General features: G+C 44.7%; 11 protein-coding genes across 17 annotated transcripts; 7 read left to right on the top strand and 4 right to left on the bottom strand.

Moving 5' to 3' along the window:
* On the top strand, positions 5,460–6,827 carry LOC8069374. The gene has a single exon (XM_002438746.2). It carries the CDS (start codon positions 5,870–5,872, stop codon positions 6,371–6,373), a length of 504 nt encoding a protein of 167 aa, XP_002438791.1. The 5' UTR covers positions 5,460–5,869; the 3' UTR covers positions 6,374–6,827.
* On the top strand, positions 10,906–12,351 carry LOC8069373. Its single transcript, XM_002438745.2, has one exon. The coding sequence runs from the start codon at positions 10,906–10,908 to the stop codon at positions 12,349–12,351; it is 1,446 nt and encodes a 481-aa protein (XP_002438790.2).
* LOC8058460 (transmembrane protein 230) lies at positions 13,759–15,758 on the top strand. Its single transcript, XM_002438744.2, has 2 exons — positions 13,759–14,275; positions 15,343–15,758. The coding sequence occupies exons 1-2, from the start codon at positions 14,086–14,088 to the stop codon at positions 15,462–15,464; spliced, it is 312 nt and encodes a 103-aa protein (XP_002438789.1). The 5' UTR covers positions 13,759–14,085; the 3' UTR covers positions 15,465–15,758.
* On the bottom strand, positions 17,751–20,259 carry LOC8058459 (4-hydroxy-tetrahydrodipicolinate synthase, chloroplastic). Its single transcript, XM_002437356.2, has 3 exons — positions 20,034–20,259; positions 19,580–19,660; positions 17,751–18,835 (listed from the first exon to the last, which is right to left on the bottom strand). The coding sequence occupies exons 1-3, from the start codon at positions 20,174–20,176 to the stop codon at positions 17,908–17,910; spliced, it is 1,152 nt and encodes a 383-aa protein (XP_002437401.1). The 5' UTR covers positions 20,177–20,259; the 3' UTR covers positions 17,751–17,907.
* Positions 22,905–25,496, bottom strand: LOC8058458 (glutaredoxin-C8). The gene is made up of 4 exons (XM_002437355.2): positions 25,213–25,496; positions 24,292–24,371; positions 23,209–23,307; positions 22,905–23,106 (listed from the first exon to the last, which is right to left on the bottom strand). Exons 1-4 carry the CDS (start codon positions 25,368–25,370, stop codon positions 23,036–23,038), a joined length of 408 nt encoding a protein of 135 aa, XP_002437400.1. The 5' UTR covers positions 25,371–25,496; the 3' UTR covers positions 22,905–23,035.
* Positions 29,970–32,187, bottom strand: LOC8069372 (protein trichome birefringence-like 5). 2 transcript variants are annotated; one of them, XM_002437354.2, is made up of 5 exons: positions 31,494–32,187; positions 31,220–31,412; positions 30,876–31,069; positions 30,597–30,755; positions 29,970–30,502 (listed from the first exon to the last, which is right to left on the bottom strand). In XM_002437354.2, the coding sequence occupies exons 1-5, from the start codon at positions 32,153–32,155 to the stop codon at positions 30,166–30,168; spliced, it is 1,545 nt and encodes a 514-aa protein (XP_002437399.1). In that variant the 5' UTR covers positions 32,156–32,187; the 3' UTR covers positions 29,970–30,165. The 2 variants fall into 2 exon arrangements, with proteins under 2 accessions (XP_002437399.1, XP_021306076.1); XM_021450401.1 differs by having other exon boundaries at positions 30,350–30,502; positions 30,856–31,069.
* LOC8069371 (villin-3) lies at positions 36,804–47,679 on the top strand. 3 transcript variants are annotated; one of them, XM_021450352.1, is made up of 24 exons: positions 36,804–37,137; positions 38,857–38,978; positions 39,315–39,414; positions 39,761–39,829; positions 39,921–40,163; positions 40,250–40,427; positions 40,518–40,650; positions 40,759–40,921; positions 41,538–41,685; positions 41,762–41,862; positions 42,556–42,711; positions 43,200–43,268; positions 43,353–43,421; positions 43,525–43,662; positions 43,791–43,919; positions 44,066–44,113; positions 44,576–44,723; positions 44,863–44,873; positions 44,954–45,094; positions 45,201–45,326; positions 45,416–45,481; positions 46,217–46,538; positions 46,625–46,854; positions 46,930–47,679. In XM_021450352.1, the coding sequence occupies exons 2-24, from the start codon at positions 38,923–38,925 to the stop codon at positions 47,041–47,043; spliced, it is 2,958 nt and encodes a 985-aa protein (XP_021306027.1). In that variant the 5' UTR covers positions 36,804–37,137; positions 38,857–38,922; the 3' UTR covers positions 47,044–47,679. The 3 variants fall into 3 exon arrangements, with proteins under 3 accessions (XP_021306027.1, XP_021306025.1, XP_021306026.1); XM_021450350.1 differs by lacking the exon at positions 36,804–37,137 and adding an exon at positions 37,168–37,321; XM_021450351.1 differs by lacking the exons at positions 36,804–37,137; positions 44,066–44,113 and adding an exon at positions 37,169–37,321.
* On the top strand, positions 48,454–54,772 carry LOC8069370. 4 transcript variants are annotated; one of them, XM_021450354.1, is made up of 5 exons: positions 48,454–51,022; positions 51,167–51,223; positions 53,023–53,312; positions 53,503–53,855; positions 54,176–54,772. In XM_021450354.1, the coding sequence occupies exon 1, from the start codon at positions 48,742–48,744 to the stop codon at positions 50,962–50,964; it is 2,223 nt and encodes a 740-aa protein (XP_021306029.1). In that variant the 5' UTR covers positions 48,454–48,741; the 3' UTR covers positions 50,965–51,022; positions 51,167–51,223; positions 53,023–53,312; positions 53,503–53,855; positions 54,176–54,772. The 4 variants fall into 4 exon arrangements, with proteins under 4 accessions (XP_021306029.1, XP_021306031.1, XP_021306028.1 ...); XM_021450356.1 differs by lacking the exon at positions 53,023–53,312; XM_021450353.1 differs by having other exon boundaries at positions 48,454–51,223.
* On the top strand, positions 55,254–56,904 carry LOC8058457. The gene is made up of 2 exons (XM_002438741.2): positions 55,254–55,669; positions 56,349–56,904. Exons 1-2 carry the CDS (start codon positions 55,582–55,584, stop codon positions 56,558–56,560), a joined length of 300 nt encoding a protein of 99 aa, XP_002438786.1. The 5' UTR covers positions 55,254–55,581; the 3' UTR covers positions 56,561–56,904.
* Positions 59,997–61,230, top strand: LOC110431416. The gene is made up of 2 exons (XM_021450527.1): positions 59,997–60,409; positions 61,146–61,230. The coding sequence occupies exons 1-2, from the start codon at positions 60,041–60,043 to the stop codon at positions 61,206–61,208; spliced, it is 432 nt and encodes a 143-aa protein (XP_021306202.1). The 5' UTR covers positions 59,997–60,040; the 3' UTR covers positions 61,209–61,230.
* LOC8058456 (squamosa promoter-binding-like protein 10) lies at positions 72,045–75,561 on the bottom strand. The gene is made up of 3 exons (XM_002437353.2): positions 74,696–75,561; positions 73,328–73,509; positions 72,045–73,090 (listed from the first exon to the last, which is right to left on the bottom strand). The coding sequence occupies exons 1-3, from the start codon at positions 75,415–75,417 to the stop codon at positions 72,660–72,662; spliced, it is 1,335 nt and encodes a 444-aa protein (XP_002437398.1). The 5' UTR covers positions 75,418–75,561; the 3' UTR covers positions 72,045–72,659.

The raw sequence follows: 124,473 nt of genomic DNA, 5'->3' as shown, positions 1-124,473 counted from the left end.
CCAAATAGGATTTTTATCTCTAGTTTATCACGTACTACTACTATCAACTAGTAAAACTAGCCATGATTCTCATGATTAAGGGAGTATAAGGATAGATGGATCTAGAAGACCCCAAGAGAGTGAAGGATGAAAATTTTCAGAGAGAGAATTCTCCTTTTAATATTAGGAATAGTACAACGAGAAGCATGTGGTGATGACTTCGTCAATCTCCAACTCGGTTCTTTGGAGGTGCTCATAAGGGTAGGATATACGTGCGCACGTTCATAGTGTTGAGTGTACTCTCGTGTTTTATGAGCGTCTGCCTTTGTAACTGGGTTTAGCAAAAAAAATATAAATATATTAAATTACCATGAGAAGTAAATAGAATTACAAGACTCAGAGCATAAGATTAAGATAAGATGTCGAAACGTAAGAGACACATAGCAAACCCTGATGATACACAAATATTCAAACATACTGTAATTATATTGAAAAAAAACTTCAAATTCGTATCGTTGTCAGTGTTCATGATACTCCATGCTGACGCCTGACGAGTGAGTGAGTGACTAGCTCTACTTAATGCCAGATTCATAGCTCGAAACTCTCTAAGCCGGAATTGCCGATCGAAAGGTCCCGTCGCTACCATTACTGCTGGCTAGTGTGTTAGTAGGCCGGTAGCTGCTGGTACTGTCTACTCCCATGTGTATTTCAGGTATATCAACTGTACATCCAGACGCGCCCATTTTGTGTGTCTTCGCTATAGGTTGGATAGACAAATGCTGTCCTTCTAAAGCTACTCCTAGTACGTGCTCTAGCTACTGTCTCATCTATGAGAAAGCACCATTTTTTTGGGGTGTGTGGGTGGGGATTCTCAGCCGGTAAATACCGTTTGAACCACCATGCATATATATATATATATATATATATATATATATATATATATATATATATACACACACACACACACTATTTACCAGTGTGAATTATATAAAAAAGAAACTATACGTAAATCTGGAGCAACAGGCAAGTCTCGATCGCATGCATGCATGCAACGAGGTACACTGGTCCTAATAATTAATGAAGGAAATGCAAGCATGGGTCTGGTTCAGCTTCACGCAAGGATGCATGCATGCATGGGTCGACGATGGATTAGTTGGCGATCGAAACCCTGCAGCAGCTGTAGCCATGCTATAGTTGCATGCTGCCCGTCGTCCATGGCAGTGATGGATGGAATTGATTTGGTCCCTCCCAACAGAGATGGCCAAGAAATTTATGGGGGCTAGACCCACAGAAGCATCACAATCAGTACCATTCATAGCACACAGTTGGCCAAGCTGGTTGTACAGTCAAGCAGGGGTCATCTAAACTTTTTTTGTTCTTTTTTTTCCCCCTCAACCGAGAGGCCGTCCGGAGAGGTTTTTATTAGTCCTTCTTTTGGGAAAAAACAATTGAGAATTTTCAGCCTAAATTAATTACTAAATACGGTAGAAATTGAAGTGTTTCTCTGAACCCAAGATGAGATAGACGGACCGTAGTTTTCCTTGAGGCTTTGTTTGGATGTTGTCATATTCACCTCAATCCACATGTGTTGAGGTGGATTGGTGTAGAATTTAGTTCAAGTTACACTCCAACCCACCCCAATATATGTGGATTGATGTGAATCCGACTACATACAAACAAGCCTTGAGTGATTTATGTGAACCCAAATGCAAGATGAGATGGCCGGGGATGATGATGGCTCCAAAGGTAGAGTCAAGAAACTGGGGGAAGAACGTACTTTTTGAATGAACCCAACGATCGAAGCGTACGTGCTGGAACCTACATGCATTGAATCCCGTTGGTGTGTGGCCCTTCTCTCTCCCGTTGTCGTTCCTGCTGTCTTTTTCCTGTCCTAGTGTTTGTGTTTTTTTTATTGGCCTCCCGGCTACAGGGAGTCAGGGACAGACTAGTGCTGCCGTTCCATGTTAGCAGTACGTAGTACTAGCTGCTAATTAAGTGAGCAGTAGTTAAAGCCTTAGCTAACCTCTCGTCGACTCGTCCCCTGTTAATTTACGCCAGAACTAACCTTGTACGTCTAGCAGCAGCGAGGTAGCTAGCTAGCACAGCCGTAGCAACGTACGCACACGAACACACACAACACACACTTGCACCGTGCATATATATATATATATATCCTCGCTTTCACTGCTACGCTAAACACGCAGCGGTTTTCGTACGCGCGCTAGGTTATTTAATCACCACACACCATGCATGCAATGCAAGGAGAAAATGGCCATGTGTGCATGCAAAGACGTGTCAGAGTGTGTCGTCGTGACGTCGTCCCAAGCAGATCGATAGCTCAGCTGCCGGATGCATGCATATATGGCCGGACCAAGAAATTAAAAGCGGCATATATATGAGCCCGGCTAGCTAGTCCGAGCAAGACCTTGCATTGTCTGCATGTACGTAACATAGAGAAATTTCACAGCAGCAATCGTACTTACATAAATACTCCTATATAAACAGAAATTACTATTCAATTTTCACTGAAAACCACAGTAATAATAATAGAGAATTTTTTTTCCCAACGGAGCCTCAGTGATGCACGAGGCCGGACGTGGAAGAAGTTACCATGGGGGCCGCGGGAGGGCAGGGCAGGGCAGGGCAGGGCAGGTAGTGGAAGAATGATGCCATGATGGTAGGTGAATGAAGCTAGTGCTGGAGCGGCACTGAAACCTAGAAGGTTTCAGGCGCAGGCGCAGCCGATCGATCGGTCCGGGGAGTAGTAATTCCTCTGGCCTGCAGGATCATCCATCGCCTGCTGCGTGTGCGTGGGGTGCTGCCTGGCTGCCTGCCTGCCTGCTGCCTTGCCTTGCCTTGCCTGCCTGCACGCCCCTGACGAAAACGATTCATACCACACACATTTAAAAAGGGCCTCGCTGCTCTGCTGCGACGCCAGGCGATAGACGATACTACATGCGCGTGCGGCGCGCAGGCCCCCTCCCCTGCTGCAGCTGCTGGGTGCTGGCCTCCGATCGATCCGTTCCATGCAACAAATACGCATGCAAATCATGCAACGACGACGTCGACCAAACATGTCGTCGTGGCGTCCATATACGCCATTAATACTTCTATTTTTTTTTTCTTGAATTGGCCATTAATACTTCTTGCAGAGAAGGAAGGAAAGGCCTGGCCCTGATGAATGCCAGCCTGCTAATTAATAATAATAATAATCTCGCCGCCGGTGTGCTGTGGACGGGTCCGTACGGCGTCCAGCAGCGCCTACGTGCCTGCATGCATGCACTGCACTGCACTGCAATGCAAGAGTGGCCAAAAATACACGCTGCCATGCATCGGGAGCCATGCATCTCGCGATCGATCGACCGGCTGGGATCCGGGATCCGGCGCGGGGACATATCCTGCATGCTCGGGGCCGGCCGTCGTAATGTATACTGTATGTCTGTATAGTATGCCATGCACACCCGCGTTTATGATCTGACATGCCATAATTCTAGGCTATTCCTGCCTTCAATTCGCCTCTTTATTATTTCGATCCTTCTCCAGTGACGAAATATGAACTCTGTTGGTATCTTTATCTTCTTTTATTCATTTGCCATTTCAAATTCAAATAGATGGATTCTACTGTAGTTGGCATTGCTGAGACACACACTCCCTCTATATGAGATTTAGAAGTCGTTTAGAACGGAACATAGTCTCCAAAACACAATTTTGATCTCTTAATTTTCTAAAAATATTTAGAAATAAATGATATATGTATATTTTTATAAAACTAATTTTCAAGATAAATCTATTCATATATTTTTCACATTTATAAACTCAACAATTTAGAAAACCGCATGTGTAGGGATGAAAATGGTATGAATATTTTCCGATTGTATTCGAGACCGAATTCGTTTAGAGGGGGTTCAAATCTGTCCATATCCGAGTCCGAATGTTCAATATTCGATACCGTATCCGTATCTGAATACTTAAATCATATATTTATGATGTCGGCATCTAATCGTATCTTATCCGACATTGTTGACATTATCCGTATTCGAATCCGAATCCAACCAAAAGTATGAAAACAAATATGATATCAGTAATATCCGTCCGTATCCGATCCGTTTTCATCCCTATGCGTGTGCTAGCTTGTCGTAGCAATATACGATCCCTCTCAACAGCTACTACCAATGCAAGTACGCAGTACCTGCAGCCGTGAAAAACAAACAGAACAATCGCGCTGCCTGGCCATGTGGATCGATCGATGGGATGGGATGCCACTGGACGGCCAGGATGGACGGCGAACCATAATTGGCGCAGGCCAGAAATTACAGGGCCATGCCCCACGGTGCCGGCGTGCAGCCCACTACGGCAACAATGCACTGGACCCACCTGGCAGTGGCAGTGGTCCCATGCAGTGAAAACTGAAAAGGCCTTAGGGATAGAGAGGAATCAAAAGCACCGCCTGTTACTGTTACTAGCCATATGACAGGCCACATGAACCACCCCAGGAGCCAGTTAAAGCTTCCTTCCAAACTCCTATTTGCCTGCACTGCAGCAGTTTTTACTACTCCACCTTCATGCAGCTTCTTACAAACCGCTACTTCACATGCATATATAGGTAACTCTACCTCATCCTTTCAGTTCTCCAGCTATACCGTACTTAAATTTCTCTCTGTCAGGTTCCTGTTTTCCTGTAGAAATGATAAGCGTTAAAGCTGTCCATGCGTGCAGTAATAATCCAACGCAAAATTAGCAAGGAATTAACAGCGCACTAATAATTGGTCACCGGGGAAAATGAAGGGTTAATGTGATTACTTTAGTGTATACAGTATGCTATATATATTAATGAATATATGTAGTGACAAACCAAATTAAAAGGAGGAGCAGTTAGTAGATGGAGAAACATAATGCACACCACCGAGCCAGAGAGGCAGAATTGATTAGATCCATCTAACCTCTTGGAAGCTAGCACTGATTATGACCAGTGTACCCTATACACACAGTGAGTGTAGCGTATGGATTAGCACTGCACACATATGCACAGCTGGAGCAAGAGTACTACACAGCAGCATGCATTACATTGACACACACTTCACTGTGATGTAGGAGTAGTAGTAGTATATGATAGATCATGCATTATATAGTTAGGAACATTCTTGTGGCTCTGTTAGCAAGTCCGCTAGGCGCCTTTTAGTTACCAGCAGCAGCGCATAGTGCGGTGCGGCACAGACGGCGGCGGTGCAGTGAAAACTCCGGCGCCCCGGCCGCCGGCGTCCCATCTGCCACCTGTTGCTTTGCTGCCTCTGCATGCTCTGGCGCCGCTGATCCATGGCATCTCATGATCTCATCCGTATTAATTAATTAAACCCCATATATATATATTTTTCTGCAGGTGCACAGTGAGTGCGTGAGTGATAGAGATGGAAGAAGGTGCGATCTACTCGATCCAAATAAAAGTTTCACCGCTGCCCCTCTCTCTCTCATTCCCCCCACAATCATTTGCACCACCCCTACTTTGCCTCTCTCTCCTCATCACTCCTCTCTCTCTCTCTCTCTAATGACTATTTAACATGCAGCCTTTTGTTTTGCAGCTACCTGCCTGCATATAATTCTGTTGCCTTCTCACTCCTTTAGCTTGCTTGCTCGTCTCTCTCCCCATTGCCACCATCATCACCTCCATCTCCTCGCCATCACGCCTGCCGGCCTCCTCCTCCTCCTCCTTTGCACCGCCGCTACAAAAGACCACACTGCTTGCGAGCTAGCTAGCTGCTCTTCTGTTCATCACAATTCACACGACGAGACGACCCTCCGGGCAGATCTTTATTGACCTAGCCAGTTCTTGGCGCGCTAGTGCAGGCGTCTCAGCCACTTCTATCTCAGTAATCAGTGCTAGATCATTCATCCGATGGGCGTCGAGCTCGACCTTTCTGAATTGGCCGTGCTCCGGCCGATCCAGACCGCGGCGGGCGGCGCCGCGACGACGACGACGGCGGCTCGACCGGCGGGCGACGACGCCGACGGCCCGGACGCCGCCGACACGGGCTGCGTCACGCCGACGGCGAAGAGCTCCCTGCTGCCGCGCATGGGCCTGGGCCTAGGCGGCGGCCTGGACATCGACGCCGCCGCCGCCGCCGCCGCAGTCGCGGCCTGCGTCACGCCGACGGCGTCGCCGTGCCTGCTACGGCCGGCCACGGTGTGCCCTCCGGCGCCGCGGAAGCCGGCGAGGCCGGTGCTGCCGCCTTCCGACAACAAGAGGAAGCGCTGCTGTGTCCGACCGGGCCTGCAGCGCGCCTTCTTCCCCGTGCCGCACGACCTCTCCACCGTGTTCGTGCCGCGCGGCCCCGCGGACAGGTCGCCGCCGCCGCCTCCTCGGGCCGCCAAGAAGATCCGCCTGCACGTCGTGGGCTGATGAATGAAGCCACGCCGCCGGTTCGTCGGACGGAGTCATCAGATACAACAGGATGCATGCCATGCCACCACGCGCCATGCTTTCGAAGTTTCGATCTTCTTCTTCTTCTTCTTCCGCCAGTACTGATCCATGCGGCGCCGCGCCATTGGCCATTTGCTGCAAGCCTGCAAGTGCGATCGATCGAGGACAAATTCAAGCTTCCTGACAGGACAGAAGACACGAAGGCCGGCCGGCCGGCCGGCCAGTACAATCGCCACGCGCCAACATTTCAGCAGAGGTTACCGAGTGTGTGTCTGTGTGTGCAGTGAGTGCGCTTCTCAATCAGATGAATCGAGTCTGAATCTGAAATTCTGAATAATCGAATTGTAAATATACCACATTGTTGGCTGCGCATGCTTGTCTTTGCGCGTCGAGGGTATAAAGGCAATCATAATTCCTGGGAATTCACTGCGAATTCGCCGCCTGCAAATGGATATTATTGCTCTGGGCCGTCTGCCGTTGCCAAACGGCCGGCGTAAATTAATTTTTCTCATGCATGTGTGATCTGGCGTTTCCTCTGCATACGTTTCCTGTTTTAATTCCTTTGCAGATTCCAGTTTCTGGTAACTGAATCTTGGAGCTAGCGTCAATATAACTAAGCGTGGTTAGCATAAATCTCTGTCCTTTCTTGTTAAAATCTGCTTTCAGAAGGGGGAAGAAGATCGTAAAAACTGATCAAAGAGCCAAAGAGGGTCCTGAGAGGTCCTGACGACTGACGAGAGCTTCCAAATCGTGTCCGGTTGCTGCAGTCCTTTTGGATGGTACCAAACCTAACCAGAGATGGATGGGGTGCATCCATGCATGCATGCAAGAGCTGAACAAATTCAGAGGGCACAACAGATCTGAAGAAAAAGGCAGTTGAGCAGGAGGCACGGACGGCACTACTGATCAGATCTGAGCAGGCTTTCAGTTGCAGGCACAGGCACAGCACAGGCTGCTCCATTCAGGTCGAGGGTTTAATGATTCGCCCATACATTTCTCAAACTGTTCACCTACAATTTCTTGAATATTTAAAAGTTTCCTCTGGCACAATGGAAAATGGATGAATGGAGAAAGAGAACGCAGGCAGCAAGGATCAATCAAGAAACTGTACGAGTGTGTCCAGATTAGACCTGCGGCCTCTGCCTGATCCTGGAAAAAGCCTGCTGGCCCTAGCTGGAGAATCTGGCTAGAGAATTCTGAGAAAAAGCAATATTTTGCCTTTTTATAGGATAGCTGTAGCAATTTGTTTCCTTGTAAATTGTTTTTTAAAGGAGTGTCGTGCAATTTAAATCAGATATTATCATACTATTTTATACGCCTCTCCGAAGTCTGGAAAAGTAAACATGCTGGCTTACTCATGAAGTTTTCTGAGTGCTCCCTCTGATTGTAAACACTTGAGATGCCGTTGAATATACTTGCGTACGTATATACACAAAAAGTTCAGGATATACAAATTAAATTTGATTAGTTATCCATTATTTGGGTGAATTTTACTTCAACCAAAACGAAGAACGAACTTCATTACTCCCTTTAACGAGTGTTTGTTATTTTTTGAAATAAATGATGTCTGAAAAAAGGCGTTTGGTACTACCTTTGTGTCCAAATATCTCCAGCTAAGTTATAGTGTTGTCCTAGGTGAAACTACTTTAAATTCAACCAAATCTAAAAAAAATGACATCTATATACTATGACACAAAATAAGTATAATATTGTGAAATTGTAATTCATAATTGATCTGACAATGTTAATTAGCTAGGTTTCTAGCTATATCTTGATATTACATATATTTTTTATAAAGGTATTGTTAACATAGATAGATGAACCTATAATATTTACATCACCGTAGTCTGGAAATAATAATTGATGAAAACATTTGGATTGGAAATGGGATCGATCGAGTTGGCACAAAGTGGAAAACATCCGTACCCTTTTCATTTACGTGCACTAAAGCAAATTAATCATTTAAGTATTAATTAATTCCGCAACAACTTAAGTTGCGCCCCCAAATCTAACCTTTATCACGATATAATAATAACATTTTTTTTTCATGGGAAACAGCAGGATATTCAAGAGTACTACCGCCCAAGCTCAAAATTGGAGGAACAGGTAGGATGCAGTATACGTCAGGCATCCTACTTATATATATAACTGCACTAGAATTATACAACGTTCGTACATACATGATTGCAATAGAATTATACAATGTTCGTACATGACAAGGAGATGGTTCCTCTTGTTCGTTTCCTGCCGCATCACATTCGAGGGAAAATTATTCGAAATTTTCCTGTTTGGCCACAAAGACGATATGATTTGACGCTTAGCAGCAGTATGTAGTGGGCGTGTACGTGCATGCATGCATGTTCCCCACTAGACTCCAAAAGCAGTCGCCTATTATTTGTGTCTTGGATAATAAGCAAAGGTATTCCCACTATTTTCTATTATGTATTTTCGAACCTTTTGGTCCTTTTTTCTGCAAGGATCAAGTATGTCTTATTCTAACTTTTCTCCTTTTTTGCATAGTCGCAATCAAAAGTACCATAGCAATTGCAATCATGCCTTTTCACCTTTCTGAGAAAAAAGAGAAATAATTCCCTCTCTGAACGGAATCGGCACTAACTATATCAATTTTTACTGCTATATAGCAGAAAGCACAAACAGCTAGTATTAGGAGGTTATTTACAAGAAAAATGAAAATAAAATAAATAGAACAAATACAACTGACACAAAAAAACTCTATGACTGGTCAGCAAGCAACACATCTGCAATGCAGCCTACAATTTCAAGGTCTCTCTTTGCTTTGCTAATAAGCCACCACCAAAATCTTTGCCTTTCCCCATCTCATGTAGGGATCGATGCAGGGGCGGAGCTAGGCCTTTTATGGGGGTCAGCTGACCCTGATGGTTTTCTTAAAATTCAATGCAAAATCATGGTTACTAAACTATACCTCAGTGCACTTATGTCGGCATGGTTGACGACTCCGGTGACCTATTGTGCTGGCTTCGCTACCGACCTATAATGTATTTAAATTTATAACTATTTAACCAGAACTAGTCACCTCGGTTTGGTGTTAATGTATGTCCGGACCACTTGAGACTATCTCCAACAATCGTCACCCAAAATACAAGATCTATTTGTCATTTGGGTAGCGCTACAGGTAAAAGGTTCCATACTTATTTCTAGTCTTCTCCAACAACAAGATCTAAAAGACAACACTCTCTGCAAATGGGTCTTGAGGAGAGAGGATACCCAAATTTGGGTCTTTTGTATAATACCCAAAATGGGTCTTATTCTGTTGGAGGCTATAGGTAATATGTTGGAAACCTATTTTGAGTTTGGGTTTCCATATGGGTTTCTTATTGGAGACAGCCTTAGGGTGAATTTAGATGGCTACTTCCACTTTATTAACTAAAAACATCTGGCCCTCCTCCTCCTGATTCACATCACTTGTTTTAATGTTAACGTACCCTAAAAAAAGATCTTTGAAGGAACTGATTATGACCGTCTATAAGTAAGACTGTGAAGGCAGTAGTGGCCAGTGTGGGGTGGTTGCTGAATTGGGAATGCTGATCAGAGGGTGCAACATCCAGAGAAGCATCAATGATGGCATGTCGCGGTTGCCGCTGCGCGAGTACGTACGACCGGTGATCACTGACGAGGGGCTCTCGCTCTCGCTTACCGGCCGGCCGCGTGCAGACTGCAGAGGCACACTGAATCATTTGGTCCGGCACATGGCGTGTGCGTCGACCTGACCATGCGCCGTACTACCCCCCCTGTACTTTGGTCCTGCCTGCTGCTTACTTACTCGATGTACATGCATATGGACTTGATTGAGCAGCAGCATATATAGGTGGTCACACCGTTTACCATACTGGGCCAAAATTCCATCTGGTCCTCGAAAGAATTTTTCGAGGAAGCAGAAGCCTGAATTCGAAGGAATTTGGTGGCGTTGGAACTGCCATCTTTTTCATCATACATGGAAAAGTGCTACTGTTGTTGTTTAGCTTTTGTTTTCACGGGCTGAAAAAGAATCCGGCTTTTTTTCCACGCCCTTTGCGTAGGCCCTTCGTTCAATCCTCCATTACTGTCGTCGGCGTGTTTGTTCCTATTCATTTGTTGCCTTTTGATGATTTCAACTTTGATGGACTGAAGCTGTTAAAGCCATGGAATTGTAGAGTTCGACTTTAACAACTTTGTTCGTAGCTGGAAATTACTCACTAGCACTATTTAGCAGCACGCATCTTGTGATCCTACTAGGCTTTGCGTAGGCCGGTTTTAGGCCCAAAAGGCTCTCTCTCTGACTTGACAACCCACACTTTCGGCTTTTGTCACCGTGAGGTAACGAGATTACTAGGCCTAGCGTTGTAGGCCCAAATGTGGGAGTAGTAAAATACTAGTATGATTCGAGTAATTTCGGCCCGTCCAATCCGTCCGAGGCTCCGAGCAACAGCACCACCACCTCGATCTGACCGAGCGATCCTGACGCGTTGGACTCCAAAAACGTAACGTACGTGATGCAGGTACGTGATCGCTTCCAAAATCCAAACGAACCGCCGGTGTCGTGGACGATCGTCGCCATGGGAAGCAGCAGCAACGAGCGCCGCTCCGCCAGCCGCTGGTCGGAGCTGCCGGCCGACGTCCTGGTCACGGTCCTCGAGGGGCTCGCCATCCGTGACCTCTGCCGCGCCGGCGCCGTGTGCCGCTGGTGGAACGCCGCGTCGTCGCACGTTCGGACCCAGCACCGCGCGCTGTCGCGTCCGCGCACGCCCTGCCTGCTCTACGCGGCGGCGGCCGCTGGCTCGTCCTCATCATCGCCGTCCGACTCCGAGCCACCAGCGGCCACCACCTCCGCGGCGACGCTCTTCAGCGTCACGGACGGCAGGTCCTACCCCGTGCCTTTCGCCGGCGGCGCGTCCATCGCCGAGGGCTTCTGGCTGGGCGCCTCCCACGGCTGGCTCGTGACGGTGGACGACCACGCGGAGCCTCACCTCGTGAACCCGGTCACGGGGCAGCGGATCGACACCCTCCCGTCGGTGGCCACCGTGGCGCAGGTGCGGCGCGTGCACGACGGCGAGGGCGGCGCCGTCGTCGCCGACAGGTACACGGTGTACGAGTACAACTCGTCGCTGTGGGTGTACGATCCCGCGAACGCGGCCACGACGCTGGACGCGCGTGAGCTCATCCGCTACCTCTACGTCCGGGCGATCATCTCGTCGGACCCATCGGACGGCGACGGCGACGGCGACTGCGTCGTCGTGCTCGTCTACTGGCCCCAGTACCAGCTGTGCTTCGCGAGGCCGGGAGACGCGCACTGGACATGGATACGGCCACCGACGGAGAACACCCAGTACTGCGACTGCGCCTTCGACGGCGACGGCAGGACGCTGTACGCGATGCGCCACGACGGCGCGATCCACGCGTTCGACCTCCACGGCCGGCCGGAGCTCGAGAGGGAGGTCGTGCTCCGTCCTCAGGTCCAGGGCGGGAAGACAACGACCAACTACCTCGTCCACGCGCCATGGCTACGCGGCGGCGCCGGTGGCAGCTGGCTTCAGGTGTGGAGGAAGATGGGGGCCAGTAAGCCTACTGTGACGACGACGACGACGCCTGCTCCGGTGGCACAAGAATCTGCGTGGCGGACAGAATCGATCTCGGTTTACCAGGTGGATCTCGCCGCGCAGACGCTGGTTGAGATCAAGAGCCTCGGCGATCACGCGCTGTTCGTGGGGTGCAACTACTCCTTCGCTCTCGCTGCAACGGACAGTGCAGGTGTGCTGCCCAGCCACGTCTACTACACGGACAATGAGGAGCAGTACGCGCTCTACTCGCCAGAGTGCCCAAGGGACATTGGTATCTACAATGTGGGTGATGGCAGCTTTCACCAAATTCAACCTCCTTGCCCATGGTTGAATTGGCCGCTTCCCACCTGGATTATGCCTAGCCTTCGCTACAAAGGATAGCACATCCCTTCTACTGTCTTTATATATAATTTGTACAACCAGTATCCATAAACTCGTGTGCTCCTCCGGCCGTGTACGGGCTCTCTAGTCGTTTTATATGTGATGGTAAGTTTTATTGGGTTCATGGACTAGTCATTAATTAGATCTCTCTTTATTGGCAAAGACTTCATACCGCACGACTGTTTTTTCGATGCACCGCACGGCCACCTCCCCTATCTCCCTTACGTGCCCGCCAGGTCATCTTCCACCTCAAGCATCTTCCACAACTCCGGCGGTAGAGCAGCAACAGGTTTAGCGTCGGCGAGGTGTGTGCTCCTCCTCCTTCTCCAGCATACAAGCACTCCCGAGTTAGGGTTCCGATGGGCTCCTCTCTTCTTCCTATCTCCGGTGAGCTTAGAAGAGAAGGGGTTTGAGTGAGGTAGGCTGGCCAGGCGGTAGGGATGGCAAGAGAGCGGCTTTAGGTCTAGTGGTAGTAGAGGCAACCAAGTCAGGTCAAGGCTGGAGCACCCTTGGCCATAGTAGCGACGGGATGAGGGAGGGGCAGAAGGAGGTCGCCACATGCAGGAAGGTCTCACCGGAGGTCCATGGCCATAGCATTAGTAAACAAAGGCATCACAAAAGTGGCTTCAATCTTAGAGGAGAGGAACTTGTTCACTAGCTTTCTATTGTTTATGATGTTTACTTGTGCCTACCTTAAATCACCAACCTAGTCAACCTATTTCCTTAACATTATCTACTGTAGCTATTTAATAATGGCACACTATATACACAAAACTCTATACTAAAATATCCTCACAAGTAAATTGCCTATGTACGATTTTCTTTTTAGTTATCTATATTAATTGTTGTTGGCTACTTAAGAAACAATGGAATAGGATAGTTATGAAAATATTGATACTTTTCATTAGATTATGTAAAGATTTTTTACATTAAATATATGTATGAGTGAAATTTTCTATTCAATACTATAACTAAAAAGATAAGCAAATTTACACCATCTATTTAGTGAGTCAGAGTATATGCTAATCATAGGAATTAAAAAGGTGTATTGGTACCATACATATTTCTTATGAAAGATTAGTGTGCAAAATATAATTGTATAATTTAACATGAATAAATATTTTATTTCCATTTTAAACTAAAACTAATAGTACTAACCTAAATCATTTATTTTTGAGTCAATTTATAGAAGTATAGGTTAATTATAATCATCTTTACTTGTTAGCCTCCTTAGGCACACACCTCAAATCAAATAGGTCTATTATAAACTTGTCTGACCAGGCAAAAAAAAAATCAAATTTCTAAGTAAATCCGCAAGCCTTCAACCAAATAGGCCCTCTCAGGTAAACGTAAAACATTATTGGCTAACTAAAACCAGACTTATTTGTAGATGAAGGGCTTGAGATGAACTTGTCTTACACCATAACCAAACTGTAAAATAATATTGTAACTCTAAATTGGCACATCCTATGGTCAATAAAGAAAAGGGGAGAAATTGATGAAAAAAAAACTGTCAGATTCCAGAGCTAAGACCCCGCAACGGCCGCGAGAATCGACGACAGCGCCATCTGACTCTTCATCGTCGCCTTTGCCCGCCTCGCAAGCTTCCGCCTCCTCCCCTCCCGCGCTTTCCCCCGATTCTTCCACGAGCTTCCAGATCGCGAAACCACCGTACCCCGCAGTCAGGCAGGCGAGGCGAGTCCCAACCTTACCCGCGCCGCGGGATTCATCGGAATGGCGTACGTGGACCACGCCTTCTCCATCACCGAGGACGACGACCTGGTCGGCGGCGCGGTGGGAGGCCCGCGTGGCGCGCCAGTCAAGGAAATCGCCTTTGCCGCCGCGCTCCTCGCCTTCGGCGTCGTCGGTGTCGTCGCCGGATCCTTCATGGCCGCGCACCAAGTCGGCGGCGACCGCGCCCACGGTGAGGCAAAACCAGTACCTGATTGGATTTCATTCAATTCATTGTCGTACGATTTGGGTACTGAGTTGGGAACTTGGGATCGGCAGGCTTAGCACTATTACGAAGGGGAGGAGTAATAATTATTTAAGTTTTCTCTAGGGTCCCTGGATCATTAGTCGATCTACCCGTCTGTAATATGTTATTTAGATCCTTTTACTAGAAAGAAGTTTTCACGTTCCTGCTTTCTGAACACAATCCAAATGCTTCGTTGTTGATCATAAAAGTTTAAACAATCATGTCGAATTTATAAAACTGTAAAGGTTTTCTGCTAATAAAGACGGGAAAAGGTACGTTGTTTGGATGACCTATCTGAAAGTTTAGTTTTTCTGTTATGCTGTTTGGATCATATTTTTAGACCATGCCAAACAATTCTTGCAGTTGATATAAGTAGGATTCAAATAACCATGATGGGATTGTGTAAAACTGGAACCTCTGGTGAATGTTATTTCTAATAAAGATGGGAAATAGTATGCTAATGCCAAAAATCAATAGATCCTGGAGCATCACCCGTGTGCTCTGTTTCCTTTCCTAGTTTTAGGAGACTAAGGTCTTTGAGTTTGTTTGAGACTTATATAACTCTAAGCCAAGGGTAACTACTTCAATGAAGTCATAAAAGCCCATTTGTTTGATTACAATTTTAGGCAACGAAATGTGGCTTTATGTGCAAACGGGATCAATTTAATGATTTTTAGCTATGGTTACTGATGTCAAGCCTATGAATGTGCCAAAGGCCACATGTTCCTGCGGGGAAAAAAAACTGTTCAGGGCAACCTGCATTCCAAAGGGGTCTTAGTTGATTCAAGGGATGCAAAATCCTTTGGCATTGTGATGCATGTTATTTACTTCTAAGAATGGTTTTATAACATACAGATTTGGATTTTTTTTTGTTTGCCTTTTTCTCAATACAATAGTTTAAGGTGTTTAACTCTTCAAAAGTTCTCATTCAAGAATTACAATGAATATACAAATTATCAATATACTTTTAGTATTCTTGACCTGATCTCTAGCCCCCTTTTTTCTGGATACAGGCATTTTCTTTGCAGTTCTGGGTGTGGTAATGTTCATCCCAGGGTTCTACTACACAAGAATAGCATATTATGCTTACAAAGGGTACAAGGGTTTCTCCTTTTCCAACATACCTCCTATTTGAAGAAGCAATGATACCCACGTGGTTCGATTGGCTCATCCAACTATCCAAGGACATAATGTGGGCAAACATGTTTTTACCTGTCTCATTCTTTGTTTCTTTTAACCTTTGGCTAAAGTCTACAGCGTGGCAAGTAATCTGTACATATAAACACCACCGTAATGTGTCATCACAACATTATGTTACCACGTGAAGTTGTTCATTATGAGATAACGTTGACCTATCATGCTTGGTACTGAATGTGGTCCTGTTTGTCTGATATCTGAATTAACAGTTGCTGCTGAAGGATTTTGTGACTGCTGTTCATAAGCATTAAATGCACGAGTGAAGTCGTGTGGATGAGTATGAATGTAAAATCTTTGCAACCTAACAGTTTCAAATGTTTCTGTGATTTGTTTTAAACAAACAAATAGGAGAGCTGTCTAGCTATTATACTTAGATAAATAAGAAGTTAGTCCATATAACCAACAAATACATGACCGACAGGGTGATGATCTTGTGGTGAATAAACACTGTAATATTGGAACGGAAAGAATTTTTATAAGTTTCTCTGTAGCACTACATGTAAAGACTGTATTAAAAAGGTGCCAGGGGGTGTGTATGTAGTGTCGCTTTAAGTCATTCACACAACTTAGGCCAGCCCCAACACAGACAATTGATATCATGTGCTTCAGTTAAAAGGTATAGGACACATAAAACTTGGGGCTATCAAGTTTGCAACCCAAGCTAAGGTCAACAGTAAAAAATATGTGAACTGTACATGTTCTCTCAACCTCTAGATAAACGTGAAGGACGTACTCCATTACAACGCATGTTTGATTGGATAAGTGTTTGTAACTTCTACAAGTGACTATGGCTTGCAGCGTCCCAACACTCCACTCTATACTACTGCCCCACGGAGCTACATAGGCTCGGATACCCATGTGGGGGTGAGAGATGATGGGAAAGTGGCTTTGCAGCTCGCAGGAATCACGTTTGCCTCATCTGGCTAAAAGCACAAGCTGCAGTTGAAGCTATGCATTGCAACAAAAAAAAGTGTTGGCTTGAAGCATATAGTAGAAGTGATCCAGTAAGAAAAAGACCGCATAAACAACACAGTAAAAAAGATGTCAAAATTTTACATTGTTTCGAGGCTAGTGGTCTTAAACTATCCTTGTCTAGGTGGGAGAAATCTTCTTGCTTAGACCACTACCCATAAGTCTGCATTGGTGAATCCCTTAGTGCAAAGCCACCTACAAGAGTGACATGAACCTAACACATAGACATGGAAGCTAGTAGCCACCTCGGCACGGGGTTGGCCTTAGTAGTAGAGGCCCTTAGGGCTTCACAAACGCTCCATGTTGGCTTGTAGCCTCATAGAGCAGATAGGATCGGATTTCATGTGTGAAGTAGTAGCCTCAAATGGTGTTAGAGGTGCCTATGCAAGCTATAGAGGTTCCGAAGAAAATGTGACACCAAAATAGAAAAGACAACTTATATGTTGACCCATAAAACTACAGTTGGGCTAAAGAGTTATTGGTTTCACTTCGTCCCTGGTGCACTACTTTTTTTAAAGCCAACGTCTGATATTAGCCTATATTGACCATGCCAGGGTATGCTCCGAGTTTTGGAGCATGTTTTTGACATCATCTCAAGAGTTTTGGAGCATATTTTATGAGTTAGGCCAAACCCAACGTGGGCGGTTAGTAGTGTATGCTACAGAGAGCACAGAGGACTATCTTTTTACAACTCAGGTTAATAGCTACAGTAAAAAGGTACTTTATCATTCAGCTTTTTATCGCATGCTTCGTTTTCCTGTTCTTCCCCTCAACCTCAAAAAAAAACACGAACTAAATTCTGCTGCTCCGTTGCCCACAACGCATCTTTGCACTTGTGCTTGGAACTTTTGTCACACGAGGCCGTTCGACGCCTCTGCAAGCGGAAAGGCCTGCATGACTACCACTACTTGTGATATGGAGCATTATTGCCAAACTGGATAATGGGACAGTTCGCCACGCTGTATGACCCCAGCACGTGGGAGCACGAATATTTGATGGGCGAGCATCAATTTATTCATTCACTGGCACGATTACCCTCGATACTGGCAGTCATTTGTCAAGATCCAAACGTGGACAATTCTTGGAATTCGTTTCCCTGCTGTCCAACATATATAATCTGTCCAGTTTTCGTGTAGCAAGGTAGCTAAAATTCTACTAATTTTGTTTAGTTGCCAACTGGTTCTGGCATATGTGCCAGGGATAGGAAACAGTGATTATTTTTTCATGTACCTAGTAGGTCAATTCAATGTAATAAACTATAAACGTGACACATAGATTATACAATGCAGCCAAGGTAGCGCTAATTAATAAACAGATATAAAACCAACCACTGATGAACAGAACGAAGTCTGTAAACGCAAGGTACAAACTCTCAGTTTTATTCATCAAAATACACACTAACTCACTTACTAGTACCTACTGATCAACACGAAATCATCATCATCGAGAACCTGAGCCTCCTTTTCTCCCACAAAATTTTCACGTCCAATAGCCTCAACAATCCGGACAAACTCGATCCTCTTTTCAAGAGGAAGCGGAACATATGGCAGTCTGAAGACGGGCCTTGCCACCCCGAGCTGAGCCAGAGCAGTGTTGACAGCAATTGGATTTGGTTGGCAGAACAACCATTTCATCAGGGGCAATAGTTTCTCGTTCAGCATAGCATTCTCGCCTTTGTACATGAGGCTGTGCATGAGCCCAGGAACAAGGTTGCTAGTAACAGAAATGACTCCAGTAGCACCATATTTCCACCTAGAATCGTGGCATTCATCATCATTACCGCTCCAAATTGTTATACCTTTGTCAGCATACTGCTGAATCCTCTCATGCCCAACGCATTCCTTGACACCTGCCATGTTTGTATAGCCTGAAATTGCTACAATAACTTCAGGGGAGATATCCTGGGCACTCCTGGATGGCACATTGTAGATGATGGTCGGGCCCATTGGGAGAACAGCCTCAAAATGAGAAATCATTCCTTCAGTTGAGGTCTTCCCATAGTACGGATTGATGTGGAGAGCTGCATGCATGCCAACAGCAAATCCCTGTTCTGTTGCGTGAACAGCTTCTCTGGTTGAGTTACTTCCTGTGTTGCCTATCACTTTAATTCTAGAGCCAAAGCAGTTCACTGTATGCCCAATGAGCATGATATGTTCATCCCAGCTCATGAGATGACCCTCTCCTGTTGTTCCTCCAACTATTACACCTTCAGCACCACCCTCTATCTGCATGTTTATGAGAGAATCATATGCTTCCAGATCGAATCTTCCATCAGGCAAATAGGGGGTTTTGACTGCTGTGATTAGTCTCAGACTTGTGATGTCATCTGTTGATGTCCTGCATCTCAGACAGAGGAAGATCAGACCAAAGCAGAAGATAACTCAAATCAAATCCTTCAAATACTTGTGAACCATGAACAGAAAAATACCAACTGCAGTTACCAAAGAATGTACAGGATCGTTCGTTAAAAAGAACAAACTTAATAACCAAGCATAAATTTATTTATTGATATTCTTTTCTTCCAGACAAAGCAATTCGCATTTTACTTGCTGACTAGTTTTTTCTAGCTGCAGCGTTTTTAATCTTGCAGAGGCAATTGCTGATTCAACATAATTAGGACAATTTCACAGATTATCTTAATGAAAATAACAACATATTATGTTACTCTATTGAGTAAATGATTCTTCCAGCCCAAGACTTCGAACTTATCATACACCTATCAAGTCTGTAGAGTCTAAAGCTCAAACAAGGCCATGAAATGATTTCAAGCAAGCTATATCTTGAACCTGACTTACCTAAGCAACAAGGAACAATTACAACTGTTCTACAAGGAATTTGGATATGGGAAAAGCTGGCATCAAGCTCCACCTGGTGGCTATCCAAAATGGTTTTTTTTTTCAGCATGTATTAATTTTGGGGAAAAAAAGGATCGATCAGTACAATCAAAGGCACACAAGCGATTTTATTCTCATCCGATTGATGCATACACCAAATTTCACCGAAACTAACACCTTGTCAGCTTCAGCTACCAAAAATACAGATGAATTATTGCCAGCATTCTTTTAGAAATAAACAAGTTACCGGTTCTTCACTTCGGTACTTCGCATTGGAAGGTAATCATCTAGAGTGATGGCTGCCAAGGGAAACTTCCCTCTGCCAGTCCTGCACAAGTACCCACCTGTATTAGCGTGTTATGTTTGGAAGCAAGGATGATTGCAGAACGGTAAGTAAAATAAAAATTTATGGTCATGGCAACTCCTTGTAAATTGTATGGGAATTAGAGAGATCCTGAAGAAGACATGGACACAATGAATTCTTCCCATACTGTTAGATTCATGTATCCGCTCAAAGGAAATGTACTATTGCCATCGGTTTGACCATATTTGACTGAACAAAAGCACGCCAAATTTGATACGACCGAGATGCCATCCTCCATGGTGAGATGAAAAACAATCGATACTTGCAAGAAATAGAAACGTGAAACGAGAAGAAAGTCGCATTCAGAGTAGATTGGGACGAAACCCGTGATACATACACAGATTGAAGGCCTGAAGAGGGTCGCCGTGGCCGTGCAGCCACCGAGGGAGAAGAGGGGCTCGCCGTCGCTGCGCAGCCATTTGAGACAGGGGAGATCGTCCGCGCCGGGAGGAGATTCGTCGGCATCCGCGGCGAAATCATGGGGAATGGCCGGAAGCACGGAGAGGGCGTGGTGTCTGGCTGGTGAGACTGGACTTCCAGAGTTCCAGTAGCGGCGGCTAGGGTTCGTTCGAGACTTTGAGGTAACGTTACTGTCGGGCCTTGGGCTTCGAGGCGTCAGTTCAGGCCTTTCTCTGTTGGGCCTTAGGTCATCAGACAGGTTTTCCTTCCGGCCCAATCGAAAATTTGAGCCCGACCAATGTTGTTAAACTACTGGTTCCGCAAAAAAAATTTGCGAATTACAGTGTTTAGTTCCTAAAAAAATTTCAAGACGGCACGGAGTATTGAATTTAGACAAAAAAATAAAAACTAATTATATATAAATCTCGCCGGAGTATTTAATTTAGACAAAAAAAATAAAAACTAATTATATATAAATCAACAATATTTACCACAAACTAAACAAGGCCTAAAAACTTCCAGCAGATAAACTACTGGTTGACCTCCCCAGTGCGTATTTTTTGGGTATGAATTTTCCTACTTTGAGTTTGCATCTTAAGTTTTACATGTGAGTATATTATATGAATGGATTATGGATGTAAAGTTTCAAAATAAATTGAATGACTTTAGTATGTTTTTCTAAATAGTTTTAATGTTTACACCTAAGAAGACGTTGCATTTTATTTCTTACTGCTGACTGTCGTAAGAAGAACAAGGCCTAACTGGGCCAGAGGCCTGCTGCAAACTAACTGGGCCAAAGGCCCGGCCCAAAGGCCAAATTTCATTCAACGAATTGGCAGGGGCCGCGCGAACGCGTACCCCCTCCACCACAAATTACGACGTCCACTCTCCCACTTGGGGAGATGGTAAGCCAACGCACCCACCAAGTGCAATGTGGGCCATTGACTTAGGCCACGGGCCTTCATGAGCACCCGTCGACCCCGTCCAGGTAAGTATGTTGCAACGTGGGCAGGGGCGCTGGTTATGTAACCCTCTCCCGCGTCCTACCCAGCTTCACGCGGCGAGGTGGGACTGATCGAAACGCGCCTCACCACGTCACCCTGCCGCGGGAGTGGGAGAGTTGGGGAGGGAAATCGATTTTTCCGATGGGCTGGTTTCTGCAGCCCATAGAACTTTTCTGATGACTCGTGCGCGCCAACCTTTTCGTTGCTCGCTCACCGACCCGTCCAAGGAAGGAATGAACAAATCAGGTATCAGTAAGGATATCAACGATGTCATGACAGTCAAATCATGGCCACTCATGATCAAGGAGTTTTCAAAGGACTTGCCTTGCGGTTCTGACAAGGAAGGAATAGTGCATGCCCCATCTGCCACTACGATAAGTCAACGGTGATCATACAGATTTTTTCAGTGAGGTTGGCTAAAACAAAAACAACAACAAAAAAATGAAAGACCTCAATTGAGGCCTAAGACTGCCAAGTGAAATGATACAGGTCTTCCCATTGAGGTTGGCTTAAAATAGTAAAACTCCTATTAACAGCAATCCCATACAGTTATACGGATATCTCACGGTGGATAAGGACAGTCTCAATACTAAAATTCTCCCAATAGATTGTTTTTATATAATAATTTTTTATCCAATTACATTTATTCTCTCTATTTCAACCAACATATCACTTTATATCTTGGATCTCGTGGACATGGTTTCTAACTTAAACCCGGTTTCTATGATTTTTGCTCTCTCTTCAATAATTGTCTTGCCACATCAGCAAAATACTTAGATAGCACTACAATTAATGTCTATAAAAAAATATGATGATTTCTGTATTGGAAGTGCCTTAAGGCCTTGTTTAGTTCACCCTAAAACTCAAAAACTTTTCAAGATTCCTTGTCACATCGAATCTTACGGCACATGCATGGAGCATTAAATATAGATAAAAAAACAAAAATTAATTATACAGTTTATTTGTAATTTGCGAGACAAATCTTATGAGCCTAGTTACTCTATGATTAGACAATATTTGTCAAATACAAACGAAAGTGCTACAGTAACATTTTCCAAAACTTTTTGGCAACTAAACAAGGCCTAAGTTGAAACTTTGAGGTATCCATCACGATCTTACGACCAGCCCCATGCATGGTACCAGTTCCAATATGCCATCGAATAATTGATCCTAATGCCTTGTTCAGGTTCTAAATTTTTTTCAAGATTCTTCGTTACATTCAAGATTCTCCGTTACATCAAATCTTTGGATACTTGGAGTATTAAATATAAATAAAAAATAAAAAATTATATAATTTATCTGTAATTTACGAGATAAAATCTTTTTAGCCTAGTTAGTCTATAATTAGACAATAATTATCAAAACAAAAATGTTACAGTAGCTAAACAAAAAAAATCGCAAACTAAACAAGGCCTAACAAATGGGCTCCCACAGACTTGATCACTTGATGTAGATACAGTTAACGGTTAACTCTCAATCAGCATTAGCAATCTGCAAACAATATCGCAAAAGGGACGGACAGTTCCTAGTCTAACAAAATGTTTCAATGAAGCAACCACGCCCGAAGTATTATTCTTTTTAACAGTAAAACACACGCTTTATACTTGTGTTTTGTGGCAATATTTTTTTTTTTTTGCAACCCCCGGATATTTACCTAGTCCAACAAAATATTTCAATAATGATTGTAATGCTACGAGTACATCGAACTTAGGTTTGTGCATGTTCATTGGGAAGAATGATTGTTCAATCACCGATAGCCCAATCTAATGACGGAATTGACACGAGATAATGCTAGATGGGCGAACAATCAAAATATGGTTCAAAGGGTATAAACTATAATAAATCATTCAGTTACATATCATTTATATGTTAATCAGAGTCGCATAAAAATCCACTGATAACTCAAAACAAGAGACCACTGATGCTAGAATGTCACTCAAAGATCATCCTTGACTCCAATGTTCAGAAGTTTAGCCAGTTTTCCACTTTCATAAGCGTCAACAGTATCTGCAATTCAAGTATACGTACAAAAATAATAGGCGTGAGCATTCAAAGGATGTTACAAAGCATCCGTTTTATTTTATCTGATTTGTGTACAGAAAAAGGTACCGTCAGAGCCTCCCAAGTGCTTTCCATGGACAAAAACTTGAGGAACAGTACGCCTGCCAACTATGTCACGTAAGGCATCCTGAATCTCCGAACCATCCTCTGCACGACAAAGGGAAAACATTGTTCCATTGTGGCATCATCACAAACTGTTCTAGAGTATGCCAAGTGCTAAAATCAACATAAAGGATTCACACGTATGATTGTTTGATTTGATACAATTGACCATTCTGCTTTATATTAGGTAAAAAGGGAATAAACATATAGGAAGAACAAGGGTGCATCCTAAAGGCCTTTAGCTCACATTTTCCGGTCCTATTGCTGATGTCTCATGTCCTGTTTTCTCACTGATTTTGGTAAATTATATTGTGGCTTTACTACTTTACTATACGAATCATGTCTTTCATTTATCATGAGACGTCTCTTGTATCATTGTCTAACTTGAATAGTGCACATGAAACTTGGATGAGATGGGTCCAAAGAAACAACAATACAGTAGTACAATCTTTTCAGTTAAACTGTCATCCTCTGCCCATTATGGGCATACTGTCCACTGTCTTCATGGACATATCTGTCGTTGTGGCAACAGTGAATGTGTAGAAGAATTGTGAAATGGAAGAGGCATCAAGAGGTATTTGCATTTCCATATGGTTCAATGTAACTCACGTTATGACGTAAGAGACACTTGAAGACATTTGTGCATCCTTCATCAAGAAGTATTTATGTTTGTTTATGGTTCTATGTAATTCACGTTATGATGTGAAAGACATTTGAAGACATTTGTGCTTACCTACTATACGAGCCTACACGACATCTCTATGCAGAATGCAGAATGTCATTTAAGAATACTCCCGCGGGGTCCAATATATTTCTTTATATTTTATAGTATCATTGACTATGCAAAATCTAACTGTGCAATTGCAAAGACTTGCTGACTGAAAACACTATGAAAGATATTTCACAACTCTATCCTCGTTATTTCAACAAAACTGTGACAACAAATCATGACTGAATTAGGGAGCATAGAGCAAGGCAGCAGGCACTCTAAAACAGTAATTAGTGATAAAAAATGAATGTAAAGCAAACCTCGCTGATCAAGCTCCACGACATATGGCTCTTTCTTCAACTGAAGCTCCTTAAACACGGCCTTTGCTCTTTTGCAGTACCTGTAAAATTTAGTGCTCTCATAAGATAAAAGAGCTTCTTACACCAGACATGTAAAATGCTGATAAGTGTACGTACTTTAGTACAGGAGCTACAACCACAAAGTGTCATCTCCATACATTCATTGTTCAAACGTTATCATTGTGCATTCGCCTGCTCAAGTCACCTGATTATCTGACTATAGCACTTATCAGTGCATTTTCTTAATGGTATGTACTCCCCACGAGTGCGTGTTAAACTTGATAAACATTTGAGTTTAGCTTTTTGAACTGCACCGCAAGAGACCTAGTGAGCTAATCAGGTGGACACAAGAGCCACCACCTCAGGAGAATTGTTGTAATTTCTGCCAAGAACATTTCTCTTACACTTACACAGTGACATCAGAGTAAATAAAATTGCTAAACAGAACAAGCAGTGAATCCTTTTTACATCAAACAAGCACAATGTGCCAAGAAATGCAAAGCAGACAACAATTTGGTCACGGCATAAAGGGCAGTAACTCATGGTTGCCACTTTGCTAGGACAGAACTGTGCTGGGCTTTTCCTAATTTGGTATAGGATCCAAGTTAAACTGGAATTCTACAGTTGGGCATGCCAAAAAAAAGGGCGAAGCAACCCCTCAGCTCCACTAGTAATTAGGGTCAGACTAACAATTTGTGCGCTAAAAAACACAACAACAGACAATTTTGAGCAAGCGAAAGGATGGAATCAGTGACAACTAACAGCTATATGCCAGATTTTCTATAGCTACGCTTAAGATTGGATATCACAGCAATCGTACCCAGAATCCCGGCTTACGCAAGGAAAAATACGAGAAGGGATTAAAGGTGAGAGGGGTCGTACGGGCAGTATGACTTGGAGAAGATGACAACGTCGTGGGCGGAGACGGTGGACTTCACGAAGGATTTGGGCGAGGACGAGGCGGATCCGAACGCCGCGAGGGCGATGAACGCGGCAGCTGCCGCCGCCACCCCGATCCGCCGGCCCAGCAACTCCACCATCGTTGATACCGCCGCCGGTGCGGTCGAGATGCAGTACAGAGAAGGGGATTTTTTACAGAACCGAACGCACTGGTTGGGAGTTGGGACTAGTTTTCTTTCTATATACAAAGCGTACTATGCCTCACTAGCTTGGGCTGCCCACGAAATTACACCATTTGTGTTTGGATCGCGTAAAGTAACTGATTACGTCTTCGTTGGCTTTTCTTAGTTGTTGGCAAAGTTCCACACCAGTCCTTTTTAGGTACTTTCTTTTTTAAAGAATTACGTAATACACGATGGGTCTGTTTGGTTGGATGCCCAACTCTTGGCCTGGTCTGCTAGAGCCAACTTAGGTCTGTTTGGTTGCCAGTAGTTGGGCTTTAGCCTGGCTAGATTTGGCCGTCGTACGCTACTTGGCCAGGCTCCGAGAGAACGAACCCCCGATCCGTTTTTCTGGAGCCAGGCTTGGCTAGGTGCAGGTTCCGCTCTCGTCACTTCCCTTCGCGTCCTCTTCTCCGGTACCCATGCCTTCTCCACCGCCGGCAACAAGCGCCTTCCTGATGCTAGAAGTACGGGCGTCGACCTACCCCGCCGTCGGTCGTCTTGATTGAGCAGCACCGCACCGCAGCGTGCCCGATGCGGCGGTGACGAGGCAACTTAGGTTGCGGCCTGGCCGATGAGGACATGAGGTTGGCGATGTCGCCGTTGGTGGCGCTCAGGAGGAGGAAGATGCCCATGCCAGTGAAGGCGGAGATGATGTTTGGGTCGGTCTCGTAGAGACGCACCTTTGTAGGCGACTTCCTTCGCTCAGATCCGAACGTTGCCTCCTCCGCCGTCCTTGATTTGTGACCACCTCCGCTGCCTTGCCCAGATTCGCGCCCCTCCGTGTTGCCCTACAGCTCTTCATCTAATCTGTGCGCAGCCGGCAGCTCGCTCGAGACTGTAGCTTGAAGAAGAAGAGAGGCAAGTGATTTCATGACGCAAAGGGAGATTTGGTGGTGCGCCGTCGTGCTTCTTGCATTAGCCTGCAAGTAGAGATTTAGGCTGCTTGTATTAGCGTGAAGCAGAGAAAGATTGGAGGTGGTAGGATTTGGTGCTGACCGGCTTGCTTCCATGGGTAGAAGTGACTCGAGCTTGAAGAAGAGCAAGGTTGTACAGCAACACGGGTGTGGGAGAGGTGACAGAAATAAAGCTCACCTTCATAAGGATATGGTAACTGTATCCAATCTATCCTAGCACCAAACAAAATCTAAACAATCCAGGCTTAGATAACATAAGTAAACCAAACAACCGCAGTTGGCTTACTAGAGCCATGCTTAGGTTGTCCAGGCTTAAATTCTAGCCATGCTAAAAATAAGGCAGGAAACCAAACATACCCTATAAACACTCATGACGTATGTGTACTCACTCCTATGAATAAAGGCACGTAAACACTGGCGGAGCTACCCATCGGCCAACCTGGGCGGCGGCCCCCCCTTGCCCAAGAAAAATTTCTAAAGAGTTCAGCTCATTCAAATGATTTGGGTGTTCCAAGATGCAACAATTTCACTATGGTACGTACTAATCCATCTAGAAGTCTAGAACTAGCTAGAATCAAACAAAAGCTTTCATGGTCTTGAACTATTGATTGCAAACAACACAAGTCGCTCACTAGTGCTGCCATACCACATGGTAACCGCAAGCTAACTATTGCTATACTGTAGCAATTGGCCCCCCCTTGGATTGACTGCGAGCTCCGCCACTGCACGTAAACTCTACTTTTATAAGCATCTTCAAAAGATTGAGTCAGCAGATTACAAGTTTTACGAAGTCGTCAGAAACGTCTCGCTGTCGAGAGGAACGCCTGAATCCTAAAATATAAATAATATAAATAAATAAATAAATAAATAAATATAGAAAAAATGAGCATGCATGTTAAGTTGAGAACTTGAACTCAGGTGAGTATATTCCACCATAGGAACTCAACCAACTAATCTATAATCAATTTGTCTTTCTATTTTTATTTTTACATAACATTAATTTGAGAAATAAAAAATCATAGAGAGAAGGATATATAGGTAATTGCTTAATGTTTGATTGTATCATTTCACTGAGTGAAGTTGGTCTGTCCCTCACGCGACTATCCACTAGATATGTGTTCGTTTGTTTGAAAAGTCGTGGCTAAAAGTACCGTTGGCAGATTCGGCAGATAAAAGTAAGTCACTACGGGTGTGTTTGTTGTGTTTTTTCAGCAAGTCTAGCTAGAAAAAATATACCAGGCTACCTCAAGCCTATCCAGATCAATACAACATCCAATTTTTTTGGTTGTCATGCGCTAGCTAAGTTTGCATTGGCAAGATCTTGTTTGGTTGAGTAGTTTGCCTAATACCCTTACCTCTTCTTTGTTATGGTGACCTTACCTCCATCATCTTCTTCTTTGTTCATCATCTTCGATGCCACAGAGGTGACAGTAGCCCTCCTCGCCTACTCTCCTCGTGGGCGGCCATCCTTGCCCTGCGCTCTTCCGCCCTCCTTGTCGGTATCTACTCTTTGCGACGGCAGCGGACACGGGCGCTTGCGCTTCTTTCCTCTCTGGTGGTCAGGGTGTCGAGGGTGAACGCAAGGGGGTGAGGAGATGCGAAACGGAGGCTTGGCCAAGTCTAGCTTGCGGGGAACGCCCACCCGAACGGGTCTGGCTTAGGGGTGGTCGGTGGCCTCCATAGGCCAGGCTTGGAGGCCTAAAGAGGCCTCCAAACAAATCAAGGGTGGCTCTGAGAAGCCTGGTTGGGGGCTAGGAATGGCAACGGGTACGTACCCGATGAGTACTGACCACCCGTACCCGCACCCGCTAGGTCAAAACCTATTCCATCGGGTTACCCACGAAAGCAGACGGGTAAGAAATTCATTCCGTACCCGCACCCGACGGGTAATTCTTACCCGACGGGTATTCCATACCCGAAAATATAGCCGAGTTCAATAGAAATATAACAACTTCAAGTTAAATATCACAACTTCTAGAAAATTAAACATAACAACTTCCAGCAAATTAATAGCAGCACTAGTAGCACACCAGCCGCTCAACACTTCCCAGCCAATCAGTTCATGGGCTATATTGGCTATATGGGCTAAATTGCTTAGGTTGCTTACTTATTTTGCGGGTATTTCTTACCCACGGGTACGCGGGTATGGGTACTACTATTCCACACCCGTACCCGCCATACCCGATGGATAAAGGATTTCGCCCAATAACATATCCACGGGTACAAAATCCATTCTATACCCGCGTTCTTATTGGATAAAACCCGTCGGGTACTCAGGTTTCGGGTACCCATTGCCATTTTGATTGGGGGCTAAGCCACTCGACCAAACATGCCTTATATGCTTTGTGTTGTAGGCTCGCGGCCTCTGTTCCATCCGTCGACTACTAGAGGAGCCACCCTACTCGGTTTGTGAGCTCTGACAACAATCAGTAGGCTTCTACAATAGCTCAATTGCATTGATTTAATCAAGCCAACACATATGGCTAGCTTGAATCATCACAAAAGGTATCATTAATCATTTCACCTCTATCAAATTTACGGTTCATCGTTTATTAACTATTTTTGTTGTGATGGTTTCTGCATCAACTCTATGGTCGGAGCTCGCCGGCTCGACCCTACCATGGCGCAAGAATCGGCCACCAGCCTTGCCGATGATGATGTCTAAGAGTTTGTTCGCTTGGCAGAAAAGTCATGACTAAAAATATTGTTTGTTGAGGAAGAGGGCGGTAGCCCCTGTCCGGTTGTGGCACTCCGCGCATGTGGACGAAGGGTTGAGACTGGTGGTGCAAGCGCATAAATCATCTCCAACTCGAGCAAAATGCTAGCGGTGAGGGTGTGTCGCGATTCGCATTCTGGAGGTGGAACTCGGGTTGCAAGGGATTCGTTGGCGGTTGTGCACGAGGATTGTCCGTGACGATGCTTGGAGATGGAAGGGGAGACGAGGAAATTGGTGCCGGGCACGATGGATCCAAGGGTCGGTGACATCAGACCAAGTTAAATTATCTAGGTGCCCTTTATTTATTGAGAACCACTCCAATACTTGTCTTTTAAAATTTGCACGGATCTTAAAGCAGTCTATATATCAGATTAATTAAACATTTTCTTAATTATTTGTCACATGGGCTCCCTCATGAGTCCGTTTGTATCCAACCCAGCCTGTGCCTAACTAATCTCTTTCCTATCCCTGGTGGTTGTTCGATTCGCTTATGTCCGGCAAGAAGCCACCAGTTCCATCGAAGCCCGCCATAGTCTGTCTCCTACACGTATCGTCGCAGGATCGGGTGGAGTCGATCATAATGTCGCGCTGTAAAACACGATGAACATCGCGTGTATTTGTCATCCACGCCGCTCGCGTTGGATAGGTGTCATCATGTCGTTGTTGGCGTAATGGAGGACGACAAGGTGTGACGTGCGACTCGGCGAGACCCATTGAAGCGGCGTCATCTTGGCATAAGCACCATGGAGGCTGCGAATGTCCGAATTCTTTTTCCGGATCTAGATGATGTTAAAATAGAGTGGGTTTGGGCTGGTTGTGGAAGGGCCAGCCGCCCATGCACACCTAGATGGGTAATAACAATTAAGAAAAAACATTTAGGCCTTGTTTGGATGTAGTCGGATTCGCATCAATCCACATCAATTTTGAAGTAGTGTCGTGTAGACACGTATGAAAAGTAGTCCGTTCATCAATTGCACGGTGCTGCGTCTGTACGCGCTAGCAACAGCACCACACTTTGCTAATAGCTGATAGTAGCAACACGAGCCATGCATCAAGTCTGGACACAGTCTTGCTTCTCATCTCATCTGTTTTCCCACGCGACAGGATTGGGTTCCAAGACAAGGGAGGCATAGATGAGCTCGTTCCAGGCGTCCGGCACGCCGGGGAGGCACCAATGGCTGCAGTCCTGCTTCCTCTTGGACACCTTCATGTCCCCGACCTTGCCGTACACCGACGGGTGGCCGTCCCTCCGGAAGTTGGTCAGCTTCGTCACGTTCAGCAGCCGCACCGGGAACCGCATCCGCCCGATGGCCTCCTGCACGATCCTCATCTTCACAGGGTAGCTGTCGATGATGGCGCCTTTCAACGTCGGCTCCGTCTCGCCGTTGCACGAGCCGCCCGAATCCCAGTCGCCTCCCCTGCACCAAAAATAAACACGTGGAACTCCTGTCACGCCAACTTCATCACACTACACTACTACTGTTGTCTGTTGGTTGCTCGATCTATCGTGACCTGAAATGCGCAGTGGAGTATCCTCGGTAGAAGACGACGCTTCTGGCCGGGTCCATGTTCCTGTCGATCCAGCGAGCCCATGTCTTGATGGCTCTTCTGTAAGCTTCAGTCGAGTCGAACCGAGGGTACAACGTGTCGCCTTCCTTGTAGTAGTTCTGCCTGTGTGCACACCGTTCAAAATTCGAGACTGAAAAATCAGTAAAAACTATGAGCAGAGGAGAGGCTGGTTATCTGAGCTGCAAATTCATCACAAATCTACCAGCGAAAAGCCGTGCGTACCCTCTCGCCGTCTTGCCGTGCGTCCACCAGTGGCCGGTGTTGAAGACGAGCACGTCGGCCTTCTTCCACCGGTTCGCCGTCTTGTCGATGCGGTCGATCTGGAGGATCGGGTTCGAATTCCCCTGCCTGTTGTAGCGCACCCCTTCCCGGACCAGGAAATGCGACCGCACGAACTCCACGGTGCAGCCGTAGTCCTACGTTCGTTCATCACAAACACACACATTTAACGAGATCATCATCGTCGTCGTCGTCGTCGTCGTCGTCCATCTCCATTCCAGGTTAGGCTATAGTTTGCAATTAAGCTGCCACCACACTTGATTTGATTTGATTTGAATTCTCATTACCGCGAACTTGAAGACGAAGTAGCCTCGGCCCTTGCTGATCCTGTATCCGTGCGTCTCGAACATCCTGGCCTTGTCCGGCAGGGCCTCGCGGAGGACGCAGAGCATGGACTCGAACTGGTTCCGGTTCATCGAGTCGCCCACCAGCAGCAGCCGCTTGCCGCGCAGCCTCTCCAGGAAGTCCGTCGCGTTGAACCTACGGACCTAGCGCGCGAATCAGCAACATTTTTGGGGGGGACGCAACGCGAACGTGTCGGTCGGTGGGTGGGGTTGGTACCTGGGGAGCCTGCAGTGGCGCGGCGCCCAGCGCCACCGCGTGTACCTCGAGTCCGGCCGGCCGTTCGCCGCGCACGCGTACGCCTCGTCCACGTACGGGCACGTCCCCGGCGGGTAAAGCGGCCGCGCCTCCTCGTCCTGCACCCACTCGCCGTCGTACACGTCGCACCTTCCGCGGGTTTCAGTTCCACCCGCCTTCTCGTCCGCCGCCGTGGACGCTGGCGGTGGCCGAGAGGGAGAATGCGGTGGTGGTGGTGGATGCGGCGTCTGTTTCGGTGGCGACGGTGGAGAATGCGGCGCCTGTATCGGCGGCGGCGGCGGCGGTGGAGAATGCGGCGCCTGTATCGTCAGTGGCGCGGACGGTGGAGAGGGAGACGGCGGTGGTGGTGGTGGGGGAGGGGAAGGTGACGTCTGTTGTGTCACTGGCGGCGAGGGCGCGGATGGCGGTGACGGTGACGGAGCAAGTGGCGGCGAAACCGTCGGAGCTGTCCGTATCGCTGGGGACGACGGGAGCCAGGTAAGGCGGTTCAGGGAGAGTGTCCGCGGGGAGGCGGTGGAGCGGAGGAGGAGAGGGAGCGTGAGCGGGAGGATGAACGGGACGGAGGCGAAGGCGGCGGCGAGCGGGACGACGAGGCGCCACGGGAACCGCGGCGCGGACGGCATCGGGGAAGCCGGCAACCGGTGCGATGGGAGGGGCGCTGTCCCCGCCCCGCCCCGGCCCGCGGCGAAGTGATGCGAACGGGGTGTGGATCCGCGGCGAGGGAGAAGCGAGAGCCGAGAAGAGTGGCGGGAGCCGCGCCTGGGAGTTTTGACTGACTGTGGCTTTACGGTGACAGTGACATGTTGTGTGGCCCCAGAAATCGTGGCCCGTTACGGAATACAGAGGGCTGCATGCCTGCAATTGGGTCGGTGTTGACGAGCCGAGCTGTGGCCTGTGAAGTCGTTTGGGCCGTCCAGTTTTGACTTGGTATAAAAAACAAGGGCTTTTTTTTAGATCCAATACATATCAATCTCTATATATTTATTTTTTTAGTTTAAAAAGAAATATATATTTTTATTTTTAATCCTCATTAACATTCTATCTCGTTACATAAATCATCTACGTAGACATTCACTAGCACATCCCATTGGCATATATAACTACTAGGTCAATTCCTTGCGCGTTGCTGCGGAATTTTCTTGAAAATAAGTCATTATATACATAGCATTACTATATGATATTCAGTCTATTATATATGTATACATATGAATTTGACTTGCATGAATTATATTGTATTAAATCTAGTAAAAAATTGCTAAGCTAATAGAACAAAAACTAATATTTGGTTACATTATAGAGAAATTAACTGGTGATGAAACAAATAATGTATGCACATGACTTTATATGGTAATAGATTAAAGATTAAAGTATTTCATACGATATAGATGTCATGGTCATTTTTTGTAATTAATATGAGATGATATGGACTTAGTAGGGAATGATGTGGACACCTTACATGAAGAGATAGAATATTTAGTGGGTCACTTAGTGGGGAATGATGTATATACCTTGCATGAAGAGAGAATTCATCTAGTGGGGTTTAGCTTTATAAGAGTTATAGATATGTCAATAATCGGACAATATTTGTTAAATACAAACGAAAGTGGTACTGTTCACCTTTTGCAATTTTTTTTGCAAGTAAACTACCCAAGTCTTGTTTAGTTCCAAAAAAATTTATAAAATTTTTCAGATTCCCCGTCACATCAAATCTTGTGGCACATGCATGAAGCATTAAATATAGGTAAAAAAGATAACTAATTACACAATTTGCATGTAATTTGTGAGACGAATCTTTTGAACCTATTTAGTCTATGTTTGGACAATATTTATCAAATACAAACAAAAGTGCTACTTTTCATATTTTTGTAAAAGGCACATGCATGGAGCATTACATCTAATGGCACAAGATTGAGGTCTTAGGCCTTGTTTAGTTTCAAAAAAATTTCAAGATTTCACATCACATTGAGCATTAAATATAGATGAAAACAACAATTAATTGTACAGTTTGACTGTAAATCGTGAGATGAATCTTTTGAACTTAGTTAGTCATTGATTAGATAATATTTGTCAAATAAAAACGAAAGTGCTACAGTGCCAAAAAAAAACAAAATTTTGGGAATGAACGAGGCCTTATATTTAGGCCTTGTTTAGTTCGCAAAAAATTTTATTTTTGGCTACTGTAACATTTCGTTTTTATTTGACAAACATTATCCAATCATGGAGTAACTAGGCTCAAAAGATTCATCTCACAAATTACAGGTAAACTGTGCAGTTAGTTTTTATTTTCATTTATATTTAATGTTCCATGCATGCGACTAAAGATTCGATATGACGGAGAATCTTGAATTTTTTTGCGAACTAAACAAGGCCTTAGTTCATGAAAATTTTTAAGTTTGTAATAACTGTTTTGTTTGTATTTAGTAATTATTATTTAAATACTCAATAGAAGTTTCATGACATAATTTTCAACACATGCATATTTTGGAAACAATGCATATGAGTTTTATAGAGATAAAACTCTCTCTACTCTCATGAAACTCTTATCATATCTATCTTCATTAATATAGTGCCACAACATATTTAATGTGCATGAAACTCTCATTGAGACTGGCTTTAGACCAATCTTAATAGAGAGAAATGAAACGAAACTTGTATATGAAACATCCACTCTCAATAGAGAGCTACATATTATAGTTTCATAGGCATTTAATTTCAAGACTCATAGAGAGTTGGTAATCGAGTCAAAAGAGTTTCATCTTATTTCTTCTCTCTTTTTAAATACACCGTCATATCATAGAAAAACCTATGAGGCAACTTATTTAATGTAAATAAAACTCACATGAAACTTCCATTGAGACTGACTTTAGGCTCGTCTCATAAATTACAGATAAATTATGTAATTAATTTTTTTATCTTTATTTAATACTTTATATATGAATTTAACGATTCAATATGACGGGGATTCTTAAAAAAAATTTCGACAAAGCATGCTCGTCGCCCGTCACTTCCCGTGCCGACGAGCTCACGGCCTCGTGAAAGTCGCGACGCGTTGACGCTCCTCCGCCGCCTGTCGTCGTCATCTCCCAGCACGAGCACCGCCGCCGTGCACCGGCCAGGCCACTCCCGCGCACCTAGACGAACCCGTACTGTCTCCGCCAAGCAAGCACACCGGCTACACCCACACGACGCCGCGCGAAAAAAAAAAGAAGAAACAAACAAACAGCCAAAGAGCCAGAGCAACATCACACGACCCGTCGGTTCAGACGTCGGTCCGGCAAGGTTCACCAGGCCGCACCGGTACCGCCACCAGCAGGCACAGCCGCGCAGCTGAACGGCTAGAGACGGGGGGCGTCCATCCTGTCACACCGCGGGTACGCCCGGCCCCCAGCTCCACCACCGCGCCCGTGCCGCCACCCTGGCCAACGCAGGGTGGCGCTGGCCGCTGGCGCCGCGTACGACTGGGCGGCACCGGGGAATTGGACTTTGTCCGCTCTCGCATCCGGTACGCCCCTCTCGTCGCCCTGTCGCTCTCCGTTTCTCCCTTTGGTCTCCCAGACAGACTGCGACTTGTTTTTTTTTAGCTGCCGGTTGCCGGTGGGCGTCTGGGCGGTGACCGACCTCTATGAATGGCTACGTGGACTATCCTAATCCTCGTCACCTTTCGGCGCAATCACATTTTCTTTTCCTGTTGGACTAGATGGATGGACCGTCACCGATGGCTTCGAGCCGCCAGACAGCTCAACACAACAAGTGCCAAAGAGGGGCAGCTTTGTGATTTGTGTGTGTGTGTGTGTGTGGTATGAAAGCCTCTTGACCTTTTGTTTGCTTGCTTGGTACTTTTGGTAACAAACATCTGTGTGGCCAAGGCCGGCCAGCTAGCATGCGATCGAGTAAAAACTTTCTCTAATAATTTGATTGTAATTCTTCCTCGGATGAAACAACTAATGGTGTTCATACGAGGGTAAATTAGGAGCTGATGAAGATTCTCTTATTAGCAAGGTGGTGGGGTCGTACGAATGCAATTTAAGTATGATTAGTATTCAAATCCTGCTAATGAATGCATAGGTTTTGCACACCTCTTTGCCATTGCAAGCTGCTACCAATGTTGGTATCATACGTGCCCTGTTTGGGACGACGAGCGTCAAAATCGTGACCGCGGAGTCCAAGCTTCCTCGTAATTTTGTATCTCTTAGCACAACTCTCTGCTGCTCCAATGCTTTAGACTAACTCATAGATATGGTAATGACTTATAAACAAACGACTGTTTTTAGGTCGCTCGCACACTCCTCCCACAAGACTGATGCCTCAACACTCCCTCCCTCCTTGATGACTGGCGATGTCCTCTCCGACGACCTTCTTCCTGCACCTCACCGCACTATGGATGGCGCGGTTTGGGGCGGATCCGACAGTTAGGCTTCCTCCTCTCAGATCTTTGAGTTAGGGTTCTAGCGAGCTCCCTCTCTCATCTTCTTCAACCCCGACATGTTTAGAAGCTAAGTGAAGGTTTGAGGGGGGGGGAGGGAAGACCAGCCAGATAGTGGGAATGGTTGGAGAGCAGTTAGGGGCCCTAGCGGTGGTGGAGGTGGTCGGACCAAGTCGGAGCGGGGGAGCTTTGACAAGGGGGGAGAAGGGGAGGTGGCCATGTGGGCAGCGGCAGGATGAGAACGAGATACCATCGCAGCCACCGACAGGGAGGAAGAAGAGGAAAGGGAGGGGGCAAGAGAGAAAGAGAGAAAGGCGCAATGTTAAAGATAACTGTATATGTAGCCTAAAGCACGCACGACTGTTTTTTAGCTGCGCCCCATATATACCCCCGCTAATCTTTATGACACTCTATCTAAGTTGGCATTAAAACGCATAAGTTGAACCATTCTTGTGCCGAAGTTCAAATATGGCATGAATTTCAAACGGTGTGTGAATTTTTATTTCCTTGAAGGCGACATTACCATCATTTCTTGTTTTGTTTATCATATCAAGAAGGCTGCTGGAACCTTCAAAGTTTGACGAGCATTTTGCTCCTATCATTTTCAACAACCTTTCAGTCTCTCGCTTTACCAAGCTCCCTTTTCCTTTCTTTTTCTCCCTAATTATGCAGATCTAGCTGTACCATGTCGTCCTCTACGCCGTTAGCATCAGGCTAGTATATCCGCCTGCAGACGGCCGTTTTCCCCAGCTCGGAAGCTCGTCAGAACGAGGAGCCACGACAGAATAACGGCGCAGCGAAGAATTCCATCCAAAATATAAATAGCGCAAACTCCCAAACACCTGCTCCACCTCCCCCCCCTCGCCTGTCCTGTCTTCGTCTCCCTCCTCCTCGTCGCCCTCCGCCATAGTGGCGAGCACGACACCCGCCACGCCTTGCCTTCGCCTCCAATCATTCGCCTCCCCAACGCCCAACCCAACCTCTCTCCGCTCCGTCCCGTTTAGCCGGGTGGGTGATTAACGGATTATTAGTTAATCCGGAAGCAGCTTCACCTCGTTCGTTCGCCCCCGCAAAAGGCTAACGCCAGCCCGGGCGCGCGCTAACGGCAGCAGCGACAGCAACCCGCCCGCTGGCTAGCTAGTCCTCCCCACGATTCGACTCCGCCACCGCCCCCCGGCCCAGGTGCGTGGCGACCGAATCCTCCATTTCAGCAATTTTTTTTTAGGGAATGATGTGGGGAGGGAAGGGCCGGGGATTTGTTTAATGGTGCCCGCGTCGGGGGTGGTTAAGTTGGTCCTCTGATCGGGGTTTCTGGTTTCTGGCGATCTGAGGTCTGACCATGGCCGCGCCGGGGCCAGCGATCAAGGTACGCGGGGGTCTCTGCTTTGGCTGGCCGGCTTGGGTGCGTCGGATCTGGGCTGTGGGAATTCTGTGAGTTTTTGGGATTTGTTAGTGGGTTGTGGATGAATGATGGGGTTTAGCATGTTGTAGTGGTGGGGAAATTTTGCTCGGTTGATTTCTGGATGGCGGATTGGGATCTGGTTGTTTGGCATTTGGAATGGGAATGCCCATTTTGTGCCATTTAGATCAGACGTTGGATCACTGCAATGGTTTAAGCCGCTGTTTGGAGACTACTCTTATGTGAGCAGTGATTTTGTTTTTCTTTTTGGGCGTGAGGTGGATCTGGGTGGCCGGATTTTGGTCCGAATTATGCTTGTTCATCTGCCACTTGATGGCTCTGTTTGCTTATCCTGATGTTGATTCGTGCTCCAGAAGTCATTGGATTTGGCTGCCCAGTTGGATTGTTTTGGAAGCAAGGTTCATTTAGTTTGGTATGGTCTTGTTTAGTTCATCTCAAAAACCAAAAAAATTTCAAGATTCCCTGTCACATCGAATCTTTCGTCATATGCATGAAGCATTAAATATAGACGAAAATAAAAACGAATTGCACAGTTTAACTGTAAATCACGAGATGAATCTTTTGATCCTAATTAGTCCATAATTAGATAATATTTGCCACAATCAAACGAAAGTGCTACAGTAGCGAAATCCAAAATCTTTTCGCATCTAAACAAGGCCTATGTGTTGGAGCATTCGAGTCATGGAAGTTCCCACACATCCATTTTGTTTTGGATTGAGTGAGCTGGATACGGATGTTTTGTTGGACCTAGGATGTCATGTCTTCTCAATTGGACTTTGGCCGGGAGTTGCACAAAGAAAAATCATCTCATTTCTCGGGTTAGCTTTCAGCCTTCTGTTAAATGGGCTGATGAAATTCGGCAGCTGGTATATCATCGGAATGGAAGGTGGGAGCTCACTGAGTACTTCCATAACATCCTGAAAACGTGTCAAGCACCTGTCTATTCTGTGGGTATTGGAGTTTGAGTCTGCAAATGATGTGATGTTTTGTCTGGAATTTAGTGAATTAGCTGGTCTTTGCAAATCTTTGTTCAGTACTTTCTGCATCATAGTTGGATGCAAGCAATTTCTGTCACATTGCTGAAGCCAGATGATATTGTGATCAGGATGCTAGCTTGCTTTATATCATGCCAACTCCTTAGTTTGTGGATGTTTCTTGGGTGTTGTTTGAGCTGCAATCATTATACAGGAGTAGACTAGAGGTCTTGGGAATTGCTAGACATTCTAATGACATAAAAGGAAGTCCTCAGCCCTTATGAAGGGCAAACTCACAAGCGGGCATTGTGTTTCTATCCGTGGGCGTTTTGAATAGGAAACTTTTGCATGCAGTGTTGTCCGAAAATTCGCATGTGATTCATCTCATTTTGGATTTTCACTATCCACGTCCAAATATTTTTAAAGGATCTGTATTTGTGTTCTTGTTTAAGAATGCTTTTATACAGGCTTGCTTTGAAGATTCATCTTTTTCCTCCCCTGTTTCAGCACACATTTTCTTCTCTCGTGAAGCAAAAACCACCAAAGACTAGTCCAACAAAATCTAGGGGTCCTATGGCTGTTTCAATGAGGGAAGTGGATCCTGTTTTTCAAGGTGCAGGTCAAAAAGAGTATCCTTCAGTTTCTAGTTTGCTACTGGTCAGAATATCTATACTTATCCCTGCCCGTCGTTTTGTTCCAAGAATGTCATGTGCCATCATTTTTCTCATTGCAGTTGTATTATTATTTTGAATTAGTCCCTGCTGCCATAGTATCCAGTAGAAAATCCGTAAAAAACTTGTAGGCTGACCACAAACTATATTTCATGAATCGTGAGTCCACGGTAAACCTTTGTGATAATAAGTGGGCCATTAGGTTAGCATGGTGCTGCGGTACTAACATTCAATTCTGTTTGTCTATGATTCTTATTAATTCATCTCTGTATTATTATCCTTAACAACGATCAGTGGATTGGAAATATGGCGAATTGAAAAGTTACAGGCTGTTCCTGTTCCCAAGGAATCATATGGGAAATTTTTCACAGGAGACTCCTATATAGTACTGAAGGTACTCAACTTTGCTCATTTAGTAAATGTGTCAATTCCTATATTTAGTTCTATGGAAAAAAAATGTTGTGAGCTGCCTGATGTCAGGAGTGCAATCCATTGCTTACATCTTTTCTCCAAAGATCACTACATCTTTACTTCCCCAGTTCACATTCTTATCAAATCATGCATCCTTCATACTTGAAGGGATTAGTTGTTTCTGATGCTCCTGATCATTTCATTATGCTACAATAAAATGTTTATATTGTGCAGATACTCAGATTACAGTTATATGCTCATATTCATATCGATCAGGAGTGAAATCCTGATTGTTATTAATAGTTATTTTGTTCTTTGAGTTTGAACAGACAACTGCCCTTAAGAATGGTTCTTTTCGGCATGATATCCATTATTGGCTCGGCAAAGATACCAGTCAGGTTTGCATTCACATTTTAAGTTCATTTCATTTGCTTGCAATGTAGCTAATGAATAAGAAGATTTACAAATTGCATTGTTATTAATGAATAGGATGAAGCTGGTACAGCTGCAATCAAGACTGTGGAACTCGATGCTGCTCTTGGTGGAAGAGCTGTCCAATACCGTGAAATACAGGGAAATGAGACAGAGAAATTTCTTTCGTACTTTAAGCCTTGTATTATACCAGAGGAAGGTGGTGTTGCATCTGGCTTCAGGCATGCTGAAGTAAATGAGCGGGAGCATAAAACACGATTATTTGTCTGCAGAGGAAAGCATACTGTTCATGTTAAAGAGGTGAATTTCGTTGTCAATTGGTCCTTGTACAGTCATAGCTTCCTAGTACGGATACCACATTCCAATTTTTCCCCCTTCTCCAACAGGTTCCTTTTGCACGAGCATCACTCAACCATGATGACATATTTATTTTAGATACAAAATCTAAGATATTCCAATTCAATGGATCAAATTCAAGTATTCAGGAGAGGGCTAAAGCACTTGAGGTTGTGCAACATCTTAAAGATACCAACCATGATGGGAAATGTGAAGTAGCGGCGGTTGGTAAGTTAATTTTGGTCAAAAGGGTTTATACAAGCTTAAATGGACAAGGTCCAATATTCTTTCAGAATTATAATTGATTCTTTCAAACAGAGGATGGAAAGTTGATGGCTGACGCTGATGCTGGTGAATTCTGGGGTCTCTTTGGCGGATTTGCTCCTTTACCAAGAAAGACGTTTTCTGAACTCAACGGGAAAGATTTTACTTCCACTTCAAAATTGCTTTGGTAATATATCACAAGGGACAAAACATAGCAAATTTAATTCTTTTTGAATGAAAGCATATATATTTTCTCCTCTGCTGAAATGTTTTTTTTTCTATTTTTTATTGCCAGTGTCAATAAGGGCCAATCAGCTCCTATTGATTGCGAAATTCTAAAAAGAGAGCTATTAGATTCAACAAAATGTTATCTACTAGACTGTGGTTCTGAAATTTATGTCTGGATGGGTAGAGAAACAACTCTTGAAGAAAGGAAACGAGGAGGCTCGGCTGCTGAGGTAACATTGTCTTGCTTCTTCAATCTTGATTTAGTGGCTATGATAATGCTCCACTTTTTGTGAACCAGCCACCACAAAGTTCACAAGTTAGGCAGATATAGGGAAAAAAGAAGGCCTATGATAGGTCAACCACAGATGTAATAGAGCTAAGGTCCATCACCAATGTGACAACCACAGATGTATATTTTCTAAGAAATTTCGCAGCCAATGTTGTTAAGCATGGGAAGCTTAGGCATCAAACTAGAAATTGCCTATAAAAGAGTTTGGGCTCACCCGCATCAGTAAGAAAGAGTTCCTATGGCAAGTATTGACTATGTTATAGTAGTGCCATCTTTGACGCAAGTTAAAGTTTATGGGCAAGAGAAGGCCTTTTGACCAATTCAACTTTACTTGGCGGGTAGTTCAGCAAATCAGCATGATTCACAATATGGGTCTTCATCAAGTTTAAGATATCCCTGGTGTTGCGGACTACTAACCCCAATATTAGTTAAATATCAATATCTGAGAAGACGCCCTGGCATTCCAGTTTTTCTCAATTTTCAATTTGCCATATTTTAGAAAATAGTTGACCTATTTCTTTCTCTAAACATACATAAACACATTCTTATTTCTGCAGGAATTACTACGTGAAGGAAACCGGCCAAAATCTCATATTATTCGGCTCATGGAAGGATTTGAGACTGTTACATTCAAATCAAAGTTTGATAAATGGCCCAAGAAAGCTGATGCAGTTGTGTCGGATGAAAGCAGAGGAAAAGTGGCAGGTTATCGTCTGAGCCACATTTTTTTAATCATTTTATTGCCAAAATTGATTCTTCATAACTAAATTTCCTACTGTAGCTCTTCTTAAGCGACAAGGATTTAATTTTAAGGGTCCAGCAAAAGCTGCTCCTGTAAAGCAAGAGCCTCAACCTCAGATTGATTGCACTGGCAATTTACAGGTCAGTGAACTTCCTTTCTTAGAAAAGATATTGCAACCAGACCACATTCAGTTGTAGCTATTGATTTATCATTTATTGAGCTTGTCACAATACAACTGATACTCTGGAATAATATTGTTAGTTAGAGCAGTAGAGCACAAATCTACTTGGAAGGGTTTAGATTTAATAACAAGATGAAATAATATTGTTTTGAACACCACTGCTAAAATAACCATGTTTTGATTGGCCAAGTAGGATTGTACTGTTATATAATACCCTGATACATTCTTCTTCTTTTTTGGTGTGGGTGGGTGGGTGGGGAGGGGAGGCAGTCTTGCTCTTACCATTCATGCACTCATTCACTTAAGACTTTCCTACCATAACACTAAAGTGTCATTTTGCTGGAGCTTTGCTGCTCACCTTTGAGGAAATGTTTTACTGGAGCTTAGCAGGGGCCCGGTGTATTTCTTTCCTTCTTGCCCTAGGGCTGGCAGTGAACCAGTAGGTATTCTAATTCTCATGTCATGGTCGTGATTGTTGCAAGAGAGAGGCAGATATGTAATCTCAGAAACAAGGGTCAGGGTGTGTGTTGTAAGGGTCTTGCCCCTTTTTCTTATTAGTACAAAGATATGCAGTTCTCCTGCGTGTTCGAGAAAAAAAGAAAATGAAGTGTCATTTAGATGTACATAATCTCAGGTAGTTGATATCTTACAGGTTTGGCGCGTGAATGGCAGTGATAAGACTTTCCTTTCATTCTCTGAGCAATGCAAGTTTTACAGTGGAGACTGCTATATCTTTCAATACACCTACCCTGGAGACAATGGAGATGAATGCCTTATTGGTACCTGGTTTGGGAAGAAGAGTGTCCAGGTAACTGTTTAATGCATTTTCCATTTGCTGTATCGCACATATGATTGATACATTGCCATGAAACTTACGCAATGTCTTGTTATTTACTATTTAGTGCATGTCTGTACTTTATTAACAATGTGCTTTTGTGTTATGTGAGAAAGTGGAAATGCATATGCTGTTCTAAGCTGAATCATTAAAAGAAAGATTAAGCCTTATATATATTGTTATATATATTGATAATATACTTCGCATATTCTCAAAAATCAAAATTAGTGAGTCCGTACCACTTTGTATTATAAAAGATGGTCTTACGAGTATCAAAGCATCCAACTTCTTGGAACTGATTCTGTGTTGCTTATACTACCAACATTTCTAGATTGTATATATATTAACCACTATTTCCGAGGAGCATTCAATTATGGCCTTTTTAACACTTTTGTTTCTTTGTTAAATGCTATCGAGTTGGATTACTTAACCATGTTGTTGCTTTTTCCATATATAAACAGGAGGAAAGAAGTTCAGCCATTTCACTAGCTGACAAGATGATTGAGTCTTTAAAATTCCAAGCTGTTCTGGTTAATATTCTTCTAGTCTTGTCTTAAAAGATTTTTGTAAATCTAGGTTAACTACCCTAACCTCATTTTCTCTGGTCATCACAGGTTCGCGTCTATGAAGGAAAGGAACCCATTGAATTTTTCCCAATATTTCAAAACTTGGTTATATACAAGGTTGTTATTTAAGCCATGTGAATAAGCTTTTGTGAATTCTTTCTCCTTACAGCGGTAATATGACTGTTGCATATGTGTATTTTACGTTTTTCACTAAATACAGGGAGGTACAAGTACTGGGTATAAGAAATTTGTCTCAGAAAGTGGCATTGAAGATGATACCTATTCAGAAAAAGGGGTTGCACTTTTTCGAGTTCAGGGCTCAGGGCCAGAGAATATGCAAGCTATTCAAGTTGACACGGTACTTTATGTTTTATTGTCTTCTCCAAACAAGGCATTATGGTTGTGTTTTATGGCCTTGTTATCTTAGTGGGTTATGTTTCTACCACATTGCAAAAGTTATGACAATTCTATGATTCTTATTACCAGGCAGCATCATCGCTGAACTCTTCTTATTGTTACATACTGCATGATGGAGATACAGTATTTACATGGATCGGTAATCTAAGCTCATCAATGGACCAAGAGCTTGCTGAGAGGCAGCTAGATGTGATCAAGGTTTGAGTTGTTTAGTGATTATTTCATGTTGGCGTGGTTGACCATTCAAATGAACATTCTGCTATGTTGCTGCTGCACTTCAGTGAACTCATTATCCTCATGATAATTTAGGCTTTAGTTGTGTTTCCTTTTTCTGTTATTTCTAGATTGATGGCAACCAGTGGGCAATGACTAGTCAGCCATCTAAGCTAAAGGTTTTTTTCAAAACAGTTATATAGTAGATTGTTAGTTACTGCATTTATGATGACTTTATAATCACTACAACCATTTATATAATTTCTACTAATATGTTGTACAATGTTATCTTCAGACTTATTTGCGCACCATCAACGTCATACAATATTATTTACTTATTCTAATTTCCTAGTAACTATTTTTACATCTGTTTCCTGTCATGTGTACATCATGTTATTACTAAATCCACATAGTCATTGTAGGGCAATGAATCAGTTCATTGCTTGTCTCGTTGTATTATGACAACATATGCTTCCTGATCATATCTTCCCAAATCCCAACTTGCATATTACCTTGTTGATTGCTTCTGTGTAACTCCATATACTTTACCTTAGCATGTTTCTGTCCTGGTTGCGCTGCTCACTGCATATAAACTACTACAACACTGAACCTTTCCATTCTTCTATCCACTATATATGCAGCCAAATTTGCAGTCCAGAATGCTCAAAGAAGGATCTGAATATGATCAGTTTTGGAAGTTACTTGGAGTCAAGTCTGAGTATGGCAGCCAGAAGATTGTGAGGGATCAAGAAAGTGACCCTCATTTATTTGCTTGTACATTTATAAAGGGTAAGACAAATTTGAAAGTTTCCCACTGCATTTATTCATTATCTTAATATCTTAATTGGTCTTTATAATTCATTGTTCACCTTATCTGATTTCCTTTTTTTTTTATTTTTCCCCTGTGGGCATACTTTGGGGTGAGAAGGGGTGCTTAAGGTGCGTATGCTGAAGTTTATAAATTGTTTGTCATGTAAATAGTGTGCTGAATAATTAATGCTGGTGAGCTGGTTTTGTAGGTCAGGGAAATATTCAACTTCACTCAAGATGATTTGATGACAGAGGATATATTTATTTTGGATTGTCACTCATGTGTCTTCGTATGGGTTGGACAACGTGTGGACACAAAAATACGAGCACAAGCTTTGAACATTGGAGAGGTATATGATACATTCATATTTTCTTTGTATAGAGTGCTATAAATGAAAAGGCTTTTTTTTCTTCTTCAAAATTTAAAGTGGATTGTGAAACCATGCTTTGTGGCAGAAATTTCTAGAACTTGACATTCTAATGGAGAATGTATCACGAGAAACACCACTTTATGTCATCACTGAAGGAAGTGAACCTCAATATTTCACCAGGTTCTTCAGTTGGGATTCAGCAAAATCATCAGTAAGCAGTCCCTTCTGGATTATAGTGGCTTTGGAGTTGTGCAAATATCACAATTTGAACTCATGTTTTTGCATTGTGAGTTGTTTCAGATGCATGGTAACTCATTTGAAAGGAGGCTATCTATAGTGAAGGATGGAGTAAAACCAAGAGCAGATGTAAGATTTCTGTATCCAATAATGACAACTACTACCTCCGTCCCATGAAGGATCCAATTATAGGTTTTGTCCTAACTTAAATTTGATTGAGTTTATGGAACAATAGTAACAACATTGAAGACTCCAAATAAGTATATTATGAAAATATATTCCATGACAAATCGAATGATACCTATTTGGTATGGTAAGCATTAATACCATTTTATATAAATTCGGTCAAACTTAAGACAGTTTGACTGAGCACTACTCTAGAATTGCATCCTTTTTGTCACGGAGGGAGTATCTTGTTAGACGGTTGAGACCATATGCGTTGCTGACTGGATCAACATGTCCTAGGTCAACTAAAAATGAAGTGAAATAAAAAAAATAAAATTCGTTACAATATGCAGTACTGTATATGTGTGAGTTATGGTAGCATTGTATTTTGGCACATTCATTTATTGGTGTTTACTACATGACCCTATGAGACCAATGGTGCATTTTCACCCGATACTTTTGGCTAGTTATTTACCTTGTTGAACTCATGATAATGAAAGGCCAAGTATCAATTGTCAGATCTCAAATTTTAGCATTTCTTGATATCTTGTGTTTTGCAACTTCAAGAACATACATGCAAGAACGTACAAAACAACAAATTGGAAGTAGCTGGTAGCACATGCATTCACTGTGCCTAGCTCAGTTTCCTAATGCTGTTTTTCCTAGAATTAGGCTAATCCATGGTTGTAATATTTGTAGAAACCAAAAAGAAGGCCAACAACATCAACACACACCGGAAGGTCTAGTGTACCTGATAAATCCCAACGTTCCCGAAGTATGTCCTTCAGTCCTGATCGTGTAAGAGTCAGAGGAAGGTCGCCTGCTTTCAATGCGTTGGCTGCTAACTTCGAGAACCCAAATGCTCGAAACCTATCAACTCCTCCACCAGTTGTTAGGAAACAAGTTCCGAAGCCTGTATCTCCTGATTCTTCAAAGCCAACTCCAAGGACAGCTTCAATTGCTGCAATTTCTTCTACTTTTGAGCGGCCTAAAGCAACTCTAATACCAAAGTCAATAAAAGGTATGCTAGCATCCTTAAAAAGGATAGTGGTATTTTACATTTCTTAGCATGGTTTCTCTTACCTTCTATCTTATTTTGGTGTCAAGCGAGCCCTGATGCAAGCAAGCCCCAAATTGAAGCGAGCAAACCTAAACTAGAGACAAATGCCAAGGAAATTAACCCTACAAAAGATAGTCAAATTGCAACTTCTACAGTAGAGGAAGATGTAAAAGAGAGTCAGGCAGAGGGTCAAGCAGGGCTTCCTATATACCCATATGACCGCTTGAGGACATCTTCCACCAATCCCCCCACAGACATCGATGTTACCAAGCGAGAGGTAAATCTTTCTGCCCTTATGGCGCCGTTGCCTAACTGACTCAAGCCCTAAAACTACTATACTGGCACATTGCAGACATATCTGTCTTTGTCGGAGTTCAGAGAGAAGTTTGGGATGACAAAGGAGGCATTTGGGAAGCTACCAAAGTGGAAGCAGAACAGGCTCAAGATTGCCCTCCAGCTATTCTGAAAACCTTCTACTGTCAAATAGACTGCGCTTTTCTTTGCTAAGTCAAAGCACAATGACACTGTTTTCAAAGGTAAAACCATTTTTTCAGGCACAGGCATTCACAATCTCTCATAGTCAATTCAGAAGTGGTAAGAGTCATTGTAAGTGTTAGCCTACCAGGGTCAAGGGACCCTCGGTGGGTTTTGGAGGAGCAAGTCCAGTGAGTTTTTAGCTGCTCGTGCTCCTGAGTTGTGTTCGTCACTGACAATTTGCATGTGCGATGACTAGTGTCAGATCACTGCATTGGTGATCCGGTCACTCCAATTCTTTCCTACCCAAGGTCACAGGTTTGTTTGTGCTTGCAAACCCTTTTTTCCCCTGTGAAGCCATATTTGTTCTATTTTTTTAAGTAGAGTCCCGAGATAATAAGGGATATATATATGATGTAATTTAGACAACAGAGCATGCTGTACAAAAGAGTTTGTAAAATGTTATTTCTGGGGGCTGTTGTTTTGTACTTCCTGTGTTTGTTTCCGTAATAACAGACCATGCTTGTAAATTTTTCCAGATACGTATTGTCTGGCATTTTTCCATGCTTGTAAATTTTTCCAGATACTTCCTGTGTTTGTTTCCGTAATAACAGACCTTGCTTATTTAGAGGTTCAAGTTGTACTTGGTTGTTGCGTTGGTTGCTATTCTGGAGAGTTTAATTGGCATGCTGGAATTTCCAGCCTCAAAACCGATATTTCTCCAGCAAATGCCAGCGAACTCTCAGTTAATTGCACTACAATAAGTCGGCAGGAACGCGTGCTCGGTCGAAGTTTGGATAGGATGAAAAGCTGACAGGTCTCCTCTTTAATGGTGCCTAAGAGATGGCACTGCATATTGGTTGGTTACATGCATCTTCTGTTCCTCTTCTGATATCACATTGTACACAAGTTTAAGTTTTCAGTGAGGCGCCGGAAGCTAGCTATTTCGCCTACATACCCGCCGGTGGCCCGCAGCCAACAGCCGCAACCGCAAGGTTCAGCAGATCCCCATACGTGCGTAATACACTTCTTTTATTTATATTTCTGGTGCCTAATTTTTATTGTTATTTTGTGTTTGACTTGTAGAAAAAAAATATGAATTATCTCTTATGATCTATTCTTTTTAATCGTAGCAGTTGGTTGTCTGAGAACCAAGGAAGCTAGAGTTAAGAGTTAAGAATCAGATACTAGCAAACAGTATTTGTTGGAGATGAAAATTTTTTGGATTTTGGGTACTGTAGCACTTTCGTTTGTTTGTGGTAAATATTGTCCAATCATAGATTAATTAGGGTCAAAAAATTTATCTTGTGATTTACAGACAAATTATATAATTAATTTTTGTTTTTATCTAAATTTAATACTCCATACATATGTTGCAAGATTCGATGTGATGAAGAATTTTGAAATTTTTTGAAAACTAAACAAGGCCTAACATCCAGAGCCCAGAGGCCATGGCCTGCCGTCGGTCAGCTCGTCTCGCCGGCTTAAACAAGTGGACCTGCCCCGTGCACGCTTGTCGGCCCGTTCTCTTGCTCAGCCCAAATCGCGCGCCACGGCCCCTCGCCCCCTCCTCTCCTCCCCGTCGACGCAGCGCCGCACCGATCGGCGACTGAAACACAACACCTGCCTTCCTCCCGCCCGGCCGCCGCAGCCGAGCAGCCCCTCCACTTTCTCCATCTCCAGGCCGCTCATGCTCCACCGCCTCGCCCACTCCCGCGTGTGCCACTGCTTTATCCTCCCCACATCCCGCGCGCTCTCCAACGCTCCCGCTCCCACTCCACCCGCTGCGGCGCCGCTCTCGGCCGCGGACCTCGAGCAACTCCTCCGCCGCTGTCACTACTCTGCCTCCACCCACCGCTTCCACTCCCTCCTCCCCCTCCTCACGCACCCCTCCGTCCTCCTCTCCTCCGCGCTCCACCTAAGCCGCCGCTCGCACCCATCCCTCCCCACCCCGCCCCACCCCCCACCAATCACCATTGCCGCCGCCGCCGCCGCGTTCTCATCCCCATCGTCCCACCTCCGCCTCCTCCTCCCGTCCCGCCTCAAGGGTCAGCCGCTCCCCGTCCCCACTTTCCCGCTCCGCCTCGCTTTGCGCTGCGCCGCCTCCGTCCTCGACGCCGTGTTCGCCCCGCGTGCGGCCACCTTCGCTTACCGCGGCCGCCACGCAGCCGTCAGATACCTCAAGTCCATTCCCAGCGCGTCCTGGTTCTTCCGCGTCGCCATCCCGCGCCAGCCCTTCTCCCCCCACCACGTTCGCCGTCTGCTCGGTGCTATCTCCAGTAAGGTCGATGATCCCGGTTTCCTGGATTTCCTGAACGAGCTGTTCGTGTCTGATGCAGTCGCGTTTGAGCTCGGTGGCTGCGAGCTCGGACGCGGGCTGCCACAGGAATCAGAGCTCACTGGCACGCTAGTGAACATATTCTTCAACCTTGTGGATGGAGAGATAATGGCCATCCGTGAGGAAGTGCACAAAAAGCATCCTAGAATGAAGGATGACAGCGTTCGGCATACACCTGTGAGAGTGTATGCAATTCGGTATCTAGATGATATTCTGGTTGTGACGTCTGGGTCAAAGATGCTCACAATTGAGATCAGGGACAGGATAATTGCAGCCTTGGAGAGGGATTTGGAGGTGAAGGTGGACAGGTTGGGGAGCTCAATCCACAGTGCTGTATCAGAGAAGATTGAGTTCCTGGGGATAGAATTCCAAGCTGTGCCACCGTCAGTCTTGCACCCACCCATGTCAGAGAAAGCGAAGAGGGCAAGGAAGAAGTATCTGAAGATGAAGGCTGAAAAGGCACAGGAGCTGAAAAATGCACGGGAGACGAGGCGGAAGAAGCTTGGCTTGAAGATACTGAACCACTTATTCAAGAGGATGAGGAGGGGTGAGGAGTTTGAATTCGATTTCCGGATCGAGAAAGAGGTGCAGCAAGTGTTTAGGGACTGGGCAGAGGAGACAGTGGCCGAATACTTCGAATCGCATGAGCATTGCCAATATTGGCACCGACTGCTCACGTCAGGTGACTTCTTGTCATTGAATAGGGTGAGAGATCAATTGCCACCTGCCTTGGTGGACTCATATGATAAATTACAAGAGACAGTTGACAAGTTTTTGATGCCCATGAGAGGCCATGACATGACAGAAGAAGAGGAGAGGCTAGCTGAGGAGGAAGAAGAGAAACAATATGAGAAGAGGACTGTTGAGGACTTGACAGAGCTTAAGATGAGGGCCAATGTGCCGATAGATCTTGTAAGGAAGGCGGTAAAGCTTGCTGGATTCACAAATTCCATGGGCCGGCCACGTCCAATTAAGCTACTTCTCTGTTTGGATGATGCAGATATCATCAAATGGTATGCTGGCGTTGGAAGGAGGTGGCTAGATTTCTTCTGCTGTTGTCATAACTTCAAGATGGTCAAGACTGTTGTCACTTACCACTTGAGGTTCTCCTGCTTCTTGACATTAGCAGAGAAGCACGAGTGCACTAAGAGGCAAGCGATTAGCCATTTCACAAAGGATTTGAAGGTAGCAAATGATGTTGGAATGCCAGAAGTGCACTTCCCAACAGAACGTGAGATCAGAATGATTGGTGATAAAAACTTGTCTGACCCAAAGCCTGTGGATGGTGCCTTGACGATGATATTGGTGAGATTAGCAGTTGATGGCACCTCCTATCCATGTCTAGCACATTTTTGTGCAAAAACAGAAACTGTGCTTTACAGAATACGTTTGCTGCAAAATCGCCTAAATGTTGATCCGTTGAATGAAAAGAAATGGGTCCATGGATTAGGTGGCATTCATGAAAGTTTGAACAAGAAATGTCTCCCCTTGTGCTCTATGCATGCAAGTGATCTCTTTCTTGGCAAGATCACTCTTCAAGATATTGACTGTACTCAATTTGTTGACGTGGAATGAGAAAAAAACTGTATTTGTGCAATACTTCTTGCAGATCATAGCTCATGCATTACTGCAGGTTGTGCCCAGTGCATTGGATATTATTTCCTTTTTAGTTTTTTTTTGGACTTAATGCTTCATCATGTGTGTTTCGATACAATGTAGAAGAAACACACATAGGGTTGTCAAAAACCTTCATTACTAATTGCAAGACTGCATGCAGTGTGGGACTTCAGGCAAACTATGTACATATCATGATATCAATAATACTCAAGCTCAGGTAATTCTTCCATTTGACTGCGTACATATATTCCAAATTACTCTGCTCGTTCTTAAATTATTTATGTATTTATATATGTTTCAAAAGCAAATGAAATTAAGTGATATGTCAAGTAGCCTATTCTTTGATTGTTGTTTCTTCTTCACTCTAAATCATTTAGTCAATTCTGCTGCTTACTTATGAATCAAATACTTGTTAACTGTAAAAAACTGGACGCCTTCTGAATCTCTTTGTGGGCTAAATTGTTTCATCTCCTCCTTTGATGCTCTTTTTGTCAGAATAATGTAATTTACCTTAGTGCCACTACAACTGGTTTCTAAATCTTCTGTACAGTGACTGTACAGATACATTTTTTTTCAAAAAACAAAGTTCTCAGCTCTTTAATTTTTTAAAAGGAAAATCAACCACCTTTTGGTAATCGGTCAAGGGTAAGTTTTCCCCAAAACAAGATTTTTGGTCTCCGGATTTGAAATTTGCCTTTTGTTTCCTGTGTGACTATTTTTTTTTTTTTTTAAAATCAGGAGTATACTCTATAATAATACTACCTCCGTGCTAAAATGTAGGCCGTTTTAAGTTTGTCCTAAGTCAAACCTCTCTAACAGTCTAACTCTGACCAATTGTATAGAAAAATATATCAGCATCGACAACACAAAATAAATGCTCTATCAATTTGTGTGTTGCTCTGTGAGCAACTTAGAGAATTTTCTTTTTCTTTTTCTGGTCATTTGAAATCTGAAGTCCACTTAGTCTTCTAAGAATTGTTTGTGCAGCTTTCCTGTAATTTGGCAATATGCTTTTTTTTTCATTTCAATGAGATTGTTGATGCATTTGAATTCTGGTAAGCTATATTGTTGTAGGTAATTGTTTTGCCTCTACTATTAGCATTAGCAATAGGCTCTCAAGTTTATAATTACAATGAACTTACTTACCAGACAACTTCAATCTTTTAGAAATATTTCATTCACAACTGCAGGGTCTATCTCTATCTGCCTGGCTGACTTACCAATTGCTAAATATCATAGCAGCAACTTTTTTTTTCTGTTATCTGTATAATGAACACCTTTAAAATTGGTACCTACATTAGCACCAAGCAGATTGATCTTAGCAGTATGATGATCATACTAGTATGTAGTTTGAAAGAAACTTGCTATCTTCACTATTGGATTCGATGTTCCCATTATCAACTTTTCAATCATGTTGAAATTATTCATGTGGCAGGGCCTGTCTGCTTGTCTCCTTGACTGATTGTGTAGCCTAGAACTTCTTGACATTGACATTTTTCTAAATTTTGGATAAGCATTGAATGGAATTTTTCAATGGAAATACCGGATATAAAAAGTGTCCAAATTATGGTTGAATAGTTTATCTGGCATTCTGGGTGCGGAGCAGATTGTAGTTAGTTCATGGGATTGTCGTACAGCTCATGCATAGGATAAATATGAAACAATAATAACTTGTGCACTTGTTAGTTTTGAACTTTTAATATCATAAGGAATCCTATGATACCAACTGAGCTTATTTTTATAGTGAAGATGCATCATCATGCCCAACTGCCGTAGTCCATAGTCAAAGTGGCTCCTGCTTCTCTCACATGGCTATGGGTTTGTACTTTGTATGCTGAACTGAAGTTATTTGCGATGATTTGTCTTGTCTAAACTATTATGTGCTCTTCTTGTAGCTTTCCAAGTGCATTCCATTATCACGCGGCAGAAGTTGCTAACTGCCATATCAGCCATATGCTGATATGCAATGTGCCGTGTCCTGCATGTGGCACCTAAACAGACTGTTTTTGTTTGCAGTGCTGCATCATCGATTGGCAACAGGATATACTGCTCCGCTAAGAGACTTCTGATACTCCTCTTTTTAGACACATGAGAAAGATGATCGGGTCCATGGAATTGAGAACAGCATATTCATTTGTGCCTCTAGGCAGCAGCCAAGATTACATGATTGCTATCTTATGTGCAGGGCACCTTGGTCCACCAGAGTGACAGTTCCCCATGCCATCCACGAGGACAGCGGGGGAAATCTGGTGGTTGCCATAGTGCAGCTGCGGCCTTGTTTAGTTCCGGAAAGTGAAAAGTTTTCGGTACTGTAGCACTTTCGTTTGTTTGTAATAAATATTATCTAATTATGGACTAACTAGGATCAAAAGATTTGTCTCGTGATTTACAGCTAAACTGTATAATTAGTTTTTGTTTTTGTCTATATTTAATATTTCATGCATGTGCCACAAGATTCGATGTGACGGGAAATCTTGAAAACTTTTTGGTTTTCAGGGTGAAGTAAACAAGGCCTGCGTCGTCACTTCAAATCCACAGCAACTCTGAGCCGCAGTATAATGTATGCACGTTGTGACTGCAAGTTGGAAAGATCACCATCTGCAGCAAAGATTGCTAATTTGGACAATTACCAGTTACTACCAATAATATGGGCAATAATTGATGGCCCCAATTCTGGCATGTCATCTTCACATCGGATACGAGGGTGAAGTTTTGTGGGCCGTCTGCCTGTGCATCCTGCCGGTGCCAGCATCGGTATGGGCATGAACAGCAGCACTCCAGTTCCAGAAACCCCATCCATTCTTCAACTGCATCGAAGTCAACTGTTCACAGCAAGTGTGAAAAAAAAGGTACATTTGCATAATCTTCCGCAATAATTGAGTTCTAATCTAGTACATATTTTCACAATGTCATTGGACTAATTAGAAAACTAATTGCACAGCTTGAGACTAATTTGCAAGATGAATCTATTAAACCTAATTAGTCCATGATTTGACAATGCAGTGCTACCGTAAACATGTGCTATTCATGGATTAATTAGGCTTCATCTTGCTAATTAGTCTACTCCTGTGCATTTAGTTTTATAATTAACTCATGTCTAGTCTTTCTAATTACTAAACTTTAACCTGTGGAAAAGCGAATCTTATCCCTTGCCATGTTCTTTCCACAGCCAGTTGCTGACTGTACACGCCGGTCTGTCTATCGGCCCTGCACGGCACGCATCTTGCAGTTTTGTTTTCATTGACGAAGGCCGAGAACTCAGAGAAACTGTGTGGGCGCGCGACGTTTCACACCGCGGGCATCGGAAGACGGTGCCGGGACGAGTAAAAGAATGCCCCCACTTGCCAAAGGCGGCTTCGATACATGATCAGGATCCCGGGACGATTCGGGTGGAGCACGTGGAGCTCGTCGCATGCCCCCACGCGCGGTACAGCCTGACTGCCTGAGCCTCAGCCCCATCCCTCCATCCATCCATCCATCCGAAGCCCCCGGAGGACCTCCCAACAACCAAGAAACATGTCAGTATGTCACGCCTTTCCAGTTTCCAAATCCGCAACTGGAGGAGCTACGAAATGGCAGGACGAAAACGTCGCTGTTGCCGCGGATTCTTATCGGTTCAGTTTTGTAGACGGGGCTTTTCTTTTTTGAAACTGAATCCACAGTCCTTTAATCCTGCATGGACACATATGGTTTTGACGTTTCGTTTACACGCTTAGAGCACTTTTGCGACATTTTACGCCAAAAGAGTGGGCTTCGCTTTGTGCTATATCGTGGTTTGCCAGCTACATGTCACGTGGAAACTAGCCGTAGTCGTAATTGTAACGCCTGAGTCCTGACAGCCACGTAGAAGATCCTTGCCAGAATGAAGTGCGAAATTTTTTACCTAGAACAAAAATGCAGTGTGAAAATGAAAAACAGGTCAAGAAAACTTGCATATTGCTTTGGAAAGAGTCATGTGAAACACACTCTATAAAAGAGTAGGAGTAGGTCAAGTTATACACTCAGGCCTTGTTTAGATGCAAATTTTTTTAGGATTTGGATACTGTAGCACTTTCGTTTGTATTTATCAATTATTATCCAACCATAAACTAATTAGGTTCAAAAGATTTGTCTCGTAAATTACAAGCAAACTGTGTAATTACTTATTCTTTTTATCTATATTTAATGTTTCATAAATGTATACAAAAATTTAATGTAAAAGAGAATCTTATAAATTTTTGAAATTTTGAAGCCATCTAAACAAGGCTTCAACAATGTACCAAATCAGAGGCCAAATGGTTAAAGGAAACTTGTAAATTCCAGGCCATATAAAAAACGCTCTATTGGCAAGGGGCCCAAGTGAGTCTTCTCTGGGACTCTGGGAGAGATCGGCTCCAGTCTGAGATAGGCAACAAAGGCAGCGGCGGGCTCCTCGCGAGCCTGCGACGGCGGGCCTCAACCACGGCGAGGCTGGGCGGTCGGCCCCGGAGGCCAGCCGAGCCGTGCGCCGGCGGCTCCGGGGGCAGCGGTGAAGCGCGGCATCCGGCAGGCAGGCGGCGCTTGAAGCAGCAGCAGCGGCAGATCGGGACGCGCGTCATGGCGTGGTGGCGCGCGAGGGTGGTCGCGCCCGTGCGCCGCGCCTGGCTCGCCGTCGCCGCCGCGCGCGCGCGCGTCCGCAAGGGCGGTAAGTAAAGCTGACCGTGCTCTCTACCTCTAGCTCCTCCTCAGCACCTCTGCTCTGCACGGCAGCGTAATCGTGTTCGTTCGAGAGCAAAAAATCTTAGAATCGAAGCAGCAATCGAGGAGTAGTTCATGGCATGAATCTCTTGCGCGAACACAAGCCACGCACATTTAGGATTTGCACAATGCCATCAAAATGTTGGAGCTCTTTTCGTCGAATTGATGTATGTTTGAAGTGACGATTCTTTTTTTGACGAGGAACACAAAACTGTTTGCAATGTCGGCAGATCTACGCATATTGTGGTTCACTGCAGCAGAACACACAGTTTGATCGAGCTGCGCTTACCTTGTTTCTTGAAACGACAAAGGAGGGGAAAAAAGATCACAAGAAACAAACAAATTATTTAGCGATGGGTAATGGTCCCTGAGCGCCAAGATTCATGACACGCTATCTTTCTTGCTTCCAACCGCCCGTTGGGAGTGTATGCAGACAATTAGGCCATGGACCACCCAATCTCCTTTGCGATACCTGTGATTCTTGTGGTTCATCACTTGATCTTTTATCTCCCCTCACCGGAATCTCCTGCTTTAACTGATTTTTTAATTGAGTACTAGTAAAAAAGTAGTACAGTAAGCAGTAATTAATCTTTTCCTCCTCATGTTTCCAAATTGGACCAATGCAGAGTGTGGCATCCTGAGCCTTCACCAGGACGTGGAGACCTGCGGGTACCAGGACGTGCAGGTGATGTGGAACATGCTGAGCTCGGAGGAGGCCCTTGCCGCCGCAGCAGCTGCCGGCAGCGTGCTGCCGACACCGCCACGGAAGCGGCCGTTCTGGAGGCTGCCGCTCTGGCCCGTCCGGTCGCCCCGTGCCGCCGCCGCCGTCGCCCGGTGAGACGGCACACGGTAGCAGCATCGCACGGAATGTTACTACCAGAGCCTGGTTTCCGATCCCATGAGCGAGTAGGACATCGTCCTCGTCATCATGGCATGTCGTCGTCGTCGTCGTCCACCTCCCCAGCCAAGAGACTCCCAAGCCTGAAAGGGTCGCGCCTAGTGTAGTGTAAGGGCCGGCCATGTTGTACAGTCGGGGACGACGCGTTCTTGCAAGCTACTCCTATCCTATATATATATGAGTTGTGCCATCTGGTGCTTGATTCTGATCTGAAGTTCTGAACTTGAGATTGCCAGAGCTTATTGCTTTATTAGTGCACTGCTTATAACAGTCTGAATTATTCATCTGTCGTGTGCCTTTGTTCTTGACATGTACTCCTAGTGATGTGGAAGGGCCGGTGCATCCGTAGCTCTTCCCCGGGCAGGAGTTGTGCGGCATTGTTTGGATGCATTGCTTTCTGAAGAATCTGAACCGTAGTTCAGAGTCTGCAGGCTGCAGCTGTTCTGCTTCTGCGTGTGGAAGTGGCCACTGCGGCACTGCCTGAATGCGAATTCACGGCCTGAGTGCCTGACCGATCTCCACGAAGCTCACATACCCAGGCGGCACCAGCTGCGGCCCAGAAAAACCGGCTTGCAGGCTGCACCACGCCCGCTGGGGGGGGGGGGGGGGGGGGGGGGGGGGGGATGCAGGCTGCAGCCGGTGAACTGACTGGCCCATTACTGTACAGAAGAAAGATGGACAGAGCCCAAGCTAGCTATGCGGAACATTGCAAAATACCAGGTCCGTGTTTCGGGATCAAACTGCATGACTTTGATTTTCGGAGTTGGGCTGCTTGTCTGCAAGGTCCCTTGTGATTTTTCTTTTTAAGGAAACAGCAATGCATAAAAAAAGAGGTACTTACAAGACCCCTTGTGATTTATAATGCCTTGCTGCATATTGCTGCCGAATTTATTCCAGAAAGGAAAAGTTACTCCACATGAGGATATATATAGGGCTTGTTTGGCACAGCTCAACTTCACTAGTGAAGCTGTTTTTTTAGAAAATAGCTTCATGGGTGACTTTCTAGATGAAGCTGAGCTGTTTTGGAGAAAGTGTTTGGCAAAATAGCTTCACCAACTACTTCATGCATAGTTGAGAGAGAGAAATGAGAGAGAAGCTGCAATAAGCTACTTTTTTCCAGCTTCATCCAACTTATGTCTTTGTGAGAGGAGGGAAAAAATAGCTTCACCCATAAAGCTGTTTTGGAAATAAGTGTTTAGAAAAAAAACAGCTCACAACAGCTCATGCAGGCCCATAGACTTCAAATTTTTGCCGATGTGTAATGTGTCTCTACTTTCCAGCTAGCTTCATTGTTAAGCCCTTGAACCCTGGCCAGCTAGCTTCAATCAGCGCCGGGCTTAGTCGGTGGAACACGTACGCGGTGCCCGTCCAGGGCCAATGCGCGTGATGCGTCTGAGTGGGGTGTGTCCCGGCCCTCGCCCCGTCCGTCAGCTGGCACAGCCGCTGCCACCGACCATACGCATCTGTGGACTGTAGTATAGGCAGGCTGGCAGAGTGTGTGAGAGCCGTTTCGCAATGACGTCCTCCCAGTCTGCTGCCTGTCTGGGGTGTGTCTCGCACCTCGCCCTTGCATATGGACGTAGTACACGCCGGAGGGAAACCGGCCGGCCAGAATCGTAGACCACCGCTGCCTTCGTCGCCTGGGAGATAGTAGGAGTATACATACAGCACCGCCTTTGATATATAGCTAGTCGTACGTACTGTGCCTGCCCTTTGCATTGGAAGAAGAGGGATCGTCAAGAAAGCATAGAGGACATATATATATACAGCGAGCTATGCTCAGGAGCCGTGTAGCAGTGCATGGTGCATAGACCGTGCTGGCTGGCGTTAATTCATTTGTTTGTGTTATCTAGATTGTTTGTTTGTTGACACCAAAATTAATTGGAACACAAGTTAGCAAAGCCGGCTAAGCTGGATTTTGGGATTTTGGCTAATAAGCTCATTCCTGTGGGCTACACACTACCGGAGAGCCGGCCTTTGCCGTGTGCCCGAAAGTTTGCCGTGAGCAACACACGGCAAAGGTCGGGTTTGCCGTGTGCCCTGTCCAAGCACACGGCAAACGCTAGGCACACGGTATATCTAGCCTTTGCCGTGTGTTGCTCACGGCAAACACCAGGCACACGGCAAACTTAAAACTTTAACGTGAGCAACCCACGGTAAAAATAAGACACACGGCAAAAACTAACTCCATACGAACGTCCACACCCTGCCGTCAACGTTTGCCGTGTGCCATGTGTGCAGCACACGGCGAACAGTTTGTCTTTTTTTCAGATTTTGCCCTCCAAATTTTTTCTTGTCTACTCACTCACCATTTGTAACTTCATACTCAAATTTCATAAAATTTGAAACATATTTGCTATATTTTTGCAATTAACAGCATTTAATTTCATTTTTTCGGATGCGGTCAAATTTGAACTACGACTCAGTGAAATTGTTGAAAAAAATATCGGAAAAATGATATTCATGTTACCTAACCCTGTCTGAGAACACACATTCGAAACGGAAATGACTTTCGAATGCCGTGGTTAGGAGACACGACGCCGAACATGCGTTGGTGCTTTTTAAAAATTCTAATAAATGCTATTTTATTGCGTAAATCCTGAAACTTGTACATATGTCATGTTATCATACATAGACGTCGTAAAAAAAGTTTGGGAAGATTTCGAATAAGTTGTCTTATATGATGTGTAGAAACCAAATAATCTTCGAAGAAGTTTCATAGTGTTATAAGTGAAGGAGTATGAGTTGGAGTAGATTCGACTTTCATATTTGAGTTTGATTTCGAAACTTTTTCTATAAGCACTACAACACATAGGTTCTGTTGTCTCCAAATTTGGGAATTTTTCGGAATCGTTTACTATTTCTTAATTATTTTCAGCATTTATTGATTTTGAAATGAGAAAATTCGAATTAAAGAAATAAACACATGAAATAATAGTGTAATATGTTTATAAACATGGAATATACATTGTGAAGTTCATTTGACAAAGAAATTACAAAAAAATTGATTTATTAAGTAAGTATACCTGTATAGAAAAAAGTATAAGATTGATACATAAAATATTGTTATCTGTTTGCCGTGTGCCACTTGCACCAGCACACGGCAAACACATGGTTTGCCGTGTGCAAATGTGGGACACACGGCAAAGAATAAAAAAAAAGTAAATGAAAAAAATAAGTAAAAAATGTTTGTCGTGAGCCAATTTTTTAAAAAAAAATTAAATGAAAAAAGTAACTAAAAAATGTTTGCCGTGAGCTAGATCATGGCACACGGCAAAGATGTCATTCTCCAAAAAAAAGGAAGGAAACAGATAAGGCCATGCGCCCCTCTCCTCTCAAAAATAGGTAACAGATTAGGCCATTGTCCACCGCTCACGCAAGGCTGCCCCTGCCCTGCTCGCAAGGCCATGCCTTGGCCGCATGCTCGCAACGCCGCCTCGCCGCTGCCGAAGCCGCGCCCGCCCCTGCCCTACTCGCAACGCCGCACCGCCCTCTCCTGCTGAAGCCGCGCGCCCGCACCCGCCCCTGCTGGAGCCGCGCTCGCCTCGGATCTCCAGAGCCGCGCCCGCATCGGACTGCCGGAGCTGCGCCCACCCCCGACCGCCGGAGCCACGCTCGCGGATCCGCTACCGCCAGAGCCGCGCTCGCCGGAGCCGCGACCGCTGGAGCCGCGCTCGCCGGAGCCGCGACCGTCGGAGCCGCGCTCGCCGGAGCCGCGACTGCCGGAGTCGTTGGAGGGTCGTCCCTGTGCTTGCTGATCCATTCGTCTCCAACAGACTGCAACCCAAGGTGATGCCGAATCAAATATGCCTGTTCACAGATAAGGTGCTCGGTGGATGGAAATATCCTGTAGCTTTTTACTTGTTATCTACTCAGAAAAGTGACAGTGAGATATTGTTCACAAGAATAGTTCTTGAAGGAGGTAACTAAGGATTCCTACATTAGAGATAGTACCTGTATGCGTATCTGCCTTTCTGAAAATGGCATGCTATCAATTACTATCAGTTCTGAAAATTACATTCTGTTCTGAAAATAGCATGAATTTGCTATGGCTGAACAATATCTAACTGAATAATAGCTCTAACTGAATAATAGCTTTCTTGTGAATTTTTTCTCAGGATACTGTTCAGTATTTTTTTTCTTAGTTACTTATGCTACTAGTTATCTAAATGCTTGTGAGAGTTATCTGAATACTAGTCATGTCATTTTTGTATTATGAAAACTACATGTCTCCCCATCTGCATCAGCATTAGTGAGTGTGAACTGCAGCACTTGCTAGTGGGTGTGAATGTGAACTGAATACATGTGAATGTGAACTGAAGTACTAGCTCAATGCTCATTTCAGTTCAAATTTTTGTAATGTTCAGTTTCAGTTCCACTACCTGAATGCATGTGAACATGTGAGACTGCAGTTTCTGTGCAGTTTCAGTTCCAGTTCCACTGGCCGTTTTTATTTTCTCGTGAATGAGTGTGCTCGTTTTTATTGTAATCATGTTGCTTTCATTTGACACTATTATTTTTGCAGGAGGACGTTAGGTCGTGGGAGCACAGGCGTTCCTCAAAGCCGTGGGTCTGCCTGCATCGCTAGCCTGACTTCACCGCCACCCAAGGTATAACCGCACATTCTATTTGTGTCATAGTTTACGTAACCGAGTTAGGCGTCTCCCGTTCGAAAGAGATACGGTTGGAAACGACCGTATCTATTTCGAATTGTCCACGTTATTTGGACAGCCCGAGGATGCGTAGATGGGGTTAGTTTCCAGGTCCACTCCGATCTGAGATAGAGTTTCAGCATCACCTCCCTGTTGTTCTCCGGGTACACAACCTCCCCGTCGGGACGTGTATTTGGAGAACAGCGGGGAGGTGCTGCCGAAATTTTGTCTCAAATCGGAGTTGACATGGAAACTAAGCCCATCTACGCATCCTCGGGTGGGATTAGGACCTATCCTCACCTATTAGTTAATAGGGCTATCGTGTAGATGCATTCTGGTCTTACATTACTGCATGATATGTTAGAGGATGGATGACCGTCAGTGGATGTACACCGGCCGCCCAAGTCAGAGAGACATCTCCTTGGAATGGATTGAGAAGACCGAGGCTTTCTTAGAGCAAGCATTCGCCAGGGCTAAAGGCGCCTGTATGACCTGGTGTCCATGCGTGAAGTGTGCAAACACGCGGAAGCGTACGAAGGAGGTCATGGGGCAGCATCTTTGCAAGTTTGGGTTTATGCAGGGCTATACCCGATGGACCTACCACGGTGAAGGTGATCGCACGAGGGAGGAGGTTGTGAGACCACGTGTCGATGGTTTTGATGATGATGGTGGGGTAGCAGACATGTTAGATGACTTTGGTCACGGAAACTTTGTTGGAGGAGTTACGGAGGAGGATCCCGAGCCTACCGCCAAGGCATATTATGACATGCTGGACTCAGCTCAGAAACCCCTCCACGACCATACATCAGTCTCACAGCTCGATGCCATTGGTCGTGTGATGGACTTCAAGTCCAGGTGTAGCATGAGTCGACAACACTTCGACGACTTGCTGACAATTATTGGCACATTGCTTCCGGTGGGTCACGTTCTACCGAAGAGCATGTACGACTCACAGAAACTTCTTCGTGCACTAAAGATGCCATATGAGAAGATACATGCTTGTCCGAAAGGCTGCATCCTATTTAGAAAACAATATGAGAATGCAAAGTATTGTCCAGAGTGTGGCTCCTCTAGGTTCCTAGAGGTAGAGTCCGATGATGGTAGCACTCGGCAGCTGGACATCCCCGCTAAGATCCTACGGTACCTTCCCTTCTTACCGAGGCTTCAACGGCTATACATGACCGAGGAGACCGCAAAGCAGATGACGTGGCACAAAAATGGCCGTCGATATAATCCTGACAAGATGGTACATCCATCCGATGGTGAAGCATGGACCCATTTCGATGGTATTCATAGGGAGAAAGCTGCAGAGGCTCGTAATGTACGTGTTGCGCTTGCAACAGATGGCTTCAATCCCTACGGACTATTGGCTGCCCCGTACACTTGTTGGCCCGTGTTTGTTGTCCCACTCAATCTCCCCCCCGGCGTCATCTTGCAACGACGCATGATCTTCTTGTCGTTGGTAATTCCTGAACACCCGGGGAAACGTATGGGTGTGTGGATGGAGCCGTTGATTGATGATTTGATCAAAGCTTGGGAGGAAGGGGTACTGACGTATGACCGAGCTACGAAGACAAACTTCACAATGCATGTTTGGTACCAGTACTCCATGCATGACTTCCTAGCATATGGGATATTCTGTGGTTGGTGTGTTCATGGGAAGTTGGGATGTCCAATATGCAAGGACCATGTGAGGTTCTTCTGGTTGAAGAATGGTGGCAAGTTTTCATCGTTCGACAAACATCGTCAATTCCTCCCTCTTGAGCATTCGTTCAGAAAAGACACCAAGAACTTTACGAAAGGTGTCGAAGTCACAGACCCTCCACCGCGCATGTCAACTTGCGCCGAGGTTCATGCTCAGATAGATGCTCTTGTTTTCAATAAAAAGGATGGCAAATTCGAGGGATATGGTGAGCAACATATGTGGACTCATAGGTCGGGTTTGACGAGGCTCCTGTATTATGATGACCTTCTTGTGCCACATCACATTGATGTAATGCACACTGAAAAGAATGTCGCCGAGGCACTTTGGGCAACAATGATGGACATTTCTGATAAGTCAAAGGACAATGTTAAGGCTAGAGTGGATCTAGCAATGTTGTGTGATAGGCCAAGTCAGGAGATGCGGCCTCCTGCTGGCCGCAAGAATTGGAGTAGGCCTAAGGCCGATTTTGTCTTGGCTAGGAAGCATAGGAGGGAAGTACTTGAATGGATAAAGACATTAATGTTCCCTGATGGATATGCAGCGAATCTGAGGAGGGGAGTGAACTTAAATACTCTACGAGTCTTAGGGATGAAGAGTCATGATTACCACATATGGATTGAGCGGCTTCTTCCGGTGATGGTTCGAGGCTATGTCCCTGACCACATTTGGGTCGTGCTGGCAGAGTTAAGCTACTTCTTCCGCCAGCTTTGTGCCAAGGAGGTATCTCGGTCCGTGTTGCTAGCCTTAGAAGCAGCGGCACCTGTGTTGGTATGTAAGTTGGAGAAGATCTTTCCACCTGGCTTCTTCCTTCCAATGCAGCATTTGATTATGCATCTCCCGTATGAGGCAAGGATGGGGGGGCCTGTCCAAGGCCGTTGGTGCTACCCAATCGAGAGATGCTTCAAGTTCCTTCGGAGAAAATGCAGGAATAAAGCCAAGATTGAGGCTTCGATGTCAGAGGCTTACATCACTGAGGAGGCGTCGAACTTCACAACATCATACTATAATGAGAACCTTCCTAGCATGCATAATCCACTCCCTCGTTACAATGCCAACGAAAATGAATGCAACCTTAGCTTGTTCCGAGGCCAACTCGGAAGTCTAAGTGAAGGCACCCCCAAGAGGTTAACGAGTCAAGAGTGGCACACTATAATGCTATATGTGTTGACCAATCTTGATGAGGTGCATCCATACATGCAGTAAGTTCTATACCACTTTGTTTCTCATTGGTGCCGTATATGCACTATTTGCATCCAACCCCTTTGTCCCCCAACGATGCAGGCAATTTCAAAATGAATTCTGGCGTCGATCAAGGGAACCAACCCCACAAGAGTTTGATACACTTCTTAAACACGGTGCACGCACTGGAAGTCTCGATTTCATTTCTTGGTTCCAAGAAAAGGTACTTTCCCTCGTGTACTTAGTATCACATTGCAAGTATACGGTATGAGCGGGTAATATAATGTACTATTCTTCTTCACCTTACAGAGCCAAACCGATGCGCTTATGAGCGCCGAGTTAAGACAGGTTGCCCATGGTTGTGCACATAGGGTCATGTCATATGCCGGTTATGACGTGAATGGATATCGTTTCCACACAACAAGGCACGAGCAAAGTCGTCCTAACCGGAAAACGACAAATACTGGAGTTTTCACGCCCGGCCAAAACGGGATGGACTATTATGGAAGAATTGAAGACATATACGAACTCAAGTTTCATGGTCGCAAAGATATTAAATCCGTCATATTCAAATGCCATTGGTTTGACCCTGAAGTAACAAGACGGGCGCCTAATCTTGGGCTAGTCGAAATTCGACAGGATTCCGTCTTACCAGGAGATGATGTATACATTGCGGCCCAACAGGCCACACAAGTTTATTATACGTCGTACCCGTGCAAAACCGATGCACGTCTGAAGGGTTGGGATGTTGTGCACAAGGTATCGCCACACGGTGGAGTACCGGTACCAAACAAGGAAGATTACAACCTTGACACGGACACATATGAAGGGGAGTTCTATCAAGAAGAGGGTCTAGAAGGGACTTTTGTGATAGACTTAACTGAAGCTATGGATGTGGGCATTGTTGTTGAAGACGACGATGACGTTGAGGTTGAAGATGTGAGGGACTTACAATTACTTGAGCAGTTACGCTTAGACAATGACAATGACAATAACGATGCTCCTCCAGTTAGTGATGAGTACCTAGACATGGCTGGTACAGATGATGAGATGGAGGATGCACCGGATGCCGGTTATGAAGATGATGATTATTTCTAATACATGTAATATTATGTTATCCTTAATTTGCATCTCTATCTATGTATATGTTGTTTATTTGTGGTTACTAATTTACTCTTCTTACATGTAGGTCATTGAACAAAGATGGTGGGCGGCATGAGGAACGTGAGGTCGCGGTACGCCCGACCGAGGGAGGAGCCTCAGGAGCAGCCTGAGGGGTCGGGGAGCAGGTCGAGGAGCCAGTCGAGGCGGACCTCGAGCAGGAGGACTAGGAGCGTTAGCAGTCTTCAGGGGGAGACACCTGCGGTGCAGCAGCAGGAGACGCCCACCTGGGAGCAGGAGGAGCAGGAGGAGACGGCCACCAGGGCGCACGAGGAGCAGGAGGAGACGGCCACCAGGGCGCACGAGGAGCAGGAGGAGGAGGAGGACGAGGACGATGGGGCCTCGCCAGATATTTGGCAACGAGGTCCCAATCAGCTTCCCAATCGACCGATATTCATTGACCATCGCCCATTGATTCGGCCACGAGGGCAAAAGTATGTTTCAAAGCACTACTTTGACATTCCTTATGTTCAAATTCACAATATGAACTACTAATTTTGGTTAACCACTTGTGCAGGTCCTTTAAGGTACTAGTAGCAGGAGTTGCTCACCAACGACACCCCAGTACCATCCTTGGTGGCTTGTGTAGGGTGCACTTCCCTGGTGTGGTCACTCTTGCGGGGGCTCCAGAGCCGGCGTGGACATTTCAGCACTACGGAGGTGCGCCGGATACCACAGATGTACTTAGCAGGAACTTCGGCAACAAGGCCTTGAGGGTGATCAAGGAGATGTGGGTAAGAATTCATCGCACTTCATTGCTCACTACTTCACATTCTTTAGTCCTTCTATACATAATGACCGTCTACATCGTGTGAACATGCAGGATTTCTTTAGAGTGGAGCCTGAATATGAGGAACAAGCCAATCACATTTTTGGAACAAAATGTGTCAAGAGCATCAAGGACATGCACTACGAGGCGCGCATCCAGGCAATCATAAATTACAAGGCCCAGTACGAGCACGTGAAGATACACAAAGATGTCGCAAGGGACACTACACTGACCAAGGAACAGTTCATGCTTGTAAGTAACATTAATTTCTTGGTAGTTTAAGTAACGTTAATTTGGTCTTGTTAAATGTCATGTTCTTGATCATGTGTAGGTGCCACCGTACTGGGTGGAGGGCAAAGGGATGTGCTGGGAAATGATGGTGGACTGGTGGTGCAGCCAGGAATGGCGGGACCAGCACGACGCTGCCCGCGTGCGACGCAGAAAGATGCCAGGTCCATCACACCATCAAGGGAGCCTTACCCTCGAGGATTACAGAGAAAGATATGTAAGTATGAGGATTTATTGATTTATTCTAATGATCATATGTGCATACCCTCTAATCATCTTCTTGTTTTTTCGCAGGAAGCCGCACACCCTGGGCAGGATATAGGCCCGTTGGGGGCCTATGCTCTCTCCAAGAAGGGGAAGGCGACGGCCGACATCACCTACAGCCCGGACGACCCTCCTGAGGCGTACACCAACTCCACCGTCCATAGCCGGATCAGCTCATACTGTGATTCGGCACATGCGATCCATGGCCCTGACTTTGATCCCTACAATGAGGCCATCAGTGGAGAAGCAGCCATGAGGGCAGGGGGAGGCAAGCAACATGGGCGATACTGGGTTGCTGACCCCTTGATTGACTCCTCGAGGACTCCTACTCTCTCCCAGATTAGAGCAAAGGACAGGCGTCAGGGCCAAAGCAGCTCAGGGGTACGCTCGAGGCCGACCGCAGCCGAGTGCATCATCACCAACCTCCAGGTTCTCGCTGTTTCATTCGTGCTCAATCATTCAATAATAACATAGCTTTGTAACACAAGTGTTTTAACCTTGTAGACCCAGCTTTCGCAAAAGGAAGTCAGGATCACCGAGTTAGAGACACAGTACAGGGAGATGGCCATCTACATGCGAACTCTTGGGGCTCAGATGGGAGCACCTCCGCCACCAAACTTGTACGTTCCACCTGCTCTAGGTGGACCTAGCCCAGTGAGTTTCACTTCACTTAACCATGCAATCTCTACCTTTGTAGATGTAGATGAGATTGTGGTTGCGTGCCATCGAGCCGCTTTGGATGTCGGCTATCGTGTCGCTATGCTTGTCGTCCTTCGTGTCGATGCTTTTCTTGCAGGTCTTGGGAACCTCCCCGTGCAGGGGAGGTGCTGCCAAAATTTTTATTTGAAACCACTATGTATATCTTCAACTTCAAGTATTTAATCTCAAAATTCACTTATGACACGTTTGTCTCATCCTTTGTGTAGCTTCACTCCCAGGGTTCTACTCAAGCGCCCAATGAGCAAAGTCCTCAAGAGGGTGGGTGGAGCGACCATGTCAATCCGTAACAACCTCCAGGCGATTCATGGGGCAGACGAGATGGATTCCGTTGGTGAACTTATAGTTTTTTTTATGGAATTTGTCGTTTTGTCGGACATTTGTTGAACTTGTGGTTTCCTTAGACTTGTGATGGACTTGGTGATGAACATGTGTTTATGTATGTGACATGTACGTTATATGTATGTCAGAGATTTGGTATATCATGGTTATTGTGGTAAATGTGCGATATATTGTGATATTTGTGTGCTATGTGTGATTAATGTGAGCTGTGCTATGATACATGTGGTTGCAAAAGCAAAAAAACAAAAAAAAACGTGGGAAGGGGGTTTGCCGTGTGCTAGGGCCATAACACACGGCAAAGACCAATCTTTGCCGTGTGCTATGACCATAGCACACGGCAAACCCGCCTACCAGGCTGCCTATGTCATACCTGGGAAGGGGGTTTGCCGTGTGCCCACCCTGACACACGGCAAACATTGAGACTTTGCCGTGTGCCTGCATGGTAGCACACGGCAAAGATTCAATGTTTGCCGTGTGCCACTGTGGAGACACACGGCAAACGCTCTTTTCAGGAAAAATAAAAAATTCTTTATAATTTTTGCCGTGTGCTTACTCTAGCTCACGGCAAAGGTTTGCCGTGTGCAACACACGGCAAACCCTGTCATCAAACCGTCCCCCTCCGTTCCACGCCGTCCATCACCTTTTTTTTGCCGTGTGTCAGGACTGACTCACGGCAAAGCTTCACCGTGTGCCCACAATTTGGCCGTGAGTAAAGATAAGGTTTACCGTGGGAGGATTTGCCGTGTGTTCTTCGCCGTGAGCAACACACGGCAAAGCCTTCGCCGTGTGCGGTTTGGCCTTTGCCGTGTGCCCGAGGCACACGGCAAACCCCCCCAATCCGGTAGTGACATATGCTACAGAGCATCATGACAAACTGGTGTTTTCCTTTAGTCTATGCTCAGTTACATAAACCGCCTAGCTTAGTCGGTTCTAGAACTGGCTTAATTAGCTGATCTGAGCAGTGCTCGCGCGCTGACCCTCTCGAGAAGATCTCGGTCTAGTTTGAGACAAGTTCTTGAAAACATATATATTTTGTTGGGGATTAATAGTTTTCTAATGGGATAAGACCACGCTCTCTCTATATATAAGAGGATCATGGTCAATTGATGTATACATAAGACAAAAAACCAAACTATCCTACTTTTAACTCCTCTGATAAACCTTTTTAAAAATCCTCCAATCTCCATTACCTATTGTTCTAATGCTTCACTCAAAGAGATTCGTGGACATTTTAGCTGGCACCCCCCCCCCCCCCCCCCCCCCCCAAGTAGTGTGCCTCCTTAACAGGTCTTCTCGAGAGACGTTCGTGCGATGACTTCGGGTGTTCCCTGCCGAAATCGGCAAAACTAGTTTTCATTGGGTTCACCACCTCTGACGGGACTTTTACTTTATCAACACCCAATGGATTGGTGAGGGGAGGGTGCCATTAAGCAATAATACAAGGATCCCATTTTTAACAACACTCCTTGTATTGACATTTGAGATAAAAAAACTGCATGTGTACAATGGCATCTACATCAACAACAAAGTGCTCGTGTCGATGATAATGTGAGGTCATCCGCAATGGTTATCAAATAGCTAACTAGAAGGAATTCTATTGGCTCTCAATAGCACTTTACAAATAGCTAGCGAGATGATGTATAAAAATAATAAAAAAGTAGCACTCTCATTGGCTATCGAGGAGAGAGATCAAATAGCTAGCGACTTCCTAATAGCTAGCGACTCATAAATAGCTAATCTAGCACGATCTTCTAGAAATAACTCTCTCACAATACTCTCCACAATAGCTAGTAACTTTCTAATAGTTAGTGACTTCCTAAGCTAGCTATTTGCAAATTGTCATTGAGAGCTAATAACATTCTTTCTAGAGATCAAATAGCTAGCAATTGAATACCATTGCGGACGCCCTGATGGCTATATTTTGTTGTACTTTATTGTGCTTGACTCAATCTTAAGTCAAATAAATTTCAAGATCCACAATAAATACTAGTGCAATAATAAATGATTAATATCGTATAGGAATTTGATAGAAGATATTATTGGCTCATTAAATAGGTAGCAATTGCTATACATCTATTGTGAGTTTAAGAAAGACGTGGAAGGCGCACCTGCACGTGTGCTGCGACATGAACGGGCTCAGTGGGCAAGGCCATGACATGAGTGGTCTGGCATTAACAACGATTTTATAGCTCCAAACTAAAAACTAGAAGGGTAAGAGTGGATGATGAACTTTGAGACAAAAGAGGATTAACTGGGGATGGAAGAGAGAGTGAAAATGAGAGATAGAAGAAAGAAAATTTCTCTCTTATCATTGGGACCTCAACTCTTATCCTGCACTAGGCCACTGAAAGGTCAGGACGACCGGCCATGGTAACGTGGTAGATAATGAGGGAAATGATGGATATGGAGTATTACCTACATGCTTGAACTTACTAGCACATGATACTTACCTAGTGTTGACAGCTTAATGACTAGCTAATATTGCTGCTAAAATTTGAAAGCTTAAGTATCAAAAGTAGTAGGTTTTTATGCAAGATTCTTTACTAGACAAAAGTCTTTGCATATCTTTGAGAGTCAAGGTTGTAATTAAGTACATCTATATATCTATAGTCGTCGGTTAAGTCTTGTGGAGTATATATTGTGTGTATTCAGAGGTTTATCCCCCCATCATCTTACCCAAATTAATCTCATGAGTATTATCAACCCATCCATTAATAAGCCTAAACTCCAATAAGCATATGATCTTCCTATAATTAAGGGAGAGAGTAGCTCACGGCCGGATCGACCTCTTCCGTACACAGCATCTGCACCCACAGATGCATGCATGCAGGTCCTGGCGAAATAAGTACGCTTCTTTAATACTGCGCTCGTGGTCCAAGCTCTCTCTCCCTCGATCGCTAGCTAGCAGCCATGGCCGGAGCCCGGAGGACGATCGAGCATGCCACCATGCACCCGCAACCGATCGAATCGGCAAGCCATGCCATGCATGACGCCTGCCCCGCCAGCCTTGAATTCACAAGCGGCAAACAAACAACACACCAAGACCCACGTCATAATTCATCATGCACTCACTCACTCCATGTCTTCGGTAAGGTTAAATGTGCTCTTGAGAGCACATGCCTCTCTCTTTCCACCACTGGATTTACATTAAAAAATTTATATACACACATCTCAATACGAATCTGTATTGAAATATATGTTTGTACACTTTTAATGCGAATATAATGGTGAAAAGAGTGAGAGCACATGTTCTTATGGGAAAAAAAAACCAAAAGAAAAAATCGCCCATGTCTCCGGCCGGCCACTCTCTCCACACCCTTGCAGATCGCCGGCGTATTCAATACCGGGGGCACGTACACTCGTACGTACCTACTCATGCATATGCATGCATGCACGCACGCGTCCTAGGTCGTCGATCGACTCGACTAGGTTAATTTACTCGCTCTAGTACGAACACGTCGTATCCTGGAGCTCTCGAGCTACTAGATCCATGGATCTCGCGATCCATCCGATACTACATGCCGGCTATTCACGTACAGCTACAGGAAATAAAGAGATCGATCGAGACCACCAAAAAAACATCATTAATCATGGGAGTAACTCATATCCGCCGATCGATCCATCTCGATTTCTAGCCTTCTAGCTAGGGCACTATCAATGAACTCGGGCCCTGTTTAGTTCTAAAAAATTTTGCAAAATAGGAATAGTACCACTTTCGTTTGTATTTGACAAATATTATCCAATCATGTACTAACTAGACTCAAAAGATTCGTTTCGTCAATTCCAACTAAACTGTGCAATTAGTTTTTATTTTCGTTTATATTTAATACTTCATGTATGCGTCTAAAGATTTGATGTGACGGAGAATCTGAAAACTTTTACAAATTTTTTTGAACTAAACAAGGCCCCGATCTGCTGGGACATGCCTGCATGCTGCTGCTGCTGGGCACACACCCTAGTAGCCTGGAGGAGGCCAGAGCCCCAGCTGCTTTGCTTGTGAATTTAAGGTTCTCCCCCCCCCCCCCCCCCCCCCCCCATCATATCCGCAATGCAGGATCTGTGGGCCTCAGATCCAAAGCGATGTGCTCCACATTTCACATGCAATAAGTTTCAGTAACTTGCAAATGGTTATCTACGCGTCCATGCATGGTCTCTACCCCTAGCTGATCTATCGATCATCACTTTTATTTATTTTCAAAATACTACGTATATGGACAGTGTATCCAGCTTCATGATTGCATTGTCGAAAAATTGAAGCGATCCAAGATTCTAAAAGATTCTTTGCCTTGATGAGTTAAGTATGCATGCTGGGCCTGCATGCATGCAACAGTAAATCTTGCTGATATGTAGCTCAAAGTCATCTCTCATCTGTTAATTGCTGGAGACAGTGTAAAACAACACAGGCAGTTTGGTATTAGTACAACACTCAACACACTACACCCTCATGCAGCACCTTGCAACAAGTAAAAAGAAAACTACTAGTAGAGAAACAACAAGTGAAATACTCCGTAGCAGACACATTATTCCCTCTGCTTGAAATGGAAAGGTAGAGCTTGCAACGGGTGCAGCTGCAGCTGCAGAGGGTAGAGAGAGCCAGCCACTGCAAGGGGGGGCCTTCCGGGATGCATGGCTGCAACTATAGCCATGGAACCTTGCAACAAGAGGTAGCAGCAGCTACCTTTGCTAGACCAGCACAGCCTGCTGCAGACAGGCCTGCTGCTTGCTGCTAGCTACTGATGGAGTGTGATGGATGGATGGATGGAATCCTTGCATCCTTTTTTTTTTCTCTCTCTCTCTCCCTCCTTGTTTCTCCTCCCACTTCATGCCTTTTTTGCTCTCTCACTCTCTCTCCTATTCCTTTTACCTACACTGATACACACCAAGGACACCTTTGACAGAAGAACGTACTCCCCGTGCTTGCTTGCTTTGCATCTCTGATGATCTCTCTACGTACGGTACGGTCTACATGAAGTCCACCTCGAACAGGTTATGCAGGTTGTTGTTGCTGCTGCCACCGTTGCCGTTGTTGGTAGTGGTGGTGGTGGTGTTCTGGTCCGAGACCTCGCCGTTGGCCGACGACGGCAGCGCGCCGCTGGAGCACACCGAGGAGCACGACAGGATGTTGTTGTTGTTGCCACCCCCACAGCCGCCATTGTTGTGAACCTGCAGAGAGGTTAGGAAGTGCTGCTCCTGGTGGTGGCCGCCGCCGGCCGCTTGGACCTGGAGCATGGTGCTCAGCTGCTGCTGGTGCTGGTGCTGGTCCTTGTTGTCCTGCGACGCGCCGAGCGTCAGCGTCGGCCTCGCCAGCTGCTGCTGCTTGTTGCCGGCCTGGTCCAGGCAGCTGATCACGCTGCTCGTGTTCGATGACATGGTCGACTTGGCCGTGCTCAGGTCTGCCCATCCATCACACACAATTTGCATTGCAAGCCCAGGTCAGATCAGATATAGAATTCCGGTACGATGAAATATATATAAGCAATTACCGATCCATAGATCATGTCAATTCAAGGCAACAAGAGTTTGTGTGCAGTGCATGCAGTAGGAGTAGCGCTGATCGATGGAGTTATATTATTAATCGTAAGCTAGACGTACGGGACAAACATGAAAATTAAGCATGCATATATGCTTACTCTTGTTGTCGGTGGAGTAAGAGCTTGTGATGGAGCCGCCGTTGGGCTTCTTGTTGGCCGGCGGCGACGCGGCGTCCTTGGATGACGCGGTGGTGGCCGGCTTCCGGCGGCGGCGGTTGTGCTCGGCCAGCCGCTTCCTGCAGCTCCTCTTAACCTCGTCGAACTCTGACAGCACGTGAAACCTAGCCTCGCAACAATTCAAACAGTAGACAAAATCTCAGTATATAGCTGCTAGGCGCCGGCCTTCTTCTTTCGTCTACATATACACTGTTAGCTCTATACTATACGGCCTTGAAAAGCTGGATGAACACATCAAATACACTTTGCTGCAGTCGTATCGTATCACATTGAAACTGAACTGAACTGGACTGGACTCGGTGAACGACTGGTCCACTAGCTAGCGGCGTTGGTCAATGCAGGGATAAAGAGTAAAGCAGGCGCTGAGAGCTGAGATACGCCCAGCCCTGGCCCGAGATACTGTGAACTGCACTGCATGCAGCCACTGCCAGTCTGCAGCTAAAGCAAGCAAGCTCAGCTAGATCAGCCACTACGCACACGCAGCCTTTTCCCTTTGAGATTCTTTCATGATTTTGTCCCCAGCGATCCCGAGACCAGAGACAGAGAAAGCAAACAAACAAGCAAACTGGAGAAAGAGGCCGGCCATCAGGAAAACAACGGCAGGATCGTCCACGATCCTACAGTTCGCAACAACGCGACAACAACCGAGCCTGATCGACCTGCTTTTGCATTGCTACTCCGTACACGCTCGCGTTTTTTCCCCGTTGATTTTATGCTTGATCGAGCAACAACAGTCAACAAGCTTGGTCGTGTCGTGTCTGTGGACTGTTGGCTGTGCAAGTGAAGTTGTTGCTTTTCGATACGCATCGCATGCAGCATGGTTGCAGGTGCCTGCACTGCATGCAGCCTTCCATCCATGGCCGCAAGAGACAAGGAACACGAACCAAAAGCATCCATGTCCGTCAGCTCTCCCGAGCTCTGAAAAGCAGGCCGCCGGCCGGGCAGGCAGGGAAAGGGAAGACCAGCTAGCTAGCTAGCGTCCTTCCAGCGTGGCGGTGGAGAGGAGAGCGAGCAGAGTTGTACTCCTAGTCCTAGAGACCAGCAGCGGCTAGCTAGCCTTTGAGTAAAAAGGCAACCTCAACTACCGTACGTGCTATGCTTTTTCAGCTTGTTTGCAAGCTAGTCGGTGGCTAGCTTACCATGTCCGTCCGTGTCAATGGCTCCATCTCTTCTCGCTGCAAGAATGAACAGGCGCCACTGTACGTGCTGTGTGCATGTGTGCTACGTACTAGCGCCGCTACAGCTACAATGAGAAGGTCTATAAAGGCCCTAGCTATGGCGACGACGTACCTGCTGCATTGCTGGCAGAAGCGCTGCTGCTTGCCGCCGGCGGCGACGACGGAGGCCTTGGCGTGGTACTCGCAGACCTTGTGGCGGCGGTGGTAGTGCTTGGCGCCGGAGAGGTCGGCCTTGCAGCCCTCGGCCTGGCAGCGAGGGGGCTGGTGGTGGGCGCCGCCGAAGCCGAGCCCGAACACGCCGCCGAGGCGGGACCGCATCAGGAGCCGGTCCACGGCCAGCATGTCCCCGGGGGAGAAGTAGGTGCGGCGGCCGAGGTTGAGCCCGATCCTCCCGGCGTCCGCGCCGCCGCCGCCGCCGCCCTCGCGCTTCACCATCCCGAGCGCCTGGTACACGTGGTCGCCGCCGGGCATCCCGGGCATCGGCATCGGCATCTGCAGCGGCATCGGCATCGGCATCGGCAGCGGCGGCGGCGCCATCGGGCCGAGGCTGGACGGCAGCGTCAGCAGCTGGTGGTGGTGGTGGTGGGGCGCCTCCTGCTGGAACTGCAGCGCCGCGGCGAAGTCGAGCCCGTCGTAGAGGTGCTGCTGCTGCTGCATCCCCATCCCTCCGGCGCCGCGCTGGCCACCGCCGCCGCCCGCCACGCCGTGCTCGAACCCGACGTAGGGCGGAGGCGGAGGAGGAGGCGGCGGCTGCTGCTGCTGCTGCATGGACGCGAACGGGAAGTCGTCGCCCGGCGAGGCGGACGTGGCCACGTTCAGCCTCCCGCTCATCATCTCCTTCGTGCCGGCCGTTTGCCGCCGCTCAAGCTAGCTCGTGAGTGGAGCGAGATGGAGCACACGGGGCCGGGTGGATCGGGAGGACGATCGAGCTGAGCTGAGCTGAGCTAGCTGCTGCTGCTTGAGCTGGAGTGGAGGAGTGTGAGATGAGCGAGTGGAGTGGAGTGGAGGCTGCTGCTGCAGGGGTGGTTAAAAAGGCAGTGGGGGGAGGAGAGAGAGAGAGAGAGAGTGCTGCCATGCATGGTGTGTCGTGTGTGTCCGTTGGTCAGTATTAAAACTCTTGGCGTGTTGCTTGTCCGCTAGTGGCATGGCTCTGCCACTCTGGGCGACGCCTCATCAGGCCCCTTGCTGTTTCGGTGCTACAAGTCATGCCATGGTTGTTTTGGAGAGAGAAAGAAACACACACAGCCACGGGAAGAGATGCGTGACACAAACTCGACCAATTTCGCCTACCAATTTTCCTTGTACGTATTTTATATTTGTAGGCAACCACGGTATACATTGCAGTGTTTTCATGGAACAACCATTATGACTTCGTTTGGCATAGCTCCACGTCGAGAGCCGTTTAAAGTTGTTTTCTGCTAAACATATATAGTAAAATAACACGGCTCCATCTAAGAATCTCTCTAAAGGCACTCACAATGCAGACTCTATTATGGAGTCTAAAGTTATTTATTACCTCGAACAATGTAGACTTGGAGTCTAAATAAGACTTGGAGTCTTATTTTTTCTACCTCTTTCTTCAATAAATATGGTGCCACATCAGCAAAATACTATAAATAATATGTAATTAATTGTCTTGGATTTCATGATAGAGTTTTGCATTAGGAGTGCCCTAAAACATGCATTTAGCTCAAACATGCTATAGTGAGTCCTGCTTCGAATTCTGTGAGAATATGTTTTCATATTTAAAGTTGTTTTATCAAACGGTTTACCAAAACATCTCTATTTTCACTGGTAGAGTGGACTCTTTTTTTTTTTTTAAAAAAAAACTTAACTAACAAAATGAAACTATGTCAAATGAAGCTCATATATGATTGGAGGAAGAGAAAGACATATATGCAGTGTCCCTGAGTTCATTCTCTGAACTCAAATAAATATACACAAGACAGGAAACCATGGCTTTCCTTTTTCCACATTTTTTCCTCTGCAGCATGCCTACAAAACATTTTTACCACAAATCCATTCCCGCGAGCGTTCACTCCTTTTCATTTGAGCGAACGATCCTGAGATGGACGTGTGCTGTTGTAGGTACGTCACATTTATTCTTCCACCGAACATGCGCTACCACAAGTGCGTTCATCTTTATCTTTTTTTATATATTTTCTTTTTTTCCTTTTATATTTTTATTCTTTTATATGTTAATCAATTTAATTTTATTTGCACTATTTTGATCCCTTCGTTCACCTTTTCTCTTCTTCCTATTTTACTTAATCTAATGACTATAAATTATATAAAGTTATGTATATAACTTGTTTTTTCATATGTATGCTACCTAATTTAGTTAATTAACTTATTATACAAAGTTATATATCTAACTTGTGTTTTTATGTGTATGCTATCAAACTATTTGATTAACTTATTGTACAGAGTTATATGTATCCAACATTTGTTTTATGTGTATGCTATATAACTTAGTTGATTAACTTAATTATACAGAGTTATGTATGTAATCTGTCTTTTTCATGTGTATGCTATCTAAGTTATTTGATTAAATTATTATACAGAGTTATGTATCTAACTTGTGTTTTCATTTGTATATTGTATACTTATTTGATTAACTTATTGTATATAGTTATGTATGTAACCTATCTTTTCATGTGTATGCTATGTAACTTATTTGGTTAACTTATTGTTCGAGTTATATGTACTTTTATGTGTATGTATCCTAACTTATTTGATTAACTTACTGTATAGAGTTATGTATGATTAACTTAGTTGATTAACATAATGTATAGAGTTATAAATGATTAGTTTCTCAAATGGAAAGAAAATGCTGATGAAACCTAAAGAGAATATTCTAGAACTTAGCACGCTAAACTTATTCTTTTGAAGTTATGTTGTGTAACTTAGTTTGTGTAAGTTGGGTCCGTATCGTATGCAAACCAACCTTGGAAACTTCTGTTTCAAACCATCGATCTGAGATCCAGTGGTTACGGAGAGAGGTGGAGTAATTTTATAAATAAACGCCCGCCAGCCCTCAGTCCGTTTTAAAAAAAAAACCATCTTCCTTTCCCCCCTGTCGTGACCCTATCTTTCTTTCCCGTCGCTCTTTCTTCTCGGTCATCGCTGCTCCGTTCCAGGCGGCCAGAGGAGGAGCGCCCCCAGAGGAGGAGCGCCCCGGAGGAGCCGTCCCCTTGCGCGCGCCCCCAGAGGAGGAGTTGCCCCTTGCGCGCGCCCCCTCCACCGGCCCGTTCACGTCGGCCGCCGCCTCTCCTGCACCGCGAGTCTGCCAGGCGGTCGCCGGAGGAGTCGCCCTGCAGGAGCACCCCCGGAGGAGGAGGAGCCCCTTGCGCTCTTGCCCTCCTCTAGCCTGCTCACGCCGACCGCTCACAGGCTGCGCCGCGCTGGGCCGCGGTGACCCGCCTCTCCTTGAACTGTACCCCGACGCCGAGGTCGATTACCAGACTGCTCCGCGCTGGGCCACGCGACCTGCCTCCACTTCGCCTGCCACGACCAGGATCAACCTCGCCCGCCACGACGCCGTGTCGGAGGCTGCCCGGCCATGCTCAAAGCTGTGTTGCCAGTGCTGCCTATTTCAGTGCTCGAGTTGAGCCTTCTGTGTGTCTTGAAAGTGCAGGGTTCAGTGTTGTTTTGGTGATCTATTTGTAGGACTCGAGTTGGTGATCTGTGTAATGCTAATGGCAATTGTGCCCTATGTGTGTAATGCCTGAACAAAAGGATGTAACCCTGTAAATTCTGTGTTTTGAAGATTGAAATAAAATTGATTTCAGCATATGTTCATAATTATGTGTTGTGTGCATGGATTCATTGCTAGCATCTCAGTTTCCCTGCTTGGTGCTGAACTAAAGGATGTGTTCGATTCTTTGTTTTCTTTTTCATAGAGTTATACTTCATCTTTGTTTTTTGATTAGTTTACTGAATGCTTCCTGTATCAAGCAAACACATTCAGAGTCTTCCTGTATCAAGCAAACAAATTCAGAGTACAGTGACAAACAAATTCAGAGTACACTGACAGTGGTTCTGTTTCTGAAAAGCAAAGCACACAGGATTCTTTCAGAAAACACTAGGATATTCAGATTGCATAGACAGTAACTGTTCAGAATGGAGGACTATGAACTTAAAATAAAAGTAAGCATTCCAAATTGTCTTAAAAGGTTACACAAACTTAAAATATCAGCCAACGACATTGTTTGGGCAATTACGGGCGTCATGATCCACTAATTGCTTGCATTTTCCACACATCCGTTTTCTTGGTGCCTTCTTCTCCTTGCCCTTTTTAATTCTTTTGCATCGCCCTTTGGAGTTGATATCATTTGGTGGATGTATCTCCACTTCTTGTGGGATTTTGCCACCAAGGAATGCTTCAAACTCATCTTGTTTATTAACTGTAGCAGCAGGAATGATATTTTGAAGAGGTTCTACAAGGTTTGCTAAACTAGAATATAAAAATTCCATTCCTTGTTCAGAGTTTTTGGCCATCTGGATAAGATCTTCAAACTTGTTGCGTGAATCTGAAATTTTCAGAGCCCCAAACACACTTGTTTAATGAGCTCATACTTAACCATGATAGAATTCCACTTAGATACAAACTCACTTGAATTCTCAGAGCCCCAAACACACTTGTTTAATGCTTCCCAAAATTCCTCATTATTTCTTATGGTTGGCCCAACCTTCTCAGGTACCTTTTCCATGATATGCCACATGCAAAGTCTATGAGTTGTATTTGGTAGAATCTGAGCAATAGCAGCCTTAATGCTCGCATCTTCATCTGTTATGATTAGATGAGGTGCTACTCCACCCATAGCCTTAAGAAAGATCTGAAACAACCATACAAATGACTCAATCTTTTCATCAGCCAAGAATGCTGCCCCAAGAAAAATACTTTGCAAATGATGATTAACTCCAGTAAATGGCACAAACTTCATATCATATTGATTAGTAGTATATGTTGAATCTACCGAAAGCACATCACCAAAAACAGAATAGTTTTTCCTGCATATGGCATCTGCCCAGAAGACACGCACAAGTCATCCTTGTTTATCCACCATAAACTCATAAAAGAAGGCAGGATTTACTTCCTTCTTTCGCTCAAGTTGTCCCACAAACATTTGTGCATCAGCATCCTTGATTTTGCTCCTCAGGTCACGATAATAGTTCTTCAAATCCCTCAGCGTGCAACCAACAGTTTCACAGCCACCATCACTGACTTGGAGAAGGCGAAATGCCTGAGACGTGCCAATGCTAGCCTTATGACAGTTGAACAAAGTACTCTTTGCCCTCTCACTAACACGACGGTTGGATCTTAGCAAGTGCCTCTTATCCGGCGACACAAAACCATGGTTGTGCTCCTCAAACATTGACAATATTCGATACTTCTTGTCACTACCAAGCTTAACAACAATATGTGCCTCACAGCCACATCGGGTTTCCACCACATCTGATGTCTTCCTTTTTTCCCGGATTGATCACTAACATTGTGTACCTTCTCCTTTCTGTACCCTTCCCTTGAGCAAAAAAATCGCTTGTAAAATATTTCCTCGTTTTGCTTCTTGTGCTGACCAACACGAACAGAGAAACCAGCTTTGTGTGCATAGTCTTTGTAAAAATTCTCCACGTCTGTGAGTGTATCAAATATCATTCCAACCATAGGCTTCGAATGTTCTTTGCAACTATCTGCTATATTAGGAGAAGAGGTTGCCCGTGGTGTGCTTGGTTCTTCAAGGTAGGCTCCAACTCCGGCATCGACGTCCATGATGGTCATGCCGACATTATCCATGCTGGTGGCCTCAAAGGATGCAGAATCAACGACGACTGTAGGTTCACCATCCGCGGCATGCAGGGACGTTAGCAATAATCCTACTCAAGATGAAAGTCAAGAAGACAGTCTTATAGGAAGGCAGAAACGAACCTGCATCAGGGCAGTGCGCAACCGTGGCCAGCATCGGGGCGACGTCCATGGGCAGCAACGGGGCGGCGTTCGTGGGCAGCAACGAGATGACGTCCGTGGGCAGCAACGGGGTGGCGTTCGTGGGCAGCAACGGGGCGACATCCGTGGGCAGCAACGGGGCGACGTCCGTGGGCAGCATCTTCGAGTCCGGTGGCCGGTGAGTCACGACGAGGAGCAGCGGCGGCAGTAGAGTCGAAGAGACGCAGCGCATACAATACGAAGATGGACCGGCGGCGGCTGACTTACAAGACTGGAGCGATTAGGGGGTTTTTTCTCTACTGGACCATCGGGTGATTAGGGGGTTATTTGAAAAATAAAACACAATTACTAGTGCCTGGCGGGGTATTAAATGTAAAAAAGTCCCACCTCTCTCCACAGCCTTTGGATGAGCATCATGGGGTCCAAATCATTAGTTTGCAAGTTTACACAAGTATGATGGTTTGCATACGATACAGACCCGTGTAAGTTATGTGGCGAGAGAAAACAGAACGATAGGTTCGTGTACATGCGCGTGAAAAGAAAACAAGATCAACGAGTCTGCACGCGCAACAAATAAAAAAATACCTGCTTACCGAATAGGGAAAGTGGTGGAATTTATTTATTCCTGAAAAAGAAATTGCAACCGCTGTCCGTTCGTTCGCTTGATTCGAACCGGATGAACGTTCGCGATTTAGTCAGGTCGCATTTTTACCATGGTAATCTTGATTTGCCACGTGTTGTGCCTCATGAGTGGTCGAAAGATTGTGTATGTAGTTAGCCTTTGGCATGTAGTCCCCGGCCGGGCTGGGATCAGAAAGTTTGCTACGTATGCTTACATGTACGCGTATACGGTGGCAAACGTAACAGTAATGACTAGTAGCTAACTAGCTAGACCAGGGGCCTTTCTGTTTCCTATGCAGACGAACACAGTTCGACCCATGCAGATGCAGGAAGGAGGGGCTAGGGCATAGGCACACGCGCTTTCTCCTCCGTTCACGAACTACCGTTTTTGGTTCAGGAATTGGTTAGGGCGTGTTTAGTTTCCGAAGGGAAAAATTTCGCAACACTGTAGCACTTTCGTTTGTTTGTGGTAATTATTGTCCAACTATTGACTAACTAGGCTCAAAAGATTCGTCTCATAAATTTCGACCAAACTGTGCAATTTGTTTTTATTTTCGTCTATATTTAATACTCTATGTATGCGTCTAAAGATTTGATGTGACAGAGAATCTTAAAAAATTTTGGATTTTGAGGTGGAAGTAAACAAGGCCCCTCGAGTGAGCTATATATGCGCACATGTTGATAACTTTTGCACCATGAATTAGTAATTGTTGCTGAGCAGGTTTCAAAATTTCAGCATATATATATATATATATATATATATATATATAGATTTAGATTTAGATTTATACGACTGAGCCTCCTAACGTGGCGCTGGGGTTCTCATTAGCGGGTTAAAGAAAAAAAAAACGGACCCGTTCGTATTTTGAATATTGAATATAAATACGTACATATATAGCTAGCAGATCTCAGATCTGCTTCACCCCATCCGTCTCTTCCGATCGGGACGTATACTCATATCAATATTTGCGAACTACTCGTGTAAAAAAAATATGTCCACATTTAGCATACTATTTTTTCTCCTATAAATAGTTCATATACTCTATAATAAAATCTCATTAGTATATGGACATACTCCCAAATATACGCTCAAGTATATGGATATACTAAAATTCCATGAGTATATGGATATACTAAAATAATTTCCAAAGTATATAGATATACTCCCAAGTATAAGTATACAAATTTTCTTAGTGTCCATATTTTATTTACACAAAAGTATATACGTCAATAAAGAATTTAGTATCCATTTTATTTTATTTGAAAGAAGCAACAAACATACGCCACAAAATATGGACGTGTAACGTCTTGTGGCTCTTCGTCCGCATGCAAGCGGGCACAACAACTACCCAAAAGTGCAGGAGTATTTAACGGGTTTTGATAATGGACATATACCCAATAAATATAGTGGGAGTAACTACTCCTAGGAGTATAGAAAACTCACCCTATATATATATATATATATATATATATATATATATATATATATATATATATATATATATATATATATATATATATATATATATGTATGTATATATGCTACATAACTCTAGACTAATATTTTTTATTGTTTATGTTACACATTCTTTTACTCCATAGATGTGTAGTCATAAATTATATTTATTTAGATATCTACTTTTTAGGAAAAAACATACATGTGCAAAGTCTCTAAAAACATTTTAGCAAAATTTTATGAATTTTGGTAATTTTTGGGGTGGCAAAAATATTTAATACCAAAATTGAAAACCATGTCGTTGAGCAAAATATATAACAATAGCAAAAAGAATTTTCCGCGAAGCCATTTCCGGTGACTTTTTATTAATATGAAAATGGTCGGCTATGAGTGTCCGTCTTGATTAATCGGTTACTTAGTAATCTTGTATTGAATATTTTTGGCAGAAAATAACTCCAGACTCAGCTATAGAGTTCTATATCTTAATTATTGAGTAACATAATTCTGTTATTTGATGTGTCTCCATTCCATTTGTTTCTAAAAATTTTAGAAAGTTGAATCTAAGAACCTAAAGCGAATATTTGAGAAGGTAATTGACTTTAAATTAAAAAAACTTGTCAACTAAAAGTTGTAGATCACATTGACTTCTGCAACTTAATTTGGTATTGATCATGTCAGCATTTGAGGTCATTTTGAAATTCTTAAATTTAAACATCAAAATCTAAGAATTTAAAACACATATATTTGGTGCTCTAAACATCTTCAAACCAAAAGCTAGCTAGTCATCAACTATAGACTTATAGACCGCATTGAGAATTACAACTTTGTGTAGACTATATGTTAACATCTGGGTCATTTAAAACTATAAATTTTAAGTTAGAAAAATTCTAAGAATTTGCATAGGACATTTTCCCCTGTTTAACCGATAATTAAGATGACCGCCTTAGGACTCCTTCCTCTGTAAATGATTAAAGATCGAGGCAGTTATTTGCTTGGAGCGTTATTTTTAGAGTCAATGCCCAAAAAGATATACCCACCTCTGTTAATGTGATCGGAGAGCGTGTCTCCTAAAATCACTTTCTAGTGATGTATATGCCATTTCCAACAAATTATATTAGGCTCTTTTTTGGGTGGGGTAGGGTGATTGCTGTAGTAATTTTTAGGATCATTAAGGTAAATGTCGTGGCCTATCTAGGTGGGGGGATGATGTTTTACAAAAAAACAATTATTGCATATTGCGTCTATATATGATGAGTTAGACTATCCAACAACAACACCTAAAATACAAGACCTATTCAACATTTGGGTAGTGTTACAGGAAAAAAGTTCAATATCCATTCAACATCTTCTTCAACAATAAGACCCAAAAGAGAATTCTTTCTACAAATGAGTTTTCAGGAGAGAGGATACTCTTTGGGTTCTATCACTGAGATAACCTAAAATGGGTCTTCCATATAGGTATTTTGTTGGAGGATGATTTTAGGTCTCCTGCTACCCATTTTGGGTTTGGGTGCCCATATAGATCTCCTGCTACCCATTGTAACATCCAAAATTTGAATTTCAATTAATAGGATTTAATTTGAATTATTTAAGAATTTTAGTGAGCATTTAATGTAGCAAATAAACAATTTTGTGGAAATTTAAAATTTATCATAAGCTTAGTAACATGATTTTGTGCATTCATGCTGAGACATATTTTATTTTTTGTGTTGATTGTATTTAGTTTATATTTAATTGTCCTCAAAATCCTTTTTGAAAAAGGTTTTTTTTTAAAAAAAAGAATAAAACAAAACAGAAAAAAAAAGAAAGGAAGCCTTCCAGGCCGAGGCCCAGCTCCCCTCCCCCGCGCCCCTCTGCCTTGGCTCGCTGACGAGCCGGCCCCGCAGCACAGCGCCTCCCCCTTTCTCTCTCAGTCGCTGACAACTGACCCCACCCGGCAGTGTCTCGCCCCTCCCATCTTCTTCCCAGCGTCGTGGGCGAGACGGACTCGGCCGGATCGAACCGAGGCCCGAGTTCTCGGGATTTCCTTGCCAAGCGCGCAAACCGACCACTATAAAGCTTCCAGCATCGCTCCCTCGTCATGTTTTCACATCTAGGTCGCCAAAACCGAGTCCCCGTGCCTTGCTTCGCGAGTTCTGGATCTCGCCGGGAGTCCTTTTCGCCGCCGCGCGTGGACACGCCCCTCTGCTAGCTCTCGGATCCAACCAAGCGCTTAGACGAGATCGTGGTGAGCTCCTCTTCATCCCGGTGTTTTTCTTTCTGGAAACGGTGCTGGGAAACGAGAAGCCGGCGAGCTTCCACAAGCGCGCAAACCGACCACTATAAAGCTTCCAGCATCGCTCCCTCGTCATGTTTTCGCATCTAGGTCGCCAAAACCGAGTCCCCGTGCCTTGCTTCGCGAGTTCTGGATCTCGCCGGGAGTCCTTTTCGCCGCCGCGCGTGGACACGCCCCTCTGCTAGCTCTCGGATCCAACCAAGCGCTTAGACGAGATCGTGGTGAGCTCCTCTTCATCCCGGTGTTTTTCTTTCTGGAAACGGTGCTCGGAAACGAGAAGCCGGCGCGGCGAGCTTCCGGGCGGTGGCCATGGCGCCACCGAACCGGTGCCCAACTCCGGCCGGATGTGGGTGACCAGGAAGGCTACCAACCGTTCAACCGAAGATCAACGGCCAGGATTAAAACGTACCCTTTCGCTGCAATTCTTCGTAAAGAGTCCCTGATAGTTTTCCATATTTGCCCCGCGGTCCTTGGCGCCCTGAGCAAGATTCCGTTTTCGAAGTGGGAAAGCGTATTTTCTGTCGGCCGAGTTCAAATACGTTTTGCAGAAATTACAGAATTGCCACTGATTTTATAATGCTCATAAAATATTCATTTTAACTCCGTTTTTGTCCATTCAAATTCCGTTGTATTCGTATTTACGATCTCTACATGTTAGAAATATTAGTTTACTGTTTTGAAACTTTTTAATTCTGCAGTAGTATTTAATTAATTATTTCTTTATAGGAAATCTTAGAAAATTCATATCTCTCACGTTTTAATTCCGATTTTCGTGAACTTTACGTTTGTGTGATCGTAGCGCTGCGTAGAATATTTTGATAAACTTTTATATTTGTTTTACCACTGTTTGGTGTATTGTTCTAATTATATCTTGTTTGCTTCGTGTATGATTGTCTACATTGGATTGCGTGTTGTTGATTGATGATTGGGATTAGACGGTGAGCCGTACGTTGGTGCTCAAGATCAAGTATTTGAAGACCAGCAGGCTCAGGAGAGCTTTGATCAAGGCAAGTATAACTTGGGATCATCCTTGTTACCTATTCACTATTAACTATACATATATATATCATATGCATGCTATCACCTTGTCGACCTTAGCAAAATCATAGATGATTGTTACCTGTATTCCTTGCTACCTACTTGATATGCATTTGGTGTAGATGTGCTAGTGCTTGATATAATCCATGATCTTGTAAGATGATTAATAGCTATGCAATGAACATAAAAGAATGACAAATAACTGTATGAGATCTTGTCTGTACGTGATCACCCGGGATAACAGTGCAACCATGAGGGCTATTATGGCTCTGGCTTTAGCTCAGTATGAAGCCCTTTTCTAGCTTGTTAGCGGTTACCCGAAAGGGCGGAGGGGCTGAACCGTTTTGGGTATAGTGTGGCCTCTGTCTGTATGAGTATAGGCTGCGAGTCATTGTGCCATCGGAAGGGGGGCTCTATATCTGCGCGCAAAGGAAACCTTGCGGCCCTAACTTGTTAGACGAACTTTTGAAAGGCTTCATAGTGATCTCTGCCGACCTCCCTAGGAAGGGGGTTAAGAGATTAGCTACCTCGGGCGAAAGGGTAAATCATGACTCATGGGTAAAGACGTACAACCTCTGCAGAGTGTAAAACTGGTATACTAGCCGAGCTCACGGTCAGGAGCGGCCTTGGGGACATCTACATTAAGACGTTGAGCTTGTTATGTTGTTATGTTCATTTGATTATCGTTTATGCTATGAGTTAATTATGCTTACATTTGATCATGGGATTAATGGATTATTTAAGCTTCCTTGACAATTGCTATTTAATTATGAACATGCTATCCACTATTAAAAGCTAAATGCAGTCAAACCAGTGTCAGCTATTTGAGCCTCATGAACCCCTGGTTATACTTGTTGAGTACGATATGTGCTCACTCTTGCAATTTCCCAACACCTCAGGGTATGATAATGAAGATGACTGGAATGAGGATTATCGGTATGAGTACTAGGTTTGGAGTCAACCAGTCAACAGTGTCCCTGTGTGGAGCTTCCGTCGAGAGCGTTGTTTACATCTTGCTATCATTTATGTATAAGACTATGTGATTTCTTATGTTTCGCTATGTAATAAACACTGCAATGGTACATTTGAGATTTGTCTACTTATTTGTGCGACTATTCCTGGGGCACATATGAGTCTTTTATGCATCCTATTTTGTTCTTAAAATATGGGTGTGACACCCATTTGCATATATCTTGTCAAGTAATACAATTTTGCTGTAGGCCATGTCTCCATTTGTGATTTTTTTGAAAATATTGGAATCTCAATAATCTGAAAACTTAAAAATGAACATTTGAGATGGTAATTGACTTAAAATAAAAAACTTGTCGACTTCAAATATGTAGATCACATAGACTTCTACATTTTTGTTATCGATCATGTCAACATTTGAGACCATTTGAAAAGTTTTAAATTTAAACTTTAAAATATAAGAATTTAAAACACATTGAGAACTACATATACTTATAGATCACATTGAGAACTACAATTTTGTGTATACTATATGTTAACATCTGGGGGTCATTTAAAACTGTAGATTTTAAATTAGAAAAGAATCTAAGAATTTACATAGGATGTCTAACTCTGTTTAACTGATAAATAACAAAGGCGGATGCCTTAGGACATCTGCCTCTGTAAACGATTAACAGATTGAGGTGGGTATTTGCTTGGAGCCATCTCGCAATTCTTAGAGGCAATACTTAAAACATATACCCGCCTCTGTTAATTGAATCAGAGAGAGTGTGTCTCCTAAAATATCTTTTGTAGTAATTATATGCCATTTTCAACAAATTATATTATTAGGCTCTTTTTGGGTTGGGTGGGGTGGGTGATTGTTGTAGTAATTTTTAGGATTTTTAAGGTAAATGACGTGGCCTAACAAGGTAGGGGGACTGATGTTTTACAAAACAATTGCATACTGTGTATATATGACGAGTTACAGACATATATGCATACATTGGATTATGTTTATTTTAGCACATACCACAAGATTTTAGGCATTGTGTGCAGAAGAAATGATAAGTATGTATGTAGATGAACTTTCCAAGCTAATAATCCTTATAGGAGAGAGTCCGTAATACAGAAGAAATGTGGCAGCAAAGCACCGCTGGACTAGCTAAAGCCTACACATATAGTCCTCTTCATTGTCCATACAGTTGGCAACAAAATTCAATTTCTCATTGACAAATATAGTACAAATTTTAACACATAGCCTTAACCACAAACATGCAGCACATCACCTCATGAATTGCAATTAATGATTCCAATTGGATCATGGCCAATAAAGCATGGTTAATGAATCCATAAAGCAAAATTACCTACTATAGCGACTTGACAGTTTGATTGTCACATGACATCCCATGATTATATAATTTCAATGAATTAGTTAGTGATACTTAATTACTAGTTAATTAATAATTTAGACTTGACAAGAAGGTTAGTGGATGACAAGTTTCCAATAAAATTTAAACCTTTTGTAATAGCGAAGCTAAGAAATTAGAAATACAAAAAGGATATTGAGATAGGGGGATTGTGGATGAAGGCAGCAACTTAGGTTGTCTAGTGTGTGAGTAGTCAGCTCCAAGAACTTTTCAAAGGGTTATTCTTCTTGAGTAATGTCATCTTTGTAACATATGCCACCGTGCTTTACTCTTTGGTCCTACATACTGGTGGCCTCTGGTAAATGCACATATATACCATGAGGTGGAGTCAGAAATACGATTTTTCCTTTCAAAACGGGACCATGAATTATTTCAACTGGTTACCAAAAAACTCTACAAAGTCCACGGAGCACGGAGCTATATCTTTACTTTGGAGTCGATTCATGAATGACCAGCATGTAGTGCTCTTGCGTGCTGCTTCGACGACCCAAGAAAGGAATTACCCCACCCGTCCTTCCTTTCTCTTTTTCATCCGGAAATCACAACACCACTGAGGCCTTGTTTAGTTGCCACCAAAATCCAAAAAGTTTTCAAGATTCTTCGTCACATCGAATTTTGTGACACATGCATGAAGCACTAAATATAGACGAAAACAAAAACTAATTACACAGTTTGACTGTAAATCTCGAAACGAATCTTTTGACCCTAGTTAATCTATGATTGGACAATATTTGTCACAAACAAACGAAAGTGCTACATTAACGAAATCCAAAAACTTTTCGCATCTAAGGCCTGACTGATGACCATGCATACATGCTTGTTGGACAAACATACAAACTATGCTGTCATTTTTCTACCGTATCATGCATGTACAGTAGTGCCTCTGTCTGCTCATCGTGCCGGGAGCGAGCAAGTGTAAACGGTAAAAAAGAGTGCAAGTCACGCACACAGTGCTAGAGTGACATCAGTGCATCGTCAGGTGCGAGCTTGAACATTTCCCATTCGGTGGTACACACACCGGTAAAAATCCAGTACGTACATGTACTGCTCACCAGCAGCAGTAAGGGAAAAAAAAACTGTGGTGACGTAGTTACATGCATGCATGCATGCTACGTACTCTACTGGCTCTCTGTTTCTCCGTGCCCTTCTACTGTACCACAAGACTAGGGCCTTGTTTAGTTCTAATTTTTCTTTTACAAAATGGATATTATAGTATATACTTTTATTTGTATTTAAAAAATATTGTCTAATTATGGACTAAATAGGCTCAAAAAATTCGTCTCGCAAGTTACAGGTAAACTGTGTAATTGGTTATTTCTTTTATCTATTTTTAATGCTTCATGCATGTGTGTCGATGTGAGTAAAGAATCTGAAAAATTTTATAATTTTTTTTTGAAAACTAAACAAGCCTAGAAGTTACTACTACTAGCAAGTAGCCGCAGGTGTCGATGATGACGATGCATGCATGGCGCCTACTGCTGGAACAATGCATGGTTGCATCGTTGAATATCGCCGGACGACTCGACGACGGCGATGGATGGATGGATCGACGACGACGGCGGTCGTTGTTTCCCGGCCGGCATTGCATTGATGGAGGTGGACACGCGCGCGCTGCACTAGACGCGCATAAGAGAAGAAGAATGACGATCTTTCGTACCCGCGGCTGCATTCAACTGGCAATTCATGTCGCGATTGATGCCATCTTTCGTGCACATATATGTGATGATGGATCGACCGGCCTATGCATGCGTCCCGTTCCCGGTCAGTGTGTGTGTACTCCTGCTGCCTCTACAGCTCGCACGCTTTGCTGGTTGACTTGCGTGCTCTCTCTCTCTCGTTTTAAACTATTATATACACCTAGGTGTAGAATATTATTCTACACCGCTAGTCAAAATTGAGGAGAAAAAATATTAAGCAATACTGAACAGTATTTAGTATCATCGTGTACTACACAGGACCACAAAATACTGAACAGTACTGAAACACGAATACTGAATTTTGTTCAGTATAACAGTTTGATGTAGAATAACACTTGTGTGTGTGTGTGTGTGTATATATATATATATATATATATATATATATATATTCCTTTATACACGTACGTGTAGTTACTCTCATCTTCAATAAACTACATTTTGTATGTATTCATACTTGTTTATCGGTTTGAGTATGTTTATATACTCATATTAAGATACTATAGATCTTACCACGCGAAAATTTTTCAAAAAAAATTATATTTTAAATATATTACTAAAATGCCACTACTATATTATATATAATAAGTATAACCATATACTCTATGTATGCATGCATACTTAACATACATATCACTCTAGATGGTCTAGTATGATCATATACTTTGTCTATATACATTTCGTTCGGTCATATACACCTTAAATCTAGAGATATATAGATGAGAGTAACTACACGCGCGTGTAAAATAAATGTTATAGGGAAATTCCTTTCTACACGTACATGTAGTTACTCTCATCTTCAATAAACTACATTGTGTATGTATTCGTACTTGTTTATCGGTTTGACTATGCTTATATACTCATATTAAGATACTCTAGATCTTACCACACGAAAATTTTTCAAAAGAAATTATATTTTAAATATATTACTAAAATGTCACTACTATATTATATACAATAAGTATAACCATATACTCTATGTATGTATGCATACTTAACATACATATCACTCTAGATGGTCTAGTATGATCATATACTTTGTCTATATACATTTCGTCTGGTCATATACACCTTAAATCTAGAGAGATATAGATGAGAGTAACTACACGCGCGTGTAAAAAATGCGTATATATATATATATGATTTTTATTGGGAGAGTATATACAAGGTTTGGTATGGCTAAGTGCATTATATATGTGTCCAAAACCAAAGCTTCAACAATGTTAATTCTCTATAGTAGTAAAAAAATAATCTTGTTTATATACAGAAAAACTGTCAGAAGATGGTGTCATTTACTTAATTACTTACCTAATATCAGAGTATTTTTTTACTAACCATTGGTAAAAAAAATAACAAGACTGAAGCGATAAATGTGTTCGGTGCCTTGTTCAAAAGTACTCCTTTCATTCCAAAATTATAAGATGTTTTGAATTTTCCAAATACATTAATTTTACTATGTATATAGACAGAATATATATTTAAGTGCATAACGAAAACTATTTATCTAGAAAAAGCCAAAAATGTCTTATAATTTAGAACGGATGGAGTACTAAATTTACATAACTACAAGTTACATCTTGTTTGGATGAACTCAATCCCTCCCTCCCCACTGAATCTGTGAAACCCACTCCAATCCATATGAGGAATGGATTTACCTAAACAAGAACTTAATGGTATAATCTACATATTTACAAGAAGTTAATTACCACCATGGGTCATAATTAGAAGATATTTTGGACACAACAAATTGACTTGTACTTAGTCAAACTTTTGTTGTGGAAAACATGATCAATTAATTATGACAGGGGGAGTTTATATATTGCTTAATGTACTATATATCTTTGTTTAACAAAGTTGTAGGTTTAAGAATGTAGTTGTATCATGGAACTATATATTAGAGTTATTGTGTCAACGAACGTTGCAAAACTATAGATTTCACCCAGCTAAAATCTATATACTACTATATTATTAACTAAATATTTCACACAACTATGTTTGACACAACATTGGCGCATTAAACTATAGTTTACATCTGTAGATTTGCCACAATTTTGACGTGACACACACCGTACCACGTACTCCTATGTAGTTTTACAACGCGTTGACACACTATAAGTACAATTCTCAAATCTATATTTCGTGGATACAACAACAAATTAAATAAACCAGTGGAATTAAATTGTGATAATTTTTGTAGTACAGTCACTCTAGCACTACCAAAAAAAAAGGTACTGTTTGAAAGGAAAATTTCCAAGCAGCAGGAGGATATATTTGGTCCTAGCTAGTAGTTTTTGACGCGAGAACGAAAGAGATAAGGACAAGGAAACAAAGACTGGATATCACGTATTAACTTCACGTGGATAGCTAGAGATAGGCATGCAAGGGCATTACCCATTGAATTCGACGATTGGGGGGCACGCAGGATCCTTATTCCAGAGCCGAAAAGATTTGGCATCAGAGATATTTAAGGGCGCTGCTGGCTCGTACCACTCTCTCCGATCCCCACTACACTACTTGCACCCCTAACCAAATTCACTGTTCATAGATGACACTGCTGGAGTACTGTAAATAGCTAAATAAACACATGGATGATGGATCCATGGAAGAAATTAACACCTCATTATTCGCTCGATCGATCTCTTGGCAAGGTGTAGCTAGGCAGATAGCATGCATGCATTCAACTGCTCCACTGGCTGTGTAAACTGTAACTGTAAGGAACGCACATTCATTTTTCGCTTTTGACAATATGCGCAGCTAGCTAGCTTTACCATGATCTCATCATAAGTATCCTAAAACCCGTAGCCATATCCTCCTATATATGCTGTTTGCTAAGCTTCTTTTTTTTCTCTCTTTGGAAGGACGTATATAGTAATTAATGTTAATATACTTCAACAGTACGTGCAAAATATGTACGTACGCATGAATGGATCTGATCGATACGATCGTCGAAAACATGCGTATACTCATCATACGGATTATACGGACGTATCCAGCAGAGGATTCTGTACATCACCATATCACATGGCGTGCTTCGACGGAACGGCGGCCGTAACACGGCTAGCTATTAATTAGTTACTATATTATAAGCCACGCCAGATAGATAATGTTATATGTAACTTGTACCAGCTAGATCAATCTTTGCATGATAGTAATTGCAATATTAACTGGCAATGCGAGATTACGAGTTAATTAAGCTAGCAATGCGAGTTATATATTTTTTTTTGAAGTAATACGGGGGGAGAGTTTCCCCACCTTCTTGTATATTAAAAAAAAAGAACAGAGTGATCCCCACCAGTTACCCGGCGGGGTTTACAGCATTTGAGTTACAGAGGACAATGAACGTTCGCCAGCCGCGAAGGCTGTTTACAAGAGTGTGGGAGTTATATATATATATATATAGTATATGTATCTCGATCATATCGCGCAGGCAATGCGATTAAGCTAGATGATCGAATGCATCCAGATCGACAAGGAGCCAATATATGCAATTTTCATTTTGGAGTCAAATAATTTTAAGTTTATTTAATAAGTTAGAAAGTTTTATATTATATTATAAAAAATGCATCATTAGATTTATAAAATATATTTCTATTGGATCAGGAACATCTTGGTCCCCTCAAATTGAGTAGACGGGATCGTCATTTTGGAGTCAAATAATTTTAAGTTTAATTAAGTTCACAAAAAATAGAAAGATTTATTTATATTATAAAAATGCATCATTAGATTATAAAATATATTTTTATTGGATCGGGAACATCTTGGTCCCCTCAAATTGAGTAGACGAGATCATCAAGTTGATGACTCTGTTTGCATGCTCAAATATTTAGTGTGCATTCATCGAAACTATTGACACTAAGATTGAGTTCGTAGCGTGGAAAGGCAGAAAAATTACCCTTAGTAAGGGTATGTGCAGCAGAAGAGAACTACCATGTGCAGTGGTGCATGCACATGGAAGGCACATACTCTTAAAGTAAAAAATAACTTATTTCCCCGTGGCATGCTGAAGCGGACGGGCAAGCCTGACGGCAGACCGAGTGGGTGGCACTTGGGCAGTAGTACTGTCAGGCGAGCGACGATAGGGAGACTATTCTTGACGCCTAGGCAAGCGAGCATGTCATGGATGCGCCGATGACCGACGACGACACATATCTCCAAGGGTAGCTAGGGCGCCACGGCCGACCTAGGGGCTCGACCAGGATGAAGAGAGGTGGATTGTCAGAGGGGAAGCACACCGGCTGTGAGACCTCACACCAAAGTCATGGCAGATGAGCTTAATGCATGGTGACCCGGTGGGTGTTGTGTACAGTACAGGGGCAGGCCAGAGCGGAGGCACGCCAGCAGGGAGAGGTGCCATCGGGAGAGACTGGGTGATAGTGGTGCATAATAAAAGGACAAGTAGAAGAAGAGATGTGGGTGACAGGCTGATGAGTGCGCGCGGTTCATGGCTGACATTAGGGGCCATGACTGACCGTATAAAAGCTCTCTATTCATTCTATCGCTAAGACGTCACTCTAAACAAAAAAAAAAAAGGAACACAGACCCATCATTTTCATCTTAACAGTAACAGAGGACATGCATCGAACATGAGACAACCTCATCTCAATCAAGACGTCCCATAATAAATTAAACACATGCTTAATAGCCTGGACACAGTCTCATGCATATATATACAGTAGTTCATCGTCTCTGGAAGTAGCACAGTTGCCTGCTTCTCTGCACGACTCTGCTTCGTGGACAGGTCAGCTGCTGCGGACTGATCCACGTTCGTCCGTTACCCGTGCAACTATTTTACAGTGTGTGCATGGTATGCGCAGTAGTAAGAAAGTTACGACTACTACGCTTAGGCGGTGATATAAGTACTGGCAGTATATGTGCCCCTTTTGCACTTTGTGATTACCTATGTCATGTGCTCAGCATGCACGCACGCACATCCAACAGTACTCACCAAGAATATATCAACAAGTATCAACAAATAAATATTCCAAGCACTGATCAGGAATAATATGCATTCCCTCTTGCGTATATACGATGATAGTATATACTATAAGATACTCCGTAGAAATGGCTAGTGACACTCTTGTTTTTAAAGATTTTCCTAAAGCCATAAATTTAGATACAAAGGTCAGCTGGGGTTGCCAATAAACACAGAGCTCAAAGTAGACACCCTCCAATCCTCTCTCTCTCTCTCTCTCTCTCTCTCTCTCTCTCTCTTCTCTGAAAAAATCTGAATAACCGGCTTTGCTTTGTAATAAAGAGAAGGTAGCAAACAACTATTACAACAACGAGGAAACACTATCCACCCTACGGATTGAGTTTTTTGTGTTCTACATAAACTTATTATACATTAGGGAGTCGCATAACCAGCATTAGGGGGCTTAAAGATTATCTTCCCTACAGCTAGGGACCAGTAGTGGCATGTATCTCTTATTTTTGAGAACAAAGCATGCTCTACTTTGCTACAATCCCTGAAATAATCGAGTTCCTCTCCTTCAATCCCTGAAGATAATCACACTCCTCTGCTTCCAAATGCACCAGAGGGTCAAATTAGCCAAGTAGGGTGTCTTTCATTCGTTTCTTAGACAAGTCTGGCTAGCAAAACTAAGACAGACTAGCTCTAGCTAGCTTTAACTAATACAAGTAGCACATGTTTGGTTGTCTGTACTAACTAAGCTTGTCTCAGAAAGTAAGAATCGATATGTTTGGTTGTTTGGTTTAGTTTGCATAGACTCACCTCTTCCTTTACTTGGTAATTTTACCCCCTTTGAAGATTTTAGTCGAACATGTTGTAGGCATGGTGGGCAAGCACCTTGGCAACCATAGCAGCCGGCGAGATGGAAGAGGAGGACCAGAAGGCTCGGAGAAGAATGCCATGGCGGACTCCAAAGGATGTCCATGGAGAGATGGCCATGGCAGACTCCGAAGGGAGCCGCGACCACGGCGCCATGCGAGCGCGGAGGGGCCGAGGAAGGAGTCGAAGGCCGCGCCACCGCTGGGCGAGTCGAAAGTCACGCCACCATACCGCCAGGCGAGCGCGGAGGGGCCGTTGGAGGGGGCGAAGGAGTAGTGGTGCGCGAATCGGAGGAGCACCGACAGGGGTCGTTCGACCAGATCTGGAGGAGGAGGAGGAGGATCGGTGTGGGGGAGTAGTGTGAGCCTGCCCCCGCGGCGTGGGGGAGCGGCGCGCCCTCTCGGCGACGTGGTGGAGCAGTGCACCCACCTCGGCAGCGGCGGCGAGCAGTAACAGCGAGAGCCTAGGAGCTCCTCCTTGATGGCGTGGGGGAGCGGCGCACCCTCCTAGTGGCCTGGGAGCTCCTAGGAACTCCGCCCGCAGTCGAGGAAGTAGAGACACACACCTTCTGGGAGCTCCTCGCCGTCGAGGAAGAATCATCAGGAGGAAGAAAGAAGGTGAGGTGGACGCCGAGGTGAAGGGGCAAGGGAGGAGGAGGTGAGCGAATGCGGGAGCAGAGACTAGCCAAGCCAGACTTGCGGGGAGCGGTCGAATCGGCCGTTTCCAGCAAGCCACCCAAATCTCTCAATTTGGGCTTGCTGGAGCCTGGCTAGCAGGCCATCCAGGCATCCAAACAAGCCCATAGTGATCTATTTTGTTCCCTATTGTGTTTTGGGGAAGCTCTGTCTGGGAACTTCCAGACCAGAGGATGTATATTTCTTCTTCTTACTTTTTGCATATAAGTCCCTCTACAACACAACATTTACACCAACACTCCCCCTCAAGATGGGCTAAAGATATCTAACATGCCCATCTTGCTACAACTCAACTCAACTTCACTAGGTCCTAAACCCTTTTTAAAACAATCAGCTAGTTGGCCACGCGATTTTACATATTTCAACTTTAGGACTCCACCATCTAACTTCTCTTTGATGAAGAATCTATCAATCTCCACATGCTTGGTACGATCAAACTGGACTGGATTGTTTGCAATATTGATTGCATCAATGTTATCACAATGAAGCATCATTGTCTCGTTTCTTAATACCTGCAGCTCCTTCAACAAGCCTTTTAGCCACAGCATCTCACACAAGCTCAATGCCATTGCCCTATACTCAGCCTCCGCAGTAGACCGAGCCACAACTGCTTGCTTCTTACTTCTCCAAGAGACAAGATTGCCTCCCACAAACACACAATACCCAGAGGTGGATCTCCTATCATCTTTGCTACTCGCCCAATCTGCATCACAATAGCCTTCTATATCAAGGTGCCCATTCTTTCTGAACCATAACCCTTTCCCAGGGGTTCCCTTCAGATACCTTAAGATCCTGTAAACAACATCCATATGTCCAGCTCTTGGATCATGCATATACCTGCTCACCACACTCACTGCATAGGAAATGTCAGGTCTTGTGTGACACAGGTATATCAGTCTTCCCACCAATCTTTGATATGTTTCTTTGTCCACAGGATTTCCACATTCGGCACTAATTTGATGATTTTTATCAATAGGAGTACTACATGGCCGACATCCAAGCATGCCTGTTTCAGTCAATAGATCAAGGACATATTTCCTTTGAGAGAGAACTATCCCTTTAGGTGACCTAGCAATCTCAATCCCAAGAAAGTACCTCAGTGGTCCAAGATCTTTTACCTCAAAGGCCTTTCCTAGATTCTCCTTCAAACATTTTATTTCCTCTATATCATCTCCTGTAATCACAATATCATCCACATATACTGCCATAATGGTGATAGATGTTCCTCTATGCCTGTAGAAGACCGTATGATCACCATTGCACTGAATGTAGCCCATACTGCAGACCGCCCTCCTAAACCTGTCAAACCATGCCCTGGGTGATTGCTTCAGTCCATAGAGTGACTTCTTTAGTCTGCACACTTTACCAACGGTTTGACTATTAGCAAATCCCGGTGGAATTTCCATATAGACTTCCTCTTGTAAATCACCATGGAGAAATGCATTCTTCACATCCATTTGATGTAGAGGCCAACCAAAGTTAACTGCACACGAGATTAGGGTCCTAACAGTTCCCATCTTTGCCACTGGAGCAAAAGTTTCATCATAATCAATGCCATATGTTTGACTATACCCTTTTGCTACTAGTCTTGCCTTGTATCTGTCCACCTCTCCTTTTGGGTTTTGCTTCACAGTAAAGACCCACTTGCAGCCCACAGCTTTTTTTCCCTTTGGAAGTGGGACCAATTCCCACGTCTTGTTCTTCTGAAGAGCATGCATCTCTTCTCTCATTGCTGCATTCCAGTTAGGATCCTGTTTTGCACACCTCCAGTCTTTTGGAATAGGCACTGTTTGTAAAGATGCAACGAATGCTCTATATGCAGGTGAAAGGCGAGAATAGGAGAGGAAGTTGGCAATGTCATGATCTATACTAGGATGCTCAATACCATAGCGAACAGGTGGTTTTCCAAAATTTGATCTAGTATCCCTACGTTGTGCAAGAGGTAGCTCTACATGTTCAGGGTTAGGAGGGACATTACCACTTGATGGAGAGAGGTCCGAGGAGTGATTTGGGACTGGTGTAGCAGGCTGTTGTGGCTGTGGTCCACTGATCTGCTCCCCCTGACTCTGTCTCCTTTGGTAAACTATTGGTTCCTTTGCAACTACTTGCTCCCCCTGATTCCTGAACCGTCTCCTTTGGTACACGATTGGTTCCTTTTGAATCTCAACATTCACCTCTTCACTTACTTCATCGGTTATCTCCTCATTCCCATCACCAACCACCTCATCGCCAACTATCTCTTCTCCTTCACAGTCACCATTATTCACATTATCTTGATGAGTTACCTCCTAAGTTTCAGACCTACCCATTGAACATGGGATGGTACCAACAATCACCTCTCTTTGAGCATTAGCTCCTTCATTCTCCCCCTCTCTACAGTCACCCTCAGTGACTGAAGAGAATTCCTCTAAGAGCGGATCAAGATCACATGGCTTTGTGTAGTATGGTTCAGACTCCCTGAACGTCACATCCATACTCACAAATAATTTCCTTCCAATAGGGTCCCAACACTTGTAACCCTTTTGTGTAGAAGAATAGCCAACAAAAATACACTTCACCGCCTGAGGGTCTAATTTACCAACCGAAGGTCTATGGTCCCTGACAAAGCACACACAACCAAACACCTTTGGAGGTACTTTAAATTCTTGTTGTCCCAACAACAGCTCTACAGGTGACTTCATACCAAAAATTCTAGATGGCATGCGATTGATTAAATATGCTGCTGTTAGCACCGCTTCACTCCAGAGATACTTGGGCACATTCATTTGAAACATGATTGACCTTGCGACCTCTAACAAGTGTCGATTCTTTCTCTCAGCTACACCGTTTTGTGATGGAGTATCTGGACAAGTGGTCTGATGTATAATTCCATGCTCCGAAAGATACGCCCCAAAAACATTGTTCACATATTCTTTCCCATTATCAGTTCGGATAATCCGAATTTTAGCATTGAATTGATTTTCAACTAACTTATGAAAGTCCTGGAAACACCGAAGGACCTCATGTTTACCCTTAAGCATGTAAACCCATGTCATACGAGTATAGCAATCAATAAAGGTGACAAACCACTTAAATCCACTCACAGATGTAATTGAGCAAGGACCCCAAACATCCGAGTGTACTAACATGAAAGGTTCACAACTCCGAAGGCCAATACTAGGATAAGTTGCCCTTGTATGCTTCCCAAGTTCACAAGCATCACACACAAGTTTTTTTTATGTCCATATCTCTAAAAACATCAGGATATAATTTATTCAAACTTCTAAAAGGTACATGTCCTAACCGGCGATGAAGCAAGTAGATTTCTCTTTCTTGTGTTCCCGCTGCTACTGCCAATGCTGACTGCTCCTGGTTAATGAACCACAACCCATTATGCCTCACTCCAATCCCAATCACTCTCCCTGTCCTCTTCTCCTGAAAAACACAAGAATTCTCATCAAATATAACGATGCACTTAAACTGATCAATAAGTGCACTAACTGAAAGGAGATTGACTGGGAAGGAAGGAACGTGCAGAACAGAAGATAAATGAAGAGACGGAGTGCATTCTATAGATCCTACACCATGAATGGGTTGAGAGGTACCATTAGCAGTTTGTATGGTTTCAGTGTAAGAATGTGGAGTGTATGTTCTAAAAGGACTAGATATGCCTATGACATGCTTGGAAGCTCCTGAGTCAACAACCCACTCTATGTTATGCCTACATGTGGATGCAAATGCCTATGCCTGAGTACCTTTGCCCATATGGGCATAGCTGGCAAAGTTACCAAAGTGACTAGTGGTGGCCATCACAGAACCCACTGGAGTAGAACTGGAACTTTCACATGCTTTAGACCTTTGCCATTGTTCCCACTGCTTGACCTGTTCCCCAGTTAAGGTGAGGGTCTCGATCCCAGCGTTAACCTGAGGACCACTATCTGTGATAGTATTCTCCATGGCTGCATTGGCCTGAGGGACACCACGGCCTCTGCCACGTCCTCCAGTACGTACTCCACCACGACCACCACGACCACCTAGATCACCACGAGCACCTCCACGACCACCTCGAGTTCCAGTTCTACCACCATAGTTTTTTGGAAGGGGACAATTGTAACTCATGTGTCCCTTCTCTCCACAGTTGTAACATGATCTCTCTGTCACAGTGGTATAGGCTGATTTCATAGGATTGTCACCACCCATCATTCGAAGCCTACTCTCCTCAGCGATCATGGCTGCCACAGCCTCCTCTATGGTAGGCAAACTATCCTGGTAACAAAAAGCAGCTCTTCTACTCTCAAACTGAGGATCCAAGTTCTTCAAGAAATGAGTCACCCTTCTATCCTCAATCCATTTCTGAACATCGTGGGCATCCTGTGGATCCCTCATACGGAGTGGAGCATAGTGATCCAGCTCTCCCCACAATTGCTGCAACTCACAAGCATATTGCTCCACTGTCCGCCCTGCCTGTTTTACCTCATCAGCCTTGTTCTGAATTTCCATCATCACCATCACATTCCCCCGCTTGGAGTACCTGATACTCAGAGTTTTCCAAATCTGTGCCGCAGTATGCATAGCTTCCACCACTTTACCAACCGACGGTGACATGGATGCTAATAACCATGCTACTATGGTAGAGTTTGTCGTGTGCCAAACTTTCCACTCGGGGCTAAGCTTGTTAGCCGGCTCAACACAATCCTCTCTCAGATAGTGTTCTACCCCCTTTCCTCCTAGTATCACTTGCACTCTTCTAGACCAACTCAAATAATTTTTACTTCCTTCCAGCTTCACATCATTTGGAATGAGTTCCAATTTGAGCTCACACATCTCCCTAGAACCAATCAGATCCATCTCCAAAAGCCCCTGAATCATGGACTTCATCTCATTTCTCAATTCACCTTTGGTAATTGGTGAATCATCCCCACTATTACTGCCACCATTCTTTGTCTTCTCTGCATCCTCAGCAGCCATCCTCTTTGCTTCCTCCTCTGGATCCATCTTTCTCCTCAAATCAGCCTTCAACACAATCAACAAGCAACAACAACTCCACCTATCCCACACTAACAGGCAATAGCAGTAGCACGTCAATACCATAGCAGTAGCACGTCAATACCAACTTCTCTGCTCTCTAGTCACGCAGCCAAATCCTAGCAGCCACACCTCTACTCTGCTTCCACAGCGAGCACCACACAATAGCTACCCAGCAAAGATTAGTCTTACCCCCTGCGCATCCCACAGCAGCACTTGCAGTCTTGCACTCCTCCGCTCGCACGCAGCCAGCCGCCGCGTCCGTACGCGTCCGTACGCGCGCACGCACAAGTGCGCGCACCTGCACCTCCCTGAGCCGCAGGCCGGTGTCCTCGCAGGAGCCGCGCGCCGCCGCCGACCCTGTGCCGCCGCCGACCGCACGAGCCGCGCCTGCACCTGCACTGTCCGAACCCGCCGGCGTTCACACCAGCCACCAGCTCGCCTGTGCCGCCGCCGCCTACTCCGCGCCGGCTCCGACAGTTCGCCGCGCCGCCTGCTCCGCGCCGACCGCGCCGGTAACCCTAGCTCCACTGGCTCCGAATACCATATTGTGTTTTGGGGAAGCTCTGTCTGGGAACTTCCAGACCAGAGGATGTATATTTTTTCTTCTTACTTTTTGCATATAAGTCCCTCTACAACACAACATTTACACCAACATTCCCGAAGATGGACGTACGTTTGGGAGAACCAAGCTTCAAGGTCAGTTTCCTCTTTCCACTGAGACAGGTTTAGGTTCTCACAACCATTCTAATATGCGACAAGAGACTACCTAGGCCCTTTAGATTCTGACAACCATTCTAATATGTGACAAGAGAGTACCCAGGCCCTACAGGAGTAGGGGCATTGAAAAAACAAATGTTGGGCAGTCTGTAGGTTTCTTTCACACAGAGCAGTTTCTTTCACACACAGCATAAAAATAGTTATTTTTCCAGCGGCGTAGAGATGCAGTCAAAGAAAAATTTTGTATTTTGGAGGCGCCCACACTTTCCAGACTAGTTTTGCAAGTTGGAAAGAATTTGACCTTTGAATTGGATGTTGTATGCTGACTTGGTCGTGTATTATCCTGTACTCTCTCTAGGATCCTTGAATTGGATGTTGTATGCTGGGGTCGTATATTATCCTGTACACTCTAGGATCTTTGAATTGGATGTTGTATGCTGACTTGGTCATATATATATTATCCTGTACTCTCTAGGATCCAGATTATATGGTCTTCCCTTGTGTCGTCCAAGTCTAACCAAACTGTAGTATTGCTCTCAAGAGCTTGAAATATTTGCATAATAGCTCCGGGGTTCGGTCATAGGCAATGTTGCCATCCAACACCCCCCTAGAATTGCATTTCTAATTGACCTGTTCTTTCATTTGCTGTGGCTAAAGAGAAGTGGCAAAGCATTGTCGGAGCCTGTCCGTCGATCAAGCTGGAGTGCCATAAGGATATCTTGCGTCCATTGTTAATTGTGACTCTTATAGCCGCGGTGAATAAGGCAATATCCACTGTGGCAGCTTAGTCCCATTCCACGTATGTTTACGGCTGGTCACCAAAGCCATCTTAGAGGTAGAGCTCTGTTAAATCAATTTAAATCCAAAATCCCTAGACCTCCAAACTGTATAGGCCTAGCTACAAGTGTACTCCCTCCGTTCCAAAATAACTGTTGTTTCTGCTTATTTTAACTAAATATATATTTAAAAATATTAGTATTTATGGTACATAATTAGTATCACCGAAAAGATATTTGAATCTATTTTTTAGCAAAATTATTTAGAGATACACATGTTACACATATTCTCTATAAATTTAGTCAAACTTGCGACATGAAAACCCAAAATAACAGTTATTTTTGAGACAGAATGCTCCGATCACCTCGGGCCGGCCTTGTTTAGTTCCAATTTTTTTGCAAAATGGGCACTATAGCATTTTTGTTTGTATTTAACAAATATTATCCAATTATAGACTAACTAGACTCAAAAGATTTGTCTTACAAATTACAGACAAAACTGTATAATTATATTAATTATTATTTTTATTTGTATTTAATGCTTTATGCATACACCACAAGATTCGATATGACGAAAATCTAAAATTTTTTGCAATTTTTTTTAGGGACTAAACAAGGCCGGCCTCATTGTGTGCCGAGAAAATGACGCATCACTTTGTCCAAATCCTCAAACAACTGTCTTGTGCCTTGAGTGTGGTCAGCAAGTAGGTTGCATTGGTCAACAAATTCAGCATGAGGAGTGCATCCTAACGTTGGTGTTCGACACGGTTCAGTTCAAGGAGCATTGGCTGTATCTCAACCAAGGCCACTAGCTTAGGTAGAGGATGAGGATTGAAGTACTTGGATGGAATATATTGCTTATTTTTATTTGGTTCTTTATATGTAATTTAAGGATTTATTGTACTAAGTTTTAATACATAATTTATTATTGCCTTCGCAAAAGCTATATTTTAAATAATGATATGTCCAAAGACTGTATATTTATCAACGATCGCTTTGTTTTCTTTCACTATCTACTATTGCAATTAGCACCATTTTTTTTTTGACAGCTCCACAGAGCATGCATGTGCATCCTTACAGAAGTTCACAAGTACGAGAAATAATACAAAGTCAACTGTTCTTCCAAATAATGTTGAGTACCTGTGGTAATATTACATGATCGATCAGTACTACATATAAACCGGCAATTAGGAGTGCGCTATTAATTAACCGCGACGTACTTTGCATGTGGCGAGCACAGCATCTGTTGATTAGGTTTAGAACTTTCGATCATTATACGCGTCGGATCGAGCAAAAACGTACTATGTACGTGCGCTATTACCACGAGTACTCAGGATCTCCATATAGTGAGTTCCACGTGATAATGCATGCACGATTATTATTAGCACATCTGCAAAATCGAGGTACTGCGCCGTATGTACGGTGCACTGCTGTACGTATGTGTATCCGTACGTATGTACGTACGCAGAACCACCTGCTGCAGACACCGGGGTCCATGCATCGTCATATGGGTCCAAAAAAACGAAATATTCCTGGGGCTGATGATGAGGCGTAACGTAACGTAATGGCATATAGCATTCTCTCCTGTGATTGGCTGCAGCGCTGCGTCTGATCGATCTCGGCCAGCTGCTAGGTTGGTACCCGACCTACCCTCGCAGACTCGCAGAAGATCTTGGCGCACGATCTCGCGCCCAATTAGTAGAGTAATAAAAAGAGTGGTCCGGGGGACTGTGTCAAATTAATTTTTACAGTGTGTTAATCGGGACTTAGAGTAGTGGGAAAGACAGGAGCTGACGTCCTGGAAGGCTGGAACTATATGGTGGCGGTGGGTGTGTCGTCGTCTCGGTCTCTCGTATCGGAACATGCTATTTTCATGTCTCTGAGTTTGATTCCAAGTATCATCAGATTCCAAATAGATATTGAACTGCTAGCTCCTCATGCTGACTTGTTATGTTGATCTTGTATCGACATGGATTCATCGCGTGAGGTCTATATGTCAGATCCATCTCTCTTCTCTCATACTCGTCTCTCCTCTCTCTCACCATCGCTTACGCACCGTGTTGTTGCCCATTGTACATTTTCTTCCTTGTCGCCGTGCTCTCCTCCCCACCATTCCCAAATCTCGTGTTGCGGAGCAGCTTAGAGCCAGTGTTTATTTGTCACCACAGTGGAAAGGAGTGGTGGGTTTGACTATCGCATAGTCAACAAGCTACATTATGACGTCATTGCATGTTTGGACTCCGATAACACCTAGAGCCAAATTTAGAGCAAGATAAGTATAGATAGATGGTAATATGCATGCATGATACTCCATACACAGAGCATGCATGCAGTGCACTACGACACATGGCTACGTTTTTTAGGTATGTTTTTAGATCATCAAAACCTCACATGAGTATAGCAGAGCTTATAAAATAGAGTTTATCCTGCCTTACAATCCACATATTAAGCAACTAGTTTACAAGCCTCCCTCTAATACCCCAAATAACTGAAAGAATGTGACCATGACACATCACAGTTCAACATGCTGATAACTGGCGCGTCATGCATGGTCTCCATCATCGTCAGCATTGGTAGTGAGTTCAAGAGAGTTAGAACTTAGAAGTGACAATGATAGTGAGTTCAAGAACACTAGAATTGATTAGTCATGTGATAAATTTAGAATTAGACATCAATTATCAACCAAGTACACTCTACAATCAAATAACCTTGTTGAGATGAACAATATAACACTCATTGATATGATAAGGTCTAGCTTAGTGAGTACAATGTAAGCCAATCCTTTTGGGCCGAAGCTGTCAACACGGTTTGCTACTGTAGCAACCGCTTATATTGTCACTCAATGGTGGAGAAGACACCATATTAGCTCTTGAATGGTAGAAAATCTAACATTGCGTATTTTCGTGTTTTTAGTCGCAAATGCTATATATTGAAGAAAGGCACTAGAATGGGCAAGTTTGACAAGAAATCGAATTCAAATGTACAAGTTGATATAAATCAAGTTAGTTCATCATCTCAAGTGCAAGATCATATAACTCATCAACATTTTGGTAGTGTTCATCATTGATCATCGTCCTTGAGACGTACCATATAACGGCATGCATACGAATTAATAAATCAAACGGTGTATACATACGTTATGCAACAATCCTCTCGTTTCTCTAATCTCTGACGCAAGCATCCGCGCACAAACAGGAACAGCACCTTTATATTATCTTGGTACATTTGCTAGGCAGTAGGCACGTACGCGTGCATCATGTACTCGATCCTACCATGCATGCATCTCCGTGTGTATCTCGAATCATGCATGCATGCCACGCTGCGATGCTGCTGACCCCTGCATGCATGCATGCAGCAGGCATCGTATCTGCCTATCTGGAGATACAACAACGTACGTGCCCAGGCACACGTATGAGTATGACCGTAACAGTGTAGGAGTACTGTGTATGTTCCAGGCGGCCAGAGAGGCTCGCAGGGCTTCACAGGAGTTGCGTACGTTAATGCATGCATGCATGCATGCGTACGTACGTGGTGCCGCTAATGGCCCCGTACAAACAAGATAGGCACAGACATGCAGGAGTAGATTTTTTTCGTCTAGGATCTTTTTTTTAGTTGAAAATGTCTTAAAATAGTTCGCTCACTTGTTTGATTATTATTATTACTAGTATAATGCCCGTGCTAACGCTACGGCTTAATTTTGGGATGCTTCTAAAAACAAAAATTATAGTTCGGAAATATTTTTTTCATGTAACAAGGCATAATAGAGCTATTTGTCTTTTTATGAGCATCTATGTTACATTTTGTCTAACACTTTAATCATGTATTGGACATCTTCAGGGATGTTGTCGAAACATTCGTTTGCTTTGCTCGCCAAAATGTCCACCAAAAATTCCATTCTCAGCGAAGTTGAGTGTTGTGCATGGCAAATGATAATTAGTTATTATTATTTCTGTAGTGTAAGATATGTATTGTTATAGGCTATATATGCTTACACTGTTGATTTGTGGCAAATTTTCGCCGTCCCACAACTGTAATAGGTGGTTCCCTACGTGTAGGAACATAATTATCATTTCTGTGTAACCAATCTGTAGGCTCCTCAGAGTCATATGAAAGGATCAAGATGCCCAAGAGGGGGGGTGAATTGGGCTTCTCTAAAAATTTAAGCAACCTATAAGCTCCAATTTCACCCCTTGTGCCTAAGGTGTCCTAGAGAGCTACCAGACAAAAGTTTTGCAACCTAGTTCCAATCCTATTCTAGCAAGGCAATTCTAAGAAAGTAAAGGCACAATGTAAATGCTAGAATGTAAAGGAGTAGTGGAAGAAAATGCTCGGCGATGTTTTGCCGAGGTATCGGAGAGTCGCCACTCTCCACTAGTCCTCGTTGGAGCACCCGCGCAAGGGTCTTGCTCCCCCTTGGTCCGCGCAAGGACCAAGTGCTCTCTACGGGCTGATTCTTCGACACTCCGTCGCGGTGAATCGCCCAAAACCGCTCACAAGCTTGACACGAGCCACCCACAAGAACTCCGGGTGGTCTTCGTGCCTCCAATCACCACCGAACCGACTAGGTGATGGCGATCACCAAGAGTAACAAGCAACGAACTCTCACTTGACTCAAACAAGGCACTAGAGAGTGGTGGATGCACACTTGACTCTTGGAACTCACTAGAGGAGGATTCTCTCAAGAAATCACTCAAAACTTAATCCTCTCTAGGCTCTTTGCAACTCTCTTGCTCCACAACAAGGTTCTCTGATGTTCAAATGGGCAAGAGAGATCTCATGGACGAGGTGGAGGAGTATAAATACTATACACCAAGTCCAAAGCTCGGTCAACCGTTTTTCACAGAAAACGGGGTCACCGGACGCACATTATGTTGCACCGGACGCACTGCACCGAGCGTCCGGTGTGACATAACGGCTACCTGCGTTTTCTCTGACAGGTCACCGGACGCTAAACTCTTAGCGTCCGGTGCATCGTTCGGTGCTCGGGGAAACTTTACATGCTCCCTGTGCATGGGACCGGACGCTACCCGGTGCGTCCGGTGCTAGCGTCCGGTGCTCAGGGGAACATTGCAAGCTCCCTGGGTAAGGGACCGGACACTACCCGGTGCGTCCGGTGCTAGCGTCCGGTGCCTAACCCTAAGCACTGGCTTGTTCTAACGGCTAAGGACCTCACCGGACGCACTCACAGAGCGTCCGGTGCAGCGTCCGGTGCCCCTTTGGGCACTCAAACTTCGTCGAAACGTGATCGCTTCAAAACGAAGTTGGTTCCTCTCGATCTAAGGACTATCTTTGAGCTGCCTAGTGCTAGGTTTACCAAGTGTGCACCACACCTAAACCTAAAGCCTTGCCTAAGTCAAGCTACTAGATCAAAGCCCCTCTTAATAGTACGGTCAAAGGAAAACAAAGTCCTAAACTACTCTAAGTGCCCTTCTTCACCATATGGCACTTAAACCTAGTCTAGTCTCGACGATGTCCATCCATCCTTTGAAAACCGAAATGATTTCCACTATTAAGTCGGCATGCACGTCCCTGTACATCGAGTACCTATTTACCATGACCTTACCTATGACTTTGCCTCTGCAAAACACACGTTAGTCATAGTAATCAACAATGTCATTAATCACCGAAATCACTAAGGGCCTAGATGCTCTTTCAATCTCCCCCTTTTTGGTGATTGATGACAACCTCGAGAATGAAAAGAGTTGAGGTTTTTAAAGTGACTTGGTTTCAATAAGCATATTACAATAAGATCAAGGGGATTAGTAATGCTTATATCAACCAAGTTCAATACCCTGCATCCAAAAATGTGAGTGGTAAACGACAGGATATAAACATAAAGCTCATAGTTACATCGGAGTAGAAACGCGGAAGCAACGATAATATGAGCCAAAACACATGACAAAACGATATCACATTAAGCACAAATCATGTCTCATAAACCATAGTATATCACACAAGTGCAATGCATAAAGGTAAACATGATCCATGATGATAGCACACATAGAAAGTATCTCAAAAGAATAAACTCCCTCTCTAGCTCCCCCTAACTCCCTAACTAACTCCCTAACTCTCTCATACGCACTCTCTCCCCCTTTGGCATCAAGCGCCAAAAACCTAAGAAGACGGCGGAGGAGGCGGAGCAGTAGAGTCCCTCGGCGCGGCCACAAAGCGAGCTGCATCATCTGAAGTGTCGGCCGTCGAGGCGGAGGAGGTGGAGTGACCCTCGGAAGCTGCAAGTGCTGGAGAAGCGGTCCGGGTCTGCTCTGGCGCTGTCACGGGCTGTGCTGGCTGCTCAAGTCCGGCGGACGAGGCTGGCATGGACTCGGTCGCTGTAGCTGTCGTCTCTGGTACGGTAGTAGATGGTGCAAGCTGCTCGGACGACGCTACGGACGACGACAGAAGCTCTGTAGTGGTAACTGGCGCCGTAAAGACTGCAGGAGCCTGCAGAGGAGGAGGCGTAGGGTCACCAGTCAGAGCACTGTAGGTGAAGCTGAGGTGCGGATCTGTCTGCGAGTCCCACACAAGCTGTGACGCTGAAGCTGACTGAGGGGTGAAGCCTGAGCGGAGAGGGGTAAACTGCGGTACCTGCTCAAAGCCTGAAGAGATAGCACCCTGAGAGACCTGGTGCTGTGGCGTCGAGAACGGCTGACTCTGAGCTGGTAGCTGGAGCGGCTGCTGTGACGGGCTCTGAGTCTGGGGCGCAGGAGTAGGGGGCCTGACTGACGACGTGCCTGGCAGCTGTATCTGCGGTAGCTGAATCCCGGAGGCGGCCATGAGGGCGGCCATCATCGCTGTCTGCTGAGCCTGGAAGGCAAGCTGCTGCTCCTGAAAGGTGAGAAGCTGACGCTGGAGCTCATCCTGCCTGGCCTGCATGGCTGCATTGATGGCAGCCTGATCCCTGTCGCGCCTCACCTGCTCCTCAGCTGCACGGCACTGATCTGCTCTCATCCCCTCTAGAATAGCAAGCAGGGCGGGATCTGAAGCACTCGAAGAACCGCCTGCCTCGTGGTCGTATGCTCTGGGAGGGAGATCTGTTACTGGCGGCTGATAGTCGTCGTCTGAACTGTCGGAGGCGAAGTCATACTCGCCCTCGGCCTCTGCATCAGCGAACGCCCCAATAGTGATATCCTGCTGCTCCTCTGTCTCTGCAACTGCTGCTGTACTGCGGGTACCCCTAGGAGAAGGTGGGCGCACCGGTCCACATGGAGCACGAGGAGGAGGTGCACCGCGAAGGTCGTGGTGTGCTCTCAACATCTGTTGGGGGTCGTAGTGGGGAAAGACGGTGTCGGACTCTGTCAACTCCCTCTGAATGTGAGCTGGCAGGGGCAGTGGCCTAGCACGAAGTATAAGCAAAGTGATCCAATGTGCATACGGCAACTGACGCCGTCCCCTGAAGCTCTCTGAAATGGTGTCCTCAATCTCGGAGATGATCAAATCCCACAAATCAAACTCGGTCTGAGAGATAAGGTGAGCGACGAGCCACTGCTGCATACGAGTGAAACCGTCTCTGTAGCCTGTCCTGGGGAGAAGGGTCTTCCTCAACACGAAGTCAAGGATCCTGGCTGGGCGTGTCAAATCTCCCACTGTCCTGCTGGAGCCCTCCCCAAAAGGTGCACGGAAGCATGGAGCCACGAAGTCAACCGGTGGTATCTCACCACCGTGAGGACGACGAGGGGGATCCACGTTCCCGTAGCATAGCTGGTGAATCCTGGTGGGAGAGGCTCGCAGTCCAAGCACCTCTCTAGCCCTCTGAGCTGTCACTCTGTAGTCCGTGCCTGCCAGTGCGTAGTGGATATAGCTGTGATCTGGAGAAATCCACACTGATGCATAGAACTCTCTGACCCACTGCTCACAATAAGTACCAGGGAGTGCTAGCAGCTCTGGGAGTCCGTGGAGATAAGTGAAGTACTGTCGAATATCTGCCCCAACCACGTTCCCAAGAATCTCTAGATCAATCACCCTGTGCTCCCTGAACTGAGACTGAGAGCGAACCAATGCCTCGTGAGTGTCCTCATGGACGACGGTGTAGAAGCGGGCACCGGCTCTGGGATCCCTGGCAGCTGGAAACCAAGTCGGAAACGGAACGAATCGCAGCTGCTGGATCTCTTTGGCTGACACAAGAGTAAAGTCCCGGTGGATCCTGACTGGCCTCTGGCGGGAAGCTGGAGTGCCTCTAGCCGGAGTGGCACGAGCTGTGGAGGTGGACTGACCCTGCGTATCAGTCCGGGGAGTGGCCTGAGTACGAGCACGAGTCGACCTCCTCAGTGGCTGCTCCTGCTCCTGTCCCTCTGCTGGACCCTCTGCCTGGGTCTCTGTCTCAGTGTCCGGGTCCTCCTGAACCGGATCCCTAACCACGAGCCTGACTCTCTGTCCTCCAATCGTCACGGTGCCTGGAGGGGATCCATGGAAAGCCTCTGCCTCAAGCACTGCACGCCTCTGCCGCTGCGTGAGATCATCCCCAATCCTCAGAGAACCAGAACGACCACCCCTCTCGGCTGCCTCAGCCGCTGCCGCAACTGCCTCCGCGACCTCTGCATCTCTGTCACTGGCTTTGCGCTTCTTGGTGGCCAGCTTCTTTCCCTTGCCTTTCTCTGCCGCTGAGAAACGACGAGGAGGATCACCTCCACCATCGCCTCCTGGGGAACCTCCTGAGCCGGCTGTCGGTCCACTGACGTTCTTGGTACGGGCCATAGTAAATCAAGCGTCCGACAAGCAACTGACCGGCAATGGAGAGCAAAGTACTGCGGAGAATTGACAAGAAAAGGTCTATATAAGCAATCGTATCGACTAGAGATAAGATAAGCCTGTCGATCGCAAGGATAGATAAGATACAGGGCACGAACGGCTTACGATCCAAGACGGGACACGTTCCGGAGGAAATAACACGATCGAAAAACCTCCGGAGATCTCCAAACCACTCCTCAAGGCGCTGCAAGGGTAAGGCAATCAAGATCAATCCTTTTGGTCATAAGCACGAGCACCTTGAAGGCATGAAACAAGATCCTTACCCAAACCCTAAAGACTTGGCGAGATTTGGAAATCCTTTCGAAGAGATGGGGGAGGGAAGGATCTGGACCAAGTCTGGCGCGGGAGAACTCCATGAGCGCCGCAGATGGCCGGGATTCGACGGCAGCGGCGGCGCTAGGGCAGGGAGAGAGGCGCGGCACGGCGAGATCGAAGAAAAGGGAAAAGAAAACTGCCGCCCGAAACTCCCTGGCGCGGGCTTTATGCGCCCGCCGCGGGGTCACCGGACGCACTTAAAGTGGCACCGGACGCGTCCGGTGACCACCGGACTCATGCGCAGAGAGGTTTGCATTTTGGCATTGCACCGGACGATGGGCACCGGACGATGGCTTTAGCGTCCGGTGCTTCGGGATACGCCTGGTGAGCACCGGACGCAACAGGGATACTGTTCCTGCGTCCGGTGCGTGCAATCTGGCACACACACCGCACCGGACGCTCAGAGGCAGCGTCCGGTGCATCGTCCGGTGCTCCTCTGAGCACTTTTTCAACTAAGCACCACGTCCGACTTTGACCCAACCAAGTTCCATCTTCAAAAACACTCAAGTAAACACCAAATGGAACTGGTATGAGTGACATCTCTCAAACCCTCAAGTTTTCACAAATAATTAGCCATAGGCTTAATAGATTTTTATGAAAAAAGTTCGAGAAAATCACAAGGAGCATCGTATGGCCATAAAGCTAGGGGTTTGAATCACAATGAGCTTTGAATGCTCCCCCTATCTATGGACGAACACAGCGGATGCTCAACGAATAACCGAAGAGAAACGGTCAATAAACAAGCATGCATATGATATGAGTTGTAATGCAAAACTTGAAAGTAAGCTAATGCTTGTCAAGTTTGATCCAAGGTTAAGCTTTTTCACACACTCAAGGGGGTTATCTTAACCATGTTAGACAAGCCCTACATGCAAGTTGTATTTTTAGTTTTAGTATGCATGATATGCAAAAAACAAAGGTTATTTACAAATTTCAACACACAACTTTTATCTTTTAGTGAAGTTAGACATGTCAAGCACATTTAGTTCGTTTCTCAACATACAAAACCTAGCTTCATCTAGAGGTTTTGTGAAGATGTCCGCCAATTGATTTTCCGTTCCCACATTCTCTAGGGATATGTCACCTTTAGCAACGTGATCCCTAAGGAAGTGGTGGCGGATGTCAATATGTTTTGTGCGGGTGTGTTGAACCGGGATGTTTGCAAGTTTCACGGCACTTTCGTTGTCACACAACAAAGGTACTTTGTCTAGTACTACTCCATAGTCTAGCAAAGTTTGTTTCATGTAGAGTATTTGTGCACAACAAGCACCGGCGGCTATGTATTCCGCCTCGGCCATTGACAAGGCAACACTATTTTGTTTCTTTGACATCCAAGAGACAAGTGATCTACCTAGGAAGTGGCACCCTCCGGATGTGCTTTTTCTATCAATCCGGCACCCGGCATAATCCGAATCGGAATAGCCTACAAGTTGGAATCTTGCACCTTTGGGATACCACAAGCCTAGGCAAGGTGTGTATTTTAGATACCTAAGAATTCTCTTGACCGCAATCAAGTGAGATTCCATAGGCATTGCTTGATATCTTGCACACATACACACACTAAACATTATATCGGGCCTAGATGCGGTGAGATAGAGTAGACTTCCTATCATGGAGCGATAGAGAGTCTTGTCAATAGGGTTACCTCCCTCATCCAAGTCGAGATGCCCATTTGATGCCATGGGAGTCTTGATTGGCTTGCAATCCATCATCTTGAACCTCTTGAGAAGATCTTGAGTGTACTTCTCTTGTGAGATAAAGACTCCTTCCTTCATTTGCTTGACTTGAAATCCTAGGAAGAAGGATAGCTCGCCAATCATGGACATCTCAAACTCCTTGGACATCAAATCACCAAATTCCTTGCAAAAATCTTCATTAGTAGAGCCAAAAATAATGTCATCAACATAAACTTGGCAAATGAAGATTTCCCCATTCATTTTCTTGGTGAAGAGTGTTGTGTCAACTTTCCCAATCTTGAAGCCCTTCTTAATGAGGAAGTCCCTAAGTCTCTCATACCAAGCTCTAGGAGCTTGCTTGAGACCATAGAGAGCCTTGGACAACCGGTAGACATGCTTGGGGTACCTAGGGTCTTCAAAACCGGGGGGTTGCTCAACATAGACAAGCTCATTAATATAACCATTTAAGAAGGCACTTTTCACATCCATTTGAAATAATTTGATATCATGACTTGATGCATATGCAAGTAGGATATGGATTGCTTCAAGTCTTGCCACCGGTGCAAAGGTTTCACCGAAGTCAAGACCTTCCACTTGTTAAATGCCTTTTGCCACAAGTCTTGCCTTGTTGCGCACCACTTTGCCTTGATCATCCTTCTTGTTCCGGAAGACCCACTTTGTTCCAATCACTCTTGCATCTTTGGGTCGCTCTTCAAGTGTCCACACTTGGTTGCGAGTGAAGTTGTTCAACTCCTCTTGCATGGCCATGATCCAATCCACATCACGAAGAGCTTCCTCTATAGTCTTTGGTTCATCTTCAAGAGACACAAAAGCGTGATGTTCAATAAATAAAGCATGTCTAGAACGAGTAGTTACACCACGTGATGGACACCCGATGATGAGATCTTGAGAGTGATCTTGGAGGAGATGTGATGTTCTTCTTGGTGCCACTTGAGGGGTTGTTTGGGGAGCATCAACATCTTGTGCTTGTGCCACCGATTGCTCATGAGTGACTTGGGTGTCTTCATGAGCATCTCTCACATCCTTGTCTTCATCTTGTGGACCTTGTGAGGTGGATGGTGGTTCAATGACTTGTACATCATCATCATCATCTTCTTTTGGCTTGATGTCTCCCACCGGCATGTTCTTCATGGCATCCCTCAATGGTTCACCACCTACATCATCAAGATTATCACTTGCTCCTTGGGAGCCATTAGTTTCATCAAATTCAACATCAAATGTTTCTTCAACCATCTTTGTGGCATGGTTGAAAACCCTATATGCTTTGGACTTTGATGAATAGCCAACCAAGTAGCCAATGTCAGATCTTCTTTGGAACTTTCCCAAGTGTTGGCGCTTCTTGTATATGTAGCACTTGCACCCAAACACTCTAAAGAATGAGACATCGGGCTTCTTCCCATTGAGCAACTCATATGGTGTCTTCTCTAGGAACTTGTGAGGAAAGAGCCGGTTTGAAGCATAGCATGCCGTATTGATTGCCTCGGCCCACATCTTCTCCGAAGTGTTATACTCATCTAGCATTGTTCTTGCCAAGGTGATCAATGTCCGGTTCTTTCTTTCTACAACCCCATTTTGTTGTGGTGTGTATGTTGAGGAGAATTCATGCTTGATTCCCACTTCATCACAATACTCTTCAATGTTGGTGTTGTCAAACTCTTTGCCATTGTCACTTCTAATTTTCTTGATCTTCACATCAAATTGATTTTGGGCATTCTTTGCAAACTTCTTGAATATTGATGCAACTTCGGCCTTGTCTTGCAAGAAGAATGTCCAAGTGTACCGGGAGAAATCATCAACTATAACCAAACAATATTTGTTGCCTCCAAGACTAGCATATGTGGTTGGTCCAAACAAATCCATGTGAAGTAGCTCAAGTACTCTTGAAGTAGAGAGATAGGCTTTGGTTGGATGAGTGTTTGCAACTTGTTTGCCCGCTTGACATGCACTACAAAGCTTGTCCTTTTCAAATGTCACATCCTTCAAGCCTCTAATTAATTCTTTCTTCATCAACTTCTTGAGTGTGCCCATTCCAACATGTGCTAACCTTCTATGCCACAACCACCCAAGTGAAGTCTTGGTGAATAAGCAAGTCTTGACATCAACTTCATTTGATGAGAAATCAACTACATATAAGTTGTTGTGCCGGAAGCCTTTGAAAATTACTTCATTGTCATCTTCCTTGGTCACAATTACTTCCTTCTTCTTGAATAGGCATTCAAATCCAAGATCACAAAGTTGTCCAACCGAGAGCAAGTTGAAACTCAAGGATTGCACATAGAGCACATGGGTGATGGAGTTGTCATTTGAAATAGCAACCTTTCCTAGTCCCTTGACTTTTCCTTTTGAATTGTCACCAAAAGTGATCTTCTCTTGGTTGTCAACATCTTCATCAAGAGAGGTGAACATCCGGGGATCTCCGGTCATATGTTGAGTGCAACCACTATCAATTACCCAATGTGATCCACCGGTCTTGTAGTTCACCTACACACAAGAGATCAAGTTTGAGATTTAGGGACCCACATTTGCTTAGGGCCCTTGACCTTCTCTACTAGTTGCTTTGGCACCCAAATCTTCATTGGCCTTTGCTTGTTTGGTGGCCCCATGAAGCTAACCTTGACCTTGCCACACTTGTCTTTCCTTACAATGTAGTGAGCATTGAAGGCAAATGGTCTTGCATGCTTGGGCAAGGGTGGTGGTAGTGGTGCCTTACACTCATGAGCAAAGTGTCCATCTTGACCACACTCAAAACATCTCTTTGGCTTTGGCTTACTTGGTTGATCATGAGTGGCTAGTGACTTGATGATCTTTGTTTGATGAGACTTGTAGCCAATCCCACTTTTGTCCATCTTCATGACGGTGTTCATGAAAAGCTCACTTTGAAGGTCCTTCCCTTTTGTGAACTTTGCTAACCCCATGGTTAGATGTTCCTTCTCTTTCTTGAGCTTGTTGTTCTCTTGAGTTAGCTTCTTGATGATTGGGTCATTGTTGCTAGCTAACTCATCCAAGATGAAGGTCTCATCTTCTTCTTGCTTGTTATACATCAAACCAAGCTTGAGATATTGATTTTCTTCCTTGAGCAACTTGTTCTCATAAGCAAGCTTCTTGTCTTGATCAAGTGACTTAATCACATTGGTCTTGTGCTTGGCTTGTTCTTGCAACTCTTTCTTGAGCATGACAATTTCATCCTTGAGCTTGATAGTGTCCTCATAACTCTCGGCCACTACCACTTTCTTGCCCTTGCAATCAACACATTTGCTTGTGCTCTCCACAAGTAAGTCATCACAAGATGTGGCTACATCAAGCTTAGCAACATTGTTAGTAGCAACATGTGTTTCATCAATTGCAAGTTCATAAGCAATCTCAAGGTTGTCATAGTTTGCTTTTAGAGTTGTTAGCTCTTCTTTCATTGCTCTATATCTAGTGATAAGCTCATCATGAACACTCTCAAGTTTATCATGTTTTTCTTTGAGCTCTTTTAGAGAGAGTTTGAGCTCCTTGAGCTTAGTGGTCATGATTTCATTTTGATCTCTAAGCTCATCACTAGACTTAAGTTTTGCTAGAAGTGTTTCATTTTCAAGTTCAAGCTTTTCATTTTCACTTCTAGATTTTCTTATGACTTTAGTGTACTTGTTTAGCAACTTTACAAGTTCATCATAAGAAGGTGATTCATATTCACTATCACTCTCACTACTCTCATCCTCACTTTTTACCTTCCGGTCACCCTTAGCCATGAGGCATAGGTGTGTAGAGGATGTAGATGGTGGTGAGGATGATGGTGATGGAGCGTCGATGGCGATGGCGGCAACCTTCTCATCATCACTTTCATTGCCGGAGGAGTCACCACTTGAGCTCTCAATGTCGGTGAGCCAATCACCAACAATGTAAGCCTTGCCATTTTTCTTCTTGTAGTGCTCCTTCTTCTTGCCACCTTTCTTCTTGTATTGCTTCTTGTCATTCTTCTCATCATCACTTGAGTCATCTTGCTCTTTGTTCTTCTTCTTGTACTTGTCCTTCTTGGGCTTTGGACATTGATGAGCAAGATGACCAAGCTCACCACAATTGTAGCAATCCATCTTGGAGATGGGCTTTCTCTTGCTACTTATGAAGAACTTCTTCTTCTTGGAGTCAAAGTTGACTCCATTCTTGTTAAGCTTCTTCAACATCTTGGTGGTTCTTCTCACCAAGAGGGCAATAGATGCATCATCATCACTTGAAGTTGATGACTCAACTTCAATTTTCTTGGCTTTCCCCTTGAGAGAAGCTTTGAGAGCCAAGTCCTTTTCTTTCTTGGCCGATGAGGAGCCATCTTGAGGGTTCATGTGCATGTACATCTCATGAGCATTGATCTTCCCCAATATGGTGGTTGGTGCAGCGGTGGAAAGATCGCCTTGATGAAGAACGGTTACTATGTGCCCATATTTCTCAACGGGAAGCACACATAGTATCTTCCTTGCTACATCCGCCGTACTCATTTGTGTAAGCCCAAGTCCATTTAACTCCTCTATAATGACATTCAAGCGAGAATACATTTCATTAGCATTTTCTTTAGGAAGCATTTCAAATGTATTAAGCTTGTTCATCACTAGGTGATAGCGTTCCTCGCGTTCACTCTTAGTTCCCTCATGGAGCGCACAAAGTTCCTTCCAAAGTTCATTGGCGGTTTTGTGGCTCCGAACACGGTTGAACACCTCTTTGCAAAGACCTCTAAAGATGTGGTTTTTGGCCTTTGCATTTCTCTTCTCGTTTTCTTGCTCTTGTGGAGTAAGAGCGGTGGCTCTTTCCGGAGGGGCAAACCCTTCGGTCGCGGCTTTTAAGCACTTTACATCGCATGCCTCAAGGTATGACTCCATCCGTATTTTCCAATACGGGAAGTCATCCCCATCGAACATGGGTGGCGGTCCATCCCCGTTAGACATCTTTCTCTAGGCGGTGAAGCCTAAATAATGAGCACTAGGCTCTGATACCAATTGAAAGGATCAAGATGCCCAAGAGGGGGGGTGAATTGGGCTTCTCTAAAAATTTAAGCAACCTATAAGCTCCAATTTCACCCCTTGTGCCTAAGGTGTCCTAGAGAGCTACGAGACAAAAGTTTTGCAACCTAGTTCCAATCCTATTCTAGCAAGGCATTTCTAAGAAAGTAAAGGCACAATGTAAATGCTAGAATGTAAAGGAGTAGTGGAAGAAAATGCTCGGCGATGTTTTGCCGAGGTATCGGAGAGTCGCCACTCTCCACTAGTCCTCGTTGGAGCACCCGCGCAAGGGTCTTGCTCCCCCTTGGTCCGCGCAAGGACCAAGTGCTCTCTACGGGCTGATTCTTCGACACTCCGTCGCGGTGAATCGCCCAAAACCGCTCACAAGCTTGACACGAGCCACCCACAAGAACTCCGGGTGGTCTTCGTGCCTCCAATCACCACCGAACCGACTAGGTGATGGCGATCACCAAGAGTAACAAGCAACGAACTCTCACTTGACTCAAACAAGGCACTAGAGAGTGGTGGATGCACACTTGACTCTTGGAACTCACTAGAGGAGGATTCTCTCAAGAAATCACTCAAAACTTAATCCTCTCTAGGCTCTTTGCAACTCTCTTGCTCCACAACAAGGTTCTCTGATGTTCAAATGGGCAAGAGAGATCTCATGGACGAGGTGGAGGAGTATAAATACTATACACCAAGTCCAAAGCTCGGCCAACCGTTTTTCACAGAAAACGGGGTCACCGGACGCACATTATGTTGCACCGGACGCACTGCACCGAGCGTCCGGTGTGACATAACGGCTACCTGCGTTTTCTCTGACAGGTCACCGGACGCTAAACTCTTAGCGTCCGGTGCATCGTCCGGTGCTCGGGGAAACTTTACATGCTCCCTGCGCATGGGACCGGACGCTACCCGGTGCGTCCGGTGCTAGCGTCCGGTGCTCAGGGGAACATTGCAAGCTCCCTGGGTAAGGGACCGGACGCTACCCGGTGCGTCCGGTGCTAGCGTCCGGTGCCTAACCCTAAGCACTGGCTTGTTCTAACGGCTAAGGACCTCACCGGACGCACTCACAGAGCGTCCAGTGCAGCGTCCGGTGCCCCTTTGGGCACTCAAACTTCGTCGAAACGTGATCGCTTCAAAACGAAGTTGGTTCCTCTCGATCTAAGGACTATCTTTGAGCTGCCTAGTGCTAGGTTTACCAAGTGTGCACCACACCTAAACCTAAAGCCTTGCCTAAGTCAAGCTACTAGATCAAAGCCCCTCTTAATAGTACGGTCAAAGGAAAACAAAGTCCTAAACTACTCTAAGTGCCCTTCTTCACCATATGGCACTTAGACCTAGTCTAGTCTCGACAATGTCCATCCATCCTTTGAAAACCGAAACGATTTCCACTATTAAGTCGGCATGCACGTCCCTGTACATCGAGTACCTATTTACCATGACCTTACCTATGACTTTGCCTCTGCAAAACACACGTTAGTCATAGTAATCAACAATGTCATTAATCACCGAAATCACTAAGGGCCTAGATGCTCTTTCATCATCAATTTGCACTATTGTCGATAATCCAGTTGCCAAATTCGAACCTGCGGTTCTGGACGGTTCAACAATTACTCCACCACTATCTTGGTTGGCAATGGATGTGGTTTTATTATTTTGCAACTCAGACTTTTTTCGTGCTCGATGTTGACGTTGGTACTCAGTAGCCTTCCTTCTCTTTTCTTGTAACTCTTCGTTGGTCAACTCAGCTCTCCTCTTTCGATGTTGGTTGTTTCTTGTGTCCATCACTGTGTTAGCAGTACCTGTATATCCACTTCTGTGAGGTCAGTCATCATTGGGATGAGAGGCCACATGAAGTTAGGTAATTTTCATAGTTACCGTTGTCCAAAGGTAGTCTACTTTATATCGTGGCTCCTGTGAGCATTCCACCATAGCTATGATTCCCATCTGTAGTTGGGTCGGTATTAGCCTCGTTCGTAATAATTGTTGAATTTTGGTCTATCCTAAAATGCTGATTACCTGCATTATATTTGCAGTAAATATTAAAATAGAGTGACATCTCATATAAATAAAATTCATGTCATGTATCCGATATTTACCAATGGCCGAAGATACTCTATATGCAGATGGTTGGATATTTTCCTTGTCCAAACAAAGTGTAGAGTTGTGGGATTTGACATTCTTCCTTTCTCGATACTGATGTGAGTACTCACGTTGTTTCCTTCTCATCTTCTCCTTTTTTTCGTCAGACATCTCAGCTCGACGAGCCTGTTGCCGCATGTTCCGTTCTTCCCTCGTCCGTCGGACGTCATCTAGAGAGAGAGATAGGAAATAAATAGACACCCACAAATACTATATGTATACGCTGTTTGCCATCGTACCTGCGACGTTAGTGATGTCACTTAGTGCATTGGGCGATCTCGCGGCGTCGACATTGAGTAGGTGAGGAGGCAACACTTTTTGATTTTTCAAAGGATCGCGGTTGTCCACAACAGAACAATCAAAATGCACAAATTTAGAGAGAGAAACAAATAATAACGTAGACATAAATTTAGAGAGATAAACAAAGATTAATGCAGATAGAGAGTCGATATTTTTGAAATTTGTAAATTTCAGTCGAAGAAGCAATATATATTATAATATAATTTAAGAGAGATAAACGCAAGTATTATTATATATTATAATATATATTTTTTTACAGTAGTAGAAGAAGCACAGTGGAATGCACAACTGCACCTCCAATCCATGCATACACAGCGATGAGGAAAGCAAGATACGAAGGAAAGACCTGGTTCTGGCGTTCAGAGATCTCTGTTGGCGTCAAACATGGTTCCGGTGAAGGAGGTCGATGGTGATGACGAAGCCGACGTGATGCAGTCGATGACTTCAAATCCCAAGCGCGGCGATCGTTGGAAGACAAAGGTGGATCGCGCGACCTAGCCGACCTAGCTACGGCACCAGCTTGACGACGGTCCTCCACGGCCGGGCGTCAATTGCGGTAGATGAAGGAGGCGGAAATTATGATGTATTCAAAAATTGAATCGTGCTTGACTCGTTGACGGAGGTAGATTTCCTAAGGAGCGAGTAATTGACGGAGGTTTTTTTCCTATTGTGCGATCGGCAAGAATGGAGGTTGCGGTCTTTTTTGAGTAATTGACAGAAGTTTCTTTTTTCTATTGTGCGATAGGCAAGAATGGAGCGATTGATGCGACAGAGGTTTTTTTTTCTGTTGTGCGATAGGCAAGAATGGAGCAATTGACGCGAAATTGCGGATTGACGGAGGAGGTTGCGGCCCTTAGGCTGAGGGTGTGTAAGGTCATGATCATACTTCTAATCTGGGCCGTTAAATCTATAGGATATGTGCTGTGAGTCGTTGATCTTGCAGGTGGAATTTGCCTGGAGAAGATTTCAATTATAGTAGAGATTAAGCTTTCCTTTTTCTCAATATAGTAGTATTGTTTTTCTTTTTTTAAAAAAAAAGATATTTTTTCTCTATTTTACCATCGTTACACATTCATTTTTTTTGAAGGGCCTGGCCGTTTCTTTACCATATGATGTTCTTCATAGTTTTTAAAATGGAATGAAATAATGAATCAATATAATGCTGTGGCGAGAACTGTGGCCGGCCATTGATCGGTCATCGGTCTCCATTCGCAGAATCCATGCCAAGGGGAGCGCGGCAGACGCTCGACCGTTATGCGCACAGCGCACGCATCAACGCATGCAGTCGCCGGACGCCGGTCGGCCAGCGTGTAGTAGCAGTGGCATGACGGATCGTATGCCCTGCCTAATACTGGACGCTGGACGGTGCGCCAGCAGCAGGCCCAAGGCGTACGTCGCCGCAGCAAGCGGCCGGGCGTACGTGGAAATTTCAAGGGATCGTTTTCGGGCAGGGCTAGGCTAGCCGAGAGAGCCCCTGTCCTGGGGGTGGCCCGAGAGCCTGTTTGTTCGAGATTATCTACCGAATCTGTCAAGTATTCAATATTATTATTTTTTTTCATAATAAATCAGTGAACAAGGGACTCGCGCATATAGATGTACAACGGGCCGGGTCGGCACGGCCCGCAGCCCGATCGGGCCGGACCGGGCCGGCACGGGGCGGGCCACCACCGTGCTGCGGGCCGAGGGTGCGGCCCATGGTTCGGCCCGTGGGCCATTTTCCCGGGCCGGGCCGGCCCACAGCCCGACAAGCATTTCATGTCTTAATTTACCAGTTTTTTTTTAACAAAGGTCAATTTTTTTCACAAATCACAACATATGAAAGAAGTAGCATACAATTTCATTGTTTCAAGCAAAACATATCTCAATTCACAAGTTATATCAAAGAGAAAGAGCACAAAATCACAACATATAGGACAAAATAAGCGGGCCGTGTCGGGCCACGGGCCGACCGGGCCGGGCCACCACCGTGCTACGAGCCGAGGGTGCGGCCCATGGCCCGGTCCGGCAACGGGCCGGGCCGCCCGTGGCCCGCAAACACCGGACCGGGCCGTGCCACGGATCGGGCCAAAAGGCCGGGCCACGGACCGGGCTAGATTTAACGGGCCAAATGTACATCTATACTCGCGCAGCCCATATCATTGGATGCTCATATGGTCTCCATGCGTCGACGCCCCTGCGGCCGGCCTTTTTGGCAGGCGGCCGGCAGGACCGGCGGGCGTCCGAGGCGTGTGATGCATGCGGTGGCCAGCCCCCGCCGGGCGCCGGCCGGCTCGATCTCGGCCTTGTTTAGTTCGCCAAAAATTTTACAAAACTTTTCAGATTCCCCATCACATCGAATCTTTAGACGTATGCATGGAGTATTAAATATAGAGGAAAATAAAAACTAATTACACAGTTTAGTCGGAATTGACGAGACGAATCTTTTGAGCCTTGTTAGTCTATAATTAGACAATATTTGTCAAATACAAACGAAAGTACGTAAAAAATTTTGGAAGTAAACGAGGCCCTCTTATCCCGCCGCGGGGTGTGTGGGCGTCGCGGTAGTACAGGAGTACGTCAGACCGTCCGGCCGGGCTGATTGGTTGACTACTAACGCGCGCCATGCATGCATGCAGCGAACTGTGCGCGCGCGAGCACCGGCCGGGATCTGCCAAGCCCTGTAGCTAGCTACGCCAGCTGCGCAGGTGTCGAGCGCCGGCCGGCGGGCCATGCATGCCGCTGCTGCATCGGTGGAAACAGTGGCGCGTGCAATGCGTGGGTGTGCGCGGTGCTTCAATTCTTAGTGTGTTCGCTGTGGAGCCGGGCTGCGGGCAACGGCACCTGCTTGCCGTACGAGATGCCTTCCTGTGCGCGCGCCTTCATTCGCTGTGTGCAGCGCTGGCGGCGTTGCACGCTTCTCGGCAACAGCCTTGGTGGTCGACATCGACACTGGCAGAGTGAATGACTACACTGTGGAGATGATCAGGCGGTGGGGGTGATGTCCAGGTAGGATCTACTATGTAAGGATAAAAACGGTCGAAAATAGAATTATAATGTACAAAACAAACACGATCAGTTCGGAATATTTCTAGATTTTAGCAATTAAAGAGTACAAAAAATGATTGAAAATGGTTTTGAAACTAACTAAAACTGATAAATTTTTATGTTTGACAAAATTCAAAAAAGGTATTTAATATAGAAAACGGTATCATAATATAGAAAACAAAAGCGATCGATTTGAAATATTTCTATTCTGTTTTCATCCTTAGATCTACATATATCGGTGATCTGCAGCCACCTGCTGCTGCTGGAATAGTGATTTGTAGAGTGAGGAAAAGCCACAG

This window comes from Sorghum bicolor, chromosome 10 (assembly GCF_000003195.3).
Source record: "Sorghum bicolor cultivar BTx623 chromosome 10, Sorghum_bicolor_NCBIv3, whole genome shotgun sequence".
NCBI classification, from domain to species: domain Eukaryota; kingdom Viridiplantae; phylum Streptophyta; class Magnoliopsida; order Poales; family Poaceae; genus Sorghum; species Sorghum bicolor.
This window is presented reverse-complemented; position numbering and strand designations above follow the sequence as displayed.

Bases quoted from the DNA above. Each gene is read 5' to 3' on its own strand.
- LOC8069370 (XM_021450356.1), top strand. From the start codon at position 48,742: ATGCTCCACCGCCTCGCCCACTCCCGCGTGTGCCACTGCTTTATCCTC.
- LOC8069374 (XM_002438746.2), top strand. From the start codon at position 5,870: ATGGGCGTCGAGCTCGACCTTTCTGAATTGGCCGTGCTCCGGCCGATC.
- LOC8058459 (XM_002437356.2), bottom strand. From the start codon at position 20,176: ATGATTTCGCCGCGGATGCCGACGAATCTCCTCCCGGCGCGGACGATC. The intron at 19,661-20,033 runs GTATGTATCACG...GTACTTGTGCAG, and splicing joins TCTTCAGGCCTTCAATCTGT to GACTGGCAGAGGGAAGTTTC. The intron at 18,836-19,579 runs GTAACTTGTTTA...TCTGAGATGCAG, and splicing joins AGTACCGAAGTGAAGAACCG to GACATCAACAGATGACATCA.
- LOC8069371 (XM_021450350.1), top strand. From the start codon at position 37,295: ATGGCCGCGCCGGGGCCAGCGATCAAG. The intron at 39,830-39,920 runs GTTTGCATTCAC...ATTAATGAATAG, and splicing joins TCGGCAAAGATACCAGTCAG to GATGAAGCTGGTACAGCTGC. The intron at 43,269-43,352 runs GTTAATATTCTT...TGGTCATCACAG, and splicing joins TAAAATTCCAAGCTGTTCTG to GTTCGCGTCTATGAAGGAAA.
- LOC8058458 (XM_002437355.2), bottom strand. From the start codon at position 25,370: ATGGTGGAGTTGCTGGGCCGGCGGATCGGGGTGGCGGCGGCAGCTGCC. The intron at 24,372-25,212 runs GTACGACCCCTC...TAAATTTTACAG, and splicing joins TTCTCCAAGTCATACTGCCC to GTACTGCAAAAGAGCAAAGG. The intron at 23,107-23,208 runs GTACCTTTTTCT...CTTGAATTGCAG, and splicing joins GCACTTGGGAGGCTCTGACG to ATACTGTTGACGCTTATGAA.
- LOC8069372 (XM_002437354.2), bottom strand. From the start codon at position 32,155: ATGCCGTCCGCGCCGCGGTTCCCGTGGCGCCTCGTCGTCCCGCTCGCC. The intron at 31,413-31,493 runs GTACCAACCCCA...CTAGGTCCGTAG, and splicing joins CGCCACTGCAGGCTCCCCAG to GTTCAACGCGACGGACTTCC. The intron at 30,756-30,875 runs GTACGCACGGCT...GTGTGCACACAG, and splicing joins CACGGCAAGACGGCGAGAGG to GCAGAACTACTACAAGGAAG.
- LOC8058460 (XM_002438744.2), top strand. From the start codon at position 14,086: ATGGCGTACGTGGACCACGCCTTCTCCATCACCGAGGACGACGACCTG. The intron at 14,276-15,342 runs GTGAGGCAAAAC...TTCTGGATACAG, and splicing joins CGGCGGCGACCGCGCCCACG to GCATTTTCTTTGCAGTTCTG.
- LOC8058457 (XM_002438741.2), top strand. From the start codon at position 55,582: ATGGCGTGGTGGCGCGCGAGGGTGGTCGCGCCCGTGCGCCGCGCCTGG. The intron at 55,670-56,348 runs GTAAGTAAAGCT...GGACCAATGCAG, and splicing joins CGCGCGCGTCCGCAAGGGCG to AGTGTGGCATCCTGAGCCTT.
- LOC8069373 (XM_002438745.2), top strand. From the start codon at position 10,906: ATGCAGGTACGTGATCGCTTCCAAAATCCAAACGAACCGCCGGTGTCG.
- LOC8058456 (XM_002437353.2), bottom strand. From the start codon at position 75,417: ATGATGAGCGGGAGGCTGAACGTGGCCACGTCCGCCTCGCCGGGCGAC. The intron at 73,510-74,695 runs GTACGTCGTCGC...TTGCGAGGCTAG, and splicing joins TTCTGCCAGCAATGCAGCAG to GTTTCACGTGCTGTCAGAGT. The intron at 73,091-73,327 runs GTAAGCATATAT...ATGGATGGGCAG, and splicing joins TTACTCCACCGACAACAAGA to ACCTGAGCACGGCCAAGTCG.
- LOC110431416 (XM_021450527.1), top strand. From the start codon at position 60,041: ATGCTCGCAACGCCGCCTCGCCGCTGCCGAAGCCGCGCCCGCCCCTGC. The intron at 60,410-61,145 runs GTGATGCCGAAT...TTATTTTTGCAG, and splicing joins CCAACAGACTGCAACCCAAG to GAGGACGTTAGGTCGTGGGA.